The sequence below is a fragment of the Schistocerca cancellata genome, chromosome 9, assembly GCF_023864275.1.
Source record: "Schistocerca cancellata isolate TAMUIC-IGC-003103 chromosome 9, iqSchCanc2.1, whole genome shotgun sequence".
NCBI lineage: Eukaryota > Metazoa > Arthropoda > Insecta > Orthoptera > Acrididae > Schistocerca > Schistocerca cancellata.
The window spans coordinates 313,721,899-313,839,787 of NC_064634.1; the positions used below are offsets into that span (position 1 = coordinate 313,721,899).

Consider the following 117,889-nt stretch of genomic DNA (forward strand, 5'->3'; position numbering starts at 1 on the left):
CCTAGAGTTTTTACATGGTGGAAAAAATCACCCTGAATACTTGTCATCACCACATCTTAGATATAAACTGTGTGTATTGTACAGGGGGAGGGGGGGATGCCTTTGTAACCTCTGGATTGCACATAGTGTGTTCTACAACAGTCTTCATTCCTCTTGCCACCTCATTTTCTGCACTCCATTCTCACCCCATTTTTCCACATACACATATGCACCAACAATTTATTACTTGCCTCTAACTGCCACTTAGTTAAATTTATAGGTCTGTAAACCATCACCAACACTGAAAATGCAGACTTGTTCTCTCAAGGTCTCTACCAAGTCATCTGCTACTGGGAAAAAAGTGTTGCATTAACAGGTGAATATGCATCACAGCTTGATTTTTCCATGTTGATAATAAAAACTTAAAGGCTACATCTCATACAGTTCTCATTTAGCATTGTGTGATTAAAAAAAAAGTGTATGCCATAGAGAAATGTATGTACAGTATGAATAAATATTTAAAATTTTATATTGTAACAGAAAATATATAACAACATTTTATGTGCCTGCACATTGCAATATTTAAGCCTTGATGTAATGTAACATGGTAAATACAGCCAGAACACATGTGTTACATCTGTCTTTGTCTTGCTATAAAATTGTGTATTGCACCCAGTACTCTCAGCTGAAAATTATCAACTAGTGTCCATGGGCAAACAACAAATAAATAATAAACGAAAACTTTAAAACTGATCCCATATGGTAATTTGGAATAAAAGTAGGTGAAGTACGCTAGATTTTTTATTTTTGTATCATATATCTGTGTGAAAGGTAATAACAAACTTGTCACAAATCGCGTAACTATATAATACACTGAGCTGCATATGATAATTTTTAGGCTATAGTAGCCATGCATCATCAAACAAAAAATTGGTTTAAGCACTTACTTACATTGACCATATTACTGTGCTGTAGACATGCAAAATTTAAATTTTATGTAATATTCACATTATTTGATTCTATTACTTGTTTTCATTAAGAAATTCGTCAGTGGAGCAGAAGGAGTTGGCCATCAATAAGTCCTCTTAAGGGGGGGTAGGACGTCAAACTGGCCGACTTGGAGCAAGAGAGGCACCACAGGACATTTTAATTTCCACTGTCTATACTTTTACAAATAAATCCATAAAACTTTAGCAGCATGACCAGGAAGGGTTCAGGATTCACGCTCATAGCAGTGGAAGTTCAAAAATATAATAAACTATATTTTTTTTACATGTGGAAAATCATCATTTTTTCACTTACTATTGGCTGCATTCGTTGCTAGAGGTACACTTTTCTTCATAAGAAGGGAGATTCTTTGATGAATTTTGCACAGCATACGAACCATACTTACAGGTGTATGAAACGCTAGAATTTTCCAAATCTATTAAAAATTGTGCTAAAAATTGAGATAATTAACCATAAAATTTGAGTTTTTCTAAACATGAAGTTAAAAATGTAACAGCTCATTTATTTTTTCATTAACTAAATAAATTCTAGAGTTTCATACACCTGTGAGTATGGTTTGTATGCTGTGCAAAATTCATCAAAAAATCTCTCTTACTTTTGAAGAAAAGTGTACCTATAGCAACAAATTCAGCCAATAGTAAGTGAAAAAATTTTGACATTTCACATATAAAAAATATATTTTGTTACATTTTTGAACTTCCACTGCTATGAGCGTGAATCCTTCCTGGTTGTGTTGACAAAGTTTTATGAATTTATTTGTAAAAATATAGACAGTGGAAATTAAAATGTTGTGTGGTGCCTCTCCTGCTCCAAGTCCTTCCTTTAACTGAATTTCATTAGTAGTTAAACTTTTTATAGCTGCTGGCAGGTTATGGAAAATATGTGTTCTTGAATAATGGTCACATTTCTGATCCAAAGTAAGTGACTTTACATCTTTGTGGAGATTATTCTTATTCCTAGTTTAGATTCCATGAACTGACCTGTTGGTTTGAAAACTGCAGGATGTCCTTGGGTTTACACCACAAATAATTTGTTACGCATTTCAGAACTTAGAAAACTTTTAGCTCGGCTTTATGAGTTAACCTTAAAACTGATCCATGTGGCATTATGGAATAAAAGTAGACAAAGTATGTTAGCTTGTTTATTTTTGTGACATACATTTCTGACAACATCTGCATTGCAAATAAAAGCTTGTTTAGGTGCTTCAGCACTTCAGTGGTACACACCTCCCAATATAATGTATTTTCAAGTTCTAATTCAAAGAATTTAACACTGTCAACCTCTTCTATATGCTTTTCATCATCATATTTTAGACATAAGCTGTGCGTGTTGTGCCGGGGAGGGGATTGGGGGGAGGGGAGCAAAACACCTTTATAACATGTGGACTGGATATATTGTGTTCTACAACAAACTCCTATTGTCACCCTGTTTTCTGCACCCCATTCTCACCCCTTTTCCCCACATAAGCATATGCACCATCAGTTTATCACTTTCCACTAACAGCCATTTAGTTAGATTTGTAGGTCTGTAGACCATCAACAGCACTTTCCTCAGCAGGTCCCCTCTGCTCTGACTCGTCTTCCCCTCGTAATTTCACCCCTCATTCCCATTATACACAACTAGCTCTTCCCACATCAGGACAGCTGTCTCTGGTGTCATATTCTTTTCTTTACATTTCTATCTCTCCCTTTACGCCTAGTCCTTGTATGTATTCTGAAGAATAATACAAGTTTTAAAGCTGAGCAATGTTGTTCAATTTCTTTTTTATGTGACTATCAACAATGTCTCTGCACTACAGTGAGTAGTTGTCTTTATCCATTCCATTGTTAATTTTATGCCCAAAGTTTCGAATTTTTGTATTAGTTTCTATTATAAAATTAGACTTTTTATTAACACTATTTGTAATTTCTTCCATAAATATGAGACACAGTTATGAGAAATGATTGAGAAGGGCTGTGTAATAATAAAAGTATCTATTTATTTCCTGTTTACTGCAACTGTACTTGACATGTTAGATGATTGTATTCCCAAACAGGATTGATAGCCTCAATAGGGCATTTCATTGACCACTCGTAAAAGTCAGTATGTCCTTCATCATCCATAAGAATTATACTGTGTGCTCTGAAATATATCAAACACACATTAAAGCCAACAGAAATAATGAAATATTAGAACCATAGTGAATATAATTTATATGTTACCTTGTTCCATATGAACGGTTCATATTGTTTACGAATACTGAGCTTAGTGGCAAAAGAAATTCTGGTGTCACTTGAGGGGCACGTTCAGTGAGTACAGGGTCAGGAAAATGACTGAAATAAGTGAGAAACACATATATACATGATACATTTCTTAAGAAAATATATTATCAGAAATCAATGATATGGTTATAATAGAAGGAAACATTCCACGAAGGAAAAATATATCTAAAAACAAAGATGATGTGACTTACCAAATGAAAGTGCTGGCAGGTCGACAGACACACAAACGAACACAAACATACACACAAAATTCAAGCTTTCGCAACAAACTGTTGCCTCATCAGGAAAGAGGGAAGGAGAGGGAAAGACGAAAGGATGTGGGTTTTAAGGGAGAGGGTAAGGAGTCATTCCAGTCCCGGGAGCGGAAAGACTTACCTTAGGGGGAAAAAAGGACGGGTACACACTAGCACACACACACATATCCATCCACACATATACAGACACTGTGTGGATGGATATGTGTGTGTGTGCTAGTGTGTACCCGTCCTTTTTTCCCCCTAAGGTAAGTCTTTCCGCTCCCGGGACTGGAATGACTCCTTACCCTCTCCCTTAAAACCCACATCCTTTCGTCTTTCCCTCTCCTTCCCTCTTTCCTGATGAGGCAACAGTTTGTTGCGAAAGCTTGAATTTTGTGTGTATGTTTGTGTTCGTTTGTGTGTCTGTCGACCTGCCAGCACTTTCATTTGGTAAGTCACATCATCTTTGTTTTTAGATATATTATCAGAAATCATTAGTTACACACATTGTCATGTGAATTCGCATGTGCAAACAAAGTAAAACCCATTCTTGCACTCTCATTGCCTATAATTATGTTATTTCTTTATATTCAGAGACTGAATGGCACATTGTTAAGTTAATGAATAAACAATGAAGAAGATTAGTTGTATTCTATTCTACTAACAACAGCTTTAGTTAGCTTTTCTGAATGGTAAGCATTTGTTCTTGTTTTGTCATGTTGCTTTTGCAACAAACTTTAACAAACTTATTGGAGAAAGGACTTTGAAGCTTTTTAACATACCTTTCCTTCCACTGTAGAAAAGTGTGCAGTTCATTTATTAGAGAATCCTTGTTTGTTATATCACCATAATTCTGGACAATTTGTTTAAATCTTTCGGTGCCTGCTGTCACTTTGAGGAATGGAGTATTGAACTCACTGTTACTGATTCCAAAGCAGTTTTCAGTTATTTTAATGGGTTCACCTTGACTACCAACATTTGAATACACATACATGTCAGCATCATTTTTCCTGGAAGTAAATATGTCTTAATGAGCAAAATAGTCAGAAAAACATTATGTAATTTATTTTCCTGTGCACTTAATGATGACACTGTAATGACGGTAATGGAGATAATACATAGGGTAATACAAAATTTACAAATCCTACACTTCACAATGAAATTGTTATACATATTCATTCATGCATAGCACTTTATTAATTCAGTAGGTTTATGAAAATTTTGAAACCAAAGACTATTCTGAAACAAATTGGTGGGAAGTGTAAAATCACCATATATAATTGATTATTGCAAGTATTAATGATATGTCACTGTTAAATATAGCAGAAGAGTTTGTATTGTAACCTGTACAGACTTTTTAGCTACACTGTCAGCTGTGAAATTGAAATAGGAGGATTTCTAAGCAAACAGTAACCCCACCCCCAACTCTTTAATGAATCAAACTCCCATGTATGAAACAGGTACAAATATCTCATTACATTACAAATGAGTAAATATGTTAAACAGAAAAGGTTTGAAATTATCTTTACAGTAGTTGGAAGTTGCTAAGTGCTCTCATTATCAATCACTGGATGAGTATAGTCTGCACCATCTGTGGTTCATAATAAGGAAAGCTAGTTTTTCGTGTATCTCAATGTTTGACATATCTCATGAACTATGGGTCATATAATTATACAATTTTCCAGTTATATTCATAAGAGTATGTGGATATTGTCTGTAAAATGTGCATGAGTAGGGTTAGTAGTATAGAAGTAATAAATTAAAACATCATGCCTGATGCTGAAGTTCTACTGAACAGTGAAAATGTAGCAAGTGATAAACTTTTTTCCTTTCATTATTTTGTAGAGGGTGTCAGCAAGAAAAAGTTTCAAAAATGTTTGAAACCATCTGGAAAGTTTGTTAGAAATTTTTGACTGCTCTCATTCTCAAATACTGGATGAATATAGTCTGGGTAATTTGCATGCTGTGAGTTATCCTGACTCAAGACTTATATACAGTTTCTAACATAAATACTTGATTTATTGTGATAAATGTTTAATGCAAGATTATATCACTTAATGACTGGATTATGATTTCATTTTCAATTTTTAAATTCAGTCAATAATTACATGAAATAATGAAAATCAAATTTTTGTTGCTCCTGGAAACCATTAGATCAACAACCTGCAGTTGGGACTCAGTGACTGTTTTAGCTATTTGGTGATATACAAGGTGGAGAGGAGGTATCTAGGTACCATTAAGTGGCTGTTAAGTTTTTAATATTGATGTAATAGTATTAGGAATAGCACGAACATACATAACATTAAATAGGATAGTGATTTTTCATGCTGCATAGTACTGACAATGGCCACAAGAGGTGGTACACTCAACAACAAAGATGGCCAATTGCCTTACAGTTAGAGAACAAGTAAAGACTACTTCATTCTATGAGGTGTGGAATTTGATGATTACTGTGTAGAGATGGTGACATATGGTGAAGGGAAGGAATGCCACAATTCATCTAGAGACAATAAAGAACTCAATTGAAGCTAATGACCACAGGTTCAGTAAAGGATGCAGTAAGAACATGTTGTCCATCCATGTCTCACTGTCCTGAGAATGTGGTGATTGTGCAAAAAAAGGCTCAACTGTAGTCCGGGGAAATCAGCTCACCAGGAAGCTCATGAGAACAGACTCACAAGGCGTACTGTGTATCAGGTGTTGCATAAAGAATTAAACTTATGAGCGTGGAAACCCTGTTATGTGTGGCAGCTGACTGAAGACTACAATCGTAAAGCAGAGTATGGGGAGTTGATGTTGGGTTGGGATGAAAATTAGCCTCAATTGTTTCACTACATCCTCTAGAGAGATGAGGCCATATTGCACTTGGAAGATTTTTGCCAATCAGCACAGTTGCAGTTACTGAATGGCACCGCATTCTGGAGTTGTGGTGGAGAAGATGCATTATTATCCAAAAGTGACAAGTGGTATGGAGTAATGGCTACAAATGTCATTGGCCCATATCTCCAGCATGACACAATGAACATGGAATGCTACCTTCAGATGCTTCAGGGTTATGTTTGGCCATGGTATGGGAAAATACTGATGACACTGTCTTCGTATAAGATGTCATGCAGAACAGTTGGACAAGAAGTTTCCAGGATGTTGGCTGGGAGGGGGGGGGGGGGGGGGGTGGATCTCATGAATGGACTGCAAGAAGTCCAGACCTGACTGCCTATGACTCTTTTTACAAGGCTGGGCAAAAGAGGAGGTCTACTGGATGAAACCTCACACAATGGACAAGTTGGAAGCACAAATTCTGGAAGTACTTACCAACTTCTACACAAGTTCCTCCAGCAAGCTGTGGATTGTATTCCAGGCCATTTGAGGAGATTGGTCAACACAGGTGCCTAATGGACTTCTAACACATTCAATCATATTCCATATAAAAATGTACATACTGCGTTAATTTCAAATAAATAACTCCACAAAGATATATTTCAATACACACCTTGCTACTTCCCGCCCACCCTGTAGATTGACATGTACACATCAAAGGAGGATTTAGTGTAATTCATGGCTTTGAGTGATTCCATTTGACATTATTGGATGCTTTCCCTATTGTGGTAATGATTTTTAATAGGTTAAACAATTCATACAAGGAAAACTAGTGACAATGCACAGTCCTCAAAAAAGCTAAGATGAAGATGACCCTTTGACTTGGTCGAAACTTGTAATCTAGGAAATAAAACTTGCTTTCTATGAGTACAGCAATCAAGAGCATCTCTAAATGAGAATAATGTTGCACATCACAATAAGGTTTAATATAAGGTGTTCTGGTGAATACTAAGGCTTATTACATAATATCGCAATAGGCTCATGTGCGTATTTCATGTTCTGGCAAACAAGGCACATTTAAAATGTACCTCCTGCTGATTATAACACACATCTTAAAGTGCTGTGTAATTAACAAGGCAGACCTGAGATAGCTTCAAGCATGCAAAATGAAGTTTCTGTAACCAGCCTTGCAGAAGACTACCGGTAAATGAGATAAAATTAGGAACGAAGACATCAGAGGAGAGATTCAAGCAGATCTGTTAATGACTGGGAGACCGCACTGCAGGTGCAAGTGGTTTGGACATGTGAAGAGGATGAAGGGTAACCACCCTCCAAAACAATACTTGGATAGAAATGTGCATGGGAAAAGACTAATTGGACAACCCAGAAAAAGATCACTGTATCAGATTAAGTAATATCTGAAGACTAGAGGAGAAAACTGAGAAACAATATAAGACAAGATATATATCAAGGTAGGGGAAATTATTCATGAATACCCTACCCTGCTTCCTGGAAGAATACAAAGATTATGATGATGGTGATGGTGATGAGGGGTTTTGGCAACTGATGATCCGTAAGGTGAATTCTCGCAGGTCAAAACTTATATGAGAAAACGAAAGAAGACTTTTAACATCCCATGGACAACGTGAGACTGATCACAAGGTCAGGTTACAGAAGGATGGAGAAGTATGTGAGATGTGCCCTTTTGAAAGGAACCATAGCGGAATTTACCATAAGTGATTTAGGAAAATCACAGAAAACTTAAACCTGGAAGAGTGGATGGTATTTGAACCATCATCCTCCCAAATGTAAGCCCAGTGTGCTAACCATTGTGCCACCTCACTCAATAAAATTGATATCAGTGATCACAATGTGTGATCATATCAATTTCACCAAATAACAGAGCCGCATCATGCAATGGACGTTTTTGCAAAGGTGTTTCTTTGTCTGTCAAAACTAAAGACAGGAAGAATATGTAGCATATCATCTCCAAAATGGCTGTGAGAGATTATGGCTGCCATCCTCTTTTAAAACAGACACAGCTTAAACATAAAAATTAAGAGGGTATTGCCAATTGGATAAATAAATAGCTGATACATAACGAATCTATTCATGAGAGATAATTAATTAAAAATAGCTTACCCTTGTAATACCAATATTGAATTGGCCAATTAGACATAATTGCAAATTGCCAGAACAGCTAGTCACCTAGCTAAACTCTCCCCCACTTCTCCCTTCGACCCATGATAGCGCATTTATTTAAATTAACAGAAATGTTCCAAATAAGAACAATAGTCTCAGTGCAGTGAAAAGGGTGCCAATTCTGTCCATTAGGCAGGGGGATGCTCAGAGTTCTGGCACCCTGGAACCAGTGGTACACAACACAATGCACCTCCGCTGCTTTTGGTTCTATATAGCTACACGACTTGCCAACAGTGGGAGATGCTTACCCTTGGCCTGGGTAAGGGAAGAGTTCTTTTCAGGTTATTCCTAACTGTGTTGGTATCTGGAGGCATGAGGTGGGGGACCTGCTCAACAGAAAATTTTGAACGGCTTGGCTATTGAGCCACCAGCAAATTCATTATTAGGCTCTCAGTAGACTGTTGATGCTAAGAGCATCCTTAATGCTACATTTGCAAAAAAATTGACACCGTGATTGTCAGTTGTATCATTATACAGATAATTTGCAATAAATATAGTAAGTTAACTTCTGATACACACACACACACACACACACAGAGATATACAGGGTGTCCCATTTATCTTGACCACCCTAAATAATTGTTTGTCTAGATGCAAATTACAAAATGTTTCAAGCAAATGTTCCTTAGCCATCAGGGCAACATTAACCAGCATGATTGTCTTCGTTGTAGCTTCATTTTTTTACAAAGATATGAACAGTGGTATGACTTTTTAAAATGGCACCCTGTATTTTTTATTCGGTAATTAATTTCCTCTGCTAAAGACCTATTGAAAAATGTATCACAGAGTACCATTCACTGAAACACAATGTTATTAATTACATAACACAACATTGACTTTGAACCAGTGATCACAAACTCGTCCACTTGCTGGAGTTGTCAGAAAACAAATGAAAACCAAGTAAAATCATAACATAAAATTGACTCTGACTCTCCTGTATCACTTCCCAGGAGTAGAACATTCAAAGGTGCTCGAAGTGGTGACCCTGGGCACCGATACGTGGTGCACTTATTGAATGAAAGAATTATTTACTGCTTCCAGTGTTTCCTGCTGAAGAGAATTACAAGCAAGAACGATATATTCCTGCATGTCCTCTGGAGTTGTTGGAATATCGCGATAGACAATTTCTTTAATGCATCCCCCAAAAAAAAAAGTCCAGAGGATTTAAATCAGGACACCTAGCAGCAGGCCAAGTAACTGTTTCTCCTCAACCAATCCATCTGGCAGAATACCTTTGCTTCAGAGCATGACGCGCACGCAAGGCATTATGTGCTGGACATCCATCGTGTTGATACCACATAAGCATTCTGGTTCTTAGTAGCACTTCATACAGAAGAGGAGGAAGAATTCATCTGAGGAAGTTGGCATAAACTGTGCAGTTTAGACTACCATTGATGAAATAGGGGCCAATAATTGTAGTACCAAGCATCCCACACCAGACGTTAACTCTCCACTGATGCTGATGTTCCACCTGTCTAAGCCATTGTGGGTTGTCGCTGGACCAATAATGCGTTTTCCTTATGTTTATCTATCCTTTGTTAGAGAAGGAACTTTCATCAGTAAATAGAATATTAGAGAAGACGTTCGGATTGGCAAGGATTTGCTGTTGTGCTCACTGACAGAACTGTTCACGATTCTGGTAATCATTCCCATGCAAGTCTTGATGTAGGTGTACATGGTAAGGATGGAACTGGTCATGTGTAAGAACATGATGTACACTGGTTTTAGGAATGCCAATCTTGTGTGCAAGCTTTCATGTGCTCACATGTGGATTCATAGCAATGGAAGCGAGAACAGTTAGTTTGGCAGCTTCGTCTGTAAGAGTGCCACGACGATTGCGTTGTCGTGGGTTGAAACTTCCCATTTCCTGAAGCATTGCAACAAGATGAGGAAACATCTGTCAGGAAGGTGGGTTCTTGTCAGGATATTGATCTCTGTACAGTTCCGCTGCCTGCGTAGCATTTCACCTACCTTCAACAATAACAATAAAAGAAACATTATGTCAATGCAGTTTGTAGGAAGGACAGCCTTTACTGTATGCCTGCTCTATACAACAGTATTTAAAAGAACTAAACCACTGTACTAAGTGTACCCGAACATAAGAAAACAGTATTGCAACTACTGTTCTGCTAACTTACATTCCCCATAGATGAGTAGTATTTCTACTTTCTCTTCGTTGGTGTACATTCTACTCACACAACTCTTCAACTGACGATGGTTGATGGAATGACAGGTGTGCATTATGCTTCTGTTTACATTTGTCCTCTATCGACATCAGAATGTGGCTGTGTTCCATTACCCTGAGTACCTGCACTAAGCGCTGGGAGCGTCAACATCAATGTTGTGTTACGTAATTAATAAAATTTTGTTTCAGTGAATGGTACACTGTGATACATTTTTGAATAGGTCTTTAGGAGAGGAAATGAATTACCAAATAAAAAATACAGGGTGCCATTAAAAAAAGTCATACCACCTTTCATATCTTTGTAAAAAATGATGCTACAACAAAGGCAATCATGCTGATTGAGGCCCCCCTGATGGCTAAAGATCATTTGCTTGAAACATTTTGTAATTTGCATCTGGACAAACAGTGATTTAGAGTGTTCAAGATAAGTGGGACACACTGTATACCTGCACCACAGCAACCACTATGTAAGACACATATACGTGTGTGTATTTGTGTGTGTGTGTGTGTGTGTGTGTGTGTGTGTGTGTGTGTGTGTGTGATTCAGTACTGTATGTAAACCACTGTAGGTAATGACAACTTACCTTCTAACTTAACAGAATACCTCACACTTCTAACTACATCTCACCCTGTAATATTATTTCTGTTATAATTAGTACTTCAGCTTGAATGCCCACACTTGTATGAGTTTAAATATGCTAGTTGCACATTTACCTCAAGTGTAATGTGAGAAGATTGAAAGGGCGATAATTTGCACCATTCCCTGCCACTTCTTGCAGATATTTGCTGCAGGAAACATTATTACGCACAAAATTGGCAACAAGACTACCTCTTCCTAATAGATGTGGAGGATGCTCGCCGCCTGGCATCATGATATTGAGTAACGCACCAAGTTTTCCATTCTTTGCTGAAAGAGCAAGCCATGTGCCTCCCTCTTTACCAGGTTCCAAGTCACGACCTATTGGACAAAAGAAGCAATCACCAAATTAATACAACTGATTTGCATGTATGTTGACATTAACCATCACATATAGGAAACATACTCTTTAAGGAAACAATGTTATGTGAAGGAAATTTACTACTCACTGTATAGTGAAGATGCTGAGTCGCAGATAGGCACAACAAAAAGACTCTCACAATTATAGCTTTCAGCCATTAAGTCCATAATAGACATACACGCACACACACACACACACACACACACACACACACACACACACACACACACACACATACACACTGTGTTGTTTCAGTTACCTGCAGTTGGGTGTGTGTGTGTGTGTGTGTGTGTGTGTGTGTGTGTGTGTGTTATTGTTGATGAAGACTTTAACAGCTGAAAGCTATAATTCTGAGAGTCTTTTTTTTGTGCCTATCTGCGACTTGGCATCTCCACTATATAGTGAGTAGCAATTTTCCTTCTCATAATATTGCTACATTCCATCCTGGATTTTCCATTGTTTAACCTTGAAGGAAAGGCACTTTGGCTGGATTCATTCTTCTAAAACTGATAACCATAGACTGAGTTTATTACTAGATGTGGCAGCAGCTATTAAAGATATAGCCGACTTTTGAGTCATGTAGCCTTACAGAAAATATTGTTTCTTTACAAACATTCTGCTAGTTTCAGAAAAGGCTGATAAATGAAATTATTGACATGGAGTAAGATATGATAAGATGAGATCCTATGGGTAAAACATCAATGTTTTAGACTGGTTCATATGACTGTGAGATGGATTTAACAAAAACACATAAAACAAATTTGTTCTATCAGCTATACTTGATTATTGAAGAAAAATTCTACATTTCTGAAGCTTTGATACTCATCTTCAGTTGAAAATGATACATAGCATCTGTGCAGTATCCTACATGAAACTTCAGTTGCAAACTTGTATGAAACTCGCTCAGTTACAAGAACATAAGATCATAGGGAGATTAACACCAGGTAAAGTAAATCAACTAGGAGAAAGCTGACCAGCTGACATGTTGTGATAAAGTGATGAGGCCAGAACACACTAAAATAGTTACAAGTAAGGATGTAAAATATTTAGATTTACCCAGGTATCTAAAAGCCTGTTTAATAGAACATCATCTAGTTGTTTTTTATCTGCATTGTTATCTGTTGGTGAAGAGCTGAAATCACTGTATAAATGAATGAGAGTTACTACATGTACTACGAGAATTGCGAGTCACCCTGTCTGTAACTACCTAGTCATTGAGAGGATATTAAATGCTGGTCTTTTCATTTGTGAATCACCATTCACTTTAAAATCTGTTCAGAAAGGTAAGATAATTTATTGGAATGATCAGCACATTGTTCCCATTGTTCCCTCCCAAGGGACACTGCCTGATCGAAGGACCTTCAGTAGTGGGTGGGTGGGTTTGTATCCAAGCTGGACAGGCATCAATGGAGGAGACAGACAAAATGTGTCCCATCTACTAAGGAACAGGGATCTCTATAGGCATGGTGAAGCCAACCCTCCTAGGGGAGTAAACCCTGATATCAGATCCTGGTCCTCCAAGTTGGTAAACAGGCCAGCACCCCATTATCCACAAAAACTTCTACAAGCTTGAGAATCTAAAGCGGAGCCTCAAAAATCAGATAGAAACTCTTTACGACAATTATTGGCAAGGGGAAGGACACTGAGCGTTGGTACATGGAATGTTCAAAGCCTGACAAATAAACACACCGAAATAGAGAATGAAATTAAGTCTACTGAACTTGGACATAATTATCCTCTCAGAAACAAAAAAGAAGCGACAAGGGAATGAGAAATTTGGAAATTTCATCCATTATTGGTCTGGAGTTGATAAACATAAAGGAGAAAAAGCAGGCATTTCCATTCTAATTAACAAAGCTCTGAGCACATACATAAAGGACTATGCATTTATATGCAAAAGAATTGTCACTATTGACATCAAGTTATATAGCATTGAAACAGTTATAATAGGGGTGTATGCACCAAACAATGATGTGGCACGGCAAACCAAAGGCCATTTCTACCAGAAATTAGACCATCTACTCAACCAAGTCAAAAAGCACAGGCCATGCTGGGTAGCCACGTGGTCTGAGGCATCTTTCCACGGTCTGCGCGGCTCCCCTGTCGTAGGTTCGAGTCCTCCCTCGGGCATGGGTGTTTGTGTCGTCCTTAGCATAAGTTAGTTTAAGTTAGATAAAGTAGTGTGTAAGCTTAGGGCCAATGACCTCAGCAGTTTTGTCCCATAACACCTTACCACAAATTTCCAAAAATTTTCAAAAAGCACCAAGAAGTAATAATAGCAGGAGATTTTAATGTGAGGATTGGCTCACAAGTAAATGATGCAGTAGTAGAAATATATGGAGAAAATCTCATTAATAATTCTGGAGAAAATCTTGTAGAACTCTGTAACCAATATCACTTGAAAATTCCGAATGCCCACTATTCACATATAGATATCCACAGATATACATGAGAGAGACAATCATTACAGCAGAAATCATTAATTGATTACATCATTACCAATCAATGGCCAGAAATGGTAGTTCAAGACTGTAGAGTCATGCAGGGAGCCAACTGTGGGTCTGATCACTACTTAGTTTTAGCAAAGTTGACATACCCATTCAGGAGAAAAAATCAACAACTGGAAAAGTGGCTGACCACAGCCATCATGAGGCATTAGAGCAGGCAAGGTATAAGCTCTTTCTCTTGAAGCAGTTCAGCATCAAAGATTCCAGAAGATGACAATATTGAAGTAGAAAATGAAAATATTAAAAAAGCACTTACAAAAATTTCTCTAGAGGTACTAGGGATTGAGAGTAAAAGACTAGGTAAACGGGATCCTCCATGGATGTCTGATGACCTGAAGATGTTGATTAGGGAAAAGAAAAATCTCTACAAAAAATGGTTATTAACTAAACCACTACAGGACAGGAAAAACTAACAGACAACAAATTACAAATTAAGAAACAGATTTCAATTAGAAAAGAACAAGATGTGGCAACAGAAATGTTTTGAAATTGAGAGTCTAGTTGGTGGATCAGAAACAACAGAAGTGTGGAGGACAATTACCAGTATGAAGAAAACACAAGTAAACAAAGCAGTAAACAACCTAATTCCCTTAAAGGAATGGAAAAACACTATGCAGACCTTTTAACTGAAGATAGGCCATATTACACACAAGGGAATGAAGAGAAGATGGAAGTAACTGATTGAAATATAAACATTACAATAGAGGAAGTGAATTATGCATTAATTAAAATAAAGAATGGTAAATCACCTGGTCCAGTAAAATTTACTGTTGAATTATTGAAGGCTGGAGGAAGATATCTGAAGAAACGAATAAGCTGCCTGATGAACAACTGTTGTAAAAAGATTGAAATTCCCTCAGAATAGGAAAAGTCATATATTGTTTCGATTTTCAAGAAAGGGAATAGAAAAGACACAAACTGCTATAGGGGCATTAGCATCAACTGTACAATGAGCCGCTTATTTGGCAATATAATGTTTGAAAAAATTAGACAAAATGATGGCCACCATAATGGGGAGGCCAGAGTGGGTTTAGGCAGGACAGATAATGTACAGATAACCTGAATGAGATTTTCACTCTGCAGCAGAGTGTGCGCTGATATGAAACTTCCTGGCAGATTAAAACTGTGTGCCCGACCGAGACTCGAACTCGGGACCTTTGCCTTTCGCAGGCAAGTGCTCTACCATCTGAGCTACCGAAGCATGACTCACGCCCGGTACTCACAGCTTTACTTCTGCCAGTATCTCGTCTCCTACCTTCCAAACTTTACAGAAGCTCTCCTGCAAACCTTGCAGAACTAGCACTCCTGAAAGAAAGGATATTGCGAAGACATGGCTTAGCCACGGCCTGGGGGATGTTTCCAGAATGAGATTTTCACTCTGCAGTGGAGTGTGTGCTGATATGAAACTTCCTGGCAGATTAAAACTGTGTGCCCGACTGAGACTCGAACTCGGGACCTTTGCCTTTCGCAGGCAAGTGCTCTACCATCTGAGCTACCGAAGCATGACTCACGCCCGGTACTCACAGCTTTACTTCTGCCAGTATCTCGTCTCCTACCTTCCAAACTTTACAGAAGCTCTCCTGCAAACCTTGCAGAACTAGCACTCCTGAAAGAAAGGATATAGCGGAGACATAGCCTAGCCACAGCCTGGGCGATGTTTCCCGAATGAGATTTTCACTCTGCAGCAGAGTGTGCACTGATATGAAACTTCGTGGCAGATTAAAACTGTGTGCCCGACTGAGACTCGAACTCGGGACCTTTGCCTTTTGCAGGCAAGTGCTCTACCATCTGAGCTACCGAAGCACGACTCACGCCCGGTACTCACAGCTTTACTTCTGCCAGTATCTCGTCTCCTACCTTCCAAACTTTACAGAAGCTCTCCTGCAAACCTTGCAGAACTAGCACTCCTGAAAGAAAGGATATTGCGGAGACATGGCTTAGCCACGGCCTGGGGGATGTTTCCAGAATGAGATTTTCACTCTGCAGTGGAGTGTGTGCTGGTATGAAACTTCCTGGCAGATTAAAACTGTGTGCCCGACCGAGACTCGAACTCGGGGCCTTTGCCTTTCGCGGGCAAGTGCTCTACCATCTGAGCTACTGAAGCACGACTCACGCCCCGCTGTGAGTACCGGGCGTGAGTCGTGCTTCGGTTGATAGAGTACTTAAGTGCCTGCCTCTCGCTCAGCCAGCTGGTCTAACCTTGTGTACATCTCTGGACACATCGCCTCGCCTTAGAGAGCTTATTTACATTCTTGTTCTGTGTATGAGTGGACACAGTTGTTAGGTTTTCTTGTGGCTCCATTGTTTCGATCTTGTTGTTGTTTTGTTTGGTTCATTTCATTGCAAAAAAAAATAAAATAAAATAAAACGAAGAAGAAGAAGAAGAAGAAGAAGAAGAAGCACTATGTTGGTAAAATTCTAAAGATCAGTCAAGAGAGTGGTGGAGTAACTTATGATTTAGCTTTTCTTCATCACAGTCATAAAATTCAATTTAAATTTTACTGACCTAATTTATCTGACAAAGGAATTGCCAGTGAGGAGGATGTTGTAAAGTTCATTAGTGCTCCAGATGTCGATAGCAGGGATTTTTACTTTTCAGCAAGAAAGAACTTAAAGTGTACCAAGATACACTCCTATAGACAGTGGCAAACTAACAATTTCATTTTACTGTGTTATATTTTGTGAAATTAAGAAAATGACTGCTAAACATTTTTGCAAACTTTATATTCAAATTTTAACTAAATTCAGTTAAATTGTCATTATATTTCATCTTAATAAAGTATTATTAAACCACTACTTTCATTGAAAAGCAATATTGTTCTACAGAATTGCTCTCACAGACTTAAACTTTGAACAGCAAAATAAAAATACTGTATCTTCAATGTTACTGCCCTCTCAGGGTAGCTTTCAACACTGGCTTTTATTTTTATTACATATAATAAACTTGCATATGATCATTTTTGACATGAACAATCATTTGAGGCCCTAGTTTCCCTGCATAGCTGCACTCGTTACTTTAAAATAATGAAAACTATTTTTGTGGTAATGTAATAAAGTTTGAAAGCGTTTAAAGTAACCCCATTTTATGGTACATCATCTTTTCAAAAAATTTGGGGAATGATGTCAGCAGTGAAACAGGTTGGCTATTATGGACATCTCTCTTATCACCTTTCTGAAAGAAGTCTCTCTGGAAAAATGACTTGAGTTAGTGATGCATTACATATTTCAGATAAGACTGGGCTTCTGGGCTTATTACATGGGAACAAGTTTTTAGCACTCCATTGGAAAACCAGATAAGCTTTTATTTTTGAGAGAACATCCAATTTTCGTAATTTCAGAAGAAGTTGGTGATACATTCGTGTGACTGAACTTTGTGAAAGTTACATTTTCAAGATACTGATTTTGTTCTTGAACATTTTGTCTCTATGCTTTCCCCTATATTTAAGAAATGATATTAAATGTATTTGCTATGTGTCATTCATCATTTATAGCCCTTCCATTCAGTTCAGTAGTGATTTTGTATTGTTTTGTGGCTGATTGTCCTGTCTCATTTCACTGCATTCCATATACCCTTAAGTCTCTTGTTGAAAGTACTGACTTCTGACATTAGGTGCATATTCTTTGCATTTTTAATAAACGTTCTTGGTGATCTTGAGTGCACAACTACTGTTGGATCCCTATTTGTTGTTGCCAAAAGATACATTTCCCTTTCACAAGATACTTTAATTCCTCTAGAGATACATGGTTTTTTACATGGCTGTTTAGTGTCCTTTCTGATCAGCCTATGTGGAAAGTTATTTTCAAATAATGATATAATTTTATCATGGAATAGATTAAATTTTATGTTAGCACTTGGTTCATTATAAATTTCATCCCATGTCATGTCCTGTAAACTATTCTTAAAAACATTTGTCCTGGAGTCATAAACTATTCTAATTTCCAGTGAGGAGTATCCATACTGTGAGACGCTATGTTATTTATCCTAACTAACTGTGTATCATGATCGGAAACAGTATATATTACTGGATAAACAATACTGGACAAGCAATTAAGTAGGTGAACAAAATGTGTGCAAGGTGTACCAGAGGCTGCTTGACCATGGAATAGTCAGGTCCTTTCTTTGTATGATAAATTTCTTCCACTATCACCTCCCTGAAACTGCAGTTCAACAGACCCCTCTCGCCAATGCAACTGCCGGGCTGCAACACCAAAGGTCCGTGAGTTATGAAGTGGACACCCGAGGTAGAACAGAGAGTCCGTACCCTCCAGGTGAGCTTAAGTGAGGCAGTGCTCCTCACTCATCCTGTGCCTCAATGCTCACCTGGTTATAATTGTTTATGTGAGTCAGTTAACAATCAGTGCAGCAGTCCACCAGCAGCTAGACCAACACTGGCAAACACTCAAATTTTTCCCTAAATAGTTGCAAACCCTCCATTGGAGTGCACACAATAAGGAGCTGTTGCAATTTATGAGGCAGTCAGGTACTTCTGACTGCAAATTGAAGCTCAGCCAATGTCTACATTTGCAGACAAAAAACCAATTACTTCCACATTCAAAAACATTAGTGATAACTATTCACCTTGATAGTTCCAGCATACTTAATTCATAAACCAGTTCACAACATGTAAAAGGTGCTGAAACTTCAGTGGCTGATTACTTCTCTCATATCTGTGGTATGATGCAGACTATAGACTACAGAGGGCTGGCTATAAAGCAGGTCTTGGATCCACAGTTATGACAGCTGTTGAATGACCCATCTACAGGACTACACCTCGATTCCTGTACCAGACTCAAAGTTAAAGCTGTGGTTTGGCATCTCTTGGAACAAACCAGCCCATACATTTTGCAGAAATTCCACAAGACAGCCTACAACAACATCCACAACTTATCTTATGCAGGGACCAGCACTGTGTTTGTTGTAACTGTGGTGTCACTGCCAGACACCACACTTGCTAGGTGGTAGCCTTTAAATCGACCGCGGTCCATTAATATACATCAGACCCGCGTGTCACCACTATCACTGATTGCAGACCAAGCGCCGCCACTCGGCAGGTCTAGTGTAGACTCCCTAGCACTCACCTCAGTTGTACAGCCAACTTCGCTAGCAATGGTTCACTATCTACATACATTCTCATTTGCAGAGACGACAGTTTAGCATAGCCTTCAGCTACAACATTTGCTACGACCTAGCAAGGTGCCATATTCAGTTACTATAATCTGAACAGATAATATTGTGAACCATGTACTGTCAAGAGCAACGTTCATCATTAATGGATTAAAGTTAAGTATCAAACTAAGTATGTCCCCTTTCTGAATTCTAATTCCTTGTCATGTTCCAGACCTCAGGTCAGTATAGTTCTTCCCTCCTCATGCCAGCCTGCGTGAGCTAAAACGCGTGCCTTTTGGCCTCCACTAGTAACACGGTGTTGGCTCTTCTGCCAACACTACAGTAATGGTGACCAGAGCGGTCACAGGGTTGAAGCGATGGAAAGTGCGGTGGGACCTACTGAACCGCCCGAACAACAACACAACGGGAGAGGACGGACACGACCAACAAAGGCCAGAACAAACAACAACAAGATCGAAACAATGGAGCCACAAGAAAACCTAACAACTGTGTCCACTCATACACAGAACAAGAATGTAAATAAGCTGTCTAAGGCGAGGCGATGTGTCCAGAGATGTACGCAAGGTTAGACCAGCTGGCTGAGCGAGAGGCAGGCACTTAAGTACTCTATCAACGGTGCTACTATTGGCCACTGGAACCACGTGTTCCACTGTGGTGTCCTCACACTAAATGCAGGCCAAGAGGCGTGCGCTGACACAGCTTACGGCACAATGGTGCAGAGACCTCTAGGGGTCTTTTACATCCATGACGTCTGGCGGAGATTCAAATTCTGCGGTGCGTGGTACCAGAGTGTTCAGGTTGCTTATACATCATTGGTGTGGTCTGCCATGAAGAAGTATGTGCACGTGTGAGCACATTTCTGCATTCCATGCCAACAGAGCAAAGTGGGTTGTCATGTAGATACTAATATAAGCAAATTTGAGGGAGTACAACTAGATTAGGCTATTTCGCGTCCATCTCTACCCTTCACCTCTGGATGACTACAGGTGTTTGTTCACAGCCACGGACAGATGTACATAGCAGGCAGAGGCAACCCCTATTGCTGATATATTGGCTGAAATTAATGCAAAAATGTGTATTTGTAAATGGATTGTGCATTTCAGGTGCCCTCTCCACATTACAACTGATAGCGGTTGCTAGTGCGAATTCAACCAGCTCCAAAAACTAACCAAACTGTGCAGCTTTCAACAACACAACACAAATAGCTAGTACCCCACTAGTAATGGTATGGTAGAGCAGTTGCACAGAACTTTAAAGCATTGCTAATGTCTCACCAAGAAAAGTGGAGAGAGGCAGTAGTTCTCTTAGGCCTCCGAACCGTGTTCAAACCTGACATTGGTGCACCCAAGCCAAAATGGTTTATGGTGAGCCTCTTTACATTCTGGTGGACTACTTAGTCCCAGCACCAGTACCTGCCACATCAAAGTTCCCTCAGTTAGTGCAGCAGTTAAATTACCACTGCACTAGTATCTGCTGCCTGCCCACTTCTTGCCATAGCTACCATCAGGTGTTTGTAAACAAAGATTTGCAAAGTTGTTCACACATAATGCTGTGTACAAATGCAGTCAGTTCACCCCTACAGCAACTGTACATTGGTCCTTTCCAGTGCTAAATAGAAGGATCACATGTCAAACATTTGATACAATGGAATGTCCTTGAAAGTCTCCAGTGAACATACCAAACTGGTGTGGATTTTATCCTCACTTAAACTAGAAGCCTTGCTGACACTACACACCATGAACAGTCCAATTTCCTGGACACTGACCAAACCCCCCCCCCCCCTCCCTCCCCACAGCCAGTGTATACCATACAAGAGGTGGTCGGCAGATCAAGTTTAAATATCAAGATGTTCTGGGTGCTCTGCACTATAGGTAGATCGGAGTTTGGGAGGGTGGAGGTGAGTGGGAGCCTGAAACATATTTTTTTTATCTTTGCCATAACCTCTAATTTCAGTTCTTTTCATTGCCTTCTTGACTACACTTTTTTGTATGTTTTCATTGTTGAATAAAAAGTTAATTCTGTAGTTTAAAAGATATACACTATTATTTATGTGGAGTGCCTATCTAATCACAATACAAATGGTTAACATATATATAGAAATGATCACATAGATTTTGCTTACCATGTACACATCACATAATTTGTTTTGTTACACAGATTACCTAGGCTACAAATTAGATTCTATGTCGAAAGTCATAATTTGGTTTGTTCACAGTCACATTTATAATGAAAGATCATAGTGAGTTTTTGAAGGCAGCCATAAATCACACTATTTTTTATTGACCAGTTTCGCTCTTCAAATGAACAAGAGCATCATCAGAATATACAGTTTAAAGTTGGCCGACAGCATTAAAGATGGTGTTTAAAGTTTGCTGACAGCTCTAAGGATTAAAATGGCTGCACTGTAGTACTTAAAATTACATTTAAATTATATTTAAAGTACAGTAATAAATGATGACACTGACAGCACTGCATGCATAAGTAATCTAAGTATTGACCGGTAACTGCAAATATTTTATGCATTACAAAGTATTGTCCGCAAGAAGTTAAGTCAAATGGCTCTGAGCACTATGCAACTTAACGTATGAGGTCATCAGTCACCCAGAACTTAGAACTAATTAAACCTAACTAACCTAAGAACATCACACACATCCAAGCCCGAGGCAGGATTCGAACCTGTGACCGTAGCGGTCGCTCGGTTCCAGACTGTAGTGCCTAGAACCGCAAGGCCACTCCGGCCGGCGGTTAAGTCACTTAAATCAAAAATACCTCTAATAACTTTCTTCCGCCAGAGGAAAACTTCTTTTACCCCAGCAGTCATGCAGTTTTGTTTGTTTAAAGGCCTTCTGAAAAGTGAGGTCACTGTTTTTTCTGCATATTGTCATGCTGCATTTTCACCAAATAAGTATTCTATGATGTAAGTGCGTGTGGAAAAGGGCACAGCATTTCATAAACATGAGCTATTTACACACACAGTTCTTCAGTTTCCTTAGGAGATAGAAAACTTACCAGATTCCTGCAAAGATTTCCTGTGTGGGTATTCCAGTATGGTTTACTTTTGCATGCTAGAATTAGTTTTGTCTATTGTTAATATTTCTAAGGGAAAAGAGGATTTTTCAGTTTTATTGTTTAGTGTTAATCCATTTTCTTAGAACCATTGAGCATCCTTTTCTATCATCATTTCTTCAACAATATCCACATTAGTATTCAATGTGATAACAATTGTGTTATTGGCATACATCATGTATCTATATAAATTGGGTCAGTATAGTGGGTAAGTACATGGAATAGTCAAACGAAAATGAAACAGACAGAAAAAATATAAGTAAAATTTTTATTATTTCAGACGTAATCACCACAACTGTTATATTATCCTGCTATGAGAGAAGATGTTCAATGCCTTCATGGAAAGATGTTTACAGTTGCCTACAGGAGCATGATTGTACCAGGGCACACACCTCTTTATCTGAAGCAAATTAGTGAGCACCACTGTCTTTCTTTAGGGCTCCAAAAATATGGAAATTTCACAGGGAGAGATTGGGACTGTATGAGTGGGCCCACATGTTGGCAAGGTCATTTATACCCTGCTGCAGAAGTTTTGGTGGGAAGCTCTTACACATACTCCGTGCAGTCCCGATCTTTCCCCATGCGATTTCCATATTTTTAAAGAAAGACATTCACAGTCACTGATTTGCTTCAGATGAAGGGATGGTCACCTCAGTACAATCACAGTTCCATAGGTAACTGCAAACACTTTTCCATGAAGGCATTGACTGTCTTGTCTCACAATAGGATAAATATATTAACAGTTACAGTGATTATTTTTGAAATAATAAACAGTTTACTTACTCTTTTCCCATCTGTCTCATTTTCATTTGACTGCCCCTTGTAATTAACATTTTTACAGCAGTTGTCATATCTGTACCCATATGTCCCTGCCTGTCCTTGCATCAGACATAAACAAAGCTGTTGATGCAATAATTCGTGAAAACAGCTGTGAAAACATACGAGCTATCGCCCTAAATCCCAACATGCAGGGAAACTAGTGGAAAGGGCCAACTCCAACAAGATTTCCCCAATATAAACAATCCAGAACAGCAGGAAATTCAAAGTGACAAACTAAAAGTACCATTAAGGCTCATGCACTTAAATATACAATATCTTAGAAATAAGCTCAATGATTTGCAGACTTTTGTAAATGATCAGTCACCTCATGCAGTTGTGTTAACTGAGCATGGAGTGAAATCTGAGGAAATTATGTACTTTAAACTAGATGGCTATTTCCTACAAAATAGCTACTGTAGACAGCATCTTAAAGGTGGAGGTGTAGCAGTATTTGTCAGAGAGCAGTTCAAAGTAAATAAATTAAACCATCTAGATCTGTATAATAATGAAGGCTTGACTAAAGTGACAGGCGTTGAACTCCATATCAAATGTTGCGGAAAGGGCATGATGAAACAGAAAATTATTGGGATTTATTGTCCACCTAAATCAGAGGTAGGGAGTTTCATACATATTTTTAGTAGAATAGTGGGACACTGTGACCCAAACGAGGTAACAATACTTGGCGACTTGAATATAGAGGCAACATCTTGCAATAACCATAACAGCAGGCTAATAGATATCCTTAACTCCTACAATCTTATGAATGCAGTAAATTCAGATACAAGAGTAACTCAGTCTACTTCTAGTAGAATAGACTACATAATACTAAGTAAAGAGGTAAAAGATAGTATTAGATGCTGGAATGCGGACTTCCACTACTCAGACCACAAATGTCAATTTGTAGACTGTCAACACACACACCCATCCAAGAAAGTACTCAGGTCGTAGAATATAAAAGAGTGCTTAAAGAGAAAAACATTAATGCTTTTAAAAGTAAACTAGAATCTGAGGAATGGCAACTAGCTCTTCAGCAAAAAGGGTGTGAATGAAAATGGGCTAAATTTAATGATATTATTTTACAATATCTGAATTTTTGCTGCCCAGTGAAAGCAATTAAGGAAGTAGTAACTCACAATCAAAATGTAAAAAACACCAGACTGACTCTTCCAGCTTACATGATTAAACACAGGCAAAATATCGAGGATCTAAGTGTGCTACACAAGTCAACTAAATTGCAAATATTTAAGGATAAGTACAATCAAGCTAAAAAACAATTTGAGGAACAGCTCTCAAATTTAAGAAAACAGATCCTAGATAAGGAAATAACTCAGTCATCAAATATAGAGAAGACTTCATGGAATATAATAAATAGATATCGAAAAAAAAAAAAAATGTTCAAATGTGTGTGAAATCTTATGGGACTTAACTGCTAAGGTCATCATTCCCTAAGCTTACACACCACTTAACCTAAATTATCCTAATGACTAACACACACACCCATGCTCGAGGGAGGACTCGAACCTCCGCCGGGACCAGCCGCACAGTCCATGACTGCAGTGCCCTAGACCGCTCGGCTAATCCCGCGCGGCTAGATATCGCAAAGCCACCCCTAAGTTATATGCTCAAACACAGGTCTGACTCGGATGGTAAAGCCTTACCCTAGGCTGGAAACTGCTTTTGAATTTAAGGAAGTGAATGTGGAGGAAATAGGAAAAATAATAAATAACTTAAAGAACAAGACCTCATCTGGCTGGGATGGACTGAATAATATTATAATTAAAAATGCAATAAGGAATTAGTTGGAATAATTACTCATATGATCAACAATGGTATCAGGGAGCACACATTTCCAAATATATTGAAGAAAAGTACAGTTAAACCTGTGCATAAAAAAGGATTGAAAGAAGAGCTATCAAACTACAGGCCCATATCACTAATACCAGTTTTCAGTAAAATATTTGAAATTGTTTTGTTGACACAACTTATTGATTATTTCACAAAGAATAATTTACTAGCAGAAACACAGCATGGCTTCAGAAAGCATCACAGTACCATTACGGCAATTACCGAATTTCTCCACAAGGTGTATGATGCCCTGGATGAGGGAATGCAGACAGCAGGGATATTTCTAGACCTTACTAAAGCATTTGGCTGAGTGAACCATGAGCTACTACTAAGCAAACTGGAAACTTACAATATAAATGCCACATCCATACAACTACTGATCACTTTTCTAACCAATCGTAAGCAGTGTACAAAGCTGAGTTATGAAATTAATGGTCAGATCAAACATTTCCAATCCAGCTATGAAACAGTAAAACAAGGTGTACCTCAAGGCTCCATATTGGGCCCTTCCCTTTTACTGTTCTACATTAATCATTTAGAGGCACCTCTGTACTCCCAACTAGTAAGTTATGCAGATGATACCTCACTTTTGTTCTTTTTCAAACAAACTAATGATTGACATTGGCTGCAATTGATGGCTTAAGTCAAATAACTACTTACTTCCATGATCAAGGTCTAAAAGTCAATATTAGCAAATCCCAGCTATTACCATTTAAACTTGGTAATTCATACCAAACCTGTATTGACAATATAAGTAGCATCAAAAAAGTAGACACTGACAAATGTAAATTTTTGGGGATATACCTAGATGAAAATCTAAGATGGGTAGAGCATATAAATGTTGTATGCAATAAAATCAGCAGTTCACTGCACTTAATTAGCAAACTATCAAAATTAGTCTCTGAACAAACATTAAAAACTGCCTAGTATGGGACAATATTTGCATATATTAATTATGGAATTGAGGTATGGGGATGTGCTGCTGATAGCCACATGAACAGAATCCTAACGCTGCAGAAAAGAGCAATCAGGACCATGCATCAACTAGGATACAGAGATTCATGTAGGGAAACATTTGCACAACATAAATATACAGCAGTATACTCCTCGTTTCTGTACAAATTAATAACATTCTTTGTGGACCACAAAAATAATGAAGCTAAGTGCTCTGATGTGCATACCCATAATACAAGACAAAGAGACTGCTTCTTCAGAAACAGAACTAAACTAAAGACAACAGATCATAGTCCTTGGATAAATGGCCAAATATGGTTTAACAAACTGCCAAGTACTATAAGGTGCCACAAGGTAAAGTATTCAAAAGGGAATTAAAATCATTCTTAACTCTCAAATGTTTGTACTCACTGGTAAGAGGTAAAGTATTCAAAGGGGAATTAAAATCATTCTTAACTCTCAAATGTGAATACTGAATGTGAATACTGAATGAATACTGATATTAAAATGTAGCTATTCTTAAATGTAGGCCTAACTCTTCTATCTGTATGATGTACTATTCCGAGGTGATTGTAATATATATTAATTTTGTAACAACATGCTGTAAATTCAGATACCTATACTATGTAACAACTGTATGTTGCATTACAAAATACTGTACCATATATTGCCAAGTGTGTCACCCTTAAGTGGCTTCTTGTAAATGTGAATTGCATATTCCTACTGTCTGTACAAAAATTGTATAAAAATGCTATGACATTGCAAAATTTGTCAGTTGGTAACTATATGCAAAAAAAGACAATAAATAAATAAAATAAATATTCCACATTCTTAATTCATTATTTCTTCTTGTATGTCAAATTGTGTATAGTAACTAAATGACTCTCGGTATTTTCTGATCAGATATTTCCTCTGGTGCCACGTATATCATAGCTTCCTGTGGCTTAGTAACAATGAATTTTTTTTTTACATTATTGTTAATGTTGAGAGACATCTGCCTTTACATATATGTCCTCTGAGAACATTGTAATAAAAGACGGAAAATATTTGTTTCAGTAAATATAGGCCAAGGAGTGCACATGAGGCTTTTTTAGACTAAACAGTAGTTCGATGTACTCTGATGAACACTCACCATTCGAAACACAGCAAGGGAGGTCAGACCATGTACTGAGTATGGGCACTTTAATGTCAACATTTTATCAGTAAATTGACAAAGTATTCATAACAAAGTTCCTGAATTTAGTGACCTCCAGGAAAGTTGTAGTGCGCAAATTATTTTTGGGACTGAGAGATAACTGAAATCTAAAGTGGAAAACTCTGAGATATTTAGTGAGCGATGGAACATATATCAGAGAGACAGATTAGAAGCCATAGGAGAGAGACTCTTCATTGCTACTGACAAAAGTATTTTCTCCATTGAGGTCAAAGTTGAGCGTGACAGTGAAGTTATCTAGATTGTATATAACAGACCTAGGTGAAACCAAGTTATTTGTTGGATGTTTTTACCAGCCATCTGATTCAGCTGTGACAGTTCTAGTGTCATTCAAAGAAAGTCTATGGCCAGTAGCATGTAAACAACCACATCATACAATATAGTTGGAGATGATTTTAACCTACTGAGTATAAACTATAGATTCATTGCTGGGGCTACAGAAAGATAGTTGTTCAAAATACTTTTGAGCACATTTTCTCAAAACTGTCTTGACTACTTAGTTTGGCAGCCCATATGCAATGGAAATCTCTCATACTTTGTAGCTACAAATAGTTCAGACCTTATCAATACCATCAGTATAGAAACTGGTATTAGCGGTCATGATGTCATTATGGTAACTATGGTTACAAAAGTTAATAAATCAATTAAGCAGTCTAGGAGAGTGTTTCTGCTAGAAAGAGCAGATAATCAGTTGTTAGCATCTCACTTAGACAGTGACTTGACATCTCTTACTTCCAGTAAGATAGATGTAGAGGAATTATGGGCATAGCTTAGAAGATTGTAAATCATGGTGTTGTGACTCGCTGTTCTTTCAAAGTGCCGCCACGCAGTTACGTCCTCTACATGCGGCACTGTCTGCCAGCCATGCAGCAGCAGCACCACCTAAGTGGCCAGCCAGCCAGCGGCCGCTAGACTCGGACTCAGTTATGATTTGACTGTTAAAGTGTACACACGTCTTACTCTGTTTACTTGATCTGTGACTTTCATGTATTGCATCTTCCTTGAAATATATTTGTTCAACTTGAAGTTATAACAATTGGCGACGAGGTAGTCATTTTTCTTTTCCATCATTGACCCACATGATTCCATGGCTACTTTAGAGCAACTATTGCAAGGTCTCATAGAACAGCAAACGCTTCTCACAAATGCAATTTGTGATTTCCTCATGGCATCAAATGGGGGGCGTCTCTCATTGTTATCTCTACCTCCTTTTCCTCCTTACGACGAGACAGCAGAAGACTGGTCTGATTACGAAAAACGTATTCGACAGCACTTCTTGGCATTTCATGTCACGAATGAACAAACATGTAAGTCTCTGTTCCTTTCATGGATTTCACCTCAAATGTATCAGTTGTTGTCGCAATTGGCTCCTTTGAAAGATCCTGCGTCTTTGTCCTTTGTTGAAATGTGCTCACTTCTGTCCATCTATTTTCAAAAGCAAACACATGTGGTACCCTCTCTTGTTGCCTTTTATCGTTGTCAAAAACAACCAAATCAATCCTATCGTGCTTGGGCTGCTGAACTTCACGGCCTCAGTAGAAAGTGTCAATTTGTTTCTGAAGTTCACAGTTTCCTATGCTGATTCCACGGTACGGGATGCTATTATCCGATTGGCGTCCAACAAAGAAGTTAGGCAATGTGCCCTTCAGTTGGCAAATCCGACTCTAGATGAAGTCCTATCCATCACTCAGTCTTTTGAAATTTCTCACACCACAGGAGCACAAATAGAGACATGGGGCGACATCAGGGAAATACAAGCTCTGTGCGATGTTGACGAAGCGTGTGGCGTGTCCCCGCCGGCCGACATGGCCGCAGTATGCTCCCAAGTGCAGCCTCAGCCTAACCATAAACAAACCTCTAAGAAACTGCAGCAAAACCCACGGCAACTTCCTTCATGTCCATGGTGTTTTATGAAACATTCACAAGAAAATTGTCCACAATGTTGGGCTGCGTGTCACAAATGCAAGAAAAAAGGGTCATGTCTCATCCGTTTGTAAATCCGACTGCATACATGATGTTCATGAACATGACGCTCATTCTCATTCTGTGTTGTCTGTCAATTGTACTTACTCCTCACTGTCCAAATACTTGGTCGAGATGTTCGCATGTAGGTGGATACTGGTTTTGCTGCCACTATCATCAATGCTCAGGCGTATCTTCAGTTGGGTTCTCCAATCCTGTCACCTGTCACTTGGCAATTACGGACTTATAATAAACAGAAGATTTCTCTCTTGGGACAATTTGATGCTGAGGTATCTTACAAATCTGTCGTTCGCACTGTTCCCATATTTGTGGTCGACCATAGTAACGTGGAGAATCTTTTTGGATTCGATGCCTTTCACATTTTTGGGTTCTCCATATATGACTCTGTCAATACCGTCTCTGATGCTATACCTTATGCTCAATTGGATTCCTTGTCAATGACATTTTCGTCCCTTTTTTCTCCTGGGTTAGGCCGTGCAAACGAGTTTGAAGCTCATATCACGCTCAAACCCACTGCTCGGACTACGTTTTTTTGAGCTCGGCCCATCCCTGTGGCCCTTCATGATCAGGTCAAACAGGAGCTGGATCATCTCACTGCTTCAGGGGTCTTGCTTCCTGTCACTTCCAGTGAGTGGCTCTCTCCTGTCATTGTCGTTGCTAAGCCAAATGGTGATATTCGTCTATGTGGCAATTCCAAAGCCACTGTAAATGCTCAATGCCTTATCAACACTTACCCTATGCCTCAACCTGAAGAATTGTTCACTAAACTTGCTGGAGGCCAGTATTTTTCTAAACTTGACCTGTCAGAAGCTTATCATCAACTTCCTCTCGATGCTGCTTCCCGCAGTTTCTGGTCCTTAACATGACTTTTGGCCTCTATCAATACCAACGATTGCCATTCAGGGTTGCCAGGGCCCCTGCTCTCTTTCAGCGATTCTTGGAACAATTATTGCTCACTGTCCCTGGGTGCATAAATTACCAGGACGACATTGTTGTCACTGGCTCCACCACTGACGAACATCTCCAAAATCTCCGCACACTTTTTCATGTCTTACAGACTGCCGGTCTTAACTGTAATCTTCAGAAATCAAAATTTTTTCAGGCATCTATCATATACTTGGGGTTTCAACTCTCTCGGGATGGTATTCGTCTGCTTCAGAAAACTGTCGCTGCGATCGATGCTCTTCCTCGCCCTACATCTGTTAAGGAAGTACAGGCCTTCTTGGGGAAAATAGGATACTATCACAAGTTTTTACCATCTGCTGCTTCGGTGGCTCCGCCGTTGCATTGCCTGTTGCATAAAAATGTGCCTTTTCACTGGTCCACGTCATGCGATGTGGCTTTTCAGAAATTGAAGACTATGCTGAAACAGGCCCCGTGCCTGGCTACTTATCGACCTGGCCAACATCTCATTTTTGCCATGGACGCCTCTCAATACAGGGTCGGTGCAGTCCTTGCGCACCGTTTTTCTGACGGTTCTGAACAACCCATTGCTTATGCCTCCAAAACGCTCATGGATGCCCAACAAAAGCATTCTCAAATTGAAAAAGAAGCTTTGGCCATTATTTATGCTCTTCATAATTTAGCTGTTTTTCTCTATGGATCCAAATTTCATCTTGTTACGGATCACAAACCACTTGTTTCCTTGTTTCATCCATCAACATCACTTCCCGACAAGGCTGCACACCGCCTCCAGTGTTGGGCTCTTTACTTGTCTCGTTTCAATTATGAGATTCATTTCCGGCTGACAGCTCAACATGCAAATGCTGATGCACTGTCTCACCTTCCCATGGATCCTGATGTGCCATTTGACAGGGACAAACTTTTGTGTTTTTCCACCTGGATGTTACCGAGCAGCAGGTTGTGGACCGGTTCCCCATCACGGGGGACCGGCTGGTGGCTGCTACGGGTTCTGACCCTACCCTCTCCCAGGTTTTATGCTGTATTCAGAAGGGCTGGCCAGATCGTCCATCCGCTAAGACTTCTGATCTGTTGCGGAACTACTACACTTTGCGTTACCGCCTCACGGCTAGGGATGGTGTTATCCTCCTTTCCACTGAAAATGCTTCGCCGCATGTTGTGGTACCTGCATCTTTGCAAGCTTTGGTCTTGTGCCTCCTTCACCAAGGGCACTGGGGTGTCTCTCGCACAAAATCTCTGGTGTGCCATCATGTGTACTGGCCCGGAATCGACTCTGAAATCGCACACATGGTCACTGCCTGCGGCCCTTGTGCGTGACAGCCCGCTGCCCCAAAGTCATCTTTGTCACCATGGCCTTCGCCTGAGAAGCCCTGGGAGTGTATTCATGCTGACTTTGCAGGACCTCTTTTAAGTACTTATTGGCTTCTCGTCATTGACGCCTACTCTAACTTTCCTTTCATTGTCCATTGCACGTCGCCTAACACCGCGGCAACCACCAATGCTCTAGCTCGAATTTTCTCTTTGGAAGGCCTTCCCTCTACTCTTGTTACTGATAATGGTCCGCAATTTGCCTCTTCCGATTTTGAGGATTTTTGTGCCCGTCATGGTGTCATGCATGTCACGACCCCTCCATTCCATCCACAGTCAAATGGTGAGGCTGAACGACATTTAAGGCTCAGATGAGGAAACTCCTGACTTCTTCTGCTGCTGATGATGCGCTTCTCCAATTTCTGGCTTCTTACCGTTTCACCCCCATGGGCAACCACAGCCCAGCTGAGCTCTTACATGGCCAACAGCCCCGCATGCTGCTTGATCATCTGCGACCTTCCACCTCACGGCCGCGGGTGCCTTCGCTTGGCTGGTTCACCGCCAATGACCTTGTATGGGTACGGGGATATGGCAGGCGGCCAAAATGGAGTCCTGTCCGCATCTTACGACACCTAGACCAATGCCTGTATGAAATCCAGATGTACATGGGTGTTGCAGTGCGTCATTCAGACCAGCTTCGGCCTCGTGTGCTGGCAACGCCTGTTCCGGATGCTGCTACACCACCTTTGGCTCTATCTGACGCTCGGGATACTGGAATCTCTCATTACTCACAACACAGTCCTCTCACCATCATATCGGTGTCAGCACAAGAACTGATGCCACCAGGAGACGTGCCCATGTAGGAACCAGATGACAATCATCTGTCGAAGCAACTCTACTCGCCTCCTTCTCCTACGGACGCGGACACATCGCCCATGTCTCCTGTTATAACAACCGGACTTCCCGCAATGGGCAGATTGGTGCATGGGGCCCCAGCAGATTCGACCCCCACGTCTCCTGTCATCTCGACCCGTTATCATCGGGGACACTTCCGTGCATATGGGAAGCCTCCTCCTCGAGACTTTACGGCCAGTCAAACAACACCTATGGATGTTAGCAATCTGCAGGTCACCTCCATCAAGACCTGTGCAAAACTTCAAAGGGGGGAAAAGTATTGTGAGTCACCGATCTTTCAAAGTGCCGCCACGCAGTTACGCGCGTCCTCTACATGCAGCGCTGTCTGCCAGCCATGCAGCAGCAGCGCCACCTAAGCAGCCAGCCAGCCAGCGGCCTCTAGACTCGGACTCAGTTATGATTTGACTGTTAAAGTGTACACACGTCTTACTCTGTTTACTTGATCTGTGACTTTCATGTATTGTGTCTTCCTTGAAATATATTTGTTCAACTTGAAGTTATAACACATGGTTTGGAGAATTACGTGCTTAGTAAGTGGATTAAAGGCTGAGGAAACAGAGGCTGTTGCAGCCGTGGTTCAAAAGAGAATGCACAAATGATGACAAGTAAAGGCCAGTAGAGATTTGTGCATCCGTAAAAAGATCTATGTGCAAAGCATACAACAGCAACCTCTTTCATACCTTAGCAAAAGATCTGGCAGAGAACCCAATAAAATTCTGGTCCTGTGTAAAATTGCTATGTGCGCCGAAGGCTTCCATCCAGTCACTTGTTGACCAGTCTGGTGTGGCAGTTGAAGATAGCAAAATGAAAGCAGAAGTTGTAAACTTCACATACAAGAAATTGTTCATGCAGGAGAATCATACAGAGATACCATTATTTGACCACTGAACATGCCCTGGATGGATGAAATAATTATAAGCATCCATCACCAGGTCCAGATGAAATCCCAATTCGGTTTTTCAAAGAGTACTCTACAGCGCTGGCCGCTTAGCTAGCTCACATTTGCTGCAGATCTCTCGCCCAGTGCAAACTCCCCAGTGACTAGAAAAAGTGCAGATGACTCATGTATATGAGAAGGGCAAAGGAATGGACCCACAAAATTACAGACCAATATCTCTGACATCCTTCAAATATAATACATTTTCTAGAGACTGAGAATCTTACATCCATGAATCAGCTTGGTTTTGAAAGCATCACTCATGCCAAACTCAGTTTTCCCTTTTCTCACATTATATACTTAGAACTATGGATGAAGGGCAACAGGCAGATTCCATATTTCTAGATTTCTGGAAAGCATTCGACATGGTGCCCCATTGCAGGCTGTTAAAGGTGGTAAGAGCATATGTGAGTGGCTCAAAGATTTCTTAAGTGATATAATCCAGCATGTTGTCCATGATGATGAGTGCTTATCAGAGACAAAAGTATTGTCACGAATCCCCCAGGGAAGGGTGATAGGACCGCTGTTATTCTCTATATACATAAATAATTTGGCAGACAGGGAGGGTAAAAACCTGCAGTTGTTTGCTGATGATGTTGTGGTATACTGTAAGACATCTAAGTTCAGTGACTGTAGGAGAATACAAGATTACTTAGACAAAATTTCTAGTTAGTGTGATGAATGCAGACAGCTCTAAATGTAGAAAAATGTAAGTTAATGTGGATGAGTAGGAAAAATGAACCCATAATGTTCAGATGCAGTGTTAGTAGTGTCCTGCTTGACACAGTCACATCATTTAAATATCTGGGCATAATATTGCAAAGTGATATGAAATGGAATAAGCATGTGAGAATTGTGGTACGGAAGGCAAATGGTTGACTTTGGTTTATTGGGAGAATTCTAGAAAAATGTGGTTCACCTGTAAAGGAGACAGCACGTAGGATGCTAGTTTGGTCTACTCTTGAGTAACGTTTAAGTGTTTGGAATCCCTACAAGCCAGGCTGCTAGATTTGTTACTGTTAGGTTCAAACAGCACACAAGTGTAGGGACATGCTTTGTGAACTCAAACGGGAATCCCTGGAGGGAAGACGACATTCTTCTAGTTTAAAGAACTGGCATTTGAAGCTGACTGCAGAATGATTCTACTGCCTCCAAAATACATTGTGCATAAGGACCATGAGGTTAAGATACGAGAAATTAGGGCTCATATGGACACATATACACAGTTGTTTTTCATTTGCTCTATTTGCGAGTAGAACAGGAAAGCAAATGACTAGTAGTGGTATGGGGTACCCTCTGCCATGCACCTTATGGTGGATTGCAGAGTATCTATGTAAACACAGATGTAATAAGAATGTAGGAAAAGACAGATTGCTACTTACCATTAAGAAGACACATCAAGTTGCCAACAGGCACAATTAAAAGACACTCATATAAAGCTTTTGACCACATGCTTCATCAGTGAAAGAGAGACACATACAGTATTCACACAAGAAAGCACACATCATGCACACACATCTACCAACTCCAGCATCTTTGGCCAAAATGTGTGATGTAGATGTAGAGAACAGGCGTTGCTCATTAACGGTATCTGCAACCTGGTGTAAACTGACAACATCAAATACTGACTGTTTAGCTTTGAAAAACATGATTTTTCACTAGCATACTAGAAAGATACAATCTTTCTTGTTGTGGCAAAAGAAAAAATTTCTCTGATCAAAATCAATTGTTCAGTGCTGTTTGCTTAAAGCTCTTCTGAAAAAGTAAGGCCACTGTTTCTCCTACATATTCTCATGTTGCAGGGTTTCCGATTATAGTGATGTGAAGGTCGATGGCAGCATATCATGACCTCACACAAATGCAGGATCCTATTCAATTGGTACCCCTGGGATTTGCTGTGGGATGATAGAGGCTAGTGAAGTGGGGTGGTTGTAGGAATCTGGAACATTCTATAATAATTAGTACTGGAATACTTTAGTAAATAACTTTTACTTAACTTTCTCCTGCCACTGCACTCCAGGAACATAACTAATAACAACTATCTTTCTTGAATACAAATGACTCATTAACAAACATTAACTGGATTATACAAAAAGCAAGGTAACACAATTCTGATACTATTTGCGCAATACATGCACGAACTAGAGGCTGCGAAGCTAGTGAGCTGAAGGCTATTCTAATCTGACTTCGCTCACAACCTGTAGCTGACTCGGACAGTGCGATCTGCAAATCTCTGTCGATGCCATATGGCGGCGCTGCAAGTGCCAGTGAATCCAGAGAGGTTGCAAGTGCTGGACCACTATTGATTATCGCAACCTCTAGGTGACACCACATATAGTCTTGCAGCAGTCAAGGAATAAGCCAGTTTCATATATGCATATAAACTAGCCTAATCCAGCTTTCCAATCTCACATGCATTGGACTATCAGCTATGTATCATGCCATATATTTCACATTTCTGGCAGTTACTTTCTCCTTGGTGCAAATCTAAGTTAGTGCTCACCTGCTTAGAGCAAAATTCACTTTGAACAGCAGTTGTATCAACATAGTTTCACAGCAACATCTACACATACATTCTGCAAACAACTGTGATGTACATGCGAGCACAGTAGCACAGTACAGCATGTTAGGGATTCTTCCCATGCCAGTCACATGTGAAGTCCAGGAAGATTGATGGCCTGAACATCTCACTGTACACTATAATTAGTCCAACTGTGTCTTCGTGGTACCTACATAAGCAATATATAGGGAGCTGAAGGATATGTCTAGATCCTTCACTTAATTCTTGTTCTCAAAACCTTGTCAGTAGAATTCTCAAAGTAATTGTTGTCTACCTTCAACCACCTACCAATACAAGTTTTGCAGCACCTCTGTGATGCTTTTCCATGAAACACACAAACTGGTGACCATTCATTCTGGCTTTCCTTGTATACTTTCAGTAAATTTTGTTAGGCCTGTTTGGTAGTAGTGCCACATATTTGATCAGTATTCTAAGATTAAATGCACAAGTGATTTGTAAGCAACGTCTTTTGTAGACTAACTACAGTTTTGCAGTGTACTGCCGATGCAATGAAGTCTGCCTTACCTACAACTAACCTGTCATCATTCCATTTCATGTACCTGCAAGTTCTTACACCCAAGTATTTGTATGAGTTGACTGATTCCAGTTGTGACTTATTGTTGTTATAGGATACAATCTTTCTGCCTTGTGTGAAGAGCACAGTTTTACATTTCTGTGCTTTCAAAGCTAGTTGGCAATATTTATATCACTTTGAAATCTTATCAGGATTTGACTGGGTATATGTTCAGTTTTTTCAGATGGTACTTCATTATATACAGGGTGAGTCACCTAACATTACCGCTGGATATATTTCGTAAACCACATCAAATACTGACGAATCGATTCCACAGACTGAACATGAGGAGAGGGGCTAGTGTAATTGGTTAATACAAACCATAAAAAAATGCACGGAAGTATGTTTTTTAACACAAACCTACGGTTTTTTTTTTAAATGGAACCTCGTTAGTTTTGTTAGCATATCTGAACATATAAACAAATATGTAATCAGTGCCATTTGTTGCATTGTAAAATGTTAATTACAACCGGAGATATTGTAACGTAAAGTTGACGCTTGAGTACCACTCCTCCACTGTTCAATCGTGTGTATCGGAGAGCACCGAATTACGTAGGGATCCAAAGGAAACAGTGATGGACCTTAGGTACAGAAGAGACTGGAACAGCACATTACGTTCACATGCTAACACGTTTTAATTGGTCTTTTTCACTGATGCACATGTACATTACCATGAGGGGTGAGGTACACGTTCGACGGGCGTTTCATAGGACGTGGAGGATGCATACATTGGCCAGCCCGTTCTCCTGATCTTACACCTCTGGACTTCTTTTTGTGGGGTGTACTGTGATGTGCCTACAACCCCAGAGGATATGAAACAACGTATTGTGGCAGCCTGAGGCGAAATTACACCAGATGTACTGTGGCGTGTGCGACATTCATTACGCCAGAGATTGCAATTGTGTGCAAATGATGGCCACCACATTGAACATCTACTGGCCTGACATGTCGGGACACACTCTATTCCACTCTGTAATTGAAAACGGAAACCACATGTGTATGTGTACCTCACCCCTCATGGTAATGTACATGAGCGTCAGTGAAAAAGACCAATAAAAAGGTTTTAGCATGTGGACGTAATGTGCTGTTCCAGTCTCTTCTGTACCTAAGGTCCATCACCATTCCCTTTGGATCCCTACATAATTCGGTGCTCTCTGATACACATGATCGAACAGCGGAGGAGTGGTACTCAAGCGTCAACTTTAGGTTACAATATCTCCGGATGTAATTAACATTTTACAATGCAACAAACGGCACTGATTACGTACTTGTTTATATGTTCAGATGTGCTAACAAAACTAACGGGGCTCCATTTAAAAAAAACATAGGTTTGTGTTAAAAAAACATACTTCCGTGCATTTTTTTTATGGTTTGTATTAACCAATTACACTCGCCCCTCTCCTCACATTCGGTCTGTGGAATCGATTCGTCAGTATTTGGTGTGGTTTACGAAATATATCCAGTGGTAACATTAGGTGACTCACCCTGTATAACTGCTCCATCTACAATATGTCTGAGGTAAACATTAATTTTGTCTGCCATGTCAGGGCATGGGTCCTAACACGTCTCCCTGGGATATGTCTGAAGATGTTTGTACTTCTGTCAATGACTCTTCATCCAAGAAAACATGCTGCACCCTCCCTGGCAAGAAATCTTCAATCCAGTCACAAATTTGGTTTGGTACCTCATGTAATAGTACTTTTGTTAACAAACATTACTGAGATACTGAGTCAAATGCTTTTAGGAAGTCAGGAAATACTTCATCCACCTGTTTGCCTTGATATATGATTTTCAGTATGTTTTACAAGAAAAGCACAACTTAGATTTTGCATGATGTTTTCAGAATCTGTGCTGTCTGGCATGATGGAGGTAATTCTGTTCTAGATACTTTATTATAAATGAGTTCAAAAATTTTTCTGGGATTGTACAACAGCTGAACATCAAAGACACAGAGCAACAGTTTTGTAGATCACTTCTGCTACACTTTTTGTGATCAGTGTTTTCTTCCAATCACTGTGCAGTTCTTTTTAAGAATCTGTGTTATGTTATGGTTAAGCTGTTGACTGTGTGTAGAATCTATAAGGGTTCTATTGTGCCCTGGAGCCTTGTTTAATTTTATCAATTTAAGCTATTATTTTCCTTAGTGAAGGAGCATTTAACAACAAAGCTCAGCAAATCTACTTTTCCTTTGCTACCCTCAGTTTCAGTTCCTATGTCACCCAAGAGTGTCTGAACCCTAACTCTGGTGTCATGGGCAGTCTTTATACACAACAAGAATTTCTTTTGGGTTTGTGAAAGTTCTTTCAACAATATTCTCCTACAGTACTCATTGAAGTCTTGTTCATTTGACAGCCTGTTACATTTCATTCAGCATCCCTCTATTTATTACACTCTGCTTTATCTAACATGTATTATGCAGTAGTCACTGCTTCTTTAAAAGTTTCTTCACAGTGGCTATATGTCACGAAGGATTCCTCCCACCATAAACTGTTTTACTAGGTATGTATCTATCCAGTGCATGGTCAGCTATTCTTCCTCTACATGTTCCTGACCAGGGGTAATTGTTTTGAGTTTTTCTTTGAGATATGACATGGCTGCATCTTTATATAGCTAACTGATAATGTAAATCTACCTACTCATTTTAGCTGAATTTTGTACTTTGGTATCATTGTTGCTACAACTGCCCCATGATCACTGATACCAGTTTCAATAAGGACATCCTCAAAGATGCACGGTCTTGTTGTGTGTTGATTTTCATGATGAATACATCTCTGAACTATTTGCTCTAAATAATTTTAAAAGACAGCATTTAGTATTATTTCCCAGAAAATCTTATCACACACACCACCTACAAAACAATGATTATCCCAGTTGATTTTGGGCATTTAAAGATTCCTCTAATAATGACAGTATGATTGGGGAGTTCAGGGTTTCTCTAAAGTTTTCAATTACTGGTGGTTTATAGAAAAACCCAATTATAAGTTTTTGCATACCATTGGAGTTATTAGTCTTTTAATTGCATCAAGTCTTGTCCAAAAAGAAGACAACATTGCAATAAGGCAATAACAAACAATTACTATGAAACTTCCTGGCAGATAAAAACTGTGTACCGGACTGAGACTCAAACTTGGGACCTTTGTCTTTTACAGGCAAGTGCTCTGACGACTAAGCTACCTGAGCACAACTCATGACCCTGCCTCACAAGTTTATTTCCACCAGTACTTTATCACTTACCTTCCAAACTTCACAAAGCTCTCATGTGAAACCTGAAAGACAAGCACTCTTGGAAGAACGGATATCGTAGAGACATGGCCAGACCACCAAGAAGTTTCATATCAATGCACGCTCCACTGCAAAGGGAAAATCTCATTCTGGAAACATCCCCCAGGCTGCAGCTAAGCCATGCCTCCAAAACATCCTTTGTTCCAGGAGTGGTAGTCTTACAAGTTTTGCAGGAAAACATCTGTAAAATTTAAAAGATAGAAGATGAGGTCTGGCAGAAGTAAAGCTATGAAGACAGATCATAAGTCATGCTTGGGTAGCTCAGTTGATAGAGCACTGGCTGGCAAAAGGCAAAGGTCCTGAGTTTGAGTCTCAGTCCAGCACACATGAGAACAATTACTATATTTTCTTACAGAATAGTAACTGGTAATGGCCATATGATCACAAAGTTATTGTGGTTCTTTTACTTTGATTTAATAATTGTTAAGTCACAATACTTATTACTGATTGCATTGACAAAGCCATAATATTGTAATGGAGAATGCTACAGTTTCTTTTATCTTGCTCTAATTATTCGGCACCATGCAGATCATTGCCGAGATATGAAACAACAATTCCAATCCTCAAATAATGCCTGAAGCTATGGATAAATATAGTTTCCAGAACTTATATTCAAAATACACTTTTATAAATCCATATTACCTCCTATTACAGTCTCATCTTCTTTCCAGAAGTGAATAGGCAGAGCTCGGCGTATGTAGTACTCATCACGGTTTGCAGCCAGTATAAGGCGAAAACGGCCAGCTGTTGAGGAGGTCTGAGTGTGAAGGAATAAAATGCACATTATCCCTAGAAAAAGTCATAATAAGTCATTTATTACATTGATGTATGCTGGAAATGAAGATTATTAATATTTTAAATAATTATACATACAGTTAAAACAAAAAATGAAGTGCCACACTATCAATGTTCTAATTCTGCTATTACCTTTCGTTCAGTGAGTTACTTTCATGAATCATCTCCACTTACCCAGCTTCAGTGGAGAACAATTCACCAGTTTTATCTATTTAAGAAGATCATTTAATTTTTGATATGGCTTCATTCTGATCCTCGTGCTTCTAGGTCTTGGGTAATTTGTTTGATCAACACCTTCACTTCTGTTCTTACTCATAATGGACTCTTACAGTTGTTTTTCGTGTGATGACACATATCAGATTCATGTCATTTAATATGCCACATGTGCCTCCCTATGTTATTTCCAATGATGAGCATTTCCAGGAAGTCAACCAGTCTAAACCAGGTACAGGCATAGAGAATTCAGGGTGTCCAATCAGGGGACTGATGAGTGCCTTAATTCATTTATAACTTTAATTTATGGGTTTGTTTCAATGGCTGCTATTCAATTCAAACAATGTGAATCACAAAAAATGGGGATGTTGGCTTGACTATCTGGATCAAAAGAACATTTCTCTAGAGCAGTCAACTTCTAATGATAAAAATGTAATAGGATACATCCCTATCAAAATATATTTATTGTGATTAAAAGAAAAGGTGGGTCTTTTGACAAGACGTTGCCTTTCTGTATTTAAAAATCTCTAGAATGTGTTATTATGAAACAGTTACACAGATGCAAACAAATGGGGAGGTACTCTGTTGTGATGGAATGACATAACTCTCTTATCTCAGGAGAAAGTGTAATCTGTTGCCAGTATCACATGCATATTGGTATGAAAGAATTCTTGAAAATGGTGCTACAATATAGTTAGCCAGAGCAATGTAGCAGTGCAAGTATATATGTGTGTAAGCAAGTATATGTGTATAATAGAAGGAAACATTCCATGAAGGAAAAATATACCTAAAAACAAAGATGATGTGACTTACCAAATGAAAGTGCTGGCAGGTCGACAGACACACAGACGAACACAAACATACACACAAAATTCAAGCTTTCGCAACAAACTGTTGCTTCATCAGGAAAGAGGGAAGGAGAGGGAAAGACGAAAGGATGTGGGTTTTAAGGGAGAGGGTAAGGAGTCATTCCAGTCCCGGGAGCGGAAAGACTTACCTTATGGGGAAAAAAGGACGGGTATACACTCGCACACACACACATATCCATCCACACATATACAGACACAAGCAGACATATTTAAAGACAAAGAGTTTTTCAAGTATATGTGTATGTATTCTGTGCAAGTTATCTCAGAAAAAGAACACATCTAAAAGCTTAGCAACATTTTATTATGTGCCTCAACAGGCACTCAACTACTTCCAATCTTTCCATGATTCATATTTCACCAATGACTTCCCATTACCACACCATATTTAAGTTAGTAGAGAGAAACAAGCAGATGTTTTTTTTAGCATAGGTCTATCTGCATTCTATATAGGCTGAGTAATGGCTTACTGGGTTATGGAGGGGAGTGTGGGGGTGAGAATTGTAGAGAGAGAGATGATGGCTTGTCTACAGTAAGCAGGTTAAGTGAATGTAGATTGCAATGGTTTTGCAATGATGAAGAGACTTATACAGGATACATTAACGTGGAGGGCTGCATCAAACCAGTCCAAGGGCTGAAGACCATAGAAACAAAACAACAACACTATTTTGAACCCTATTCAAATATGTCAATGCTTTAATAAATTTCTCATAAATGCAGGAAAATCTAATTTAGATGTGATTACTTATTAAAGTAGAGTAAATTTCTTTGGTCGGGACCAGAATAATGACACCCTTGTAACTTTCAGTAAAGTCTCAACCAAAGATGTAAAAGAGCTATTTTGTCCTTAAAAAACAAAATTGCCACAAAGTAGAATGAAATACCCATGAATGTGATTACATTTGTGTATGATAAAATAGCACACCCTCTATCTTAAATAACTATTAAGTCATTTGAGCATGCTGACTTCCCTCGTATACCTAAATATACACAGGTCAGACCACTACACAAAACAGTATCAAGGGAGAAAATGGAAAATTATCTTCCTGTCTCTGTCCTCCCAGTGCTATCCAATGTATTTGAAAATGTAGCTGTAGTCCAGATAACAAATTTTATCATGAAACATGATGTTACTCTCAAAAAATATATAGGTTCCGAAAAGAGAAAAGCACCATGAACACAATTAATGTATTCATTGAAAAAATTAGCTCATCACTGGACAAAAGCAATAAAGTTACAGATTATCTTCTGCAGCCTTACAAAGGCATTCGATTCAGTACTGCTTCAGTTACTGCATCAGACAAAATACTCTGCAGTGGCTCAGGTCTTACCTGACAAACAGCAAGCAAAGGGTAATCATATTAGATATCCCCCAGGGGCTCAGCATTCATTTGCTGAGTACGGGCTTGGCGACCCCGGGGTCCTGAGCTGGGGACTGGTCAGCGCCGCCAATCTCCTGTCACCGTAACCCCCGGACATGCTTCAGCGACCACCGCATGGCGCGGCGGTGGAATGTTGTGTGCTGCGGGGAATGGTAATCTTGGCTTGACCGCCTGGATTGCGAGGAAGGTAAACCTCTATAAAAACCCCTCAATCTTATGGTGTGCTGCGCGCCTATAAGATGCATGGCTGTTGGGGTGGAACAGTCGCAAGCGGGCAACCTCTGGGGCACCTGCCGCACCCCAGTTGTATAAGGCTTACCTAGGCCCGCGGGGCACTGTCTAGGTGGACTTCTAGTTCCCTAGCTGGTCGTGGGACCGAGATGGAACCCTCGAACTTTCATTCTTCTCCTGCCAGCGGAAAGGGTGGACCGCTGGTGGGTTCTAGCACCCAATCCAACAAGAGGGCTCGTGTAGCCAGTCCTCCTGATTCAGGTAGTAATAACAGAATGCATGCTGCTTCGCAGAATGTGTTTTTCATAATTAAAAGAAAAGATGGGAGTTTTGAAAAAGTTTCGCCATTTTATATACAGAAGGGCTTAGAAGGTATTGCTGGCACATTAAAATCTGTAAAGCGCTTGCGAAATGGCACCTTGTTGGTTGAAACATCTAGCTTCCAGCAAGTCCAGAACCTTCAGAAGGCACAATTTCTTGGAGAGTTTGCGATAGAGACTGAATTTCACAGCACCTTGAACTACAGCAAGGGTGTTGTGACTTGCAGAGATCTCGTTGACATTGCCCAAGACGAACTGAAGGCTGAATGGTCCTGGGAAGGAATTGTCGACGTGCAACACATTATGAAACGGGTGGATGGTGCTCTCATAAAGACTGACTCATTTATCCTTACATTTAACAGTACCAAATTGCCAGAGCATGTGAAGGCAGGTTTCCTACGTCTCAGTGTACGGCCTTACTACCCCAACCCCATGCGGTGTTTTAAATGCCAACACTTTGGACACACTACTCTCGGCTGTAAAGGGGAAGCCACTTGCGGGAATTGTGGTAAAGCCGCCCATGAGGGAGTTGGTTGCTCCTCTCCTCCCAAGTGTGTCAACTGCTCTGGGGATCACCCTGTGTGGAGTAGGGAATGCAGAGTTTTCCTTGAGGAACGGAAGATCCAGGAACTAAAAACTACAAAACGCATCCCGTATGGTGAGGCGAAGAAAATTTACAAGTCCATGCAGCCGCCCACGTTTGCTGCTTCCTTTTCTTCCGTTCTCAAACAAGCAGTCTTGAAAACCGATGCCGCTACACAAACGAAGGTTGCTACTGTTAGCACTAGCACCTGCGCTTGTCAATGTACGTGTGCTGCTGCCATTCCTGTGATGCCTGCTGCTCTCCCCCGGCCTTCTGACCAGGCCGTGGTAGCTGACATCGTGGAACTTCCTGCCCCTCCCCGGGTCCAGTCTTGTGCACTGCCCAGCGCTGCTACACCCCCTACTGCTTCTGAGGTTTTGGCTCCAATGCCACCTCAGGCCAGAACATCAAAGCCAAAGACAAAGGTGAAGACTCGCCCACTAAAGGAGACTGCAGTTATACAGTCTCCTGATGTGGATGTCATTCTCTCTGACGTCTCTCTCGACTCCTCTTCTGAGGCGATGGAGGTTAATGTCAGACTGGGGCAATCATCTCGCCCCAAAACTGAGCTTCCACCTGTTGTGGGCTCTCCTCCCTGACAGAAAGTGAGGATGAAGGTACTCCCATCCTGATATATGGCTCCCATTATACAGTGGAACATGAATGGATTCTAGGCACATGTGGAGGAACTGAACCTCCTAGCACGGCAACGCCCCCTGTGCTTGTGTTTACAGGAAACGCATTTAAAACCATCTGATGCTCCTGTACTAAGGGGCTATACGTCATATCGCAAAGACGACCTGACTGGAGAAAGGGCCAAAGGCGGAGTCACTGTGTTTGTCAATAATGACCACCACTCCTCTGCTCTCCCCCTGGATACTGACCTGCAAGCAGTTGCAGTTGAAATTCATTCACCTCGGAGGCTTACCGTTTGCTCCCTTTATTTACCCCCTCTGGATGCAATGACCGTAGATGCTCTCACAGATCTTATCGACCAACTCCCCCGCCCATTTCTCCTCCTGGGAGACTTCAATGCCCATCATGTCCTGTGGGGCTCCACTTCTCTTTGCGCTCAAGGTCGAATTTTGGAGAGCCTCTTAACATCTCAAGTGTTGTGCATCCTCAACACAGGTACTCCGACTCATTTCTCTACTGCTACAGGGTCATTCTCAGCCATTGACCTATCTTTCTGCTCTCCAACCCTCACCGACTCTGTTCACTGGGAGGTCATTGACGACCTTCATTCCAGCGATCACTTCCCTATCCGCATTCATCTCCTGGATGGTGTATTGCTGGAGCAGCGGCCACCATCGTGGATGATTGGCAGGGCTAACTGGCCACTGTTCACTCGGTTGGCTGTCTTTGACCACCACAATAACGTACAGGAATGGGTGGATCACATCACGCTTGTGGTCCATCATGCTGCTGACCTGTCCATACCACAGTCTTCTGGCACTCGTAAGCGGCGCCTTGTGCCTTGGTGGACAGAAGAGTGCCATTCAGCCATCCGGGACAGGCGTGCGGCTCTTCGCCGATTTAAATGCCGCCCAGCGCAGCGGCTCATTCGCGCTGCTGCTGCCGCACACGCAACTGCATTGAACGCCGCCACGATGCCATACAGAAGAATCCGTCGACGTTCTAAGCAAACAATTTATAAAACAATTGAGAACATCGAATTCTCCACAACTGCTGCTGACAAGAAGAATCGCACACAAGTCAAGACTGTTGCTGCCACTGCACTTGTCGATGGACCATATGTTTTCTGTGGTTGTAGACTTAATTTTAGTATAGACATGAATGATACCTTTTCACATGGTAATGGTTGGCTTACTGTAGCCATTGTACGTGGAGGGACAGGAGTACCTAATGTTCCTGGACTTGAAAGTTTTGTAGATGGAGAAAGGAGGAGTTGCCATATATGTCAAAAGTTATGATTGTGCAAAAAGTATAGAAACAAAAAAGTTTTGTGTAGAGAAACATATAGAAGCATGTGCTTGTGAGCTTAAATTAAATAAAGGCACATTTATAATTGTAACTGTATATAGGTCCCCATCAGAAAATTTTCATCTATTTCTGAAAAATTTGGACTCCTTGTTGTGCTATCTGTCAGACAGGGGGAGGCAAATTATTATTTGTGGGGACTTCAATGTAGATTCTCTGAAAGAGGGTAATAGGAAAAATGACCTTGAAGTATTACTCGGTTCTTTCAATTTGACACCCGTTATTGATTTTCCTACTCGGGTGGTAAAGAATAGCAGCTCACTGATAGATAACTTCTTTATAGACCAAGATAAGTTTAACCAGATAAATGCTCAGCCTGTTGAGAATGGTCTTTCTGATCATGGTGCACAGCTAGTTACAATATATGACATAGCTCCATTCAGCAATACTAAACAGTCCTACAAAGTAGTACGTTCAGTCAACGATTTAACAATTGCAAATTTCAGGGAAAGCCTACAGCAGTTAGACTGGGATGAGGTGTACCGTGAACCTGATGCCAATTTAAAATATAATTTACTTCATGACATTTTTGTAAATGCATTTGAAAACTGCTTCCCCAAGAAAATAGTTAAATATACTCGTAAGAAACCTTGTAACAAACCATGGCTTACTAAGGGTATAAAAATATCTTGTAACCAGAAAAGGGAAATGTATCTGACAGCAAGAACGAGTAGTGACCCAGAAACTATCAAACATTATAAAAACTACTGTGTTATATTAAGAAAAGTTATTAAAAAATCCAGAAGTATGTGTATCATGTCTGAAATCAGCAACTCTGATGATAAAATTAAAACAATTTGGAATATTATTAAAAGAGAAACAGGTCAACCAAGAGCACAGGAAGACAGTATTACCATCAAATTGAATGAAAACTTTACGAACAAAAAGTCAGAAGTTGAAAATATTTTTAATAATCATTTTCTAAATGTTGTGGATATAGTAGGATCCAGGTGTTCATTAGAAGATGCTAGGCTGTTAATGGAAGAGGCCATACCTATGCAATTTGATACAATTGAAATCTCACCCACTTCTCCCTCTGAAATTAGGAAAATAATAAACTTGCTTAAAAGCAAAAACTCACATGGAATTGATGGCATTTCCAGCAAAATACTAAAAGCTTGTTCTCAACAGATAAGTAAGATTCTCAGCCACCTGTGTAATAGCTCTCTGGAACAGGGCATTTTCCCTGATAGACTGAAGTATGCTATTGTTATACCTTTGCATAAAAAGGGGGATAGATCTGATGTCAACAATTACCGTCCAATCTCCCTTCTAACAGCTTTATCCAAAATTTTTGAGAAAGTAATGTATTCAAGAGTAGCTTCACATATCTGTAATAATGAAGTACTAACAAAATGTCAGTTTGGTTTCCAGAAAGGTTTTTCAACAGAAAATGCCATATATGATCTCACCAATCAAATTTTGAATGATCTGAATAACCGAACACCACCCATTGGGATTTTTTGTGATCTATCAAAGGCTTTTGATTGTGTAAATCATGAAATTCTGCTAGACAAGCTCAAGTATTGTGGCATGAGTGGGACAGTGCACAAATGGTTTAATTCGTACCTAACTGGAAGAGTGCAGAAAGTTGAAATAAGTAGTTCTCATAATATGCAAAGATCAGACATTCCTCAAACTGGGGAACTATCAAGAATGGGGTTCCACAAGGGTCAGTCTTGGGTCCTTTGTTGTTCTTAATATATATTAATGACTTGCCATTTTATATTCATGAAGAGGCAAAGTTAGTTCTCTTTGCTGATGATACAAGTATAGTAATCACACCTGACAAACAAGAATTAACTGATGAAATTGTCAATACTGTCTTTCAGAAAATTACTAAGTGGTTCCTTGTAAACGGACTCTCACTGAATTTTGATAAGACACAGTACATACAGTTCCGTACAGTGAATGGTATGACACCATTAATAAATATAGACCTTAATCAGAAGCATATAGCTAAGGTAGAATATTCCAAATTTTTAGGTGTGTCCATTGATGAGAGATTAAACTGGAAGAAACACATTGATGATCTGCTGAAACGTTTGAGTTCAGCTACTTATGCAATAAGGGTCATTGCAAATTTTGGTGATAAACATCTTAGTAAATTAGCTTACTACGCCTATTTTCACTCATTGCTTTCATATGGCATCATATTTTGGGGTAATTCATCACTGAGGAATAAAGTATTTATTGCACAAAAGCGTGTAATCAGAATAATAGCTGGAGTCCACCCAAGATCATCCTGCAGACATTTATTTAAGGATCTAGGGATACTCACAGTAGCTTCTCAGTATATATACTCTCTTACGAAATTTGTTATTAACAAACAAACCCAATTCAAAAGTAATAGCAGTGTGCATGACTACAATACTAGGAGAAAGGATGATCTTCACTATTCAAGATTAAATTTAACTTTGGCACAGAAAGGGGTGAATTATACTGGCACTAAAGTCTTTGGTCACTTACCAAATAGTATCAAAAGTCTGACAGATAACCAACAAGTAGTTAAGAAAAAATTAAAAGAATTTCTGAATGACAACTCCTTCTACTCCATAGAGGAATTTTTAGATATAAATTAAAAAAAAAAAATTAAAAAAATAAAATAAAAATAAAAAACACAAAAAAATGAAAAAGTTGTTATATTAACTTAAGTATGTTGTTAAATTAACTTAATTATGTCATGTATTGGAAAATTTGACTCGTTCCACATCATTACGAAATATCGTATTCGTGATCCATGGAACTAGTATTAATCTAATCTAAACCAACAGCGGTCAATCTTACCGCCTTTCGAATCGTGAGAGCCAGGGCACGCCGTGTCATTAAAGAGAGCAAGAAAAGGTCATGGCAGGTGTTCCTGGACTCCATCAACCGTTCCACTTGTTCCACAAAAGTATGGGAAGCCATCCGGAGGATTTCCGGTAAACATAGCCGTTTACCGATAGCTGCTGTCCTGAACCAGGGATGCCTCCAAACAACACCCAGAGCCATTTCTCAGACGCTGGCAGAGCATTTTGCACAAAGTACCGCCACTGCAAACCAGGATCAAGCGTTTCGTCACTACCGTGCGACTGTCGAAAGAGCAACCTTGGACTTTCGGTCGAACAGTTCTGAGGCCTACAATTCCCCTTCTCCATGTGGGAACTTGAATCGGCACTTACTGAGACTTCTGACACTGCACCAGGTTACGACCGCATCCAGTACTCCATGCTTCGACATCTGCCAGCGGCGTCAAAGGAAATCCTCCTCGAATGTTTTAATCTCATATGGCAGACAGGAGTGTTCCCCACCTCGTGGAGGGAGGCAATCCTCATCCCTCTCCTCAAACCAGGAAAGGACCGCACATGTCCCGGTAGTTATCGTAGTATCGCCTTGACAAGCTGTGTTGGAAAGACCCTGGAACGGATGGTTAACTGGCGTCTGGTCTGGCTGTTAGAGACCAGACAGCTCCTTAGCCGCTTTCAGTGTGGATTCCGAAAATTTCGGCCCACGGTCGACAACCTGACCCTCCAAGAGGCGGCTATTCAGCAGGCTTTTCTCCATCAGCATCACTGTATCGGTACCTTCTTTGATATCAGTAAGGCATATGACACTACTTGGAGACACTGTATTCTTGCACAAATGCATCAATGGGGCTTTCGTGGCCGCCTCCCCATTTTCATTCGGTCTTTCCTGTCTCAGCGGTTTTTTTGGACCCGCGTTGGTAACACACTGTCTGATCGCTTTGAGCAAGAGAACGGTGTCCCCCAGGGCAGTGTTTTAAGTGTTACCCTCTTTGCCATAGCCATCAACAGTATAACGTCTACAGTGAGGAGTCCAGTACAGTGCTCCTTATTTGTGGACGACTTTGCTGTTTTCTGTTCCTCCTCCAGTGTTGCAACTGTGAGCCGTCAGTTGCAGCTAACAGTGCGGCGGTTAGAGGAGTGGGCTGCAAAGACGGGTTTTCGATTTTCTGCCAATAAGTGTGTTTATGTTCATTTTAATCATTCTCGTCAACTTTTTACTTTGCCTGCCTTGCATATGGGGGATACTGTCCTACATTTTAGAGACACAGTGCGGTTCCTAGGCCTAATTTTTGACTCCAGGTTGTCATGGCTGCCACACCTATGTGACTTGAAAGCCAGAACGCTGAAGGCACTGAACATTCTCAAGTGCCTCAGCCACAGGTCTTGGGGCACGGACAGGGTGCGTCTCCTTCAGTTTTATGGTGCTTTTGTGCATTCACGGCTGGACTATGGCTGCACAGTATATGGGTCAGCGAGGCCATCTTATTTGCGGATCCTTGATGCTGTTCACCATGCTGGGATCCGACTGGCCACGGGTGCTTATCGCCCCAGTCCCGTACCCAGCCTCTGTGCTGAGTCTGGCGAACTGCCACTTACCATCCAGCGGCAGCTCCTGCTGGTGCGCCAGGCTTGTAAGTTTCTTGCAGCTCCCAGCTCGCCTACTCACCATCTTGTTGCCCATCCACCTCTGGACCGCCTTTTTTCCCGCCGTCCCCGGGCTACGTTGCCATTTGGGATCCGTGTGCAATGTGTACTAGAGTCGCTTGGTGTGGAGTCTATACAACCCCAAATCCAGGGTTTTAACCGCCTGCCATCCTGGTTACTGAAGAGGCCCAGAGTGATTTTAGATTTATTGCAGTACAAGAGAGATTGCACTCCTGCCACCGTTTTTAATGCAGCATTTTCTGCCATTTTATCTGAGCACCACGACTATGTAGCTGTTTTTACGGATGGGTCGAAACAAGGGGATTCTGTTGGTTGCTCAGTTGTTTGTTTTTCCATATCGTGTCCTCAAGGTCCGACTGCCTCAGACTTTTACTGTCTTTGTTGCAGAATTGTCTGCGATCTTGCGGGCACTGGAGCACATGAGACATTCTTCCTCTCCTAAATTTCTTGTCTGTTCCGATTCACTCAGTGCCCTTCACTCATTGCAACATTTGTATCCGGCAGACAAAATTGTCCAGACCATCCAGGATGCCCTCCTCCGACTACAGCGACTGGGGAAGGTTGTAGCTTTTTGCTGGGTTCCGGGGCATGTCGGCATTGCTGGGAATGAAAGGGCAGATCTCGCAGCCAAGGAGGTGTGTCTCGATCCACAAGTATCTCAGTGTGCTATCCCCTTGCATGCACTCACCTCGCTGTTGAGCTCATGGGTCATGCGCCGGTGGGAGGATGAGTGTCTGGAAGTGACTGACAATAAGCTCCGTATAGTCAAGCCCACAATGCGTGTGTGGTGTACTTCCTTTCAGCCCCATCGACGGGACAAGGTTCTCCTCACTCGGCTTCGAATAGGCCACAGCCCTATGACGCATGGCTTCCTTCTCCAGCGAGAGGACCCTCCAATGTGTGGTGCTTGTGGCGTCCAGGTCACTGTGCGCCACGTTTTATTGGATTGCGTTTTATTTTCTGACCAGCGGGTCACGGCTGACTTGCCAGCAGACCTGCCATCTCTTTTAGGCAACACTCGGACGAATGTGGTTAAAGTTTTAAAGTTCTGTGCCCTGTCATATGTTTTTACAAAGATTTTAGGGAGAGGATTTTAATTTGTTCACTGTGTGACAAGCTCGCCCACTTTTTATGTAAGTGGCCAGCCAATAACAATTTCCTGTGACATTTTTGTTGCTATGTTTCCCCTTTCCTTAGGTTTTACTTTCTTCTGTAGCATTTTCCTTGCTTTCTTTGAGTGTGTGCTTTAGTTTTCTTAGGTCTGTCCACATTCGTTCCTTTTAATGTGTGTCAGGGCGCTGATGACCTCGATGTTGAGTGCCCATAAGCCCCAACACGCACACACACACACACACACGTATTAGATATTATGAATCTCTGTCAGATATAATTCTACAGGAATCCCACAAGGCTCAATCTTAGGACCAAACTTGTTTCTCTTTTACACAAGCAATCAGCCAGTCACATTTGCTGATGATGTTTCAGTACTTATTGAGATAGACAATGTGACAGAAATTCTGATGGTGTAATAAACACTCTGAACAACTGAGATACATAGCTTCAACAAAATGATCATAAACTTAACATTTTAAAGACTCTGTTTACACAGTTTAAAACCAAACAATAAAAAAATCAGAGACATCAATATCATGAATAAAAATCAAGTTATGGAAGAAGTTCAGTCCATCAAATTCTTGCGACTAAACCTGAACAAAAATCTAAGCTTTCAAACACACATAGATTATTTAGCTACTAAATTAAATAATATTGTTCTTGCAATACTACTTGGTGTAACAGACATAAACAGCCAGAAAGTGATATACCACAGTCACTTTGAAACCTTAATTAGATACGGTTTAATATCTGGGGGAAATTCAACCCACATGTTACAAATCCTGCTACTTCAAAATATAATTGTTAGAAAAATGTGTGTTGCCACTCCAGAACCTCTTTTAACCCATTATTCAAGAACCTAAAAATATTACCTATCCCTGCAGTGTACATATTTGAAATTATCCGCTTTTTACACAGTAACCTTGAGCTAACTGAAGAAAACAATGCAAACATATGTGAAACACTAGACACAAATAAAATTTCATTCTTCTAAAACATTGCTTAAAAGTCTACCAATGGGCACCCTAGTGCATGGGTATAGAAATCTACAACAAACTCAAGGGCTGAGATGTACTGGATATGGAAATTGGTTCATTTAGAAGAAAACTACACGATTTCCTTGTTGAAAAATGCTACTACTCAGTTGAGGAATTTGTGAATGAAGAGATGATTCATTTGAACAGTGTGACCATTTGATATCATAGTGTTGTGTATGTATACAATAATATCTGGAAAATTTAGACGCTAAGTACTGGTACATCATAAGAAAACCAGTTTAATAGTATTATTGTGTTCGTATTTGTATTTGTATAAACATGTGCTAGTAAAAATAATGTTAAAGAATTGTGTAATTATTTGTATCATAAGGTAACAATTAACATGTCTCCTGCACAGCACAATCAGATGATCTGTAAAATGTATGTTATGAGATGAATAAAACATAAATGCAATGCAGACTGGAGAAAGACAAATATTTATTTATAGCATTTGTATATTTAGAAAAAGCTTTTAACAATACAATACATTCTTGAAATTCTGAAGTTATCTACAACTAGTACAAAAACCAGTTACAGATGTGACATGAAATGGAAGCAGTTGTTGGGAAGTGAGTGATACAGGATTGTAGAGTGTAATTTTTATGTTATTCAGTGTATACATAGAGCAAGTAGCAAAGTACTGATTGTCTGTTTGTTATTTGGTTTTGTTTGATTAAATTATGCAATGAGCATATACTTGTAACATAGGACAAGCCAATTTAATGTCTTAAAGTCTCTAGCATACATATGCAATATAAAATATTAAATTGGCAACTGATAACTACATTGCCTACATTTTTCTCTTGATTTATACACTGGCTGGCACAAAAAATGCAACATTTCAGTTTCTTACAAATAATTTATTTTAAACTTTTTATTTTAAATTCTACTCACTTTTACGACACTTATCTACTATTTGATGGTAAAATAGTGTTTTATGGCCCCATCTAGGTGTCTGTGTTCTTTGAGTCTTCTTCAGATGGTTTCCTCTCTAACACTGACCCTCTTCAACTTGGTGGAGTTGATTTTGTGCTTCAGTGGCGGAGGGTGGAGTTGATTTTGTGCTTTAGTGGTGGAGTGACAGTTGCGGAGAACGTTAAATTGGAATAAGTAGTCATTTCTAGCCAATGTTGCCCTTATCAGGCCCATACCAGGGTTCCTGGCATAGCCTCCAGTTTCTCTGGATCTCCTTCAGTTCTAGATATTATGGAAGGTGTAGCTCTTGACATTTCTGTTCCATAAAGTATGCCATGACCATCTTCCACCAAAGCAATAATTTCTACAGCATCTTCAGTGTTTTAACAGAACGTCTACCCCAGAAAACTGATTACAATAGTCACAGAAAGTGCCTACAAACACATGTGATCAAAACAGGAACAATACAAGATATAACAATAAGTGCTACAAAAGTGGGAAATCATTATTGCCTTACATCAAGTGATATGTTTTTCAGATTGCACAGGAAAGAATTATTAAGGCTAGTGCAATAAACAATTCATACTTCATTGGTTGCTCACAAACGAATTATTTATTATGTGTTGCTTTTTCATGCCAGTCAGTGTATTCAGGTCTTAAACTTATTTACATACTCCATCACTCAGATGGCTACAGAACAGAAAGTAGAAAGATATGTCATTATGCACACAGTATATTCAGGTGATTACAGTACATACAGCTAATAATTATTTACATGTATATTCTTCTACACTATAAAGTTATTTTTCCAATAAATGGTACTTAAGAAGTTTCTGAAATGTCTTTTCACACATACTCTCCAGTACACTTACAATAAGACACTTTATCAGTTTTGCTCCTGAGTATCAAGGATTTTCTTAACAGCTCTGTGTGGTATGCTTCTCAGCCGGCCTTTATTTCTTTTGTCATATGAATGAACATTTGCATTTTTTTCTAGTACAGTATTGCCTTTGATTAATGAAATTATTGTTCTGTATATGTGCATGGATAGAAATGTCAGTATTTTTAGACTGTGGAAAGCAGTTTTGCATACATCTATTTGTTTGTTTTTTATTCAGCATGGTCATAATTATTTTTGTATTAGTGTTTCTCCAGACAGTAATTCCATATTGTAAGTATGGCCCAAATAGATCATGTAAGTTGTTTGTTATAATAATGTGCAAGCTGTTTTATAATAAATATTACAGTGCTTAATTTACAATAAACATTATCTACCTGTTGTCCACATTGGACCTCACTGTCAGATTTAATCCCCAGAGAATTACAGAGGTAACTTCTTTCAGTCTTGTTTCACCTATGAATATATCTAAGTGATCTCCCTTTTCTCTATTTGTGAACATGATGAACACTATTTATTTATTTCTCATATGGTTTTTAAGCACAATATTAAATTTAATATAAACAATAGCATATGTAATTGACAAACAGATATCTCAATTTTTACTACAGTCAACTGTGTCATTCTTTACTGTCAGGATAGACCCTGATGGGACATTCTGCAAGTATGTGATGAATGGTTTACCTAGCTGCTCCACAAACAGGTTTTGGAGATGGATCCTTACCCTGCCTTGAAGAGAATCCATACTTCTGCTATGATTGATGCATATTCTGTTAAACATTGTCCTTGTTCTATATGACAGGTCAAAGGCTGAGGGTTTCTTTCTTATATAAGGCAAGATTTGGCAATGTGAAAAGCAAACTTCTGTCCAGTCAGACTGTTAAGTTGAACTGAGATATTTTTGTGAATGGTTTTCTTGACTGAAGCCAGTTTCTTTCTAGGATAACCACATCTTGATGGCTAGGGAGTTGCGGGTTGCCTTGTATGTATTTAAACTCACGAAGCTGCTTTTCATTGAAGTCCATGGGGCAGAATGTGGCTCAATGTGGACAACTATTCAGTGGGGGTTGATTTTAGTGCACTACTGATAATTCTCGTTGTGTTGTTAAGCTCTCCATTGAGAGTTTGTGTGAGTGCATTATTGAGCCATACAGGAGTACCGTATCCACAGAAGAGTAGACTAGTCCAAGTGCTGAAGTGCAGAGAGATTCATCTGCTGAGCTCCAGGTTGTTCTGCATAGCTTATATAGAATGTTTTTCCTAGTTCACATCTTCACATAGCATTTTCTAGATGCTTCTTATAGGGCAGTGTCCATTCCAGTGTAACCCCTAGCTATTTTGGGTGCTGATTATGGTGAAGCAATCTGTCACAAAATAGATATGGAGCTGCCTACCTATTTGCTGCTTTGTTGCACAAATGTAGCAAGTCATCTCTGTCTTTGTAGGGTCTGATTTCAATCTCCATTTCCAAAAGTTTGTTCCCATTATTACAAGACCAGATGTTAAGATAGCTTTCGTTTCTTCAAAATTTCGATGTCCCCATCATCACCTAGTCATCAGCATAACCAAATCCATGAATGTGTTCATTTTAGATTTTTAATTAAGTCATCCCGCATGATACTGTGCTATTTGTTGAAATAAATGTGTTTCTTTCCAATGTTTCCAGATTTTTTTCTACATTTGCCAATGTCATCTCATCAGCATAAACAATTTTCTATCCTTTCACTTATCTCAGTATTATTTATAAAGAGGCTGAACAAAAGTAGATCAGGTTTTAATCCTTGAGATACATCATACTTAATATCTCTGATTTTGGATCCTGTAGTCACACACTTCTTTCTGTTACCAATGTGTGGTTTTGTCCATTGTGCTGTGTGATGATGTTTACCATAGCTTTAAAATTTTTAAGTTAGCACTGTATGGCTGATTGCGTCAACAACTTTAGACAAACCCAGAAACATAGCAGTCAGTGAATTTCTTTTGCCTTTTATATCTATAACAGATTCTGTTAGGGTTGAGATTTTTCTTTTTGGAAACCATGTTATGCCAGTATCGGAATAGTGTGTTTCTCTAGGAATGTAATGAACATACAGTGCATAAGAATCTCTAGTATTTTTGAGAAACCAGATATTAATATGCTGGTCTGTAGTTATTTGGATCATCTTTATCACTTTCTTGTATATTGGCACTGCTTTGAATATTTTTAATTTTTCTGGAAATAATTATTCTCTGAATTTGTTAATTCAGAGAAAAATATAGTTCAATTATTTCTTCACTTACATACTTCGTTAAATAATTTGATATTTCATCATCTCCCCTCTCCATGTAACACCACTTTATCATAGTACTGGCCACATAAGTGGAGAGATGTGTGTATTCACAAGAAACTGAGAGCTATGGTAAAGTGAACATAGCTATTGGCCAGGTCTCTCAAGCCACAGGTCTCATCAGATGAACCTTACAAAACATGTCCCACAATGCCCCATTTCTTCCCACATACTTTCCAGAGTCCTTATCTCCACCATCTTAGGTGCCTTGCCCAAATGTCCAATGTGATCTGTGCCAAGTGGTGCGTGGCACATAGCAAAATGTGTTGTGAATGAAGCCGCAGGGATACCAGACGATCTCTCTGAGTTACTAGTATTATACCGGTATAGGGCTCCACTGGTGTTGGCCTGATGTATCTCCAGTTCTTGTGGGACCAAAACAGAGAATAGAGAAACAAATTTAAAAACTGAGGGACTTGATGGTGCCTCAAATACTAAAACATTGGATGTTGAATCAATGGAAGCTGTTTCTACTGTTTCCCTGTCCAGGAAGTGCAGAATGTCATTGACAAGTTGGGCCAGATGAAGATCACAGCCTTGTCAAGGGCACAGAGGAGGAAACTTCTAGGAGAACAGAGAGAAAGGAAGGCAAAAAATTCCTTTCAAAAAATTAATGGAGGTAATTAAAAAGTCTTCAATCTAAGATCGCAATAATATACTGTCTTAGAGTGAAGGGGGTAAACAAACCCCTCCCATTTTCAAGTCATGGAATAAGAGGATGAGTCTATTACTTCCACTTCCCATGACAAACAGACCCAGAAAAAGCCAAAGCAGGAAATAGGGAAGCAGACCCATAGTACTACACTCTCAACTTTTAGGATAATTCAGCAATGATGTCCATTTGTTAACGTCACCCTGCAGCAGGAGGAGCTAGTTTGAAAAGATTAGGGAAGACAGAAGGCAAGATCCCAAACTCAGGAGGGACAACGTGAACAAAGGTGCACCAAGCTTTGTCGGTGAGGGGAATAAGAGCAGCTGACTGTCTGAAGGAGATAGATATCTGTGGGAGAAGGCAAAGCTGCTGATCAAGACAGCCAAGGAACTTCTCAGGGCTATGAAGATATCAATATTTCTACCTAAACTGCTTAAGCATGTACCTCCAAAGACCCTTTTTGAGAAAATATGAGTGCAGGGACCAGAAAGTTTCCACAAATGACTGGAGGATAATTAACTGGAAGGTTGCATCTGACACCTAAACACTTGTGGGAGAAGATGTTGTGAAATCCCTGAAGGCAATGCAAGTTCAGGGCATAAACCAGAATTTAGGGTCCTTGCAGGTTACTGTCAAGGTGCTTAAGCTCATCAGAATTGACAATGGGGCAAGCTGCCAGCTAGAAGAGCTGCAGAGAAATCTGCAACACATCAAGGTGGCAACTGACACATTGGGACACCTTCTGAGCAGACAGGAGATAGATGTAACCCTGATCCAAGAATACAGTTTATATATATTCCATGAACCATGGACCTTGACGTTGGTGGGGAGGCTTGCGTGCCTCAATGATACAGATAGCCATACCGTAGGTGCAACCACAATGGAGGGGTATCTGTTGAGAGGAATGTGTGGTTCCTGAAGAGGGGCAGCAGCCTTTTCAGTAGTTGCAGGGGCAACAGTCTGGATGACTGACTGATCTGGCCCTGTAACACTAACCAAAACGGCCTAGCTGTTGTGGTATTGCAAACGGCTGAAAGCAAGGGGAAACTACAGCCATAATTTTTCCCGAGGGCATGCAGCTTTACTGTATGATTAAATGATGATGGCGTCCTCTTGGGTAAAATATTCCGGAGGTAAAATAGTCCCCCATTCGGATCTCCGGGTGGGGACTACTCAAGAGCACGTCGTTATCAAGAGAAAGAAAACTGGCGTTCTACGGATCAGAGTGGGGAATGACAGATCCCTTAATCGGGCAGGTAGGTTAGAAAATTTAAAAAGGGAAAGGGATAGGTTAAAGTTAGATATAGTGGGAATTGGTGTAGTTCAGTGGCAGGAGGAACAAGACTTTTGGTCAGGTGAATGCAGGGTTATAAATACAAAATCAAATAGGGGTAATGCAGGAGTAGGTTTAATAATGAATAAAAAAATAGGAGTGCGGGTAAGCTACTACAAACAGCATAGTGAATGCATTATTGTGGCCAAGATAGACACGAAGCCTACGCCTACTACAGTAGTACAAGTTTATATGCCAACTAGCTCTGCAGATGATGAAGGAATTGATGAAATGTATGATGAGATAAAAGAAATTATTCAGGTAGTGAAGGGAGACGAAAATTTAATAGTCATGGGTGACTGGAATTCGACAGTAGGAAAAGGAAGAGAAGGAAATGTAGTAGGTGAATATGGATTGGGGGTAAGAAATGATAGAGGAAGCCACCTGGTAGAATTTTGCACAGAGCATAACTTAATCATAGCCAACACTTGGTTCAAGAACCATGAAAGAAGGTTGTATACATGGAAGAACCCTGGAGATACTAAAAGGTTTCAGACGCAGCAATACAAAAATTTTGCTTACAATTAAGACATGAAAGATGGGAAGAAGTATATTCAGAAAATAATGTGAATCAGAAATTCTCCAAATTCATGTCGGAGTTTAAGATAATATTCGAAGAAGCCTTCCCCAAAGCACTAAGTTCTACTGGAACATCCACCAAAAATAAGTGGATTACCACAGGAATTAGAAAATCTGCCCAAACTTTTAAATACCTAAACTCTATAAAAAACAACAACAGTGATCCAGATTTTCTTCATTACTACAGAAACTACAAAAAAATCTATAGGAAGGTGCTCAATGTTGCAAAAAAAAGGCCAATGATAGACTAATAAATCTAGCTAAAAATAAAAGTAAAGCTACATGGACTATAGTGAAACAAGAGACAGGAACTGCAACACAAAGGCAAATAAACACCCAAATCAGGAACAAAGAAAACCTAACAAGTACCCCAAAAGAACTAGCAAACTTTGTTAATTCTTACTTTAGTAGTATAGCTACAAAGTTACAGGAAAATTTTTCAAAATCTCATAATCCACGAACACGGGAATATACATCAAATTCAATGGTATTGCTACCCACTACTGAGGAAGAAGTATGTAATGTGGTAAGGAAATTAAAGAGCAAAAATTCAGCAGGTTTAGATGAAATTCCAATGTCTGTGCTGAAAAAATGCATAAATAGTATCAAAGCCCCCCTAACCAATATCATAAATGAATCTTTCAAAGCCGGTTGTTTCCCTGATTATCTGAAACATGCAAAAATTTTACCTCTACACAAAAAAGATGATGTAGAAAACATTGAGAACTACAGGCCAATTGCCCTACTGTCATCATTTTCCAAAATAATAGAGTCCATAATGAAGAACAGACTTATGAGCTATCTAAACAAATACAACCTTCTTTCAAATGACCAATTTGGTTTCAGACCCGGCAGAGATACAGAAATGGCAATAGCACATTTCACTAAAGTGGTTTTAGAAGCACTGGATGAAGGCAACTATGTATCTGGCATATTCCTTGACCTGTCAAAGGCCTTTGATACAGTTGACCACCAGAATCTATTACTTAAGTTAGAAGCACTAGGAGTAAGAGGGGTAATCAACAAATGGTTCCATTCATACCTAAAAAATAGAGTACAGTGGGTAGAGATCTCGCATGTCTCCAGTAGATCAAAGTTCATAGAAAAACACCTGTCAGATCCACAACATATTAATATTGGGGTCCCTCAGGGAAGTGTGCTGGGTCCAGTGTTGTTCTTGATTTATATAAATGACTTTCCACAATATATCCGACATGGAGAGAAGATATTGTTTGCCGATGACAGCAATATTATAATCACCAGTGAGACATCAGCACAAATGTTGGAAAATTGTAATGAATCACTGAAAGATGTCTACAAATGGTCTACAGAGAATAAAGTGACCTTAAATATTAAGAAAACAAATAGCATACGCTTTAGAATAAACAGAAAAAACAGTCCCCTAAAGTTAAAGCTACATAACACCTCTGTAGACGAAGTGCCCACCACAAAATTCCTAGGGTTGCATATTGACAGCCAGCTTAGGTGGAGTGAACATGTTAAAAAACTCACAAAGAAGATATCTACAACGTGTTACGCACTTAGAGTTCTCTCCTCAGTATGCAGCGATGAATGTCTAAGAACTGTATATTTTAGCTATGCACATTCAGTCATAAGCTATGGGATAATTTTCTGGGGAAATAATGTACTCAACCTACAAACAGTTTTTAAAGTGCAGAAGAGAGCAGTGAGAATTATAACTAAAAGCAGTAAGTGGGCTCACTGCAGAGAACTATTCAAAATACTTGGTATTCTAACTGTTCCCTGTTTATTTATGTTCCACACTATAGTATATATAAAGAAAAATATAGTGAATTATAGTACAAACTGCATTTTACACAGCTATAGCACAAGAACAAGCCACTGCCTTCATCTAGATAGGAGAAATAAGCATAAGACCCAAAAAAGTTTCTTGTATCAGGGTGTAAAATTGTATAACAAGCTGCCACAGGAAATCAAAGAAATTAACAGCATGTACTGTTTCAGAAAAACTCTTAAACTGTATTTTCAGGAACACTGTTTTTACACAGTAAGTGAATATTTAAATGTTTGAATGTAATTTAAGTGACATAATGACATTGTATTGTATATTCTGTAAATGTATAACAAGCTGCACAGGACATCAAAGAAATTAACAACATGTACTGTTACAGAAAAACCCTTAAACTATATTTTCAGGAACACTGTTTCTAAACAATAAGTGAATATTTAATTGTTTGAATGTAATTTAAGTGATAAATGTCATTGTATTTGTATACTCTGTAAATGCATATAAAAGTGTCAATGTATCTGCAAAAATCACTGTATCCAAACTGACAACATCCATACATTGCAAAATGTCTACGGATGGCTAATCAAATAAACAAATAAACAAATAAACAGATAGATTATATAATGGTAAGACAGAGATTTAGGAACCAGTTATTAAATTGTAAGACATTTCCAGGGGCAGATGTGGACTCTGACCACAATCTATTGGTTATGAACTGTAGATTAAAACTGAAGAAACTGCAAAAAGGTTGGAATTTAAGGAGATGGGACCTGGATAAACTGACTAAACCAGAGGTTGTACAGAGTTTCAGGGAGAGCATAAGGGAACAATTGACAGGAATGGAGGAAAAAATACAATAGAAGAAGAATGTGTAGCTTTGAGGAATGAAATAGTGAAGGCAGCAGAGGATCAAGTAGGTAAAAAGATGAGGGCTAATAGAAATCCTTGGGGAACAGAAGAGATACTGAATTTAATTGATGAAAGGAGAAAATACAAAAATGCAATGAGTGAAGTAGGCAAAAAGGAATACAAATGTCTCAAAAATAAGATCGACAGGAAGTGCAAAATGGCTAAGCAGGGATGGCTAGAGGACAAATATAAGGATGTAGAGGCTTATCTCACCATGGGTAAGATAGATACTGCCTACAGGAAAATTAAATAGACCTTTGGATAATAGAGAACCACTTGCATGAATATCAAGGACTCAGATGGAAACCCAGTTCTAAGCAAAGCAGGGAAAGCAGAAAGGTGGAAGGAGTATATAGAGGGTCTATACAGGGCGATGTTCTTGAGGACAATATTATGGAAATGGAAGAGGATGTACATGAAGATGAAATAGGAGATACGATACTGCGTGAAGAGTTTGACAGAGCACTGAAAGACCTAAGTCGAAACAAGACCCTGGGAGTAGACAACATTCCATTAGAACTACTGACAGCCTTGGGAGAACCAGACCTAACAAAACTCTACCATCTGGTGAGTAAGATGTATGAGACAAGCGAAATTCCCTCAGACTTCAAGAAGAATATAGTAATTCCAATCCCAAAGAAAGCAGGTGTTGACAGATGTGAAAATTACCGAACTATCAGTTTAATAAGTCACAGCTGCAAAATACTAACGCGAATTCTTTACAGACGAATGGAAAAACTGGTAGAAGCTGACCTCGGGGAAGATCAGTTTGGATTCCATAGAAATGTTGGAACACGTGAGGCAACACTGACCCTAAGACTTATCTTAGAAGAAAGATTAAGGAAAGGCAAACCTACATTTCTAGCATTTGTAGACCGAGAAAAAGCTTTTGACAATGTTGACTGGAATACTGTCTTTCAAATTCTGAAGGTGGCAGGGGTAAAATACAGGGAGCAAAAGGCTATTTACAATTTTTACAGAAACCAGATGGCAGTTATAAGAGTCGAGGGACTTGAAAGGGAAGCAGTGGTTGGGAAGGGAGTGACACGGGGTTGTAGCCTCTCCCAGATGCTATTCAATCTGAATATTGAGCAAGCAGGAAAGGAAACAAAAGAAAAGTTCGGATTAGGTATTAAAATCCATGAAGAAGAAATAAAAACTTTGCGGTTTGCTGATGACATTGTAATTCTGTCAGAGACAGCAAAGGACTTGGAAGAGCAGTTGAACGGAATGGACAGGGTCTTGAAAGGATGGTATAAGATGAACATCAACAGAAGCAAAACGAAGATAATGGAATGTAGTCAAATTAAATTGGGTGATGCTGAGGGAATTAGATTAGGAAATGAGACACTTAAAGTAGTAGAGGAGTTTTGCTATTTGGGGAGCAAAATAACTGATGATGGTCGAAGTAGAGAGGATATAAAATATAGACTGACAATGGTAAGGAAAGCATGTCTGAAGAAGAGAAATTTGTTAACATCGAGTATTGATTTAAGTGTCAGGAAGTTGTTTCTGAAAGTATTTGTATGGAGTGTAGCCATGTATGGAAGTGAAACATGGACGATAAGTAGTTTAGACAAGAAGAGAATAGAAGCTTTCGAAATGTGGTGCTACAGAAGAATGCTGAAGATTAGATGGGTAGATCTCATAACTAATGAGGAGGTATTGAATAGAATTGGGGAGAAGAGGAGTTTATGGCACAAGTTGACTAGAAGAAGGGATCGGTTGGTAGGACATATTCTGAGGCATCAAGAGATCACCAATTTGGTACTGGAGGGCAGCATGGAGGGTAAATATCGTAGAGGGAGACCAAGAGATGAATACACTAAGCAATTCAGAAAGATGTAGGCTGCAGTAGGTACTGGGAGATGAAGAAGCTTGCACAGGGTAGATTAGCATGGAGAGCTGCATCAAACCAGTCTCAGGACTGAAGACAACAACAACAACAACATCAACAACATAAAGGGAACATGTCAGACCTCAGAGGAACTGGAGGTAAGCTCATTTATACTAGAAATCTAAAAAAAATAAACAGAACTTGTACTTATGTTAAGAATTAAATTTCATAAATGCTAATGTCACTATGTTCCAGTGACTTAATGCCCATCAGGACGGAAAAGCATGAGGAAGGGAAGGGAGCTTGAGAGGAAAGAGGAATTGTGCATGCCTCAGCTTACCTTCCTTTGGAGAACAGTACTACTCCTTCCCAGGAAGTGAGGGGACTGGTAGACAACTGCTCACAGCTGAATGAACAACTTCTGGTTAGTTGCAATGTCAGTGGCCACAACCTGGTGTGGGGAAGCAGTGACATCAAGTGCAGAAGTGAGTACCAACTTGAATACCTATTGTAGAGCAATCCCAAGATCTTGAATAAGGCTAAGGAACTTACTTTCAATAACAGAAAAAGGGAAGAAGTAATTATATAACTTTTGGACCCATGTTAATGGACAGTTATGTAACATAATGGCATGTGGCGATGGACCTGTCCTTGCCTGATTTCATGTGTATTAAGTTTGAGGTTGAAATAGTTGCTAAGCAGACTATGCCCCAAAAGGAATCCTAGTAGCACAGACTGGGACTCATATAGGAAAGTCCTAAACTTGTGCTTATCTGAAGGGAAAGCTCCAAAGAATCCAGTAGAGACAGAGGAAATAGCAGATGAAATTATGTCTGCCATCATGACCTTGTACCTGTTCAGTCACCAAGAAGTGCACAAACAGGAATGCACCCTAGTGGAATAATAATCTTGAATTGCAAATGAAGCAGACAAGAAGACTGTTCAACTCTGCAACAAGGAAAGGACAATTATCAAACTATTGGGAGACCCCTGCCAAATACAATCTCTCTATTAAGCAAGCAAAGCAATCATCCTGGAAGGTATTCTGTGACAAGGAAGAAGGTACAGCTGTCAGAACCAGACCTCACAAAATCATCCCAAGAATACGAACAAATCCAATGAGTGCAGTAAGGAAGGAGAATGGTGAGCTTATAAGGACAGTGTGTGAGACACTGGATGTTCTACTCAAGATTCGCTTCCTTCTGTGCATTCTGGAAGATGCCACAGATGAAGCTTCAGTCCATGGAAGGAGCTGTTTATAGATAACCAATAGGAGAACTGGGACTTTCCCAGAGAATATGTTGACTTCAAAGAAATCCAATAGTCAATGATAATGTTTCAGCCACTCAAGTCACCAGGCCCAGATGGAGCTATTCTGTCTCTACAGGCAGGAGAGGGATTAATCAGACTTCTATACAGACTGATTAGAGTCGTTCTAACAGCAGAAATCATTCCTAATACTTGGAGGACAATTAAGCTTGTTTTCATTCCAGAACCAAGGAGACTCAATTGCATCAAGGTTAAGGATATGAGAACTATCAGTCTAACCTCCTTTTGTGTAAATACATAAGAAAAACTAGTTACTGTGCATGCTACTCATGACAGGTTAATTGAGATTCCTCTACACTAAAACTAACATGCATATCAACCAGGTGAATCATGTGAAACAACATTCACCAACTTTTTGGAAATGTAGAGAAAGATCTACAGTTCCAGTAAATTGCTCTCTGCTTCTTTCTGGATACTAAGGGGGCCTTTAAGAATATGGCTTTTGAACCCACAGTCATAGTTGCAGAAAAGCATGGCATTAAGACCAGTTTATGATAGTGGATTAAGACAATGCTGAGCAGGAAGAAGCCATCATGATGAATGTGAAAATAGTGGGTGTCCACAAGGTCGAGTTTTGTCTCCACTACTGCACCTAGTGGTGAATGAACTCATTAAAGAGTTAAATGCTAGGCATTACTTTTGACAAGGATAAACAGATGATTTAGTCACAGTAATACTTGGAAAATTTGCGAGCATTGTTAGAACAAGGCACTCTGAACCTTAGGCAAAACTTGTGTAGGGAAAAGGGTCTAGGGGCTAGTCCCAGGAAAGGTGTTGTAGTACCATTTACAAGGAAGCATGACCAGAACATGTACTGGAATCTTAAGCTCTTTGATGAAATTCTGCTGGTAGAGAGGGTAATGAAGTGCTTAGGGGTAAATCTGGATGCAAAACTGACATGGTTCTTTCATGTCAAAAAGATGAGTTCCAAGGCAAAAAGGTGCTCTCATGTCCACTAGAAGAGCCTATGGTAAAAACTGGGGTCTAAGACCCAGGAGAATGTACTGGATAAAACAGCTTTGTAAGAAGAGCTATGATAATTTATGGGGCCACATGGTGAAATAATGTACAACTGTAATTTAAAGTAAATATTATCACAGAAAGCTAACATTTTAGGAATAAGTGGTGTCTCAAAGAAGTGTTTATAGTCATACCTCAAAGACAGAAGCAGAAAGTAGTATTGTGTATTTTTATTTTATTTTACATGTCTAGTTCTGTAGGACCAAACTGAGGAGTAAATCTCCAAGGTCACGAAACATGTCAGTACATTAAATTATGACATAAAAGTAATAACAGATATAATAAAATGTTTATGAACCCAAAAAAGATAAGCCATAAATTTATGTAAACACAATCAGCAATATAACACAGGAATCAGCTTAATTTTTCAAGGAACTCCTCGACAGAATTGAAGGAATGACCCATGAAGAAACTCTTCAGTTTTGATTTGAAAGCACGTGGATTACTGCTAAGATCTTTGAATTCTTATGGTAGCTTATTGAAAATGGATGCAGCTCTATACTGCACATCTTTCTGCACAAGAGACAAGGAAGTGTGATCCAAATGCAGATTGGATTTCTGCCTAGTATTAACTGAAAGCTGCTAATTCTTGGAAATAAGCTGATATTGTTAATAAGAAATGACAGTAAACAATGTATATATCGAGAGGCCAATGTCAGAACACCCTGTGCAGGTGATTTTTATAGTGGTCTGGCTTCATCAGAATGGAAAAGTATCAAGTGTGGAGTGCCACAAGTATCCATTCTTGGTCATTTACTGTTCCTACTATTTATAAATGACCTACCATAATGTAAAAAGCTGCAGTGCATTTTTATCATTTTTGCAAATGACACCAACATTTTGATTGTTTTTCGCACACATGAAACATTTTCAAGGAACTGATAACAATATTCTCATTGATTTATTAAAATGGCTTAGTGTCAATGGACTCTTGTTAAACTTTAATAAAACTAACTATATTCATTTTGCTGCAACTGCCAAAACTGAAGAAGGGATAATTGTTAAGTGTGTGACAGCGACAATAGAAAGAGTTGAAACATTTAAGTTCCAGACTGACTGCAGAGGAAACTGATCTCATCACATAATAAATCTTCACAAGACACTCGCCTCATTGATTTTTGCCGTAAGTATAATCTCCGAGAGTGGGAAATTAAACACTATGAAAGCTATATACTATAGATACTTCCATTCTCTAATGACATATTGAATTGTATTTCGGGGAAATGAATCATTAGCAAAGAAAATATCCTTGGCCCACTAAAAATTCTTATTACTATTTTTCAATATATATTTTCACTTCTGTGTTTCATCAGTAAAAATACTTAGGTGTATAAAAGAAATAATGACTATTATGAATACAATAAAAAGAGGAAGCATGATCTACACAATGACTGTAAAAATCTGACAGTGGTGCAAAAGGTTGAGCAGTACACTTGCACAAGAATTTGTAAGGCTCTACCTCCAGATATTACATGTAAGTTTAATAAAAAGTGCACATTTAGGGAGCTTCTGAGGCAATTTCTTCTGGAAAGGTCATTTTCCAGTTTGGATGAGTTCCTTAGTCACAATGAAACAAATCTTCTAGAACTATAGAATATATGCATGGTTTAAGATAATGTAAGATTGAACAACTAGGCAGATACTCATTTTTTATTTTTAACTTTCTAGGTAAAACTTATGTATGGTGCAAATGTGACCTCATATTAATGTTGTATTTTTGTAATTTTTCTCCATACGTACTGATTTGTTAAAGATCACACAAATTGCAATTCTTTTGAGATACACTCTATATCCCTGTGAGATTATCACAGGCAGACTGAAGGACTAAGAAATGAATAAATAAAATAAACAACAGAAGGTGGTTGTGAAGAACCTCAGGAGGAGCCGAGATTGGTTAACAGATGGAAATAGCAGCACACCCATTGCAGAAATGGAGACATGCCCCCATTACATTTGTGTGACAATGGAGACAGTGGCAAGGCCATATAGGTTAAAAACTAGAAATCTTTAAGATATGCAGAATCTCACACTAATATAATGACTGTGGTAGATATAGAAACGGTTGGGGAAATGCTGGCTGACTATCCAACAGCTTCCATTTGCTGTAACAAACTTTTCAGTCTAACTATTGGAAGCAGGGATCAGTGGAAGAATGAACCATAAGGAAAAAACAATTGGTTTACTGATAGGCTGAAAACAGATGAAGCTGCTGGGGCTGGGAGATATGGAGTACTAGAGTGTGCAGTCTTTCTATGGAAGCTGGTTGGGATATTCGAGATGGATATATTCTTTATCAGGGGGTGCCCAGAGTAGAAACTACATATGTGCTACAAGGATTATTCCATCTACATTTATTCAGACAGCCAAGCAGCTCTGAAACCTCTATCAACTCTGCAAAAAGATCAAATATCATCACAGAATGCCATGAGTATCTTGTGTGGCTGGGGGGAAGCAACAGGGTAAACATGCAGTGGGTTCCTGGTTTCCCAGAAATTAGTGGTAATTAATAAGCATATAGGCTGGCCAGGGCAGGGTCAGATGACTCTATTTGTTCGACTGGAATCAGTCATAACTATCATTAAGGTGATGAAGAAATCTAAATTACATAGCAGGATCAGAAAGTAGCACAAATAATATTGGACTAAGATCCAAAAACAAAATCATGGCAAGCTAACAATTCCAAAAACATGTTTTAAGAGAAGTTTTGCAATCCTCGACCTGGATAAGAGACAGGGGATAATGTAGGCAAAACCGTACTAGTATATGCATATTTTGCATTTTTCCACTCCCATCTTATCTATGGAACTCTTCTATAGGTAACTGCCCCAGCTCAAAAATTGTATTCAAGTGGCAAAAAAAAACCTATCAAATGTATAGCAACATTTACTGCAAGAGAATCTTGTAAAGATCACTTCAAAGTACTCAGTAGGGGACTGATGACCATAGATGTTAAGTCTCATAGTGCTCAGAGCCAAAGTGCTCAGTATTATGACAGTTCCCAAACTCTATACATACAGTGCTAAAGGGAATTTTAAAAACTTTAACCTGAGGATGTCCATACAGAAACACAACACAAGAAGTGGACAGTCAATTGATTGTCCTACATTCGTGTAGATTAGGTGCACTGCACCCACAAATATCTAGGACCCAGATTATTCAATAGAATCCCAAGAGCTGCCCATTCTGTTCCCTTCGTTACATTTAAAATTGTTCAAGCAGAGTGATTTAAGAAGTAAGCACACTGCTCCACAACAGAATATGAGGAATCAGATTTGACTGACATAAAGTCTGACTTCTGTCATACTAAGTTGAATAGAATAGAATATTTTTATTAGCCTTTCAGTATTTTTCATACAATTGGCTTCGTCAAAGTTTACAGAGGGTTTTAGTTTCAGTACGATACTCAAATAGTTACAGAAAGGGGAGAAAAGGAACTAAAGACCTTTTCTTCAGCAATATGTAAAACAATGTTTTATACAATAATTAAATACACACATAAGAAAAGAATCACAGTAAATATCTAGCTTATATAATATCAAAACATTTTCTTCATAACTTAGGTGAAATATATATTTTGATGATTAGTTTCTAAGAATTCTTCAGTTGTATAGAATTCGTTATTTTTTAGCCAGGTTTGCAATGTATTCTTATATTTATTTAGTGGTACTGTACGAGCGGAGCATGCTAACTTATTGAAAAATTTTATGTTTAAGTGCTTATAGTTATTATGGACTATAGCAAGTCTTGTGGAAGGCAAGCCCAGAAGGTGACTATTTCTTGTACTGTGCGCATGCACATCACATCTCATGTTCAATTTTTTCAGATTTTCTCTGGCATTTATTAAACAGTTATTTATGTACATGCTTGGCACTGTCATTACGCCAAGAGATTTAAAATAATTTCTGCAGGACTCTCTGGGTGCTAATCCTTCCATGCACCCGATTGCTTTCTTCTGCCATCTGAAAATACATTCAGCCCCTGGGGAGTTACCCCAAAGCAATATTCCATATTGCAGTTGGGAATGAAAAAAAGCATAGTATGAGTGGAGTAGCAATTTTTCCATCTATTACTATGGCATTCTCAATTTTCATTGATTTAATAATATTTATATTACTTGTAGTCTGTCGTTCAGTGTTGGTTATGTACCATGCTGTTTTACTGTTATGGTTTTAATTTGTTATGGCTCTCTCTATTGAATTGGCCTTTGTGTCTCTTATTAATTGCCTATATGTCTTCCAATACTGCTTTTACGTCTTCATATTCCATGTTTGTCCAAACTTCTTCTAGAGTTTTCTTCCCTCCCCCCCCCTCCCCCCCCCCCCCCCCCCCCCCCACCACCACCAGTTGCTTATGGTTGCTTACCATTACCAAGCTTTTCTGACAGATCATTCTGAGGAAGATTGCAGGGGAAATGCATCATTGTGTTAAGAAATGATGTATCATACATCTCGCCTATGTTGTGCATTTGCATTGTTTCAGTTTAACATTTTTTCGCCAGTATTGTTTTAAAAATGTTCATGTTTTGCAGATTGATAATCTTGACTTCTCTCCTGCATTGCTTTATTTGTTTTAGGGCTAGATATAACACACTAATCCATGAGTGCTAGAGATTGCTGTATGGTCTGGCTTTAACCAGTTTCATTAGCTGTGGAATTACAGATTGTTTTTGCTGAGTGGTGGGGAACTGCACTGTGTGTGTGTGTGTGTGTGTGTGTGTGTGTGTGTGTGTGTGGAGGAGAGAGAGAGAGAGAGAGAGAGAGAGAGAGAGAGAGAGAGAGATGGCTCAGTTATTACATTCAACAATTGACCATCTGGTTCTGCTGTTGAGACATTGGGGTCATCCAGTTTTTTACAGTGTGAGGATTACAATATTACAGTTAAAGCTGCACCAGCTTGTTCTGTTGCTGGGTCAGACTGATCTTCCTCGTTTATGGATTGTAATGGTTCAGTTACATCTTGCTGGTCTTTTAATTTTGTAGGGGTTTTTTCCTCTTCAGTACTATGTGTTTTACTATGATATTTCCGTTACTCTGTTCTGTATTCTGGTCATTATTGTAAACTGTAGTTCCCTGCACAGTTTCTTTCCTTCTTTTTTTGTTTTTCCCCATTTCGTGGAAACAAATGAAAATTTTGAAAAAGTAAAGTAATAACTTTAAGGTTTACTGATGACATTGTAATTCAATCAAGATTTCAAAGGATTTGGAAGATAGTTGTATACATGGATGCTCATACCTCCTTCGGTGTATATTATTTTATTTGACTCACTGAAGCACAGTTCAAAGTCTCAGCAACCTCTCTCCAATATTATAATATCAGTACATCCATTAAAACAATGTACCGTATTTTGCTTCTATAGCGTCTGTCATTTCCGGCAGTAAAATGCGAGGCAGATTTTAATTTTATAGCGAAAAGTATTAAAGAATCATTTGACTGTATGGACCTCTTGGATCCATGATCTTGTGTCAGTGACTTTCGCCACAGAATTAACAACTTTAAAGTCTTCAATTGTAGTAAGTGATTAACACAATAGCTCCATAATTTATAAACGTAGTCCCTTGCAGTTTCCACCCTGTTGTGGCATGTGGATAGTAGTCTTAATAAGATAAATCCAGTGAAGGTAATGTCACATAAATGTTTGAATGTGTTGAGTAACGGGGGAGAAACATAAATATTGGGAAAAGAAGTGTGGTAGGTCAATAAACCTCCGCAGAAAAGTAGTAGGGCTGCCAACAGAGCAATTTTTGAAGAATTAACCCTCTTAATTTTCACATTAAGCGCATTGTCAACTGCGTGGCACTAATTTCCAACGACTAAACAATCTTTCATAAAAAGTGCCGACACATACAGCGATAGGAATCCACTTGTTTCTAGTTTAAATGGTCTGTTATCTATTATTTTTAATTGTAAATTGTTTATATATTTTACGTATAACTGTATTAGATGGTCAGACATCTGCCGGATTTACAGTTTTCCGTAAAATGTTTGCTATGGGAAAAACAAAATATATAACGGGCCTGTCCGGGATTTGAACCCGGGACCTCTCGCACCCGAAGCGAGAATCATACCCCTAGACCAACAGGCCACGGTTTTAGTAGTGAGTAGCATGTCATAAATACGAGAATTGCGAATATCTTATATGTACTTCTTGATACATATATAGAACATTTCGAGTAATGATTGTTTTTCATTGAGGATATGGGGTGATCAAAATTACCTGTTATAAACGGTGTAACTAATGCTCTGTAGGAATCGGAGACTGGCTAATAGCTCACTGTTTACTCTTGTCAACTTGGCGTTGTGTAAGTGTACGAGAGCATTGTCTCACTGAATGTAGATAGCATAGCAGAGACTTTAGATTATTTTCTTACGTCGGCACTACACCTTCATTAAGTGTGATTGTGGTAACAACTCTTCTCTGAGTTTCAGCAGGCTGTAAAGTTGTACGGATCGCAAAATCCGCGACATGCCCTGCCAATACGAGCTATCCCCTGTACTAGTTTTGAATTCTTAATAACTATCGTCGTTCCCGGCTTTTTTTTTTTTATATATACCTGTAATCACAGTGACAACGAGGACGACGTATTGTTACGGAAGATTTTATCTTCTATATGTTCTTATTTTGTTTTGCCATTTATTTTTACTAACTGTTTTATTTGGAAATATATATTACGCTGCCAGTATAAAAGAAAACGACGGTTGATCATCACTGAAGGAAGGGGGGGAGGGGGCGTAACAAACATAGGCAATTTCTATGTATCTTGGACACAATCCGCTGAGAAAACCTTATTAGCCGATAACATGACTCCTCTTATTCAGTTCCGTTGAATTCAATTTATTATCATCCCTTTTATCACATACATCATATAGGAATTATCATAGAGAGAGAGCGCAGTTTGTATTTCTAACAGTTAAAGGAAATTACATTGTTTTTTTCTTTTTTTTTTTTTTAATTACGCTTTACACATCTGCAAAAATTTGTTGTCTTCCTTATACATATAGGTTAAATAACAATAGTTCATAGGAATAAATCAAATGATAAAACCTATCTGTTTCGATGACAGTGATGTTCATAAACACTATAGTAACCTTTACTTAACAATAGTTTCTTTTTCTTTTTTAAATTTATGTAATTTTTATTTTTGTGGCAGGACATTGAACATTATTTTTGGAGATACATCACGCATGGTGCAAAGCTTTTGAATGAATGTCTTGGTGAAAATCTTGTCTGTTAACGTTTTCACAGTTATGTACTTCACTGTTTAGAGTAGAGAATTGTTGATGTGACTTAAGAAAACATATAGATTCACAAATGAATAAAGCAGGAAGGGTCAAAATTTTTAATTCCTTAAGGAGTTCTCTGCATGGCTTTATCTGGGCATAACCCATGAGAATTCAAATGGCTCTCTTTTGGAGCTTAAAACGCTTTTATGTACCTGCTGTATTTTGCCAGAATATAATACCATACCTTATACAGCTATGTATATAAAAGTAGTAGGCACATAACACTGTTTCAAAATTGCAGTATTCTGTAAGTTTTCTTGACACACTCTTAATTTACTTGCAAAAACCAATAAATAATGCCCATGTTTTATCAAGCTCAGAAACAAAGTGCAAGTTTAGACTGAACAATGATGTGAAAGGAAACTGATTGCCCTCACATTCATCACACATGGTTTAAGGAAATGGGCATGGCCGGATAGAAGGTTAAAAGCTGCTGCCGATAAAATACAGGTGCGGAAACTGTACCAGACTGTGTGATTGTTTGCCTATGATAGGTTTATGTCTTATCGCTAATTAGTCTTCCTCCCACTAATACTGATGCAAGATTAGTTTTTATGTATTTATCCTTTTGTAAACTACTGCCATCTGTAAAAACTGTCATTGCATCATAAATACATGTTGATACTGTATGGTCGGGGAGATGTGAGACACACAGAACTGCTACAATACTTATAATAGAAAAACAATAAATAAAAATACCATTGGCAGTCTCCTACAAGAGTGCACAGGTGTGTTTCATGTTACATTGTACCTTTACAGGTAGTGTACCATTTTGATGTAGATGTCATCTTTGACTCAATTGAGTATCTTTATCCATCTGTTAACAATATAGATTTATAGATGCAATCAATTTGTACCTGGCTCTCATTACAATAAAATTTCTTATATTTTGGTTGTTTACACACTATGTATACAGTTACCTTACATCAGTATACTTATTCTCATATGCAGTTATTTGTCAAAAGCTATGTGGTGTTAAAAAAATTTTTAGCACTCCGAATTTATGAAATTCTTTAATTTTCTCTATTGCAGCAGACAGTGCACTAAAAAGTATTTTGGGGTGATAATGTACATTTTTTGGTAAATGGCTATTTTGTGTGTGTCTATGAAAATCATCTCTGTCTCTTGTTTAGTGGCTGTGAAACTGACTGTTGAAAATTCCTAGTTTGTTTTCAAAAAGCACACACATTCATAAACATATAAGCTAGGAAGCATAATTAATTTAAATTATTTAAATATTTCCCTGCGTGGCTTTCTGTGGGGAACTTCTTTCTTTTTTTTCATTTTAAAGTTTAATTTGCTGTACCCATATTTCCCCAGAAGATAAGACCATATGTTCACACAAGCATAATAGGCACACAAAAATGATTCAACTTTCTCCCATAATGCTTGCTGCTCGCAGTCTGGCTCCAGCTGCCAGAGACTGTGGTCATGTGTGTGTATTGTGTTTGCATGAATGTGTGCATGTGTGAATGCTGTCTATTTTTGACAAAGTCCGTGTTGGCCGAAAGCAAACTTTCCGACAGTCTTGTTGTTGTGCCTTTCTGCGATTCACCATGTTCGCTTTGTGGTGAGTAGCAAGTATCCTTTTCGTTATATTGTTACAATCCATCCACGATTTCCCGTTTTTTGAAACATCATATGATAAATTTGACAGTAATGTCTTTTCATCCCTACACAGATTTTCAAGTTTTTCACTTTGAGAAGGGTGTTTCACCTTGTCTTTCACCAAATGATTTTTTTTCATTAATACATTTTAGTTTTATACCTTCCACATGTTTCTATAAAGCTGGGAAGATGAAAATATTCTGATAAATATTTATATGCAAGTATACTGCAATATAACATATTCTGGATAAACACCTTTATTTTACCATCAAATTGAAGCCTACTTTCCTCTTAGTAGGTGCTCTAACTTGGCTCAAAACAAGATATAAAGCTTTTTTGTAAGATACTCACAGCTTATTGTTGTAAGTATTTCTCTGTCTTAGCCACATTTTCTGCATTAAACTTTGTTCTTGCAGTTCTTGGGTGGTACATGTACCTTTCAAACTGTATGAAACTTTGAAATAAATGGACAATATCAGCTTCTTTATATTTAAATTGCTTCTTCAGCTGATCAATTGTTCAATTTGATTTAATTATTTCTTCCTCACCCGAACTTAGTGGCACATCTGAATTGTATAGTGCAGCCTCTGTACTGGAATCTTTATTCAGGGCATGCACTAATGCACTCAGTACACCTCCTTCAGTTGCATCCACAGAGCACAATGCTTTCTGCTTTTTCTGCAGTGGCACAGTGAACCCATTTGGCAATTTGCACCTGACTGATATAACTGAGGGATTGGTTTGGAACACCAAATAATGTTGGCACAGCATTCCACATTAATTTCTTCTTGTCTGCATTCATGAACTTTCATGCCTCAGAATGGAGAGCATAAATCCTAATATTTTTGCATAGATATTGCATATCCTTCTCCATAAGGCTGGCCCTTCTCGTATTTATAAGCCACTTCTTGCCCCTGGGAGTGAAAATAAATGATTACTCTGTGGAAAAAAAGCTCAATGCATACATATTGGAATACATGACGTTTTTACACTATCCATAAAATATTATCTCATCATTTTTATACCCACATAACAGAGCCTAATGCAGTTGAGAATGTTTCCTCACTTTCACGAACTTCTTATGACACGTTAATTTTAAAAATTTCTTGTCTCTTTATACTTGTAACTATACATTTCACTACTCAATCTAGTAGGTTGCTGCAAAAATATAACGGTATGGTAAGTAGGCCCTATTGAAAAAGTTGTCGATCACTTATCTGCAGTTGGGAAAATGTCCAGACATTTTTATCCAATAGTAACATCATGAAATCATTAAGATTTTGTGATTCTCTTTAAGAGCTGAAGTTCTGAAGATACTACGAGCAAATGGAAATGTTAAACATTTTCTCGCATGCCCAAAATTAAAACTAGCCCTCCTAAAATGAGCTTTTGTAATATTATTGGCTTATCTCTCAGTATCCTTTGGAAATCGAAAAAGAGATATTTCTGGATTATATTTTTGATTTGTGCCACAGTAAGCTCCAAAATACAATTGCATTTTCAATATGCCCCCCCCCCCCTCCCCCTGCTATACACATACACAAACAGGCCAGCCACTTGGCAGCACTGCAAGAGTGAAGCTGCAGAAAATCTCTGGGAGTTACACAATTCATATGTTAGACTCAGCTACAATAGAGGCATTGTGCATCATGTTGTAGTATACCGTTAAAATTCCAACTATGAATATTCCTAGAAGATGAGACATAACAGTGCATTGAATCGCATTTACAACATCTATTTTCAATCCAATTTGAAATAAACAGAAATCACAAAAGGTCTGTACTTTATGATCATTCGATGGAGTAAGGTGTATGTCAGTGTCTTATGAGATTTTGTGCAAGAAGCATGTAGTTTCTTACATGAGTACTTCATGTAAATTCATGCAGTGAGCATGTCAGACTTGGCAAAACAAGAAGTTCTGAAACGTAATGTTCGATTTAGTCATTCCTGGCATAAACATCCAGTTACAGTGGACATACAGTAACTCAGTGACTGTTGCAGCAGCAGATTGACAAAAAGGAATGGATGAGTACACCCCACAATATTATATGAATTTTAATATTTAATTTTGCAGTATTTGGTTTAACAATTTTTTTAGATGTATTGAAGTTGCATTATTAGCAAATAGTAGTCAAAGTGAAAGAACCCAGCAGGCGGGAAATTTCACAATGAGTGAACCAATTCAATACTTCCTTCAGTATAAATTTCAAGAAAAGATCATCACTGTAAAGTTAGAAAGATACAGGCTCATGTGGATGCTTACTAACAATTGTTCTTTTCACAAACCATTCACAACTGGAGTAGGTGTAGGGGACAAGAGATAGTGTTGCACAAAATATCCTTTGCCACACCATATGGTGGCTTGCAGAATATAGATGTAGATGCAGATGCATTATGATAACCAAATGAAATACTGATTTGGGGGAAATGCTCATCACATTTGCAGTATTTGATAAGTCACACGTGCCTCCCTGGTCCTGCCAAATGGCGAGAACCTCAAGAAGCTCAGTCTTTATTGACCTGGTATAGGCTTGTCAAAACCAGTTTTCCTGAGCTGGGTACTAGAGAGTGCTGCCAGTCCTCTGTAACTGTAAGTTCTGTGCGTGCTTCAGTGACCACCATGTGGCATGGCAGTGGAATGTTGAGTGTCACAGGAAACAGGGTTCTTGGCTTTAGTGCCTGAATTATCAAGATGGAAAAAACCTTTTAAAAGCATTCAGCCTCAAGATGCCAATGAGATGCATGGCTGTTGAGTAGAACAGTTGTTAGCAGGTAACCTCTGGGAAACATGCTATAGCTCTGTTGTACAGGGCTTACACAGGCAAGCAGGACTATGTATGCGGGACATCTGTTATCCTAGCTGCTCATGGGGTGACTATGAAACCTTCTAATTTTTAAAAGCTACTCCAAGGGGATTAGATGGGCTGTTAGTGAGAACTCTTTACCAACCCAACAAGAGAGACCATCAGGTTAGCTATCCTGAGCATGCCCCTATACAAATTAGTAACAGTTATAGTAACAGCACACAAACATGTCAAAATGTTTTTGTGATTGCTAAAAGGAAAAAAGGTACTTTTGCTAAAGTGTCCTCACTGCACATACAGATAGGCCTGAAGTTAATAAAGAGACTCTGCAATGATACACTGTCGAGCAAAACTGCCACTTTGAGAAAAGTACAAAAATTTATTACATCAAAGACACTGGCTGAATACTCCATTGTAGCTGAACTGTGTAAAATTGTAAATTCCAGCTACAGGGTGGTGTCATATGAATACCTAGTGGACCAAGACCTCATTATACTACAAAAGGAATGGGCAGGTGAAGACATTATTGACATGCAGAATGTGATAAAGTGAGTGAATGGAAATCTTGAAAGAGCACCTACATTGATTTTAACTTTTTCAATTAGCAATTCTTGCTCATTCCGATTAAGACTGGTTTCTTATGCTTGAGTGATCACCTGTATTTTCCAAATCTGTTACCACTACCAGCACCAGCTTGTGTTACTGCACACACAAAATCACAGGCTCCAGTGAACCTACACCCACCAGAGAATTACTTTGACATGCTTTTACAACTGACAATGAGACTCTGTTACTCTTAAAAGAAAAAAAATCTCACCTCCACTGTTTAGCTCACTCAATCACAGTACTTCTACCCAAACAGGTGAAATTACCATGAAGAACAAATTGAAGTTCTATAGAATGGAAACTAAAGCAACAGTGACATAATCAGCAGATGCCTCATATGCTGAATATTTGGAAATGGAAGTGGTCCCTTTGAAGGATCCACAAAGTCCTGCTAGTCCATCTCCAGTAACCTTGGACTTCCCTTCAAGGTGCACAGAGAAAGAGAAGGCAAACCTTGCCAACAGATAATTGACATAATACAGTGGAATTTAAATGGTTTCAGAAATCGTGTGGAGGAACTGAAGCTCCTAAGCTAGATCTGTGTGTATATGCATTCAGGAAGTGCATTTTAAGGATTCTAATACCCCACTGCTATGGGGCTATCATCTTTATGGAAAAGATGACCTCTGTCGTGCAAGGTCTAGGGGAACAGTGGCAGTGTTCATAACTGATACACTTCACTCCTCACCTGTCACCCTAACCACCACACTACAAGCAGTTGCTATCACAGTGCTTTTGGTCATTTTAGGTAACATTGTGTTCTATAGTAAAAAGAGATCAAGAACTGCTACCCACAATCAAATGTAAGAAAATAGCTTACTTAGATCATGTGATATAAAATAAAAGGTATCACTTCCTTCAATTGATTATCAAAGGGAAGATTAAAAGCAAGAGAGGAGTTGGTAGGAGGAGGATGTCATCGCTCCACAATGTCAGACAGTGGACAGGACTAAGAAATGCAGGGGGCTTGATCCATACTGGAGAAATGAAGGAGACTGGGCAGATGTGATTGCGCGCCTCCATTAGTGGGTATGCAGGAGAAGAAGAAGAAATGGAGTGGTTGAGAATATATTAAGATCTGAAATCATTTGCTTCCTTAATACAGGGACAATGACACATTTTTGTACAGCAACAGAATCATTCCTTGCCATTGATCTGACAGTTTGCTCCCATGCTCTACAAGAGTCTGTCCTATGAGAAGTGGCAGATGACCTCCACTCCAGCGACCACTTCACTATTTCTGTTCACCTAATGCAAAGAAGGGCCAGAAAACTACCCAAGTGAATGTTCTGCAAGGTAAACTCGACACTGTACAGCCAGTCAGCCAGTTGGTCATACTTGAACACCGAGATAGTGTCCAAGCTCAGGTGGATCACATTATCAGTCTGATCCACTTTACCACTTATGAATCAATACCAAAACCCCCATGCCATCCCAGGAGCAACATGTTCCTTGGTGGAATGATCAGTGTTGGCGTACAATAAGATGCAGATGAACAGCACTGTGAAAATTCAAGCCCAGTCCATCAGCAAAGAACTTTGGCATATTTTGGCTAGCAAGAGCAAACAAAAGCCCAGTGGATAGTGAAGGAGTGTTACAAGCAATTATGGCATGAGTTTCTGAAGTCTGTTAGCCTGTCAAGTTTTGTCAGTTTAATACTGGAATCAACAAGAAGGTCTCTGGAAGAAGTATGTCATTTACATTACCTGCCATATGGAACAGTGGAGTCCTGAAAGTCGCACCTGTTGAGATAACACAGAAAATGGAATGGTGCTTTTACGTTGTAACATTGTCCATGAGTCCATTCCAGTGTTCCAAGCCTATTGCAGAGTTAAAGAGAGGGGCAGATACATTTCAACTCCAGCAATGAAGAGGCCTACAACCTCCCCTTATCCATCTGTGAATTGGAAACAGCACTATCTGCACAGTTCGCGAGACTGCCACCCCCCACCCAAGCTGGACTTGATACATTATGGCATGCTACGATTTCTTAACCCTGAATCTAAAGAAATCCTACTTGTGTTATTTAATAAAATATAGGGTGATGCATCAATATGATGACCCTTGAAGGACATCAGTAATGATTCCCATTCTTGAACAAGGGAACAACCACACAGTCTCTACCAGCTATCATAGTGTTGCTCTTACCAACTGTGTAGGAAAGGCACTAGAATGGATTATCAACTCCTGCCTTGTTTGGGCTCTGGAGTCTAGAAATCTCATAAGCTACTTCCAGTGTGGGCTTATAAGATATTGCTGCACTTTTGGTAACTTAATCTTACTGGATGTTGCTGCACATGAGGCATTCCTATGAAAGCAGCGTTTACTACCAATCATTTTTGACATTGAAAAAGAACACGACACTACGTTGAGACGTACTATCACCTGTCAGTTAGACAAATGGGGATTTCACCCTCATCTGACAATTTTTCTGGGATCCTTCCTTGCAGAACATCATTTTAGGTACTTTTGACATTGAAAAAGAACACGACACTACGTTGAGACGTACTATCACCTGTCAGTTAGACAAATGGGGATTTCACCCTCATCTGACAATTTTTCTGGGATCCTTCCTTGCAGAACATCATTTTAGGTACAGAGTTAGTAATTTTCTTTTCAATAAGTTCCCTCAAATTCAGGGTATCACCAGGGCAGTGTTTTTAGCATGAAATTGTTTGCAGTTGTGATAAATAGCATATCATCTGCAGTTGATGAGTCATGTGCACTGCTTATTCTGGATGACTTCATTTTCTGCTCCATTTCTAGTCTCATCTTTTCCTCTCATCAATCACAGCTGACACTTAAGAGACTGGAAGAATGGTTTGCTTAGATGGGTTTAATTTCTCCCATTAGAAAAATGTTTGTATTGATTTTAATCATGATCATTCTCTTTTTACATCTTCTGAACTGAGGCTGTAGGATGCTGTTTTACATTTTAAGGATATGTTGTGGTTTTTGGGCCTCTTATTTGACAGAAACTGACTTGGATGCTGCATCTCAGGGAACTAAAATTAAGAGCCTTTAAAAGCTGAACATTATGAAGTGTTTAAATGGGAAGAACTGTGATGGAAATAGATCCTGATAGCTTCAATTCTACAAGGGTTTCATGCGCTCTCATCTAGATTCTGGTTTTGTGGTCTGTGGCTTGACAGGACCAACATACTTGAAGATGCTGGGCTCAGTACACCAAGAAAGTATCAGATTGGCCACAGCAGCCTACAGAACAATCCGTATACTGAACTTATGCATAGAGACAAGTGAACCACCTTTATCTGCTTGGGAAAAGTTCCTTCTGGTCTAACAAGCATTCAAGATCCAGTCATTTCTGACATCACTTGCTTTTCCTGTTGCTATTAACATCTATGCAACTCTGAAATGCCTTTAAAGCAACTGCCCACAAGGAATGAAAACATTTGCTATATGGACAAAGCAAAATTTAATGAATCTAGGAGTATCTTTGATAAACATGCAGAGGTGGGGTTGGTGCAAAGCAACCACCTTCATTCCAGAATGAGATTTTCACTCTGCAGCGGAGTGTGCGCTGATATGAAACTTCCTGGCAGATTAAAACTGTGTGCCCGACCAAGACTCGAACTCGGGACCTTTGCCTTTCGCGGGCAAGTGCTCTACCATCTGAGCTACCGAAGCATGACTCACGTCCGGTACTCACAGCTTTACTTCTGCCAGTATCTCGTCTCCTACCTTCCAAACTTTACAGAAGCTCTCCTGCGGACCTTGCAGAACTAGCACTCCTGAAAGAAAGGATACTGCGGAGACATGGCTTAGCCACAGCCTGGGGGATGTTTCCAGAATGAGATTTTTGCTCTGCAGTGGAGTGTGCGCTGATATGAAACTTCGTGGCAGATTAAAACTGTGTGCCTGACCGAGACTCGAACTCGGGACCTTTGCCTTTGTGTGAAAATCTCATTCTGGAAACATCCCCCAGGCTGTGGCTAAGCCATGTCTCTGCAGTATCCTTTCTTTCAGGAGTGCTAGTTCTGCAAGGTCCGCAGGAGAGCTTCTGTAAAGTTTGGAAGGTAGGAGACGAGATACTGGCAGAAGTAAAGCTGTGAGGACCGGGCGTGAGCCGTGCTTCGGTAGCTCAGATAGTAGAGCACTTGCCCGCGAAAGGCGAAGGTCCCGAGTTCGAGTCTCGGTCGGGCACACAGTTTTAATCTGCCAGGAAGTTTCATAACCACCTTCATTGTTAGTAAAGCCTATGTTGATTTTAGAATTGACAGAGTGCAACTAACTTTCCATTCCAGGCCATATTTTTAACAAGAAATGTTTGACCATTTTAACTGAGCACCACGACTTTAATATAGTTTATCCTGATGAGTCCAAACAGGAGGACAGTAATGCCTTCATAATCTGTCTGTTCAGTGTATTTACTATGTTTGATGCTGAACTCTATGTGGTTCATAAAACTGTGTATCAGATGAAACGTGACCATGGTTTGAAATTCCTGATTCACTCAGAGCTCTGCAGACCATCCAGCATATGTGACCATCAGATAAAACCACCCAGAACTTACAGGATGTCCTTCTCAAGTTGCAAAGACAGGGATCAGAAGTATCATTCTGTTTGCCAACATGTCATGTGGGCATGCATGGGAATGAGTTAACCAATACTGCAGCTAAGGGGGCTTCTATCCTTCCAAATGTACTGCACTGGCCTATCCCTGTGGGCCATGATGTCATTTTTGAGAAAGTCCATCATGCAACTCAGGGACGAAAAATGGCTGGGTGTGTTGGATAGTAAGATGTGATCAGTAAAATGGACTGCTTAATACGTCTTTAAACAGGACACAGCCCCGTGATGCACAGCTTCCTTCTCAGACTTGGAGCACTGCCAATTTGTGATGCACATGGCTTGTTGATTACAGTTTTCCACATTTTAACTGAGTGTAGTTTATATAATGACAAGAGCATAGAAGCCGGTCTATTAGCAGACTAGTCCTCAATTTTAAGTGATGGTGAAATGAATGTGGCATGTGTCCTACAATTTTGTGTTTTGTCTGACTTTCCACTTAAGTTGCTAGGCAGGAGATTTTGGTGTTTAGGGAAAGGTAGGCTCATCCTATTATTACACCATCTTCTCTTGACAAGCATCTACGTGGCTTTTCTGATGTGGTAATAAGATTTTAATGGACCGTATTGTTCCAGTTTTCATTTTTGTACTGCTAAGAGAGACTTTGTGTACTAATGTGAGGAAGAATGTGAGAGTGCAGATTTGATCTTATGTAGTTTTTCAGCATGTCTGCATTTACATGTTTTAACCCTATTCATGTGGCAACTAGAAGGGTACTGACAACCATGATGTTGAGCCCTTAAACAAACAACAAGAATCAAACACTTATTTGTACAAGTAGAAACTCGGAAGTTGAACACTCCAGTGCTCTACTAGACACAGTCCTATTGGATGTTACATGCCGTTGCCTTCCTCTGATCTTTGAACTGATTCACCCTGCCAGTTGCATAGGAACCTACAATACAGTGTCGACCCCAAACCATAGCACAACTCTGCAGTTTTCACATTAACATGTTATTACAAGAGTTGAAAGAAGTCATAAGAAAAAATCCTGAGGTTCACAGATAATATAATAATCAAACAACTGTACATTTTTCAATACATTTTGTTACATATAAACCAGGTAAACAGTGACTTTATAGCCCATACAGAAGAAAATTTGTCTTTCAAAATATCAGAAAAATATGCTTGTCACATGTTGATGGAAGAGTTTCACAGTTCCCTTCTAAATCATTTGTTTGTTGTAGAATAGCGACTGACTGTAACTTATGATGTGTCTTCTACGTATTTGTAAGGCCATTCTGATGCTTCTTTACACAGTCAATTTACAGACATAGGTAATACTCTGTTTTGGACTTTCCATATGTAAAAATTCTCAATAATGTTCTTAAGAGCAACTATTTGTCATAGTTCAGAAACTCACTATTGACAGTGCCATATTAGATCTGATGAAAACAAATAGACTTGACCTCTTTGAGGATGTCTATATTGAAACTGATATCATTGACCATGAAGCAATTATAACAATAGTAATTACTAAAGTACAAAGTTCAACTTAAATAAGTGGGATGATATTCAGTAAACTAGATAAACATATATCACGGAGGTACTCAAAACAATTGGTCTTGATAGGAGCATGTGAGTGAACAGTTGCTTTACACTAGAAGAATAGTTGATCAATCATTGGATAGATTTGTATCTAGATGAAATGCTCATCATGGGAGGGCCCCTCCTGTTATGCAAGCTTTCTAAAGGAAACTTCACAACAGGTGTAAAACAAAGCATGTGGCTAATTAAATACATTTGCCTGTCAAAAGGGCAGTGTATGAAGGATCAAAGGATTCAATGATTACTGTAGCAGAATCTTATAAAAGACCTCTCACAAAAACAAAAGAAATTCAGGTTGTATGTAAAGGCTGTCAGTGCCACCAAAGTTAGAGTTCAGAAACTCGTTGATGACACAGGATCTGAAGTGAAATATAGCAAAGCAAATGTAGAAGTAATAGAACACTCTGTTCAGAAATTCCTTTAATAGGGAAGGTCCAGGGGTACTGTCCAAGCATTGTTATTGCACCACTGCAGTGGGTGATATAGATATGAGTGTATTAGGCCCTCTGTTTGACTAACAATGATTACCAAACCATCTGAGCACTGCAGACACTGTGATGTTTGCCAATGACACAAACATTTTATATGATGCACAGAGGTTGCCCCACATCAGAATGTCTCTAAAATAATAAATGAAGTGTATGGATGAATGTCAGTAACATTGCAAGTAGAGCTAGATGGAGCATAAAAGCTGAGTTGGGTAATTATGCTATTGTGCAAGCTCCATCTACAAAATTTCTTGGCATATAGGTGGATGAGCTCTTGAGATAGGGGAACTATCTACATTTTTGAATAAAAAACTAATTAAATGCAGTTACGTGCTAAGGATGCTTCAGGATTGCTGCAGAATTGAATCATTGTTGTGTGCCTATTTTGCTTATATGAATGGCTTGCTTAGATATGGTGTGATCTTCTGGGGAAATACAGGTATGGCAAAACAAACTTTCAAACTTCAAAAAAGGGCTGTCAGAATAATGAAAGGAATTCCCTGTAGAGAACCACGCAGGGAAATATTTAAATGATTTAAAATAATGACATGTCATGGCCTATACATTTATGAATGTGTGTGCTTTCTGAAAACTCACCAGGTGTTATCAACACTGAACAGTTAGGCTCATAAGTACAAAACAAAAAACAGGAATGACTTTCAGAGACATCTCAAAAAATGCCCTTTGCCAACAAACTGTACATTATCAACCCAAAATACTTTTGTTGTGACTCGCAGATTATTCAAAGTGCCGCCGCGCAATTACGCACGTCCTCTACGTGCAGCGCTGTCTGCCAGCCAGGCAGCAGCTGCGCCACCTAAGCAGCCAGCCGAGCAGCGGCCGCTAGACTGAGACTCAGTGTTTAATTGAATGCCGCCTTGTACACAGGTCAACTTACTCAGTGACTTATATGTGTTGTTGTGTTGTCCGAAATGTGTGTTAAATTTGAAGATATAAAAATTGGCAACGAGGTAGTGGATTTTTCCTTTTCACCGTTGACTCACAGGGTTCCATGGCTACTGTCGAGCAGCTCTTGCAAAATCTCCTTGAACAGCAAACGCTTCTAACAGCGGCGATTCGCGACTTCGTCGCGGCGTCCAATGCGGGGCGTTTCTCGTCATTGGCTGTACCTCCTTTTCCACCTTACGACGAGATGGCGGAAGACTGGTCTGATTATGAAAAACGTCTTCGACAGCACTTCTTGGCATTTCATGTCACGGACGAACAACCATGTAAGTCTCTGTTTCTTTCCTGGATTTCACCTCAAAGGTATCGGTTGTTGTCGCAATTGGCTCCTTTGAAGGATCCCGCGTCTTTGTCCTTTGCTGAAATGTGCTCACTTCTGTCTGTCTATTTTCAAAAGCAAACGCATGTGGTAGCCTCTCATGTTGCCTTTTATCGTTGTCAAAAACAACCAAATCAATCCTATTGCGCTTGGGCTGCTGAACTTCACGGCCTCAGTCGAAAGTGTCAATTTGTTACTGACGTTCACAAAGAATCCTATGCCGATTCCATGGTACGGGATGCTATTATCCGGTCGGCGCCCGACAAAGAAGTTCGGCAACGTGCCCTTCAGTTGGTGAATCCGACTCTAGATGAAGTTCTCTCCATTGCGCAGTCTTTTGAAATTTCTCGCGCCGCTGGGGCGCAAATAGAAGCATGGGGTGACGTCGGGGAAATACAACCTCTGTGCGCTGTTGACGACGCGTGCGGCGCGTCCCCGCCGGCCGACGTGGCCGCAGTGCGCTCCTACGCGCAGCCTCGGCCTAGCCGTAAACAACCCACTAAGAAACTGCAGCAAAATCCCCGGCAACTTCCTTCATGTCCGCGGTGTTTTACGAAACATTCACGCGAGGATTGTCCCCAATGTTGGGCTGTGTGTCACAATTGCAAAAAGAAGGGTCATGTGTCTTCCATTTGTAAATCCGACCACATACATGATGTTCATGAACATGACGCTGATTCTGATTCTGTGTTGTTTGTCAATTGCACTTCTTCCCCTTCAGGGAAGTTATTCCTCACTGTCCAAATCCTTGGTCGAGATGTTCGCATGCAAGTGGATACCGGTTCTGCTGCCACTATAATTAATTCTCAGACGTATCTTCAGCTGGGTTCTCCACTCCTGTCCCCTGTCACTCGGCAATTACGGACGTACAATAAACAGAAGATTTCTCTCTTGGGACAGTTTAATGCTGAAGTATCTTACAAATCCGTCGTTCGCACTGTTCCCATATTTGTGGTCGACCAGAGCACCGCAGAAAATCTTTTTGGTTTCGATGCCTTTCGCGTTTTTGGGTTCTCCATAGATGACTCTGTCAATATTGTCTCTGACGCTATTCCTTATGCTCAACTGGATTCCTTGTCGACGACATTTTCGTCCCTTTTTTCTCCTGGGTTAGGCCATGCAAACGACTTTCAAGCTCATATCACGCTCAAACCCACTGCGCGGCCTAAGTTTTTTCGGGCTCGGCCCATTCTTGTGGCCCTTCGTGATCGGGTAAAACAGGAGTTGGATCGTCTCACTGCTTCAGGGGTCTCGCTTCCTGTCACTTCCAGTGAGTGGTCCTCTCCTGTCGTTGTAGTTGCTAAGCCCAATGGTGATATTCGTCTCTGTGGTGATTTCAAAGCCACTGTAAATGCTCAATGCCTCATCGACACTTACCCTATGCCCCGTCCTGAAGAACTGTTCACTAAACTCGCTGGAGGACAGTATTTTTCTAAAATTGACCTGTCAGAAGCTTATCATCAACTTCCTCTCGACGCTGCTTCCCGGCAGTTTCTGGTCCTTAACACGCCTTTCGGCCTCTATCAATACCAACGCTTGCCATTCGGGGTTGCTAGCGCCCCTGCTCTCTTTCAGCGATTCTTGGAACAATTATTGCTCCCTGTCCCAGGGTGTATCAATTACATGGACGACACTGTTGTCACTGGCTCCACCACTGAAGAACATCTTCAAAATCTCCGCACACTTAATGTCTTACAGACTGCCATCTTAAGTGTAATCTTCAGAAATCACAATTCTTTCAGGCATCTATCACGTACTTGGGGTTTCAACTCTCTCGGGATGGTATTCGTCCGCTTCAACACACTGTTGCTGCGATCGATGCCCTTCCTCGCCCTACATCTGTTAAGGAACTGCAGGCTTTCTTGGGGAAAATAGCATACTATCACAAGTTTTTACCGTCTGCGGCGTCGGTGGCTCAGCCGTTGCATCGCCTGTTGCATAAAAACGTGCCTTTTCACTGGTCCGCGTCATGTGATGCGGCGGTCCCCCCAGGGGGTCCACAACTCTTTTGTGGATACGTGCGTAGCGAGCACGGGACCCCGAGCTAATGTGGCCTTCCTTCCTTTCCGGGCTGCATACCTTCCCTTTCCGCATCCTTCCCCACCCCGCATCTTCGCCCCTCCTCCCCTCACCTCTGGCTCTTTGCTTCCCTTTCTCCCCATCTGGGAGTATGGTTTGTGCCTACGTCCGGAGAAGGACGCTCGTAAATGTACTGCATTCTTCACCTTTCTTGCTTTTATGTCTTCTTCCTTCCTTTGTCCTTCTCTTTTCCTTACGTCTTCTCTTTACCCTTTTCTCCGCTGCGGCGTTTGAGACCTCTCTTCTTTCCTTTCCCTTTCTCTTTCTTCCTCCCTGTTCGTGTCTGAAGGCCGACCCACGCCTTTTGTGCGTAGCCGGTGACGGGGTAACGCGTAATTCCCCGCCCCGGGTAGACAGGTAGGACACATACGTACCCCCTGGTAACGGCCAGGCCCAGGGAGGGGTGATTACCCGAGCTGATACCTTCCGAAAGTGCCGATTGGTCTCTCCGTCCGTTTGTCGGGAGGTGTGACCTGAAGTGTGAACAATCACCTAAGGCGGGAGTGCCCTCAGAGAGGGCCCCCACAAGGGAGGAGCGCGCCATCGGAGACGCCGGTAATCATGGGGGATTCTTCCGCAATGGTTTCCTCACCTTCCACTATGTCTGCTCACAAACGTAAGTATACTGAGTCTCAGCCACAGACAGTTCTTCCATCGTTGCCACAGTTCCTTGTTGTTTCTCGGTCTGGCGAAGGTCACGACTTCTCCACGGTCAACCCTTTCATTATTCAGAAAGGTGTCAACGCAATTGCAGGTCCTGTAAAGTCTTGTTCCAGATTACAGAATGGCACCCTGTTGTTAGAAACACACAGTGCCCTCCAGGCACAAAAATTGCTGTGTACTTCTCTGCTCCACACCTTCCCTGTCCGGGTGGAACCGCACCGTACCTTAAATTCCTCACGTGGAGTCGTATATACACGCTCCCTCGATGGTTTGTCTGACGAAGAAATTCAGCACTACCTGTCTGACCAGGGCGTAACGGCTGTTCATAGAGTTATGAAAAGGGTTGACACGAACATCATTCCAACCCGCACTGTCTTCTTGACATTTGACAAAGTTCAACTCCCATCGAAAATCAAAGCAGGCTATGAGATAATTTCCGTTCGTCCTTATGTCCCAAACCCTACGCGTTGCTATCGGTGCCAGCGGTTCAATCACACCAGCCAGTCCTGTTCCAATCCGGCTAAATGTGTTACGTGTGGCAAGGATGCCCATGAGGGTGCTTGTCCACCTCCATCCCCTCGCTGCATCAACTGTATGGGTGACCACGCTGCTTCCTCTCGAGATTGCCCCGTTTTTAAGGACGAAAAGCTCATCCAGGAAATAAGAGTGAAGGAAAAGGTGTCGACCTTTGCTGCTCGAAAATTATTTGCCAGTCTCAAGCCCACCGTGCCTCAGACAGGAAAATACAGCACTGTCCTTGCTTCTCCTTGGCCAACAAAGGAGGCGGCCACGCAGACTTGCGACCTCACCTTTAGTGCCACGGTCGTCAGATCGGCCAGCGCAAAGATCGCTCGTTCAACCTCACCACTTTCGCCTGCCCACTCTATGGCTCACCCTTCGTCGGGTTCTGCTAAATCTCGAGCCCAAAAGTCAGACGCCAAGTCTTCGAAAAAAGAGCATACTCGTGAAGAGTTTTTACGTACCGCAACTTCACAACCATCGGTTCCTCCTTCATCAAAACAGCATACTTCCAAGAAGGCTACAAAGAAACCCAGTTCCTCTCCTTCTCCGCCAAGGCGTGTCCCATCTACAGCACCACCTGGCGGAAATCACCCTCGGCCGTCTTCTGTGTCGCCGAGGCGCACTGCTGGTGGCCGGTCAACCGGCCGATCGCTGGTGGCAGGGGCTGCTCCTGACCAACCTATGGATCAGGATCTTCTGCCTTCGGCTGAATGCCATTCCATGCTGTCGGTCGCAAGCTCTGAGCAGTCGTTGAGTTGACAGCACTCTTGGTCACATTCCTCCATTTTCTGTTCACCCTATGTCCATTATCCACTGGAATATCCGCGGCATTCGAGCCAATTGGGATGAATTGTCGGTCCTCTTACGATCCTACTCACCGGTCATCTTCTGTCTTCAGGAAACAAAGCTGCGTCCCCATGACCGTTTTGTTCTCCCTCATTTTCAGTCCGTCCAATATGACCTCCCCTCTGTTGAAGGCACTCCAGCCCATGGAGGACTCATGATTCTTCTCCATGATACTCTCCATTATCACCCATTCCCCTTAAACAGTTCCTTCCAAGCTGTCGCCGTCCGTCTTTCCCTTTCTGGATACACGTTCTCTCTTTGTACTGTATACATTCCATCATCCACACCAATGGCACGAGCTGATCTCCTTCATCTTCTTGGTCAGCTTCCACCCCCCTATTTGCTGGTTGGGGACTTCAGTGCCCACCACCCGCTTTGGGGATCTCCACATCCTTGTCCATGTGGCTCTCTATTGCTAGACGTCTTCCACCAAGCGGATCTAGTTTGCCTCAACACTGGGGTCCCCACATTTTTGTCTGCCTCCACGACAAATTTATCTCATTTGGACCTTGCGGTCGGTACTGTTCCGCTAGCTCGGCGCTTCGAATGGTTCGCCCTTGATGATACACACTCGAGTGACCACTTTCCATGTGTCCTTAGACTGCAGCCTCCACTGCCATATATGCGCTCGCGATGCTGGAAATTTGCCCAAGCCGATTGGACACTTTTTTCGTCTCTAGCGACATTCGATGACCGTCGCTTTCCCAGCGTCGACGATGAGGTCACACATATTACCGACGTTATTCTTACAGCTGCGGAACGTTCAATACCACGCACCTCCGAATTGCCCCGGCGCCCCCCAGTTCCTTGGTGGAACGAGGCATGCCGTGACGCAATACGTGAGCGGCGACGTGCTCTTCGCATTTTCCGTCACCATCCTACTTTGGCCAACTGTATCCGCTATAAGCAGCTCCGTGCGCGATGCCGTTGCGTCATCCGCGATAGCAAGAAGGCAAGCTGGAAATTCTTTATTAGCTCATTTAACATCTTCACTCCCTCCTCGGAAGTTTGGAGTCGACTTCGACGGTTCTCAGGCGCGCCTAGTTTCTCCCCGGTCTCTGGGCTCACTGTCGCGCATGATACCTTAGTGGACCCCGTCGCAATTTCTAACTCGTTGGGTCAGCACTTTGCTGAGATTTCGAGCTCTTCAAATTACCCGCCAGCATTTCTCCCGAAGAAACGTGCAGCAGAAGTGCGACATCTTGCTTTCTCCTCTCAAAATCACAAAAGCTACAATACTGTTTTCTCCATGCAGGAACTCCAACATGCCGTCTCTTCTTCTCGATCCTCCGCCCCAGGACCGGATGGTATCCATGTCCAAATGTTGCTGCATTTATCAACCCATAGTCTGCGTTACCTCCTTCGCCTTTATAATCGAATTTGGACCGACAGTACCTTTCCCAGACGGTGGCGGGAAGCTATTGTCGTTCCCGTTCCGAAACCTGGAAAGGACAAACATCTCCCCTCTAGCTATCGCCCCATTTCTCTCATGAGTAGTGTCTGTAAGGTTTTGGAGCGTATGGTGAATTACCGTTTAGCTTGGTGGCTGGAATCCTGCAGTCTTTTAACACCAGCCCAATGCGGATTTCGGAAGCATCGTTCTGCAGTTGACCATCTTGTTGCTCTCTCCACTTATATCATCCACCCCCCCTGTGGGTTCGGGGGTAAGAATAGGCCCGAGGTATTCCTGCCTGTCGTAAGAGGCGACTAAAAGGAGTTTCAACCATTTTGGCCTTCCATGTGATGGTCCCCCTTGGGGTTTGACCTCCATTTTTCAAAATTCTACAGAAGTACGAGCCTTTTGGGGAAGGACACCTTACGTGGTGTACCACTGGTCCTAAGTGCACTAAGACCATGGCACTCAGCATTGCACCGGCGTTGTACCCATACCCATTATTCCTCAAATTGGGCCTAAACGCCTGATGGGTTGTCCAAGTTACGCCCATAGTGCATCTCCATCTGCACCAGCGATCATGATGGACTTTCCATGGCACCAGAAATCCAGCACGGTAGCCAGCCCGTTGTGGTGGGGTCGTCATGTACCCTCTAGGTTGTAGCTCCCTGACAACACAGGGATCGTACTGCCGATACCTGAGCTGCACCCTCCCCACGTCGGCCAAGGAGTAGATGCCCGTCTCCTTGGGGCATCAGGATTCCCGGCAATGGTCATCCTGCCAGGTGGCCCTTGCTGAGGCTGGGTGGCGCCCGTGGGGAGGGCCCCTGGTCGGAGTGGGTGGTATCGGGGCGGACGTTTCGCAGATGAAACGTCAACACATATCAGGTCGCTCTGCGGCCGAGTCTTTCAAAAGAAAAGGTACCGTTTCTAGTTCTGGTTCTCCTGCCCTTTCCCCCTTGGCCACTCCATGGGAGGAGGGACAGGCCCGCCGGCTTGGGGCGAAGTACTTCCCCCGCTATTTGGTCTGTTCTCGAACCGATGGGGGGACGTTCGCCACCTCCAAGCCCATGTTCTTTGTTCAGCACATTGTGGACATCTTCGGGGAAATTGAGGCTCTCAGCAAGATGCGTTCAGGGTCCGTTCTTATCAAGACCACCTCCGCCACACAGTCGGCGGCGCTCCAGGCGTGCGACCGCCTAGGGGACATCCCAGTTTCCATTGTCCCACATCTGGCACTAAATAGGACGCAGGGGGTTATTTTTCATCGTGACCTCCTGCTACAATCTGATGAGGAGCTCAGGGCCAACCTGGAGCGCCGAGGCATGCATTTTGTCCGGCGAGTCCAGCGCGGCCCCAAAGACCGTCGCATCGACACCGGGGCCTTTATCCTCGCCTTCGAGGGGGACGTTCTCCCGGAGAAGGTAAAGGTGATGTGCTACTGGTGTGACGTGCGACCCTACGTCCCGCCTCCTATGCGCTGTTTTAGGTGTTTGCACTTTGGGCACATGTCGTCACGGTGTGAGGCTGAGCCCCTTTGTGGCGATTGTGGACGTCCTCTTCGTGAGGAACATACATGCACCCCACCACCTCGGTGCGTTAATTGTCCTGGCGTCCACTCGCCTAGATCCTCAGACTGCCCCGCATATCAGAAGGAGAAGAAGATACAAGAAATCAAAACTTTGGATCGGCTCTCTTATTCTGAGGCCATCCCATGCCATTGACCACTTCGTTTGCCTCAGTTGTGTCCACTCCTTCCGCGGTATCCTCACCCCTATCCTGTCCCCCCTCCGCCTCCTCCGCCCATCAGGGGGCTCTGCCTCCGCCTCCCAAATCCCTCCCTTCCAAATCCTCCTCCCCCGTGGCCCCCACCCCCTCTGCCCCAGGGGCCACCCTTCCTCCTCCTTCACCCCCCACGCCACCTGAGAAGCAATCCTCTTCTCAGGCGTCCATCAGGGAAACGTTCCGGACCCCAGCTTCTGAGGTCCGGCATTCCAAAACGGACCCCACGCGTTAGGACCTTCTTCGGGTCCAGCCTACCATCCCTGTGCCTCCTCGGCCTTCCAAGAAGGCCTCCAAGAAGAAGTCTGGATCCCCCTCTCCACCCCGGCGCATTTCGTCTGACGCTCCATCCGTGAGTCGCTGCTCCCGGCCGTCCTCAGTTTCGTCGGGACGCTCTGCTGCCAGGCGCTCAGCTGGCCTTTCGTCGGCAAATGATGCTGCCCCTCCTACACAACCAGGGACAGCGGCCGCAGCTGGCGACGAGTCGATGGAACCGGATCCGCCTCCCGTCGGTTGTAGCGCTGCTCCCTTGCAACCTGGCCCTCCGCAGCCGTCGAGGTGACCAGCTCTCCCCCCGTCTCGTGCCCCCGACTTTTTGACTAGCGATGGCGTTGTTTCATTGGAATATAAGAGGTATTCGATCTCATCGGGAGGAATTACAACTGCTCCTCCGCCTGCACTGTCCGCTCGTCCTTGGACTCCAGGAAACCAAGTTGCGCCCGACTGACCGTATTGCCTTTACCCACTATACCTCGGAGCGGTATGACCTCACCCCTGTGTATGGTATCCCAGCTCATGGTGGGGTCATGTTGCTCGTTCGGGACGATGTCTATTACCATCCCATCCCATTGACCACCCCACTCCAAGCAATAGCTGTCCGCATTACTCTTTCTGCTTTTACTTTTTCAGTTTGTACCATCTACACTCCACCGTCGTCTGCTGTTAGTAGGGCTGACATGATGCACCTGATCATTCAGCTTCCCCCGCCGTTTTTATTGTTTGGCGACTTCAATGCCCATCATCCCCTTTGGGGCTCTCCTGCATCCTGTCCAAGAGGCTCACTCTTGGCGGATGTCTTCAACCATCTCAATCTTGTCTGCCTCAATACCGGCACCCCGACTTTCCTCTCGGACTCTACTCATACCTTCTCCCACTTGGACCTCTCGATCTGTTCTACCACTCTTGCCCGTCGGTTCGAGTGGTATGTCCTTTCTGACACCTATTCGAGTGACCACTTCCCCTGTGTCGTTCGTCTCCTGCACCACACCCCATCCCCACGTCCTTCGAGCTGGAACATACTGAAAGCTGACTGGGGACTTTACTCATCCCTGGCGACCTTTCCGGACCACGATTTTCCCAGTTGTGACAGTCAGGTCGAATACCTCACGGCTGTTATCATCAATGCTGCCGAACGTTCCATTCCTCGTACTACTTCTTCTTCACGTCGCGTTTCCGTCCCATGGTGGAACGAGGCTTGTAGGGACGCTATCCGCACTCGACGACATGCTTTACGCACCTTTCGCCGCCATCCTACGTTGACGAATTGTATTGAATACAAACGACTCCGGGCGCAATGCCGTAGAGTCATCAAAGACAGCAAAAAAGCTTGTTGGCCCTCTTTCACCAGCTCCTTTAACAGTTTTACTCCCTCTTCTGTCGTTTGGGGTAGCCTGCGCCGGCTGTCGGGCATTAAGGCCCACTCCTCGGTACCTGGCCTGACCTCAGGTAATGCGGTCCTTGTTGATCCTGTGGCTGTCTCCAACGCCTTTGGCCGCTTTTTCGCGGAGGTTTCAAGCTCCGCCCATTACCATCCTGCCTTCCTTCCCAGGAAAGAGGCAGCAGAGGCTCGGCGCCCTTCCTTCCACTCGCTGAATCTGGAAACCTATAATGCCCCCTTTACTATGTGGGAACTCGAACGTGCGCTTGCACTGTCCCGGTCCTCTGCTCCGGGGCCAGATGCCATTCACGTTCAGATGCTGGCACACCTTTCTCCGGCGGGCAAAAGCTTCCTTCTTCGTACCTACAATCGCGTCTGGACCGAAGGTCAAGTCCCCATGCGTTGGCGTGACGCCGTTGTTGTTCCTATACCCAAACCCGGGAAGGATAGACACCTTCCTTCTAGTTACCGCCCCATTTCTCTTACAAGCTGTGTCTGTAAGGTGATGGAGCGCATGGTTAATGCTCGGTTAGTCTGGATTCTTGAATCTCGACGACTACTTACTAATGTCCAATGCGGCTTTCGTCGCCGCCGCTCCGCTGTTGACCACCTTGTGACCTTGTCGACATTCATCATGAACAACTTTTTGCGAAGGCGCCAAACGGTAGCCAGGTTCTTCAACTTGGAGAAGGCTTATGATACTTGTTGGAGAGGAGGTATCCTCCGCACTATGCACAGGTGGGGCCTACGCGGTCGCCTGCCCCTTTTTATTGATTCCTTTTTAACGGATTGAAAGTTTAGGGTACGTGTGGGTTCCGTATTGTCCAACGTCTTCCTCCAGGAGAACGGAGTGCCTCAGGGCTCCATCTTGAGCGTAGCCCTTTTTGCCATCGCGATCAATCCAATTATGGATTGCATTCCACCTAATGTCTCAGGCTCTCTCTTTGTCGATGACTTCGCGATCTACTGCAGTGCCCAGAGAACATGCCTCCTGGAGTGCTGCCTTCAGCGTTGTCTAGACAGCCTCTACTCATGGAGCGTGGCAAATGGCTTCCGGTTCTCTGAAGAAAAGACGGTTTGTATCAACTTTTGGCGATATAAAGCGTTCCTTCCGCCATCCTTACATCTCGGTCCCGTTGTTCTCCCATTCGTGGACACAACTAAGTTTCTAGGGCTCACGTTGGACAGGAAACTGTGTTGGTCTCCACATGTCTCTTATTTGGCGGCCCGTTGTACACGTTCCCTTAATGTCCTCAGAGTTCTTAGCGGTTCATCTTGGGGAGCGGATCGCACTGTCCTGCTTCGCTTGTATCAGTCCATAGTCCGATCGAAGCTGGATTATGGGAGCTTCGTCTACTCGTCCGCTCGGCCGTCCCTCTTACGCCGGCTCAACTCCATCCACCATCGGGGGATACGTCTTGCGACTGGAGCCTTCTACACTAGTCCTGTCGAGAGTCTTTATGCTGAAGCTGCCGAGTTACCGTTGACCTACCGGCGCGACGTACTGCTGTGTCGGTATGCCTGCCGGCTGTCGTCTATGCCCAACCACCCCTCTTACAAGTCCTTCTTCGCCGATTCTCTCGACCATCAGTACGGGTTGTATGTGTCTGCCCTGCTGCCCCCCGGAGTCCGCTTCCGTCGCCTGCTTCGACAATTGGATTTTGCCCTCCCTACCACCTTCAGAGAGGGTGAGAGCCCGACACCACCTTGGCTCCAGGCTCCGGTTCATATTTATCTCGACCTCAGCTCACTCCCGAAGGAGGGTACTCCGGCTGCAGTGTATTGCTCACGGTTTGTCGAACTTCGTGCTCGACTTGCCGGTCACACCTTTATTTACACCGATGGCTCCAAAACTGACGATGGTGTCGGCTGTGCCTTTGTCGTCGGGGCCGCCACCTTTAAATACCGGCTCCTCGACCAATGTTCCAGCTTTACGGCCGAGCTTTTTGCTCTCCATCAGGCCGTTCGGTATGCCCGCCACCACCGCCATTCATCATATGTACTCTGCTCTGACTCACTCAGTGCTCTTCAGAGCCTTGGAGCTCCCTATCCGGTCCATCCCTTGATTCAACAGATACAGCAGTCCCTCCATTCTTTCGCTGATAATGGTGGTTCTGTCAGTTTTCTGTGGGTTCCTGGACATGTAGGAGTGCCTGGGAATGAGGCTGCGGATGCTGCAGCCAAGGCTGCAGTCATCCTGCCTCGGCCAGCCTCCCATTGTGTCCCATCATCCGACGTTCGTGGGGATGTATGTAAGAGGCTTGTGTCGTTGTGGTGGGATGCTTGCTCATCCCTCCAAGGAAACAAGCTCCAGGCAGTAAAACCGCTCCCAACTGCTTGGACAACATCCTCCCGACCATCTCGGTGCGAGGAGGTCCTTCTGACCAGGTTGTGGATTGGGCATTGCCGGTTTAGCCACCGCTACCTGCTCTCCGGTGACCCAGCCCCGCAGTGCCCTTGTGGTCAGGCATTAACAGTGCGCCATGTGTTATTGTCGTGTCCCCGTTTTAGTCAATTTCGTGTTGTCCTGTCCCTGCCATCTACTTTACCGGATGTTTTAGCTGATGACGCTCGAGCAGCTGCTCGTATTCTGCGTTTTATAACTTTAACTGGCTTGTCCAAAGACATTTAATCTTTTTACTTATTTTATCTGCATCCTTGTCAGGTCCTTCTGGTGTCCCCTCCATCCCCTTGAGTTTTACCAGATTCCATGTGCTCTAACAACAGTGACTGGGCGCTAATGACCTCAGCAGTTGAGCGCCCTTAAACCCAACCAAAAACAAAAAAAAAAAATCCTCTTATATCATGAACAATTTTCTCCGGAAACGCCAAACGGTAGCAATATTTTTTGATCTGGAGAGAGCATACGATACCTGTTGGAGGACAGGCATCCTCCGCACACTGTTCTCTTGGGGCTTTCGAGGCCGGCTGCCCCTTTTTCTTCGCGAATTTATGGCAGAGCGCACTTTTAGGGTGCGGGTGAACACTACTCTCTCCCGTACCTTCTCCCAAGAAAACAGGGTACCCCAGGGATCCGTGCTGAGTGTTGTACTGTTTGCCATTGCCATCAATCCAATTATGGATTGTCTCCTTCCTGATGTCTCGGGCTCCCTCTTTGTGGAAGATTTTGCGATCTACTACAGCTCTCAACGGACCAGCCTTCTTGAACGACGTCTTCAAGGATGTCTCAATCGCCTCCACTCGTGGAGCATCGAAACCGGCTTCCGTTTCTCACCCAGTAAGACCGTTTGTGTCAATTTTTGGCGACATAAGGAGTTTCTTCCGCCCTCCTTACATCTAGGTCCTGTCAACCTTCCGTTTTCAGACGTCGCTAAATTCTTGGGTCTTATGTTTGACAGAAAACTGTGCTGGTCCTCCCACGTTTCCTATCTTTCGGCTCGCTGTCTGCGATCGCTTAACACCCTCCGTGTCCTGAATGGTACCTCCTGGGGAGTGGACCGAGTGGTCCTTCTCCGCCTCTATCGCGCCTTAGTGCGCTCGAAATTGGATTATGGAAGCATAGTCTACTCCTCTGCTCGGCCGTCTATTCTTCGGCGTCTCGACTCTATCCACCACCGTGGATTACGTTTAGTGTCTGGAGCTTTTTACACTAGCCCTGTGGAAAGCCGTTATGCTGAGACTGCTGAACCTCCGCTGTCCAATCGGCGAGCAGTCCTCCTGAGTCGTTATGCTAGCCATCGGTCTTCCATGCCTGCTAATCCAGCCCATGACCTTTTTTTCGACGCCTCCTTTGATGTAGGGTATGCAGACCGCTCCTCCTCCCTACTACCCCCGGGAGTCCGCTTCCGTCAACTGCTCCATTCTCTTTCCTGCCGCTTTCCTAAAACCTTCTTGACAACTTGGGGTACAGCACCGCCTTGGCTCCGTCCCCGGATCTGCCTGCTCCGTGACCTTTGTCAATTTCCCAAGGATGGTACCCCTACACTTGTTTATCGTCGGGCATTTCCTGCTCTCTGTGCAGAAATGACGGACGCCACATTTATTTACACCGACGGCTCGAAAACATCGTTAGGTGTAGGGAGTGCCTATATTGTTGGCAACACCCCAAACCGCTTTTGGCTTCCCGACCAGTGTTCGGTTTATACTGCGAAGCTTTACGCTGTTCTCCAGGCTGTCCACTACATCCGCCGCCATCAGCGGATACAGTACATTATCTGCTCAGATTCTCTCAGCTCTCTCCTCAGTCTCCAAGCTCTTTACCCTGTGCACCCTCTGGTCCACCAGATTCAGTACTGTCTGCGCTTGCTCCACCTGGGGGGCGTCTCGGTGGCGTTCCTCTGGCTCCCGGGACACGCTGGTATCTGTGGGAATGAGGCGGCCGATATAGCGGCCAAGGCTGCAGTCTCTCTTCCTCGGCCAGCTATTCAGTTGCTTCCCTTCACCGATCTACGGAGCGGTTTATGTCGCAAAGTTGCTCATTTATGGCATGCGCATTGGTCAACACTTCCCCGTAATAAATTGCGGGAAGTGAAAGCCCTTCCTTGCGCTTGGACCTCTTCCTCCCGAACGCGTCGTCGGGAGGAGGTAATTTTAGCTAGACTCCGGATAGGGCACTGTCTTTTTAGCCATCAACATCTTTTAAGCGGTGATCCTCCCCCACTCTGTCCCCACTGCTCTCAGCTGTGGACGGTAAGACACCTTTTAATTGAATGCCCCTATTTTAATCCGTTACGCTCCCGTCTACAGCTATCGCCTGATCTATCGTCGATTTTAGCAGATAACACGCGCTCAGCCGACCGCGTTCTCCAGTTTATTAGTGACAGTGAAATGACGTCAGTCATTTGAAGCTTTTTTTGGGGCCAACCACCGCCTTTCTGTAGTGGATTTTTAAGCATTATTTCTACTTTTAGTTTCTCCAGTTTTATGACTTTGTTCCCATTGCTGCTGGTTTTCAAATTCGGATTTTTACTGTCTTAAGTCACGGGCTGGGCGCTAATGACCATAGAAGTTTTGCACCCTAAAACCACAAACTAAAAAAAAAAAAAAAAAAAATGTGATGCGGCTTTCCGGAAATTAAAGACTATGCTGAAACAGGCCCCGTGCCTGGCTACTTATCGACCTGGCCAACATCTTGTTCTTGCCACAGACGCCTCGCAATACGGGGTCGGTGCAGTCCTTGCGCACCGTTTTTCTGACGGTTCGGAACAACCCATCGCTTATGCCTCCAAAACGCTCACGGATGCCCAACAAAAGTATTCTCAAATTGAGAAAGAAGCTTTGGCCATCATTTATGCTCTTCATAAGTTTGGTGTTTTTCTCTATGGCTCAAAATTTCATCTTGTTACGGATCACAAACCGCTTGTTTCCTTGTTTCATCCATCAACATCACTTCCCGACAAGGCTGCACACCGCCTCCAGCGTTGGGCTCTTTACTTGTCCCGTTTCAATTATGAGATTCATTTACGGCCAACGGCTCAACATGCGAATGCTGATGCTTTGTCTCGCCTTCCCATGGGTCCTGATCAGGCGTTCGATAGGGACGAACTTTTGTGTTTCCACCTGGATGTTGCTGAGCAGCGGGTTGTGGACGGGTTCCCCATCACTGGGGACAGGCTGGCGGCTGCTACGGGTTCTGACCCTACCCTCTCCCGGGTTTTACGCTGTATTCAGAAGGGTTGGCCAGATCGCCCGTCCGCTAAGACTTCTGATCCGTTGCGGAACTACTACACTTTGCGCTACCGCCTCACGGCTAGGGATGGTGTTATCCTCCTCTCCACTGAAAATGCTTCGCCGCGTGTTGTGGTACCTGCGTCTTTGCGTCCTTTTGTCTTGCGCCTCCTTCACCAGGGGCACTGGGGTGTGTCTCGCACAAAATCTCTGGCACGCCGTCATGTGTACTGGCCTGGCATCGACTCTGACATCGTACACATGGTCGCTGCCTGCGGCCCTTGTGCGTCACAGGCCGCTGCCCCGAAGTCATCTTTGTCACCATGGCCTTCGCCTGAGAAGCCCTGGGAGCGCATTCATGCTGACTTTGCGGGACCCTTTTTAGGTACTTATTGGCTCCTCGTAATTGACGCCTATTCTAACTTTCCTTTCATTGTCTGTTGCACGTCACCTACCACCGCGGCAACCACCAGTGCTCTCGCCCGCATTTTTTCTTTGGAAGGCCTTCCCTCTACTCTTGTTACTGATAATGGTCCGCAATTTGCCTCTTCCGACTTTGCGGATTTTTGTGCTCGTCACGGCGTTACGCATGTCACGGCCCCGCCGTTCCATCCACAATCCAACGGTGAGGCTGAATGACTGGTCCGCACATTTAAGGCTCAGATGCGGAAACTTCTGACTTCGTCTGCTGCTGATGACGCGCTTCTCCAGTTCCTGGCGTCTTACCATTTCACCCCCATGGGCAATCACAGCCCGGCTGAGCTCTTACATGGCCGACAGCCCCGCACGCTACTTCATCTTCTGCGGCCTCCCACCTCACGGCCGCGGGTGCCTTCACTTGGCCGGTTCACCGCCGATGACCTCGTCTGGGTACGGGGATATGGCAGGCGGCCAAAATGGAGCCCAGGCCGCATCTTACGACACCGTGGCAGACGCCTGTATGAAATCCAGATGGACACGGGTGTTGCAGTGCGTCATTCGGACCAGCTTCGGCCTCGGGTGCCAGCAACGCCTGTTCCGAATGCCGCCACACCACCTTTGGCTCTACCTGATGCTCGGGATCTTGGCATCTCTCAATACTCACAACGCAGCCCTCTCACCGTCATCGCGATGCCAGCACCAGAACGGATGCCACCAGGAGACGTGCCCATGCAGGAACCGGAGGACCGTCCTCTGTCAGAGTACATCTACTCGCCTCCTCCTCCGACACATCGCCCATGTCTCCTGTCATATCAACTGGACTTGCCGCAACGGGCAGATTGGTGCAGGGGGCCCCAGCAGATTCAACCCCTACGTCTCCTGTCATCTCGACCCGTTATCATCGGGGACACTTCCGTCCGTACAGGAAGCCTCCTCCTCGAGACTTTACGGCGAGTCAAACAACGCCTATGGATGTTAGCCATCTCCAGGACACCTCCATCAAGACCAGTGCAACAATTTCAAAGGGGGGAAAAGTGTTGTGACTCGCCGATTATTCAAAGTGCCGCCGCGCAATTACGCACGTCCTCTACGTGCGGCGCTGTCTGCCAGCCAGGCAGCAGCTGCGCCACCTAAGCGGCCAGCCGAGCAGCGGCCGCTAGACTGAGACTCAGTGTTTAATCGAATGCCACCTTGTACACAGGTCAACTTACTCAGTGACTTATATGTGTTGTTGTGTTGTCCAAAATATGTGTTAAATTTGAAGATATAAAAACTTTTAGTGCATTGCCTGCTACACTAAAGAAAATTAAAGAATTCCATAAATTCTAAGTAGAGCTAAAACCATTTTCAATAATGTATAGCTTTTATAAAACTGAAGAATATCCGAATATGAAAAAATAAAATTAGTATACTGATGTAATATGATTGTATTATGATGTAAGATTGTTAACAACTTAAATATATAAAATTTTATTGCAACTGGTCCTGGCTATGAATAGACTACATCCATACACTGTATTTTATTAATGGGTGACTAAAGAAATTGAACTGAATTAAATTCAAGTAACAGTAGTCCTGACAAACAGCTGAATTTGCAAATAAATGAATAAGGTCCCAAGATCCGAAGGCATCCCTTTCTGACACTACTGTATACAGAAAATGTAGCAATCTGAAGAAATCTCCAGTCATACTCATCTACAAGAAGGATAGCCGGACTGATCCACAAAACCACTGTCCCTAACAATCATTCACTCATTGTGTCCCCTAGATCCCTTCAAAAGGATAATCTTCAGGGATGTTAAGGTGTACATTAGCAAAAGACAAGCAAACTGTAGATATTTAATCTGTATACTGTAACAATAGTGAACTGTCAGTATACACTTCATGCTTATGGCAGCTAAATTTCGCTGAATAAATTACAAGCTTTACAGCAGAAGATATGGGGCCGGCGGAGAGGGGGGGGGGGGGGGGGGGCACCAGCAAATGGAAGCAAATCCTTGTGGTTATTGAGGTCAAGCGAGACATCAACTTTATTTAGATGAGACTCATAATCCAGACAGACAGTATTGAAAGATATTAAAGTAACAAAGACTCCCAGTGCAACTTATAATAATGGAGTGAAGAGTGAAATCAACTTGTTTCATGAAAATGTTGGGGGGGGGGGGGGGGGTCAAAAATAAAGCAAATCACTTTTTAATTTGTTTGGAAGATCTTAGTAGCTGGAAAAATAAAATTACAGCGATATAAAATCTTAATGAAATTCATTATGAATTAATGAATATTCATATAGATTCAGTATTGATAAATTAGGTGTTACCACATTCACAAGAAAGGATCACAAAAACAAAAATTTAAAAAGTACATGCTGAATAGATCAGGATATATAAGCACGTGCTTGTGAATTAAATGCTGGGAAACAAATTACTTGTTATTGTTCCAGTATTAAGGTCTCCATGTGCAATGTATCCACAGGAAAAAATCACGAAAATTGACGAGCTACAAATTATTCTTTCAGAAGGAAAAAACATCAAAGTTGTTTGCCTAAACAAGCACCGGCTTATGAAAGATTCAGTCACAGTTTTAAACAAATTAGAAAACTTTACAGCAGCTAACAGTTTTTGTAGGAAAAACAGAACCCATGGCGGCTCCTGTACACTGGTTAGCAACTCATCAGAATATAAAGAAAGAGATGATTTTAATTTTCTTACTGAAGAACTTATATTTGATAGTTGCTGTATAGAGCTGGAACAATGCAATATTATTATTATCTCAGTATATAAGATTCCAGGTAGTAAAGCGACTAAATTATTCTTGTAGAAATTCCAGTGTCTCCTACATAAACTCACAAAAGAAAAGAGGGAAAAAATTGTAATTGCTGTTGATTTTAACATAGATACGACGAGTGAAATAAGCTTGTCAGCTAAGTTTGTTGACATAATTCAAGAATATGGCTTTAGACTAAATTTCGCCAGATTAAATGAGCGAACTGCAATGTGTATAGACAATATTTCAACAAATTTCATATTTAAAGACACTGCCAAATTTTCTTTACACCTAGGTATCTCAGATCATTCTGCTTAGCAACAAAACTAATTACATGATAACTGAAAGATAACCATTATCCATACTAATAATAAATCTGCCAAACTATGTGCCTTATAACTGTCATAATGCAATATATTTATTGGAGCTCAAAGAACATTGCTTAAAAATATTTATTGACAGTTTCCAATAGACATCACTAATCGCACAATGTTACTTGCTTTTTGCCAAACATCTTTTTGTAGTTGCTTTTTTTGGACTTGCCAATTTCATAAAACTTGAAAGTTCTGTTCAGATTTCTATCTCTGTGATCTCTACACTGATTGCCTACCAGTAACAAAGCTACACATTAACACATGGTGGTGAAGACAATTTCTTAGGAAAGGTCAATGCATAATTAAAACAAAACACATATAAAGCTTATTTGAATGAAAAAATATACAAAAACACTAAGTTCAAATGCTATGAATGTGATAAATACAACATAATTACAAGAAACTGTTTACAGTGTCTAATGTGATAGTTGTGTTGTGGGCCGTGATTACAGATTTCAAAGTTCCATGTAGTCGCTCAAACTTGTCATTGCTTTGAGATTGATAAGGCACTGTGTGTTACATTTTCATTCCACATACTTTGTCCAAATTATTAAGCAATTGTGATTCAAACTGTGTTCTTTGGTTGGCAATTACCTGTGATGGATGCTGAATATTACAATCCAGTGCTGGTAAAAGCCTTTGCTGCTTTTTCAACTGTGGTATCTTTGAGGAGTGGGATGACTTCCACCCATGATGTGAAACAAGTCACGCAGTGAGTCATGTCATTAGAAGGATGCAAAAGGCTGATGAGATCAATGTTCACAACACTGAAATGTTCATCAGGCTCTACAAATTTTGTCAAATTGTGATTTTGTGTGGTGAGTGATCTTGGTTTTCTGGCAGCTAACACAGGATTTAGTTCATTGTTGCACATAAGTTTTTATGTTTGACCAAATAACTTTACTAGTTATCGGTTTGGTTATAGTTGCTGTGCCAGGATGAGCTAAGCCATGAAAATGGAGAACATAATGAAAAGCTTGAGGAATGTAAGGTCTGATATTTGCAGTTGAAGTGTCACACCACTGTGTTTTTCCTGATGGAAGCTGATACAGCCTGAAGCTGCAGGAGTTGTTCCTTGTTCAGAGTTGCTGCAGTTCTTATCTTGCTGATTTTGTCATAATTGATTAATGTTATTTCATCAACTCCGAATACAGGATCCACAACAATATAGGCATGACCACAGACATGATGAAAATCAGTCGAAGATAGTGAAATGTAAAGCAGCTGTGTCATCTGTTGAGGAGATATCATTTCACTGCTTTCCTTAAAATCAAATGTGAGTGGTTTATGGAGAGTGAAATTTATGAAGTCTCTTCCTTCCAGAAAATGTGTAAACCTTTTTATGGACCTGTAAATTCTCAATAATTCTCGGTTGTAGGTATTGTAAACCTTCTGCAATTGATTCAGTTTCTGGGAAAAGAATGCAAACAGTTTCCAGTTTCCCTTTTCCAGTTGTTGGCATACAGAACCAACACCAACATCTGATGCCCCTGAACATACTGCAAGGGGTAACTCCAAATTAGGAAAAACCAATAAAACAACATTTGCAACACCATGTTTACATTTCTTCTTACTTCCTCAGTCCACTAAATTTGCCTATTACTTTTCCTTTTTCGCCACTTAAGATAGTCATGCAATACAGCCTGAGTTTATGCTGCATCTCTAATACAGCAACAATAGTAGTTGACAATACTGAGAAACACATGGGGCTCATGGAGTTTTTCAGGTAATGTGTACTCCAAAATTGCTACACTTTCTCTGGCAGTGGAGAGGTTACTTCTGGTCTTATCCACTATCCCATGGGCTCTATTTCATTTACTCCGAAGATTGATTTTGAAACGTTGATTAGATATATGCTCTGGGACTAGTTTGAGATACACTCACTCTTCTTCAATACTGGATGAGGCAATTAAATTGCCATCAAGGTAAGGAAACACAAAATCCAAATTTAACCTCATAATGAATCGCTGGAATGTTGAAGATGCATCCCACTGGCATAAACTCATTAAATTGAATTCTTACGATCCAAATGGTATGGTTATTAGCTGCCTTGTGCTTATTTTTTTCAGCAATGGCTGATAGTAAACCTTAAACAGATCAATTTTAGAAAATATGTTTTTGACTTGCAGAATAAAGCAGAAATTTTCTATTTGAGGTACAGTATAATGGTCAGGAACGGTTCTTTCATTTAACCATTCATAATCTCCAGACAGATTTATTGAGCCATTCTTCTTGGGTACCATATGAAAAGGACTAGCCCACGCAGATTTAGGTGGCCTACTGATGCCATTGTCTAATATGAATTTAAGTTTTTGGTTTTGCCACTCTCATGCACTTTGGCTCTAATTGTCTCCCCCTAGAAACCACAGGTGGGTCTTCAGTGATAATGTAGTATTTATCATCATGTTTAATTCTTCAGGTAGCAAATTAGATTTTTCTTTATCTGGATAGATTTATAAATTTTGTATTTTGACTTATAGTACATCTGATATTTTCCTCTGAGATTAACATAACTTTAGCTCATTTATATCATCTATTAAACTCTTAGGGAAAGCAGGAAAAGGTGTGGACGGGGCCTAATCAGTTACATTGGTTGCATAGTAAACACATACATTTTATTTAAGGAAATAATTTATTAAAAACAATCATTTTTTAAAAAAAAATTACTGTAACACAAGCTACACTGGTGGCTGAAGGCCTCATTAAGAGAGAATTCAAAATTATTTGTTGGCTGAAGGCCACAAGCAATAGGAATAATGTAAACAAAATATTATTTTTAGACACTTGACACAATCAGACCGAATAAAAAAAGGGGACAGATCTACAGACATTGCTCCAAGGATCGACCTAAGAAAGGGTCCGTACAGCTGCGTAAGTGGTGAGACAGGCAGCCAAGAGTTATGCTCACCTAATAGGATGGCAACTCAAACTAGGGACAGTTTAAATGCCAATCAATCCTCTTACCAAATCCACCTAACATGTGATAACCAGTACAACGATGGAATAATTCAAGCGAGGGCAAAGTGACAGACAGCAGTGCATCTTCAGAATTCAGTGTTTAAAACATCAAAAGGCAGAAGGAACCACTACAACCAAGGTAGTCAAAAGAAACCACAATCGACACCGCAATCAAGGAGGCTGTCGAACTACACGTCATGCCGGACAGCATTGGCAAGATGAGGAAAAGAACACTGCCACAAAAATACACTAACCTCCAGGGCAGATAACTTAGGTGTTAGCGGCCACTAGGCAGTAAAATCCGCTGGTTGCACTTCACCAATAATAACACAAAATTCAAAAACTAATAACAGGCAGATTCCACCAACTTAACACGCTCCACTTGTTGCTGTTCATCTCACGGCAACCCTGCGAGTAGCAACACACAAACAAATGGCTTGATCACAAAATAGTGGAGGTTTCACTACTGGATTAATGTTTCCTCAACTCAACGCCCTGGGTCCGGTGGTCAATGAGGTTGTGGCCCTTGGAACTACAGCCCCTCGATCCAGCAATGCCTGCGTGCCGCCAGCAGTCCCGGCACGTCTGCGCGCTGCCAGACCTCTCTGCTGCTCCGTCCCAACTGAACTACCACACACACCCGACCTGGAAAACACTTCACGTCCTTCCAAAGATAGTACGGGTACTAGAATTGATAAACGCTGCTGCTGCCACTCGCGGACAGGCAACGCTAGCAAATGTAGTGGCGAAGAAGAAAATGAGATGCCACTACCCCTATTACATGATGCCAAACTACCAATGGCACCACACACAGCTCAATGGCTATCTACAAATAACTGGAATTTGTTAAAAAATCGGATTTAAACATAGCTTTATGGAATTTTGCAACGATAAATAGCCATTTAAACTAATGTCACAGTCCAAAATCGATGGTAGGAAATAGGATCTTTGGTGCCATTAGCAGCATGCAGTTTATGTGGCGATTTGAGTTAGTTGGGATTATAGAAACATTAACCCCACTGTCAACTAAAAATCGCAATACCGATTTTTTGTCGGTTAGAGATAGGTGGGTATAGCGGCAGTTGCCTTGGCCAGCAGAAATTCCCCCTGATTCCGCATCTGGGTCACGTTTCCCTGTTTGGACCAGTTACATGCAGATGTGGTAATTATAGTACTTGCCCTTGGTGTTGTGTTTAGTTCAGTGTCACGGGTTATAACTGTTGTAACGCGATATGTTCGACAGAAAGTAAAAAGGGACCTCTTGTCGCAAATTTTCGATCTTGAGTTATTAATATTTTCAAATTAAGTATTAAATTCTGCATAATTTGGTGCAACAATCATGAGTTTCATAGTTGTTTGTTTAAGTTAAGACATTTACAATTTTTTTAAATGAAACTGGTTGTTTTGGGGGATACGAGTTTGGGTGTTTTGAGGAAAACACATTCAAAAGTTCAAAGTAACAAAAAATCTTTATAATTTACAATTAAGAAATGAGTTTAATATCAAAACACAGCTTTAAGTGGCCTCTTTTAAACACCATAAATATTCGTTTCACAATTCTTCAGTTTGACACCTTGAACCGGGCGTTTTCCACGCTTCTCCGAGGACCCAGGAACTGCTCGTGGTCATCAGTCTCGAAACTGTGCAGCTGCGTTACTTTTGGTTTCAGCAACAGGTTCAAGTCGAGGACGTAAAATGTCTCTGAATTCGTCTTTACAGTATGACGTGAAGTTTTTGAAGACTTATTCTTGATGTTTCCTTATCATTCCTTCTGGTGGCAATTCATTTGAAAATTCGTAATTGAACATATTCGCTGCAGTCTTTATTTATTTACTTCTTACTCCATCGATCCAACTGTGATAAACTCACATGGGTATAGAGTGTGTCGATTTTGCTATACACTTTACCTTGGCTCTCTACATTGAACTTAATGGGATCGTACAGACATAGAAGGGACATTTTCGTGGCACAATTGTCGTGAAAAAATTTAACCTGTCATGTATTTTTACAAGAACTTCGCCTTTTTTCAATTCTTACCACCACAGAGGAATTAACATCAGTTGTTGGTGTAAATATTCAGTGCAAACAACCAAATCCGGTAAAGAGGAGACATAATTTATTCTGAAGTTTTTTTTTTTTTTAAAAAAGTCTGTAAGTCCAATCACAAGCAAATTTTGTGTGGCTGCTGGGATTAATGATGCGAGGATTTTGCTGTTTTGCCAAGCGCCTCATCAAGATGTTGCTTTTTTTCTGTCTAACGCAGCTGTCGGCATGGATAAAAATTATTTCTTCTCCTAAACTGTGTTTTCTACATTATGTTGAAAAAGGCTAACAGTAATATCAGTAACTTTAGTTCTCCTGGCACTCTCAGAGATAATTATTTGTGGTTTCGTGCATAACGCCGTAAATACCAAGTTTAAACGGCTGCAAAGGATTGCTTGGTATGAGCACTTGATGTGTCATATCGAAACTGTAATGCAAAGAAGCTTTGTCACCATTTGCAAAGTTTTCTCTAGTGTGGTATCGTTATAGTACCTTTTCTCCTTAGAAATAAACTGTAGGTGAGATCTTATTTTCTCAATCATTTGCAACTGTGTCTCTTCAGAATCGAAAGTAATTTCTGCAGCAGATGTAAAATGTTTTTGGCTCAAAGCGCATGAATTTGTTCTGGGTTTCGTAACTACTACATCAGGGTAATGTTCCCTCCAAATGTTTGAAAATATCTTTGAATGTACAAATTTGTGCAGTACGTCATCTGTAACAGACGCTTTGTAAGTTTCGTAGATTTTAATTTTTGTGTAACTGTAAGGTAGTAGATTGAAAAGTGTTTGGAATACTATGCTCCTTCTGCCAAGCAATATAACAGCATGCTGTTCTGCGTAATTGTTCAGGAATTTTACTATAAACTTAGTGTCTTTTTTTAGTTTCCCTATATGTCCGTGCACTTTTGTAATCATAACGGTAGACCCTTATTAAGACGTTTCAGTCTTTTAGTTTTGATCTGATGATCAAACATACAGCTGGTTTTGGAGGCTATTCCCCCTTTTAACTTTTAATGGGTTCATGCTCTTCTTTCTGTTGAAAGAAACCAGTAATAGTCGCCTCCATTGCCACTAGTTTTCAGGAGAGACTAGTTTTCAAAGTGAGGCATATTAACCAAACGCATTAATGAATTGGGACCTCTTTCGGCCCACGCTATTCTCCATAGGTGACAAGAGGTATATTTTTCTAGGCTTGATCATCATTACTTTAATGATGGATTTGAGTGTTTTATATATTCGATATTATTTTATTATCGGTTGTAACTTGTAGTGCACAAAGTAAAGTGTGTTAAATTGCAAAACAAAAACAATCGATAGTTATGAGGCAAACAACGTTTATCGACGATGTTGAACAACTGACTTTGTCGACAAGAGGCTTTGTGCCTCATATTTACTGGAGCTCAAATAATGCTGCATAACAATACTTAGTGACAGTTTCCGATATACATCGCTAGCAATATAGTGAAACTTGTTTCTTTTTTAGACATCCCTTTTTTTTGTCTTAGCAACTTCATAAAACTGAATTGTTTTTCATCACTGTGATCTCTACAGTCTCTCTGTTGAAGGCAGTATTCTAGGTTCCTTATTGTTCCTTGTCTACACAAATGACCTTGGCACCTCAGATGGAGTAGCAAAGGTCATACTGTTCGCAGATGACACTAGTGTTATAATAGGTGCACCAAAGCAAATGCTGCAAACAACTACTGATCAAGTAATAAAGAATTTCCACACTTGATTCAATCGAAACTGGTTGACATTAAAAGCAAATAAAACAAATTATATGTAGATTGGAAAAAATATGTCAAAATGTAAACCTTGAGCTCTTGTTGGGTGAAAAGTCCATAGACACATGGGCATCAACAAAATTGATGGGGATTCACGTAGATGAAAATCTGAATTTTAATAATCATGTAATGAGACTTGTGCAGAAACTTAACTCAGCTTGTTTTGCTCTTAGAATTATTGCAAATGTTTGTACTGCAGAGGGTGCCAGGACTGCAAATTTTGGCTATTTTCAGCCTCTTGCAACATATGGAATAATATTTTGAGGTTCCACCACTTGCCATCTAAGACAAATCTTTCTGTTACAGAAGATGGCTATCCAAATAATAACACACAGTCATCCACAGACACAATGCAAATCCTTATTCAACAAGCTTATATATATATATATATATATATATATATATATATATATATATATATATATATATATATGTTAGGGCCCACCTTTCAGATTTTCAGACAAATGCTGACTTGCATAATTACATCTACATCTACATCTATACTCCGCGAGCCACCTTACGGTGTGTGGCGGAGGGTACTTATTGTACCACTATCTGATCCCCCCTTCCCTGTTCCATTCACGAATTGTGCGTGGGAAGAACGACTGCTTGTAAGTCTCCGTATTTGCTCTAATTTCTTGGATCTTTTCGTTGTGATCATTACGCGAGATATATGTGGGCGGTAGTAATATGTTGCCCATCTCTTCCCGGAATGTGCTCTCTCGTAATTTCGATAATAAACCTCTCCGTATTGCGTAACGCCTTTCTTGAAGTGTCCGCCACTGGAGCTTGTTCAGCATCTCCGTAACGCTCTCGCGCTGACTAAATGTCCCCATGACGAATCGCGCTGCTTTTCGCTGGATCATGTCTATCTCTTCTATTAATCCAACCTGGTAAGGGTCCCATACTGATGAGCAATACTCAAGAATCGGACGAACAAGCGTTTTGTAAGCTACTTCTTTCGTCGATGAGTCACATTTTCTTAGAATTCTTCCTATGAATCTCAACCTGGCGCCTGCTTTTCCCACTATTTGTTTTATGTGATCATTCCACTTCAGATCGCTCCGGATAGTAACTCCTAAGTATTTTACGGTCGTTACCGCTTCCAATGATTTACCACCTATGGCATAATCGTACTGGAATGGATTTCTGCCCCTATGTATGCGCATTATATTACATTTATCTACGTTTAGGGAAAGCTGCCAGCTGTCGCACCATGCATTAATCCTCTGCAGGTCTTCCTGGAGTACGTACGAGTCTTCTGATGTTGCTACTTTCTTGTAGACAACCGTGTCATCTGCAAATAGCCTCACGGAGCTACCGATGTTGTCAACTAAGTCATTTATGTATATTGTAAACAATAAAGGTCCTATCACGCTTCCTTGCGGTACTCCCGAAATTACCTCTACATCTGCAGATTTTGAACCGTTAAGAATGACATGTTGTGTTCTTTCTTCTAGGAAATCCTGAATCCAATCACAAACCTGGTCCGATATTCCGTAAGCTCGTATTTTTTTCACTAAACGTAAGTGCGGAACCGTATCAAATGCCTTCCTGAAGTCCAGGAATACGGCATCAATCTGCTCGCCAGTGTCTACGGCACTGTGAATTTCTTGGGCAAATAGGGCGAGCTGAGTTTCCCATGATCTCTGTTTGCGGAATCCATGTTGGTTATGATGAAGGAGATTTGTATTATCTAAGAACGTCATAATACGAGAACACAAAACATGTTCCATTATTCTACAACAGATTGACGTAAGCGAAATAGGCCTATAATTATTCGCATCTGATTTATGACCCTTCTTGAAAATGGGAACGACCTGCGCTTTCTTCCAGTCGCTAGGTACTTTACGTTCTTCCAGCGATCTACGATAAATTGCTGATAGAAAGGGGGCAAGTTCTTTAGCATAATCACTGTAGAATCTTAAGGGTATCTCGTCTGGTCCGGATGCTTTTCTGCTACTAAGTGATAGCAGTTGTTTTTCAATTCCGATATCGTTTATTTCAATATTTTCCATTTTGGCGTCCGTGCGACGGCTGAAGTCAGGGACCGTGTTACGATTTTCCGCAGTGAAACAGTTTCGGAACACTGAATTCAGTATTTCTGCCTTTCTTCGGTCGTCCTCTGTTTCGGTGCCATCGTGGTCAACGAGTGACTGAATAGGGGATTTAGATCCGCTTACCGATTTTACATATGACCAAAACTTTTTAGGGTTCTTGTTTAGATTGTTTGCCAATGTTTTATGTTCGAATTCGTTGAATGCTTCTCTCATTGCTCTCTTTACGCTCTTTTTCGCTTCGTTCAGCTTTTCCTTATCAGCTATGATTCGACTACTCTTAAACCTATGATGAAGCTTTCTTTGTTTCCGTAGTACCTTTCGTACATGATTGTTATACCACGGTGGATCTTTCCCCTCGCTTTGGACCTTAGTCGGTACGAACTTATCTAAGGCGTACTGGACGATGTTTCTGAATTTTTTCCATTTTTGTTCCACATCCTCTTCCTCAGAAATGAACGTTTGATGGTGGTCACTCAGATATTCTGCGATTTGTGCCCTATCACTCTTGTTAAGCAAATATATTTTCCTTCCTTTCTTGGCATTTCTTATTACACTTGTAGTCATTGATGCAACCACTGACTTATGATCACTGATACCCTCTTCTACATTCACGGAGTCGAAAAGTTCCGGTCTATTTGTTGCTATGAGGTCACGTTAGCTTCACGAGTTGGTTCTCTAACTATCTGCTCGAAGTAATTCTCGGACAAGGCAGTCAGGATAATGTCACAAGAGTCCCTGTCCCTGGCTCCAGTTCTGATTGTGTGACTATCCCATTCTATACCTGGTAGATTGAAGTCTCCCCCTATTACAATAGTATGATCACGAAACTTCTTCACGACGTTCTGCAGGTTCTCTCTGAGGCGCTCAACTACTACGGTTGCTGATGCAGGTGGTCTATAGAAGCATCCGACTATCATATCTGACCCACCTTTGATACTTAGCTTAACCCAGATTATTTCATATTCGCATTCGCTAATAACTTCACTGGATATTATTGAATTCTTTACTGCTATAAATACTCCTCCACCATTGGCGTTTATCCTATCCTTGCGGTATATATTCCATTCTGTGTCTAGGATTTCGTTACTGTTCACTTCCGGTTTTAACCAACTTTCCGTTCCTAATACTATATGCGCACTATTTCCTTCAATAAGAGATACTAATTCAGGAACCTTGCCCTGGATACTCCTGCAGTTTACCAATATTACGTTAACTTTTCCTGTTTTTGGTCTCTGAGGACGGACGTTCTTTATCAACGATGATAATGTCCTCTCTGGTAAGCCGTCAGGTATTTTATCGTTTCGCCCAAGGGGGGGGGGGGGGTCCCTCTAACCTAAAAAACCCCCGTGTGCACGCCACACGTACTCTGCTACCCTAGTAGCTGCTTCCGGTGTGTAGTGCACGCCTGACCTGTCTAGGGGGGCCCTACAGTTCTCCACCCAATAACGGAGGTCGATGAATTTGCAACCATTATAGTCGCAGAGTCGTCTGAGCCTCTGGTTTAGACCCTCCACACGGCTCCAAACCAGAGGACCGCGATCGACTCTGGGCACTATGCTGCAGATATTAAGCTCAGCTTGCACTCCGCGTGCGATGCTGGTTGTCTTCACCAAATCAGCCAGCCGCCGGAAGGAACCAAGGATGGCCTCAGAACCCAAGCGGCAGGCGTCATTCATTCCGACATGTGCTACTATCTGCAGCCGGTCACACCCAGTGCGTTCAATAGCTGCCGGAAGGGCCTCCTCCACATTACGGACGAGACCCCCCGGCAAGCACACCGAGTGCACACTGGCATTCTTCCCCGACCTACCCGCTATTTTCCTGAGGGGCTCCATAACCCGCCTAACGTTGGAGCTCCCTATAACTAATAGGCCCGCCCTCTGTGACTGACGGGACCTTGCCGGAGAATCGGCCACTGGCCCAACAGGCGAGGCATCCTGTGGTGGCTCGGAAACGATGTCATCACCACTAGGAAGCACCCCGTACCTGTTGGAAAGGGGTAAGGCAGCTGCCACGCGGCCAGATCCCACCTTCGCCTTTCGGCCAAGCACGCGCGAGCCCACCACTGTCCGCCATTCACCCTGGAGTGATGGCTGACCGGTAAGATGCTCACTGCCGGAAGACGCAGCGACATCAGGGGTTCCATGTGACTCCAAGGCCACCGAAGTAGGCATAGGTCTCACCACAGTTGCCCCAACGCCACTACGAGCCGACGCCTGCGCCTCGAGCTCGATGAGCCTAACAGACAAAGCCTCCACCTGCCCCCAAAGAGTGGCCAATTCTCCTTGCGTCCGCTCACAACAACCACAGTCCCTACACATGACTATGTTTACCCTACTCTATACGATGACAAATTCCCAAGATAATCTTCTGATGAGCTACTCTGATAATCAAGAAACACTCACTGAAATACGAGACGCGAAAACTACGCTAGGTTTTCCCAGAAAAACTATTTAAAAGCTAAGCGCAGCAAATAAGTACAAAAACGCTTTATACAAACAGTACTCGCTGCTGCTGGTGCTCTCGCTCTGGCTGTCACAAGACAACTGCTGATTCAAGTGACTAGTGGCTAACGGCCGCGAAACAAACAAAAGACGGTTTTAGGGCGCTTTCTGTTCTAAACGATCAAGAAAACACTAAGAAATCTAACACGAAAACTACGTAAAGTTTTATCAAGAACTGTTAGTTACTATGCAGAGCAGATAAACACAAATAGAATCCCTTCCTTAGTGGAAGGTCGTAAACAAAATGCAAAATAAACGCTTTATACAAACAGTACTCGCTGCTGCTGGTGCTCTCGCTCTGGCTGTCACAAGACAATATTCGAAATAGCACTGCACTCCATAGTCAGTTAACAAAAAGAACACACACACATAGGTGTCGGCCATATGGGTACAAAACTCTACAACATACTGCTAGCCAACATCAGAAAGTTAGAAGATGATAACAGATTTAAAGCAGAATTTAAATAATTTCTACTTGAATATTGTTTTTACATGTCATTTTTATAATGACTGTTTAGGCCAATAAATAATTCTGATAATGTTTATATTAAGGCAAAACTGAAAACACTGCCTTTCATTCCCTAAAGTTTTTGTTAATTTTTTAAATCTGATGGACAGCTGTTGAGTGCAGTAAAATCTTTACTGAATTATTGTAGTGAATATAAGGGCTTCCTGTTTAGGGATGACAAAAGTAAAGCCTTTGGGCAAACAGATTATGTAGTTACAATACTGTTAGTATACATGTATATAAAATTATATTTCTGTGTTACTTATTACCAAGTATTATTCTTTGTACATTTTTGGATGTTTTATTCTTTGTACTACTTAATGTAAAATTTGGTATGTTCCTTTTGCACAGATTGTTTCCCATACATTTATATGTACTCTTGGACAGCATCCATACAATATTTATTGTCTATGGATGAATGAATAAATAAATAAATAAAAATAAACTTGCATTGCCAAAGCTCCTGGATGAGATTTACTGGGATTTATCTTAGGTAATCTGAACATAACTTAGGGCACAATATAGGCTTTAGTTCACTGAAGTTGGGTCACAGATAAAAAGATATCGTGATTTGAAGTTTTAAAGACAACTGTCGTATCTTGTTGCTTCTCTGAATGACTACGCTAATCTCCAAAACTACTAAACGAATTTTCATTGGATTTTTACATGTAACTTGAGCATAGCTTGGGACACCATATGAGCTTTATTTCATCTAAATCGATACATGAGTCCTGTCTGTTTTCACGATTAACCAACTGAACCATTTTCGATGAAGTTTGGTATGGAAGAACAAAGGCAGCTTTAGAAGGTTTGTAATACACGATACATTTTACTTTGAAGAAAAGTACGTGAAATGGAGAAAAATATTTACTCTCTGAAGAAGCTATTTTCACTTTGACTTTTCATCTTAATCATATTTGTCTAAAGGCTTTCATTGGTTGATGTGTGCTACATGATATGATTCAAAGAAATGAATACAATGCTTATACCATCTTCAGTGTGTTTAATCCATACTTCAACACAATTTGTGTACACATTGTATAATGTGTAGCTGCATGATGTGTAGATGTGCGCTCTTACCCATGACCATCTGTAGGCACTGCACCATGGAGGTAAGAATACCTCCATGCACTGCACAGCAGTGGGTAATTTTTAAGAATGGCTGCCTATCGAAACTGTCGGCAGTTAACGACATATATCGAACGTGCGACTTTAAATAGATCACGCAACAGTGGTAGCATTAAAACATTAAAACACGCGACATCAGCACAATACTCAACATATCACCGCGCGTAATAGCCGCTGGAGATCTTAACGCAAAACACCCGGACTGGAACTCACGAATACGAAACTCCAACGGCAAGAAACTATACGAACACGCACTAGGACGAAACTACATCACACTAGCACCGACCGAACCGACGCACATTCCC

At 41.1% G+C, this 117,889-nt stretch overlaps 1 protein-coding gene and 1 non-coding gene across 2 annotated transcripts; both read right to left on the reverse strand.

The window, feature by feature from the left end:
* Positions 1-2,943: 2,943 nt before the first annotated feature.
* LOC126100344 (transport and Golgi organization 2 homolog) lies at positions 2,944-72,767 on the reverse strand. The gene is made up of 6 exons (XM_049910956.1): positions 72,478-72,767; positions 40,341-40,487; positions 11,403-11,646; positions 4,267-4,494; positions 3,189-3,299; positions 2,944-3,108 (listed from the first exon to the last, which is right to left on the reverse strand). Exons 2-6 carry the CDS (start codon positions 40,480-40,482, stop codon positions 2,976-2,978), a joined length of 858 nt encoding a protein of 285 aa, XP_049766913.1. The 5' UTR covers positions 40,483-40,487; positions 72,478-72,767; the 3' UTR covers positions 2,944-2,975.
* Trnap-cgg (transfer RNA proline (anticodon CGG)) lies at positions 72,274-72,345 on the reverse strand. Its single transcript has one exon. It is a non-coding gene; the product is annotated as a tRNA-Pro (tRNA).
* Positions 72,768-117,889: the final 45,122 nt, after the last annotated feature.

What these genes read in the sequence shown, in the direction of transcription:
- LOC126100344 (XM_049910956.1), bottom strand. Translation starts at nt 40,482, where the DNA reads ATGTGCATTTTATTCCTTCACACTCAGACCTCCTCAACAGCTGGCCGT. An exon ending in CTTCTCACATTACACTTGAG is followed by an intron (nt 4,495 to 11,402) that starts GTAAATGTGCAA and finishes ATTTACTTCCAG; the next exon opens with GAAAAATGATGCTGACATGT. An exon ending in AACCGTTCATATGGAACAAG is followed by an intron (nt 3,109 to 3,188) that starts GTAACATATAAA and finishes GATATATTTCAG; the next exon opens with AGCACACAGTATAATTCTTA.